Source organism: Panthera leo, chromosome B3 (assembly GCF_018350215.1).
Source record: "Panthera leo isolate Ple1 chromosome B3, P.leo_Ple1_pat1.1, whole genome shotgun sequence".
NCBI classification, from domain to species: domain Eukaryota; kingdom Metazoa; phylum Chordata; class Mammalia; order Carnivora; family Felidae; genus Panthera; species Panthera leo.
In genome coordinates, this window is record NC_056684.1 from 5824057 (window position 1) to 5951112 (window position 127056).

Sequence of the window (127056 nt, forward strand, 5' to 3'; positions counted from 1 at the left end):
TTCCGCAGCCACTGTGGGAGCATCAAGAGTAGCTTCTGTGCCGACCAGCCCGCCATCCCTGAGAGCTGTTCTCTTTTCCCCATTCCTGCTGCTTCCGGAGCTGATCCTATAGGATCTCTGGGCCTCAGTTTCCCCCTTTGTGCGTGTGTTGGGGCGGGGGGGGGGGTCTCCCTCTAGCAACGCGAAAGAGGGAGGGAAAGAGGAGGACGTGGCTTTCACCCTGTCCACGCTAAGGCCCCAGCCGAGGGTCTTCCCGGAAGCCCACCTCCCCGCGCGCGCCGTCCCGCGGCAGGAATGGGCTCGGCCCCTTTAAATCCCGCCCGGGGCCGCGCCCTTCCCGGCTCGGCGACTGGGAATTGCGGCCCGGCGCGAGCTCTCCGCGCTCCCGGCGCCGAGCCCGCGACCCCGCGCGCCGCCTCCGAGCCCCGGGCCTGCGGACGCAGGGGCCGTGCGCCATGAGCCGTATCTACGACGACAGCGCCCTCCGGAACAAGGCGGTGCGGAGCGCGCGGCTGCCGGGGGCCTGGGACCCCGCCGCCCACCAGGGGTAGGCCCGCCGCGCTCTGCCCCTGCCTCTCGGGCCGCCTCCGGCCCCGGTTTAGAACCCGGGCTTCGGGATTGGGGAGGGGACCGCGGTCCGGTGCGGGTGGGAGGGGAGGCAGACCTGGCCAAAGCCACCCGCCACCGCCCCCCGCCCCCAGCGCCCCCCTCCGCCCTGCAAGCAGAGCGCACCCTTAGAACACTGATCGGCTTAAAATTCCCCACTGCCCCCCCGCCCCGTAGCGTCGGGAGAGGGTCTCGATCCGACTCCCAAACGGAGCTCGAAAGCACCGACCTTTGTCTCTACCCCTGCCTGTCGCGACTGTAAAACTCCCAGCCACTTGCCTCGCCGCCCTGCCCGCGGGCCTTGGTTCAGGCCGCCCGCCGCACTTCCCGCCCCGGAAGGGACGAAGGCGTGGAGCGATCCCAACGGCGCGGGGGAGCTGGCGTGGCGCGGCCGCGGGAGGGCAATGCCTGCCTGGAGGCGCGTGTGGGATCCGGATCCGGATGGGGTGGAGGGGAGGCCCTGCGGTCGCCCACGCAGAGGTTTTGAGAACACGTGGGCCATGCCAGCTGCAGGTACAAACACTAAGGAATCTGGAGGTGAGGGGTCGGTAGGGGCAGGTAATAGAGTTTCCCCCATCCCGTCCCGTGTCCCCGCCCTCTCCCATTTCTGTGGCTCTAAAAGGGAAACCCCAGGTTTTGTGAAAACTAGAAGCGGGAAGCGGGGAGCTAGGAACTCTCTTCGAGGGACCCCATGATCTTGGGCTACTCATAAAACTTCTGGTTTGGGATTTCGCCACCTCTAAGTGCGTATGGATGACAAGAGGAATTGAAAGTGTTTTAAAACAGGTGAAAAGGGAAGATCCTTTACAGCAGCTTAGACCCCTCCCTCAAGTTTGATTAAATAAAGAAGTAAAATCCTTTCTATTTGGTAAGCACTTAATAGTTTAGCACTGTCATCATCATCACAAGACTCAGAGTGAAGTGGCTATTCTCCCATTTTGTAGATAGGAAGACTGAGGCTCTGGTTACAGTAACCCCTTGCAGGAGGGGCCACAGCTTGGTCTTGCAGCCTTGAGGAGGTCCCTTCCACTCTCTGGGCAGTGCCTCAGCGTTTGGGAGTCAGGTGAATAGGAGACACTTGGGGGCCTTGCTTCTATCCCAGTGCACACTCTGCCCTGGGCCCTTGAACTTACGCCTCTTCCCTGAGGACTGACACAACCAGCTGATCCCTTCTTTCCATCCCCAGGGGAAATGGCGTCCTGCTGGAGGGAGAACTGGTGGACGTGTCTCGGCACAGCATCTTGGATGCCCGTGGCAGGAAGGTGAGGACGCTTTCCTGGGGACACTAGCAGGGTGCTGCCTTCATGGTCCTCACCCACTGGCAGGTCTCCCGGTGCTTGACTACATCAGTGCTGAGATTTGGGGTCCGGTTCCTCCCGGGAGGGGCTCACAGGGCAGGTGGGGAGTGGGTGGGGCGATAGCAGCCCAAAGGGACCACTGAGTGGAAAGGTGACTTTGGCGTTGGGCAGAGGACAGATGACGGGGCCTGGGTTCCTGCTGAGGACACAGATCAGCACTAACCCCAGTGGTGTGTTTGGGGCTCGGATTGGGAGGGTTGAGAGCAGGAAGGGGTGAGGTGACCGGTTCAGGACTGAGGCTGTGGGTGCTGTGTGGGCTGGAAGGTGCTCCAAAGAGGTCCCATTGCTTCTGTTTAAAGGGCTGGGAGCCTCGCTGGGTGGGCAGGATGAGGCGCTCTGTTTTCTGGGAGGGTCAAGGGCCCAGATTCCTGGCTTCTGGAAGTGGTCTGGTAGCTCCCACTGCCCGGGGGCCTGATGGGTCAGCAGTGACCTTCCCCTTTTGGGGACCAGGTTTGTTCCTGGGAGGTCGTGTCACCTTTGAATTTTTTGGAATTGATTCATTTTAATTTTTTTTTAATGTTTATTTTTGCGAGAGAGAGGTGGGGGAGGGGCAGAGAGAGAGGAAGGAACAGAATCCAAAGCAGGCTCTAGGCTCTGAGCTGTCAGCACAGAGCCCGACGCGGGGCTCGAGCTCATAAACCGTGAGTTCATGACCTGAACTGACGTCGGACACTTAACTGAGCCACCCAGGCGCCCCTGAATCATTGAAAATGTACTGGTGGAGTTTGTTGTTGGAAGGAGACCTAAAGTTCTCCATTTGCAAAGTGGTGGCTCTCTTGGCCTGGGCTCGCTCGTTTTTGAGCAGCACTGTGTGTGGCTGGGCACTTTGGAATGTGGGGTTTTTAGAAAGCAGGTCACTGCTGTGGACCTGGGCCTCCTCGTGGATACAGGCAGGGACAATGGGGTGGGAGGAGGGTAGCTGTGTTCTGGGCCTTTGTCCAGCCTCCACATTAAGTCTGCATTGCTGACCCCGCCTGGGGCTTCAGTTCCCATGTCCGTGCCCTTGTCCGCTTGCCCCCTCACACCCTTGGGGTCGTGCCCTCCATCACCACGCCATCTCAGGTCTCCACAGACACACCCACTGCTCACCCTCCGATACTTGCCCGTGTCTTTCCTGAGCCCTAGTTTTGAATTTCCACCCCCTTTCTAACAGCCCCACTCGGTGTGCTGACCACCTTATCTCCTTGTTCTCTAAAGCTGAGCTCGTCCCAGGGGCTCAGAGCCCGCTGCTGCCCTGCAGCCCCGGGAAAAGCCTCCGCTCCCAGCTCGGCACCAGTTTCGCCCAAGGGGTGTTTTGCTGCATCCACCCCCCTCCTTAGGGTGCCAGCCAGCAGGGTGGACACAGCAGTCTGGAGCCCCCAGCCAGCCTGCCCGGCAGGGCCAGCAGTAGCTCCAGGCTGAGGTGGGACGGGCCTCCCTCCGCTGCCCTTGGGGCAGAGCGTTCTGTCAGCCCTGCCCACACTTGCCTTCTCTGAGTTCTCCCTTCTAATGATAATGCACTAGACCCCTGCACACCTCTACTGTCTCTTCCTCCAGCCTCCCCCCGGGAAGCAGTGCCTGGTCCTGTTGGTCCTTCTACCTTGGCCATCCCTTCCCACCCCTCCCCTTTCTCTTTCTACTGGCCTTAGGCTGATGGGGCCTCAGAAAATTAGCCTGTCCTCATCAAACCTTCCAGCTGCCCCCAACGCTCATTCTTGCCCTGCCGGTCACTTGTTTCCTGAAAGACATATTGGAGGGTCTCACTGCTGTTCAAAAACCTTTCGGAATTCCCTCATGGGGTGCCTGGGTGGCTCAGTCGGTTAAGTGTCTGACTTCGGCTCAGGTCATGATCTCACAGTTTGTGAGTTCGAGCTCCATGTCGGGCTCTGTGCTGACAGCTCGGAGCCTGGAGCCTGCTTCGGATTCTGTGTTTCCCTCTCTCTCTCTGCCCCTCCCCCACTCACACTCTGTGTCTCTCTCTCTCTCTCTCTCGCTCTCTCTCAAAAAATAAATAAATGTTGAAGAATATTTAAAACACACACACACACAAAACTTTTGGGATTCCTTCTTGTCTATCAGGTATAGTCCAAACTCCAAATACCAACTCAAGGCCCATTTCAAACCAGTGCTACTTGCTTTCCCAGCCTGGGCTCCCACGAGGCCTCTGACTATCCTCTGTTGCTCAGACATGCGCACCAGACCTTGACTTTTATTTCCTACCTGTCCCAGGCTTTTAATATTCTCCCTACTCCCTTTTCCCCGGAAGCTGCAGGTTTCTCCATGCTTTGAGACCTTGCCAGGAGGTGGATTCCTCTTCTCCAGTGTCCAGGAGCATGTGACCCACCCGCTTTGGCCAGAGTAGCTGGCAAACAGCATTTGCAGCACCCTTTACGTTTTACACTGTGCTTGCGTCTAGTATCTCATCGAGCCCTTGCCGCGTTTCTGAAAGTAGACAGCACGTTGTCCCGACGCAACAGGGGAAACTGAGGCTAGGAGGGATTAGCCCCAGATCCAACACGTGTCGGAAGCGGCATAATGGCCGCCCTCCCTCGGAGCTTTCAGTGCCCTTCCTATGACCCTTGCCCTCCTCCACTCCTGCATCGTGGTATTTGGGGTCCTCGGTGCTTGGGTTATGGTTTTCTGTATGTGCTTTGTGTCTCTGGCGTGTGGGGACTTTGGGGTCAGGCGGGGGGGCCTGCCGTCTCACGGCCGCAAGGAGCACACATGCTTCGTTATGTGAGGCAGGTGCGTACTGAGCACGTGATTGGATAAATGAGCAAATATGGGGGGGCGGGGCATCTGCCCAACTGGAATATCTTTGGGAGCTGAGGGGGGCTCGGGGTGGAGGGGGCGGCTGGGGGGCTCGCAGCGGAGCCCTGTGGGGAGTGTGTGTTGGAGGGTGGGGGGAGTGAAACAGCGCCCTCCCTGTCTCCGGCCCCAGGAGCGCTACTACGTGCTCTACATCCGGCCCAGTCGCATCCATCGCCGGAAGTTCGACCCCAAGGGAAACGAAATCGAGCCCAACTTCAGTGCCACCAGGAAGGTGAACACGGGCTTCCTCATGTCGTCCTACAGTAGGTATCTTCCGTCCTTCCTCCCTCAGGGCCCTCCCACCCTGTGGCCTTGCTGTGTCTCTTGGTCCCTAATGAGTGTCCTCTCAGCCTTGGAGTCCGTGTCTGGCCTGGGGGCCTGCTGGCCGGACTCCTCCTGCCCCTCATTCACTCAGAGGATCCCCAGTGCCCCACCTCAGTCCCAGGGGCCTGGCTGGCCTGACTCCTGCAGCCTGGCAGAGGCGTCCGAGAACCTGGCTCTGGGCTCTCACTGCCTTTGTGCAGAGCCCAGGCCAGGCCCCTGGCAGCCTTCACCTTCCTGCCCAAATTCCATACGATTCTTAGGCCCTTGGATCTCCTTCCTCTTTCCAACTGTGGCTCTACAGGGACCGCTTTGCTGTCTGTGGAAGAAGGTTTGGAGGTTGAGTGAGAATCCTTCCATCCCTCTATCAGTTTATTCATTCATAGTTTCAGTTGTCCGTTCATTCTCTGAATATTTAATGAGCATCTACCCTCTGCCAGGCCCTGAGCCACATGCCAGGGTCCAGGGACCACAGGGACAAACAAGATTTGGACCTGCATTCGAGATGTCCTCAGTCCCTTAGAGGAGATGGACAGGACAGAGGAGGGGCTCTGGGCCCAGGCAGGCACGGTCGGGGGCGGGCCTGGAGGGGGGAACACCAGTGCAAAAAGCTGAAAGGAAAGCAGGAATCAGCAGGGTGCTGGGGTTTGGAAAGGTGTTGCAGGAGAGGGTTGCAGGCCAAAGCATGCTGGGAACTGGGGGCTCCTGATGCAGGTGAGGAGAAGCCTTTAGGGAGGCAGGGGCCAGGTGGAGAAGGGCCCCGGAAGGACACCTGATCGAGAATGCAAGGGAGTCCTGTTGTGAGTGGTTTTAAGTAGGGCAGGGATGTGATTAGAACGGTTTTAAAAAATCCCGGGGTGGAGCGGGGAGCATCTGGGTGGCTCAGTGGGTTAAGCATCCAACTTCAGCTTAGGCCATGATGTCACGGTTCGTGAGTTTGAGCCCCACATTGGGCTCTGCACTGACTGACAGTGCAGAGCTTGCTTGGGATTGTCTCTCTCCCCCTCTCTCTCTGCGCCTTCCCTGCTCAAGTATGCTCTTTCTCTCTCTCAAAATAAATAAATAAACTTAAAAAAATAAATAAATCCCCTCCCAGGGGGAGGGGTGCCTGGCTGGCTCAGTCAGAAGAGCATGTGACTCTTGATCTCGGGATTGTGAGTTCAAGCCCCATGTTGGGTGTAGAGATTCCTAAAAAAGAAAAAAAAAAAAAGTAAACTTAACAAAAATCCCAGGGGGCGACCAGCAGGCCTGTTAGGAGGCTGTGGTGGCCAGATTAAGGGCCTGTCAGTGAGGATGCAGAGACTGGAGAGACTCGGGACAGAGGAGGCACAGCGGCCTCAGTGTTTGGAGACGGGGAGAGTGAGAGAGGGGTCAGGGACGGCCCTGGGGTTTGGGCTCAGGCGCAGGTGTGAGGAGAAGAGTTCTGTCTGGGACACGTGGTTGCACCTCTAGGTAGAGGATGATGCCCGCTGGGGCCTTGGAGGCACAATTCTGGAACCCAGGAAGGAGGCGGGGCTGGTGGCACACGTTTAGGGCCCATCACACATTGCAAGTACGGAAGCTGTGAGAGTGGATATGGAGTCACCCGGGAGGCCGGGCAGGAGCCCACTAGGAACCAGAGGAGGGACCCCTGCAGAGGTCTGAGGGAAGTGGGAGCATGTGTCTCTCTGAGGGGGGGTAGCAGTGGGGTCAGGTGCTGCCTGAGGCCCAGCAAGGCCAGGACCGTGGAGCATCCAGTGGGCTCACAGTGAAGTGCTCCCAGTGACTCGGGGAGAGGGGGGTCTGGAGTAGTGGGTGTCAAAGCCAGAATTCGGGAAGGCACCCCACCTCGGGCTTCCGTGACCTTGGGGAGTGGAGGTGAGAGGTGGTTTGTCTGAGGGACGTTGGGCGGGGTGAGGGCTGAGGAGGAACCAGGAGCAGTTTGAAAGGCCTTGGTGGGAGCGCGGCGTCTGGGGAACCCGAGACGGCGTCCCCGACAGAACCTGGCAAGGTTTTACACCCTGAATGGAACAGGGTCCGGCCTCCACAGCTGGTGCACTACTCTCGCTGCCCCTGGCTCTCGGCGTGGAGAGGCCAGCCTGCCGGCCCGCGCCGAGTTGCTGAGCTGGGGTGGCTGTGCACACCTTCCTGGGCTCTTGGGGCCTGTGAGTCCTCCCAGCCCTGTGAGGCCTCACTTCTCAGTCTCGGACCATCACCTCATCCCACCCCACGCCCCCCGCCGGACCCGACCCGGGATCTGCAGATTTGGGACACTCAGGGCAGGTAGGTGAGGCTGTTGGGATCCCCCCCCTGAGCCTCCGAGCTCTGCCGGGGCTGGGGTGAGCCGGCCAGGGGAGAGTATGTGGACCCCGTAGTTCGCTGCTCCTTCCACAGACCCCAGCCCAGCCAGGAGACCCTGAGAGCCTGGGGAGAAGAACCCTGTCTAGGCAGGGGGGAATCCGTGCGGAGGCAGAATTTTGTAGAGGGTTTGAATCCTGCCGCCTCCGCTGACCAGCTGTGTGACCTTGGGCAGATCACCTAACCTCTCTAAGCCGTCGTTTTCTCCCACGTAAAAAAAAAGGGATAATGAAAACATTTACGCTCATTGGGGGTTTACCACGTGCCAGACTCTGTGCTAAGTGCTTCACGGGTGTCATTTCGTTTACACCTCATGTCCGCCCTGTCATTAGGTACCCTTTTTATCCCTCGTTGTCAGGCACAGAGAGGTTGAGTCACCTTTGCACGGGCTCACGTGGCTTGTGAGCAGATGTGCAGCAGGCAGCCTGGCTCCAGAGCCCGGGGCCGGAAGTCACCTGCCAGGACAGCCTCGATGACTCCTGGCACCGCGGGCCCGCACAGCCCTGCCTTCAGGTGGTTGTGGGCACGTCAGACACTCAGGTCTCCCCTGGCTCCCAAAAGACCCTCCCTGAGTGCTTGCTGTGACCCTCCTGGGCTGTGTGCCTGCAGAAGTGGAAGCTGCGGGGGACACGGACAGACTCACGCCCGAGGCGCTGAAGAGCCTGGTACAAAAGCCAGAACTGCTTGCGCTGACGGAGAGCCTCACCCCCGACCAGACGGTGGCGTTCTGGATGCCCGAGTCAGAGATGGGGGCGATGGAGCTCGAGCTGGGGATCGGGGTACGGCTGAAAACCCGAGGCGACGGCCCCTTCCTGGGTGAGCAGTACAGCCCTGACGTGGTCTCGTGTCCCCGTGGCCCATAGCGGTTCCCGGCCTCCTGTTTAGGGCTCCTCGACCCCACCTGCTGAGAACCCACGTGAGTGGGCCAGGTCTGCTTATTCCCAAGACTTCTTCCTAAGTCTCCGGACAAGTGCCCTGGGGCCAGCAGCCTAGACACTCTGGATCCTGGGGTGCCGCCCAATCCCGTGGTTCCCTAGGGTGACCTCTCCTATTTAGTGCCTTGGGGGTCACACTCAGGGCCTTCCTGAGGGCACTGAAGAGAGCAGTGGTTTAACCCGGGCCTAGGGTACCCAGCAGAGCAGGCCGGCCCCCCACTATTTTACCACTATAGAAAGACAAGCCGTTCAACTTCTTCCCTTCTTTCAGAGTCATTAGCCAAACTTGAGGCTGGAACAGTGACCAAGTGTAATTTCGCTGGTGATGGAAAGACAGGAGCATCCTGGACAGACAACATCATGGCCCAAAAGTCTTCGGAGGAGGCCACGGCAGAGATCCGAGAGCAGGGGGACGGGGCAGAGGACGAGGAGTGGGTAGGTCGAGAGAGATGTCTATGGGTCTGGCATTGGTACGGTTTATCTTTTGGCGGGAGCTTCGTACATGTAGGTTGTGGTTGGGTGTAGGACAAGGACACGGCAGCATCAATTTTACTCCCCCCAGCTTTGGTGTTCATGGAATTTCTGAGAACGTGTTAGCCTCGGGAAAACTCCTTTCGAGGCAAGAAGGGTGACAACCTGAGAGACCTTTCTTTTCGGTAGGTCTGAACTGTGCCAATCTACAAGAAAGTTCCAAAGATGGATAAAAGCAAGGGCTGGAAAGAATGGAATTCACAGGGAAACCAGGGAAACCTGATGCCATTACATCTCCAAACATTATCACTTCAAGTGAACACATTAGCCATGTTGTGGCAGCTGAGCTGAATGAGCTTTTTTTTTTTTTTCTCCTTCGTTCTGGGCTCTCTGCCCAAAGTGGCTGGAAAATGGCTGGCTTGGTCCTTACTAGGTTTTTTTTTGTTTTTTTTCTGCCAAGGATCAACCCCCCCCAGTCCATCCTTAGCCTATCTGCAGTTGATGTGTTTTCCTGAAGCATATTTCACCTGAAGGTTTGATGTCAAAAGGCCCCAAATTGAACATTTACAACAAAGTCACTGAAAAATGGGTTATTCACCCATGGCGAATGATGACATTCGCCAGAGAAAGCAGGGCAGGAAGAGTAGAGGGTCTGGATTCCCCTTTGTCTTACTAAAGGGAGTCTCGGAATGAAAAATAATCAGGGCTGCCAGGCCAGCTCCTTGGGCCAGCTCTAATGAGGGAAAGCCAAGGAGGATGGCCGAGGGCCCCATTGGTACCACTCGGTTGAACCCTTGTTTGTCTGATGCCTTGTAGAAGACTTTCATGAAATGTGCTCTCTTCACACCCCTTTACTTAACTCGCAGGATGACTGAGGTCACCTCTGGGTCCCACCAGCGCTGCTGAGAATTTCTTCCATCAACGTCTACTCTGGAGCTCGGCTTACCTGGTTCTTCCCTACAGCCGCCATGGAATACCCTTTGAATAAGCGTTGCTAAAACCAAATCCCAGACCGTGACATGAGCAGTGGGGGCCCCATGCTGTGGCTCATGCAGGGCCCGTCTCTAGATATTTTCATGGTGGCCATTGCCCTGAGTGGCAGCCTTGTTTCTAGAGGCAGGCAGTGGATGGGTCCCCCCTGGGCAGTCAGAGGAATTGAACTTGGTCTTGGCGTAGACTTGGGGAATGTCCCTCATCTGCATGCAGAGTGCCTCAGGTGTTCCTTCCTCTGTCCTTGTTGTATTTCTTGCCTTCCCTGCACACCTGTCGCTTTTACCCAGTGCCCAGTGGTGTAGCCTCTGCTCTCCCGTTCACACCTCCCTTTCCCCCATGTGCCCTTTTCTTCCCCTACAGCTGCCAATTCTTTATCCCCCCTCTGGTTCTCTGCCACACGGGGGGCTCCTGTCTCCTGACCTCCCTGGCTGCTTTCCTGGGGCTGCTCTCTGGGAGGCCTAGCGTATTCACAGGTATGGCTGGCTGATCCCTACCTTTCAGACTCACTCTACCAGGCCACATTTTGATAACATCTTTGTCTTCATTTTTTGTACTTTGAGAACTTTTTTTGAATGAGTAAATTTTCAGAAAAGGATTCCTTTACGCTGACTGGGTTACGTCAGGTGTGAACAGTCTTCCAACTGAGCGGTGATCCTGTAAGAAGGAAGCCGTGTCTTTTTGATCATGAATATTTCCTTGCTGGGTAGTGGGCCCACACCCAGATCTGTGACGAGATGTGGAATTGACTTCTACACATCCCAAGAATGGGCACAGACGTGGTGGCATGTGGGTCCTGCTTGCCTCGGGGACAAGAGGGGGCGGTGACGAGTCCCCTGATGTATCAAACACAGCACTAGATGCTTTCCGTGATAATAATTACAGCCCGCTTCCTGATGCTAGTACAGATGTCCCCCGCTTTAAGAAAGTTCGTGTTATGACCCTTGGCTTTTATGACAGACCTACCTTAGTACCTGTTTTTGCTAACCGAAAGCAATCTGAAGGGGGTTTTCATTTTTATGAGAAAAGGCAAAAACTGAAAATTGTGTTCAGCATTTGTTTTGCCACGAGCCGTTACAGAGGCTGGGCACACCCCAAGCAGCGAGAGTGGCCCCATGAGTCTCCTTCCCTGGGAATGACACTCGGCATCCAGCCCCCATAGCTTTGAACTGTCTATGAGCACCTGCTTCACCTCAGTCGATTATGGGCATGCGTTAGCAAGATGTGCCCTAAGGTTTCAGGAAAGCCTAAGTGAATGCTCAAAAAATTTCCCATTGTTTCTTCACTTTCTACCATTTCAGTTTATAAAAAGTTTCATAGGATTGCTGTACTTTTTGCATAGTGGGGGAAACTTATATTTGCTCAGCGCTGGCAAAATCTTACTTTTCACAGCAATCCCATGAGGTACCTGTGATTATTTTTTAAGGTGCATGTGATTATTATTCCCATTTTTTTTTTTTTTTTGTATGATTTTGAAACTTACAGGCTCCATCCGTAGTATATAGAGGAGAGAGGACTTTAAACCCAGGCACTCAGATTTCAAACTCTGTATTCTTTACTGGCTTATTCTGCTTCCACGTGTATGTAACAGGGAAGAAAGGGGGCTTCAGAGAGGTTGAAGCAACTGGCCCAGAGTCACAGCTAATAAGTGAAACAGCCAGAATTCAAATCCAGAGATGTCCAAAGCAAAGCTTATGTTCCTTCCCCTGTCCTTTGCTTCCTTGGCCTATAGAAGGACCTTGAATTCAGGGGCCCGAGGAGTCCTGGCCCTGTGAAGTAGGGTTATATTCCTAGACTTGAGGGAACTTGTCTAAATCCTTGACTGCTGACCTGCCCAGGCTGAAGTCAGTCCTACTGATTAGCAGTTGAGCAGGTAATATTATGCTTCCAGCAGTTATTATCTTGATTCCAGTTTCCATTTACCTTCTTGCATATTTGAGCCAGTGCTCGATGATATGGCTGTGAGGTTTGGGATTAGCGCTCCATTGGGGCCACCTGAAGTCATGGGTCACTGGGCTGCTCATAGATCTCTTCTGTTCTTGTTGCCCTTTTCTTAGTTCAGATCCTTGTGACCTTTGACCTCAACCATTATAGAAGGTGCTCCCTGGTATCCTGTGTCTGAATGGGGCTGGCTGGGACCTCCACCATGGGGATGGCCAGGGAAGTGGTTAAGCAGCAAGAGGACTGGGGATATTGACTAGAGGCACCCTGTGAAGGGATCCTGCTGCCCAAAGCACCGTGGCCAAAGGGTATGGCAAGGTCATATAGGCAGGTCACCATTCCAAAAAAGGAGGGCCAGTGTGTCAATAGGGGAAGACCTGGACAACAAATGGCTTTGGTGTCTTGGGGGGGCGGGGGGAGGGGTGGAGAGGAAGGAAGGAGGAGAGGAAGGGAAGGGTCCTTGTGGCTGGAGCTCAGAGAATGAGTAGAAGTCGTTTGAGATGAGGCTGGAGGTCAGCCTTGGCATCTTTATCACATTAAGTACTTTGGGACTTTATCCTTAATTTCCTGGAAGCCAGGGATTCTGGGGAGAGTGATAAGATTTGATTTGTTTATATCCAAGATCACTTGACTGCAGAGAACCTGAGAGTAACGAATCCAACTGGGGCTGCTACAGTTTCACAGCGACGGGGCTAGAGTGGTTTGGTGTATAACGGCGGGAGCGGACAGGACAGAAATTCAGGTGGAGGAGGAAAGGGACTTCCCAGCAACAGAAGAACACCTGCAGAGCGGAGGTGGGGGAGTGGCCCGCCCATGGAATATGCAAGTTCTGGACATGGTTGCTGTCATACCATACCTACACATAAAATTCCATAATCCTTTTTCCATTAGTGTTGTATGATCGCTTCCCATGTTGCTACACAGTCTTCATAACCATTGTTTTTTAAGATTGACTGCCTTCTCATAGCTCTGTCATTGCCCAATTTGGGGGTAATTGATTCCTATTTGGAGCTAAAATAATTAATGTTTTAGGTTATATACTGTTATATAATTATATACAACTGTTTTAGATTATATAGTTCCCTCAGTCTCACCCATACAGCTTCCCCCACCCCACCCCACCTCCTGCCCTCTCTTCCCCACCCCCACCATGCCATATTTTTGTATCTTGGGGTTATTTCTTTAGGGACAGATTCCCGCAAGTCAGATTCCTGGGAATTTAGGAGTTTTTTTGTGAAGGTCTTTTTAGATCATCAAATTTGCTTTCCCAAAGGGTTGTTCTAAATTATAATTTCACCAGCAATGTAGGAGAGACCCATTTTCATGCTTCCCCTGCCAGAATTGAGTATGATAACATTTTAAAAAATGATATTTGATCAGGTAAAAATAAAACAAGTTTTTTTATTAAAAAAATTTTTTTAACGTTTATTTATTTTTGAGAGAGAGAGAGTGCGGGCTGGGGAGGGGCAGAGAGAGAGGGAGACACAGAATCCAAAGCAGGCTCCAAGCTCTGATCTGTCAGCACAGAGCCTGATGCGGGGCTCTAACTCACAGACCGTGAGATCATGACCTGAGCCAAAGTCAGCAGCTTAACCGACTGAGCCCCAAACTTAAATTTAAATCTTAAATTTTGATTAGCTTTTTCCCCCGTTAATAGTGAACTTAAACTTTTTTTTCATGTTCATTTCCTAGATATATTTCCTCTTTGCTTCCTCAATTTCTTTGCCTGTTTATATACTTGGGGGGGGGGGCTTTCGGTTATTTATATTTTAAATATAACCATTTACCGTATTTTAACAACCTCTTTTGTTTTTAAAAAGGGATTTTTTACAAACATAAAAATCTTTGTATAGAGCTATCTGTTGACTTTTTGTGATTTGTATAGCTTCTAAGCTTATATTCTCCTTTCAGATGTTAGATATTGTCAATTTCTGTTTCTTCCATTTTGGTTATTATATGGTTTTACATTTAACTCCTTAATCCACTCTGCCTTTAATTGTGAAAGGGTAGGAAGTAAGATAAGCAAGATAATTATTTTCAAATGGCTAACCAGTAATCTCAACATAGTTATTGGATTCCTTCCCCCTCTGAAGTTAGGATGTCTCCTATATCATATACTAAGTTATTTAAAACAATTTTTTTAAATGTTTATTTATCTTGAGAGAGAAAGAGAGCACAAGCAGGGGAGGGGCAGAGAGAGAGGGAGACACAGAATCTGAAGCAGGCTCCAGGTTCTGAGCTGTCAGCACAGAGCCTGATGGGGCTCGAACCCATGAACCATGAGATCATGACCTGAGCCGAAGTCGGAAGCTCAACACTTAACTGACTGAGCCACCCAGGCGCCCCTAAAGTTATTTTATACCTAAGTTACTACATTTCAATAAGTCTCCCTGTAGTGACAATTTGAACTATCATAGGAGGCTTTAAGGTTTTGTAGAGCTAGGTACCCCTCATTACTCTTGTCTTAGAATTTTGATATTCTGCCTCAACATTTGAAACATTTCGTCAAGTTTCAGTGCGCATTGACTGCCTTTGGGTTTAAGTTAAAAAAAAAATCTGGCTACAAGAGTAAGACTCTTGTATTTTAGAAAATTCAAAAAATGAAAAACATAACAATTTCACCACCGTTTTTGAAATCGCTTGTGTAGGAACTCAGTTACATGCCATGCTCCACGTGGTGACAAACAGTAACTAATTTTGTGTTTACAACCGTCTAAGGAGAATAGTTTTTTTTTTCAAGTAGAAAAAAGTCTAGTATTACAGTAAACGAAACTGATACCACGCCTGTTCTACGGATGAGGACACTTGCCGGAGGGGCCCAGGTGGTCAACAGAGCTTGGGTTCTAACCAGGGCAGTGTTGTTACCGTGGCCCGTGCAGAACCCTTTGTGATGCTGCCGTTCCATGAGACACAATTATTATTTATATTTTAGTGTATCTACTTACAGTCTTTTACAAAGTGGGGTATCCATGTACATACTTTGATCTTTTCACTTAGATATGTCATGAACATTTATCTATCCCATAAACCTTTCACAAAATTATTTTTTAAGTTTATTTATTTTGAGAGAGACGGAGACAGCATGAGCAGGGGTGGGGCAGCCAGAGGGAGAGAGAGAATCCCAAGCAGGCTCCACACTCAGCGCGGAGCCGGACACGGGGCTCAAACCCACAAACTGAGATCATGACCCAAGCAGACACCAAGAGTCAGAGGTTTAAATGACTCGGCCACCCAGGCGCCCCTCACATTGTTTTTAATGACCATTTAATATTCCTCATGTGCAGATAGAACAATGCATTTAAGGATCATCTCGTTTCGGAATGATTAGTGTGTGTCCCGTTTTTCCCTGCAGTTAACATTGCTGAGATGTACATTCTTGAGGCTTTTCACACATCCCACAATCCTTTTATTATAAATTCCAAAACCGTAGATGCTGGGCCTCATGTTCTACATATCGTAAAGGTTTTTGCTCCCCACTGCAGAACAGTCCTCCGGGCAGGTGATTCCGATTCGCAGCTCTATGGCTGCAACAAGGGACCGTGCTCCACCTCACCCCAAGTCATTAAAAGAAGAAAGGAAATCTACAAATTTGGGATCGTCACATGGATTTGCGCTGAAGATTCCTTAATTCCAACACTCGCTACCTACCGTGGAGAAACGGCCCTTTTGCACCAGCAGGCATTAATATTGCCTGCAGCGTTGTTATGTATATAGTACTGAAAATCAAAAAGGAACTTCACGTTCCCTAAGCGGGCAACGGCTAAATAGGCTGGTGTCTCCACGCTGAGAACCGTTCTGCAAGTGTTAAGGGGAGAGGCAGGACTGCACGTTTCGCGTGGACGGGGAGAAGGGGAGACGGGGAAACAGGGAGCCCCCCGCCGCCCAGTCGCCCGGGAGCGCGGCTGCTGTCAGGGACTTCGGCTTCGGGATCTGCTTTCCCGACGTGCTCCGCCCGAGATTCTGCAGCAAGCGGTCCGGCCGGCCGAACGGCAAGAGATCCGGGTTCGCGCCCTGGCCAGCCCCTGACTGGCAAACCGGTGCCAGCCGAGGTGACGACGCTGCCCAGCCTCGGGGTCCGCAGCGGCCCGACCCCCGCCCCCTCCCCGCTAGCCCACCCTGGCGCTTTCTCCTTGCGGTGCCGGGAAGCCGGACTCTTCGCGGCCGGGCCCCTTGGGCGCCGGGGCACGTTTCCGCCGGCCGCGCTCAGCAGCACACCAAGCGGAAGTGGCCGTGTTGTGGCGGAAGTAGATGCTTTGTGGGGGCCGCCGGCGCTGAAAGGAACGTGGCCGGCAAAGATGATTCAAGCGATTCTGGTTTTCAACAACCACGGGAAGCCGCGGCTGGTCCGCTTCTACCAGCGTTTCGTGAGTGCGGCCCAGCCTCGTCACGTCCCTGCAGAGCGTCCGCGCCCCCCTCCCTCCCTCCGGCCCCACCTGCCGTCTCCCCACCTCGGGCTCCCGCACCGAGCGTGACCCTCGCACCCGTCACCCTCCTTGCGGGACCGGGGTCAGCGTCGGGCCTCACGTCCTACCCCCGCTCAACCCTTCCTGGACCCCTGCATCTCTCTGCCGTTTAGTGACATTTCTCCTTGCGTCTCGGGGCTCTCTAAAGGACGGTTGGGGGGGGGGGGTGTGCCCCACTGAAAACTTCACCCATCTAAGCCCCTTTAATCTTGTTGGTCGTACGAGTAGGAAGAAATATGCAGCTTATTAAAGTTTTTGCTTTAGCCCAAAGATCTGGAAACGTGCTTTCTTGGGATTATTTTGCTTCAGTGCTGGGTGGGACTGCCCAGGGACTGGATACCCTTCCTTCTGTAGAGTTGAAGAAAGTCAGCTTCCAAGTGGGAAACGGTGAGAAATTATAAAGGCTGCCGCGTGAGGGCTCCATAAACGATCACGGAAATTTGAGTTTCCCCAAAAACTCCTCTGGGAAAACAAACATCATTCTTTGTCTCCTGACCCCCAGCGTTGTATTTCTTCGCGGCGAGGTTTCAGAAATGTTCCATACATTATCGGTGAAACGCAAGAGGGTTAAAAGTCAGAAAACTGTTCGGGCCTCAGCTCACCTTTTTTTTTTTTTTTTTTTTAACCCCTGTGTCTATTGACCTTGTGTTACTTCCCTTTGTGTGTGTGTGTGTGTGTGTGTGTGTGTGTGTGTGTGTGTGTGTGAAATAGGAATGAACAAAATAATTTTACTTTTTCATAGAATTTTTAAGCTAGATTACATTTAATAATTATTTCCAGATAAAAATACGATCATTCACTACCATTTAGTTTGTATTTGCATTTGTGTGTGTGAATTTTTCTTTTTTTTTTCTTTTTTTAGGTTTTTATTGAGAAATAAATCACGTACATGTCGTTCACCTTTAAAGCATAAAACGTTCACGTTTAAAGCATAGAGTTCAGTGGATTTTAGTACATTTGCAAAGTTGGGGAACCATCCCCATGGTCAGTTTTAGAACATTTCCATTTCCGCAAAAAGAAACCACTACCCATTAGCAGTCATTCCCAATTTCTTCTTCAGCTCCTTTAGCCCTAGGCAACCACTAATCTACTTTCTGCTTCTCTCAATTTGCCTATTCTGGACATTTGATATAAATGGTATTCAGTATGTGGCCTCTTTCACTTAGTATGTTTTTAAAGTTAATCCCGCTTGTGGCATGTATTCATGCTTCATTCTTCTTTATTGCCAAGTTAAATTCCATTGTATGGATATACCACATTTTGATTGTCCATCAGCCTATGTTTCTACCTGTGGCTCTTGTGAAGAATGCTGCCATCAACATTCATGTACAAGTGTTTCTGTGCACATGTTTTCATTTCTCCTGGTTATAAATCTAGGAGTAGAATTGCTGGGCCATAAGGTAACTTTATGGTGAACCTTTGGAGGAATTGGCAAACTGTTTTCCACAGTGGCTGCACCAATTTACGTTCCCATCAGCAGTGTATAGGAGTTCCAATTTGTCCACCTCTCTATCAACATTTGTTATTATCTTTTTGAATAAAAATACTATAATGGGTATAAAGTGGGTTCTCACTGTGGTTTTAATTTTCCATTCCTCTAATGAACATCTTTGCGTGCTCTTATTCGCCTTTTGTAAACCTTTAGAGAACATACGAGTTTTATGAGAACCACGTTAGCCCGTGAATGAAAACTGACCTTGAAAACTGCAGAGTACTAAAAGATATGCGGGACTGTTAAAGTACTTGAGGCTTGGAAGCAAGTGGTAGTCCGTCTTTTTGTTGAAATCAGAAATTAGTTAGCTTTACTGTTTCATACCACTTTCCCTCTGTGGCCATTTCCACCTAGGGTCAGGTAAAAGGCTTTGTTTGGTTTGAAAGCTGTTTGGGTCAGCTTAAAAAAGTGCTGATGCTTAGCACGTTTTCTGTTTCCAAGTACGCAGAGTTAATCCTTTACAGCATCCTGGCGTACTCAGACTTATAGTGACTAGTCTTCATTCATTCAGTAAATAACAGAGGGCCACTGTATGTCCATGTTGAGTCAAAGTTCTGAAAAGTAATTTCACAATGACATCTTCTTGTTTGGTTCTCTTTCTTTTAAATAACTGGTGATTTCAAACAAATTCAGTGCTGTAGAAAGAAGGCATTAGCGTTACTTCAGTCTAGTTTCTGAGTCTAAGGGCAAGTCCGGTCTGAAGATTTTCTTAAGCTTTGCTACTCAAAGTGTGATCTCCAAACCAGCAGCTTTGGTATCCCCTGGAATGCGATACAGTCTCAGGACTTACCCCAAACCTACTAAATTGGAACCTGTATTTTGATATCATTCCCAGGTCACTGGTCTAGAGCTTTTTATTACTTTTGTCTTAATGATTAGTTTCTTCCTGCCATCATCCTTTTTTAAAACCATACTTACTGTGAACCTCCTCTGTATAAATAGAAATCAGTGTAAGTTATCAAGAGATGTTATTACAGTTGAGCTTTCTTGTATATAGTAGTTAAAAAAAAAGTATAACTCTATTCCAAATTCTAATCTGTAAATAGAATTTTTTCTGTCTTCCTCAGTAATACTTTGTTGGTAACACCCCATTATACCATATTACCAGTGCAAAAGATGGAAAATTCGGTTTTTAAAAACAAAGTTACATGATTACATCTTGACCTCCTTGAAGGGTTAGACCTATTGACGTTGGCATAGATGTTTTCTAGGGGAAGACAAAATATTCCAGGACTGGTCTTCTAGTTATTCTTTGATCTTTTAGGAGAGTTGATCAGTTCTCCTTTCCTTGGTTGTTAACTATAAGGAAGTATCACTTTACCTATCAGGACAATAATGGTTAGTGACTAGATATCTAGGTAAATATACCCTATCTTAATTCCTGTAACTGAGTCTTAATCTATTTTTCCATAGATTTCCCTTTTATTTTTTCTTTACTCCTCATTTTTTATTTTTTCTGAAAACTGGTACCAAATGTTCCGATAATTCCCTGCTTGGAAGCATTTCTCTCCCGGTGTATCCCCATCCATGGAATGTAGTTTTTCAGACCTCCCCACTGAGTCACTTTATTTATTTTATTCCATAGCCAGAAGAAATTCAACAGCAGATTGTCCGAGAGACCTTCCACCTAGTTCTCAAGCGAGATGACAACATCTGTAACTTCTTGGAAGGTGGAAGGTAAACGATGGGTTTCAGTTTTCTACCCACACGTCTACTATTGGGTGGCCTTCGTCGCTGTTTCCTCAAGTGTCGGGTGGGTGCCTGAGCTGCCCAGGAAGAGTCCCACTTCCGTTTGGAAGCTGTTGCTTGGTTGTGCTTCATCTAGAGGTTTGGTTCCTGGGAAGATGGCAGAAGAAAAGGTGAGGTCAAGGGGCTTTAGGCATCTCGGCCAAACTTGGTTGCTGGTCCCCTGGGAGAAATGGCCTATTGTTTGGCCCATCCTCCCCTTTCTGTTGAGCCCGTTCTCATTCTTTGGCACAGGGTTTCTTGGAGATGGGTTTAGCTTGGATACAGCCATTTAAATGTTTCCCGTTTTCCACAGTTTGATTGGCGGCTCCGACTACAAACTCATCTATCGGCACTATGCTACACTGTACTTTGTGTTTTGTGTGGATTCATCCGAGAGTGAACTTGGAATCTTGGACCTCATCCAGGTATGTGTAGTCAGCTAATGATGGCAGCCAGTAAAGAATTCGCACTGGATTTTTGCGTAACCATCCTGTCGGTCTTGTTGTCAGTCTCTTTATTGACACTGGTAAGAGTTGCCGGGTGTCCACCATACGGTGCTGTGAGAAAGCTCCTAGCAACCCGTGAAAACTCTTAGAACTTTTGGACTCCTTGGTTTCTACCCAGCTCTCTCCCTGCCCTTGGTTTTCGGGTACGATTCTGACACCCAACTCCAATTTGTCTGTTTTCTTTCCCCGACACCACCTAGCAGTTAGCTCAGTTCTCTGTGGTGTCCCACAAACGAGCAGGTGTCCCACAAATTTAACTCCGTTCTGACGCCATCTACCTGGAGATAGATAGACATGACACCACTCACAAGTCCAGGTTGTCTGTCACCTGTGCTTCTGACCGGCTGGCTGTAGATCAGAGGTTCCCATGACATCCTCCTTGGGTTTGATTAATTTGCTAGAAGGGCTTATAGAACTCTCTAGAAGAACATTGTACTTACTAGATTACCAGCTTACTGTAAAAGGATGCACAGGGCAAGGAAAGGGGAAAGGGCATGGAGCTTTCATGCCCTTTCCAGTCAGGCCACTCTCTCCCATCTCCATTAACCTGGAAGCTCCCAAACCCTGTCCTGTTGGGTTTTTCTGGAGATCTGGGGTGGGACTGAAAGTTCTGATCCTCTGATTGAATGGTTGTTTTTCCTGGCAACCGGCCCCCATCTTTAGGTGCTTTCCAGAAGTTACCTTATTAACATAAACAAGACACCTTTATCACTTAGGAAATTCCAAATTCCTTTATCACTTAGGAGCCCTGGGCCAGAAATAGGCATGAATACCAAATATTTTCTTGTTATAAATTATAGTAGCATACTATGTTTAGAAATTTTCTTTAGCTATCAAACCAAATGATATTTAAGAATTCATACATTTTATTTTCACTTGTAATTGTAGCCTAAGACAAAGAGGCTTGATGTTTTAGTTAGTCTGTGCAATCTTAACATAGATCAACATGATTTTTTTAGGCTTTTTAAAAGTTAGAAATGGCTTACAGATCCTTTTTCATTATCTTCATGGAAACTGAGATGCCTAGGGACCCTAGCTTGAGAACCATTAATTTAGTATATAATTTCATCATTTTAGATTTTTTTTTTTTTTTAAAGTAATCCTGAACCCAATGTGGGGCTCAAATTCACAGCCCTGAGATTAAGAGTCTTATGCTCTACTGACTGAGCCAGCCAGGCGCCCCTAATTCCATCATTTTATAGGTGAAATTTTAGGCAGGCTTCCTTTAAGTGACTCGAATAAGTTACTTAAGTAGAAGGCACTGAAGTAGAAGCTTGCATTAAAACCTAACTAACAGAAAAGTAAACTCTCTAGCTATAAAAATACAAACTTTACATTCAGAAAATGATTTAAGGTGATTAATTTAAGAGTTCATGCATTTTATTCGCTTATCGTACATAACAGTATAAATAACCTAAAAAAGACTAATCCCTCAGATAATCTTAAAAACTTTCTTAAAATACCTGAGTCAGATTGGACATTGAGTCAGTGTGGTATAATAGAAAGAACTCCAGATCTAGAATCATAGAACCTGCATTTGAGTCACAGACCTACCATCTGAATGTAGAAATACCAGGTTGTAGGATTCAATTATGACGATGTATTTTATAGTGTTTTAAACTGTAGAATGCGATAGAAATGTACATATAAGTGTGTTAGAATAAAAAGGAAATATGTGATAATATATTTTAAAAATTGAGATGTACTTCAATATCTATATTAGCAAGAAAAAGAAATTAACTTTATAAGGTAATGGACATTTATTAAATAGTGTGCACTGGATTTGGGAAGATAAGTAAAAGGGTGAAAATAATAGGAACTAAAGGAAAATGATAGGTTTGATCTTTGAAAAGACAATAAAATCAACAAATAGTTGGCCTAATATATTGAGGATAAAAGTCAGAAAACAACGTTTTTAGAGGATGACCTGCATAGTTGTATTACTAATGTATTTGAAATAGCTGACGTCAGAACATGAGTACCAAATGAGATCAACAACAAGGCTCTTAATCCAGCATCAGGATGAAATAAGAAAGGTGTAAAAAAGAACTGACTCCTGGGACGGCTGGGTGGCTCAGTCAGTTAAGTGGCCGACTCTTGGTTTCAGCTCAGGTCATGGTCTTGTGGTTTGTGGATTCGAGCCCTGAGTCGAGCTCCGCACTGACAGTGCAAAGCCTGCTTGGGATTCTGTCTCTCTCCGTCTCTCTGCCCCTACCCACTCGCGTGCGCGTGCAATCACTTACTCTCTCAAAATAAATAAACTTTAAAAAGTATGGGGCACCTGGGTGGCTCAGTTGGTTAAGCATCCAGCTTCAGCTCAGGTCATGATCTCATGGTTCGTGGGTTCGAGGCCCGCATTAGGCTGTGTGTGGACAGCTCAGAGTCTGGAGCCTGCTTCAGAGTGTTTGTCTTCCTCTCTGTCTGCCCCTCCCCTGCTCATGCTCTGCTTCTGTCTCTCTCTCAATAAGTAAACATTTAAAAGTAAAACAAAAACAAAACTGTCTCCCTAATAGATTCGGTAGAATTCTTTTTAAATGTTGAAGTATAATAAAACCTCTATCTTGTAAAAGGTATTTCTTAAACCGAGAATAAAAACATACTACTTAAGCGATTTTACAGTGTAAATGGTTTGTAATCCAAAAGCCTTGCAAAAAAATATTTTGAGTAATATTGCATATTAGTTTTGGTACAAAATTACTAAAGAAAATCTTAGCCAATAATCACTTGTAGCAAGGAGTCACCAGACCTGGTTTTTGTTTCTTTCTGTCCCATTAACAAGCATTGTGGCCTTGGGGTGCCTGGGTGGCTCAGTTGAGCGTCCAACTTGAGCTAAGGTCATGATCTCACAGCTTGTGAGTTTGAGCCCCACGTGGGGCTATGTTCTGACAGCTCGGAGCCTGGAGCCTGCCTCCAATTCTGTGTCTCGCTCTCTCTCTGCCCCTCCCCACTCACATTCTGTCTCTCAAAAATAAATAAACATTAAAAAAAAAAAGCATTGTGGCCTTAAATCTTGGTTGGCTCTAGGGTTCTTGTTTTATGTTTTGGCTTGTGTGTGTGTGTGTGTGTGTGTTGATTTACAGTATACTAGTTCTTAGGGTCTGTTACAGCAGTAAGAAAAATAGTGGAGACTGATAGAGTTGCATCAGTAGATGCCGAGAGAAATGATTATCCAAATTATATTCCCGAAATGCTCTTTTTTTTATTTAAAAAAAAAAAATTTTTTTTTAAGGTTTATTTATTTTTGAGACAGAAAGAGACAGAGCATGAGCAGGGGAGGGTCAGAGAGGGAGGGAGACACAGAATCTGAAACAGGCTCCGGGCTCCGAGCTGTCAGCATGGAGCCCGACTCAGCCGGGGCTCAAACTCACGGACCGTGAGATCATGACCTGAGCCGAAGTCGGACGCTCAACCGACTGAGCCACCCAGGCGCCCCACCAGAATGCTCTTGAATTGAAATAAGAAACATTTTTATTTGATTATGTAGTGCATGTTTATTTATTTACCATAAACTGTTGTTGGGGAAATAAACCACATTTAGATGGTTCAGGATTCAAAAGGTGAACCAAGAATATATAGTGAAAAGTATTTTTCTTCTTTTCTCCAGTACCTAGTTTATTTTTCTAGAAGAAGCAAATTTTAGGGTTTTTTTCCAAGGTTTTATTAATTTATTTTATTTTATTAATTAATTTGTTTTTATTTTATTGTTTACGTTTATTTTTGAGAGACAGAGCACAAGTGGGGAAGGGCAGAGAGAGCAGGAGACAGAATCCAAAGCAGGCTCCAGGCTCTGAGCTGTCAGCACAGAGCCTGATGTGGGGCTTGAACTCACAAACTGAGATCATGACCTGAGCCGACGTCGGACGCTTAACCAACTGAGCCACCCAGGCGCCCCAAGATTTTATTTATTTATTTATTTGTTTATTTGTTTATTATTTATTTATTTATTCATTCATTCATTTAATAAAGTAAACTCTGCACTCAGTGTAGGGCTTGAACTTATCTCAAGATCAAGAGTCATGCGCTGTACCAACTGAGGCAGCCAAGCACCCCAGCAAATTTTAGTTTTAAAACCAAGGACCAGTGTTTTCTCAGGAGAGAAATCTATAGGCATTCATGAAAACAAGGATATCTCTTACTATTTACTCTAATTTGAACAAACATTTGTAATGAGTTATAAAAAAGGAAATGAACAAGTAACATGGTAAAGGAAGAAAGAGAGATGAGTTGTCACTATAACATGGCCCGATTATATACCTAGAAAACCTTAAAAAAAAAAAAAAAAAACCCAGCAAAAATTATACCAAGTAATGAATGATATGGGCAAAATGGCAGAATATGAGATAAATTCATCAAAATTGAAGTTTTTTTCTGTGAAAACAGGTAGAAAAAACCTTAATTTCAAAAAAAAAAAAAAAACCCTCACAATAGTGATAAAGGATATTGAGTGTTTAGAAATTAATTTAGTGTGGAATACTTAACATTAATTCAAATAAAATTATAAAATATTAAAGGAAAGACATAAAAGAATACTTAAAATAAATGGAGCTACAAGTCCTCTGCTTGTTGGGAAAAGTCAAGCAAAGGTAATAATAGTAATCAATAAATTAAATGGGAAACCAAGTGTAATTGCATCAGAAAATCTTACAGAACTTTTGGTGAAGGGAAAATTTATCAGGAAAAATGAATGGCCAAGCAATGTGAAAGTACGTTTTGAGGGAAAAAGATCAGCAATTGGGGATTGGCTTTACTGGGCTTCAGAATATATAATGATTACAGACGAAATTATTACCTACCTAGGAAATCTGAAACAATCAACTGGTAAACCATTAGAGCTATTAATAGAGTTCATTATGGGGACAAGTTTAACATATAAAAATCAATAGCTTTTCCTTAGCAATAATAAGGAAATCTTTCAAGGGGCCCACTCAACAAAAGCAAAAAGGTCCATAAGATATCAAGAAATAAACGTAAAACATGTGTAAGATGTATATGAAGAAAACTCTCAAAATCTACCAAAAATATGAAAAAAGAGCAAAATAAATGAATTAAACACACCCTTTGCCTGTTGAGAAAACTCACTACGATGTCCCTTACTTCCAGATTATCCATTTACTGAAAACCCAATCAGAATCCCTGTAAGATTATTGTTTTTAAAATTATTTAAAAAAAAAAATTTTTTTAATGTTTATTTTTGAGAGAGAGAGAGAGAGAGAGAGACAGAGCACAAGCAGGGGAGGGGCAGGGAGAGAGGGAGACCCAGAATCCGAAGCAGGCTCCAGGCTCTGAGCTGTCCCCACAGAGCCCGACGCGGGGCTCGAGCCCGCGAACCGTGAGATCATGACCTGAGCCAAAGTTGGAGGCTCAACCGACTGAGCCACTCGGGTGACCCTAAAATTATTTTTATTGTGAAACATGTATATACAAAAAACTAACGCTAACCGTGCTGATAAGTCTAAAAAATGCCAGTAAGATGAAACTCACCCAGATTAAGAAACAGTACACTCCTAGTGCCCTCAGGCTTGTGCGTGCATTCCTCGCTTCCATCCCCTCATCCGTGGCATCCTTCCTCCGACATTTGAGTTGCTCACCCCTTTGCTTCTCTTCACGGCTTTACCATGTGATGTGTATTCCCTGACTGCCGTTTGTCTTAGTTTGGAAAATCTGAGTGGCAAAAGCACAGACGGCTGAGGGAGGCTGGTGTCGCTTGCCGCTTCTCCGTGCAGGCCTCCGAGAGAAGGTCAGCTGAGCAGAGTGTCTGGGTCACGGTCTGGCTTCGGTATCCCTGAGAATGTCCATGAGCTCCTTCTGGGGACACCCGAGGGCAAGGCGCGTGAGGGCATCTGGAGAAACAGAGCTCGCCGTAGGCGGGGCACCTGGCTTTGGCATTCCAGCGGAAACGTGGTGAGGAGGACTCGACCAGGCCACGTTTTCTGTTTCTCAGCGTGTCCCGACCTACCTCGCTTTTCCAGGAGTGAGTCAAAGCAGAACGTTTCAGTGGGGGCAGTTTGAGTGTCCTTAGCCCATCCGGCCGTAGGGGAGTAGGAGAGAAATTAGATTGTCTCCATTTGTTTTTTTTTTTAAATTAACACAGGCAAAACTACTGCGTGTCTTTATGCGGACCGTTGGGCCAATTTACAGAACAGACAGAAAACAGAATTCCTGAGTCAAAGATACTAATATTTCTAATTATAAGGCAGGTTGCTAGGTAGATATACAGAAAAGCTATATTAATTTATAATGTCTCCAGGAATATTTGAGTTCATGTGTCTTCCTACCTCTAACATTGAAATGTGTCATTTTTAATTTCTACTCTGAGGTAGAGTGCTGCTTCACAGATGTCTGAATTTTTATTTTTAATCATCCTGCCTACTTTTTCCATGTGTAGATTTCCATTGTTCTTTTCATATACACCTATTATAACATAATTGAACCACTTGTCCAGTAAAGTCTAGAACCTGGTTCATGGTATTATATTACATATGTTCTAAGATGCACATTTTTTTCACACTTTAATGACTCCAGCATCAGGATGCATATTATATTAGATGACCTCTCACGATTATAATTGACATCACTTTCATCTTAGCACACAAATGATTTCTCTTCTCAAAAGTAACTCTCTGTATATTTTTTAGTTTATGTTAAAACTAACATTTTTTTCTGAATTATTCGATGTAAACTATCCATTTTACCTCCCTTTGTTGAAGAAACCTTAATGTATAATGTGTTTAGAGTAAAATTCAAACTCCCTGTCAGCCTACAAGGCCTGACGTGATCTGGCTCCTTTGTCCTTCTCCGTCTGACCTCATCATACTCACTTTCACCTTCGCACCACTCTAGCCATTTCAGTCTTCTTTCTGTTCCTCAGACACAAGTGCAGTTTTGCTTCAGGGCCTTTGCACTTGCTCTGTCCACTAGAACACTCTTGCCCAAATCCCTTCCCTCTATAGCTCTTCATTGACTCGCTTCTTTAGCGTTCATGACTCGGTGCAAGATCCTGAGACCTTCATGACGGCCTATCTGAAGTAACCCCCATCATACCATCCTGCTCATTTCCTTCAGAGAGCTTATGATGGTGGAAAAGATCATGCTCATGTGCCTCGTTCTTCCCACACTCGGAACGTAAGCCAGCCGAGAATGTGACTTATTGACCAAGGTAGCCCCGGAGTAGAGTGGTAGGTGTCTAGCACATAGTAGTCACTCACTAAACATTGGTTGAATAAACTTTATAATACATAGTGAGATTTAGTTTTTACTCATTGTTTGTTCGACTAAGTTGTGTTTCTCTTTCTGCATGAGTTTCACCCTGTTTTATTTATTGTCGTTAATATAAGTTCATATACTTAATAAGACAATATCCCCCTTGGGTGCAGTTCTCTTTCAATATATTCACTGATACTTATGACCGTTTGTTCATCTGGATACATTCTTGAATAATTTGTAAAGGTCCCATAAGTCTCTGTTGGATTTGTACTTAGAAATGTATTAAAAATAGCATTTCTTGGGGCGCCTGGGTGGCTCAGCTGGTTAAGCGTCCGACTTTGGCTCAGGTCATGATCTCGCGGTCCGTGAGTTCGAGCCCCTCGTCGGGCTCTGTGCTGACAGTTCAGAGCCTGGAGCCTGCTTCAGATTCTGTGTCTCCCTCTCTCTCTGACCCTCCCCCATTCATGCTCTGTCTCTCTCTGTCTCAAAAATAAATAAACATTAAAAAAATTTTTAAAAAAAACCTTTAAAAAAAATAGCATTTCTTTCCATTTCTTCATTCTTTCAGATCTTAAAGTTTTTTTTTTCAAAGAAGGTCCTAATATCTTATGGTTTATTCTGAAATTTTAAGATATCAAGCTTTTATACGTCATTATGTTCACAAATATTTCTTCCACAACATTCCCTTTAATTCTCAATTTGTGATTGACATTGTTCACTCTCCACTAAAACTGTGCTTATCTCCTCTACTTTTTCACTAGTTATGAGTTTATCTTCCTATCTCAGTTGTTTTCAATTAAAAAATATATGCATTTTTAAGCCTTTTAGAACAAAGATTTATTTCAGTATATGTTGAGGTACAGAACCGAGTTACTTTTTTTCCATATCGTTATCTAGTTTCTCCAAATTATACGGCCTCCCATTGTTTAAACTTAACTGTCTATATACATTTAGGCCTGTTTCCGGAATTTCAAATATATTACTTCGTTTTGGGTTTTTAAAATTATACAAGTAGTACGTGAACATATTCTTTCTTTTATAAAAGATTCAAACAGCAAGTTTATTAACGGAGAACGGAGAAGTCCTTCCCTTAGCATTCATACCCCCTCACTCAAACACCACTCCCCTTCCTAGAGGCAGCCGCTATAAAGTCTTTAAATGCATGGATATACAGGGGCCCCTGTGGGCGTCTCAGGCAGATACGCGACAGAGTCTCGATTTCGGCTTAGGTCGTGATGTCACAGTTCATTAGTTTGGGCTCCGCGCTAACAATGCAGAGCCTGCTTGGGATTCTCTCTCTCCTTCTCTCTCTGCCCCTCCCCTGCTAGCACTAAATAAATTTTAAATGGTAATAATGCATGCATATATATACATGTCATATACGTTTACTTTTAAAAATAAAGAATAGTCACACTACATGCTTCTGTAACTTGCATTTCTATCACTTCATGATAAGTCTTGCAGCTTTGTCCATTTCATATATTCTTTTTAGTAGTGCAGGATTTTTCCGTAATACAGGTATGTCATAATATTTTATTCAGTACCCAGTTTCTCACTGTTTTAAATAGCACATACCCTTGTACATTCATCTGTATGCCCATGTGTTAGTTTCTTTGGTAGGCTCTTAACATTTGAATTGTTGCTTTGATTAAAGGGTGTGCACTTTTTAGTGTGATAGGTTTCTCCCAGAAGGCCTGTTTCACCATCATGTCACCAACTTTCAATGTTAAGAATATTCTCAAATGTTTGCCAGTCTGATAGGTGAGAACCTAGAAATTCATTGTCTTCCCAAGCTTTCTTGAGTATTGTTGAAGCTGCATGTCTTTTAGTGTTTACCAATCGTTTATACTTGAAAATATCTGACCACATCACTTGTCCGCTTTTCTAATGGCCATTTGTTTTATTCATTGGTAAGTGTTGCATTTTTTTCCTAGCTTCATGGGTATTAAATCCTTTTTCTATTGTATTTATTGCAAATATTTTCTCCTAGTCCATTGTTCTTTTTTTTCTTTTTGTTCTTTTAACTTTAGTTATGTTTGTTGATGTTTTTCCTTATAGCTCCGAGGTATAAAAATGTTATCCAATATTGCAGTTCCTTTTTTTTCTTTTGAGAAAACCATTTTTTAAATTTTCTCTTCATAGATATATACATACACACACACACTCTCTCTATATATATATATATATACATATATATATATATATATATATGTGTATGTATTTTTACTCAGTAAACCCTTGATTGATGACACATAAAGATAACTCTTCTTATTCTTTAGCCATTCTTTTTTTTTTTAACCATTTTTAAAGACTTTACAGTATAATTAACATACAATGTTATATTAGTTTCAGGTGTACAATAGAGTGATTCAACAATTCTATACATACTCAGTGCTTGTCACTCTAAGTGTACTCTCAGTCCCTTTTACCTATTTCACCCATCCCCTTCCCTCTGGAACCCACCTGTTTGTTCTCTGTACTTATGAGTCTTTTTTGTTTTCTTTTTTTGTTTGTTCATTTGTTTAGTTTCTTAAATTCCACATGAGTGAGTGAAATCATATGTATTTGTCTTTCTCCAACTGACTTATGTCACATCACATTATACCCTCTAGATCTGTCCGTGTTGTTGCAAATGGCAAGATTTCATTCTTTTTTATGGCTGAATAATATTCCATTGTATATACGTACCACATCTTCTGTATTGTATCCATTCATCTATCAGTGGACACTTTGGTTCCTTCCACACTTTGGTTATTGTAAATAATGCTGCAGTAAACACAGAGAGGTACGTGTATCTTTTTGAATTAGGTTTTTTTTTTTTTAATGTTTATTTTTGAGACAGAGAGGGACAGAGCATCAACGGGGGAGGGTCAGAGAGAGGGAGACAGAATCTGAAGCCGGTTCCAAGCTCTGAGCTGTCAGCACAGAGCCCAACGCGGGGCTCAAACTCACAGGCTGTGAGATCATGACCTGAGCCGAGGTCGGATGCTCAACCGACTGAGCCACCCAGGCGCCCCTGAATTAGGTTTTTTAAATATTATTTGGGTAAATAGTAGTGGAATTACCGGGTCATATGGTAATTCTGTTCTCAATTTTTTGAGGAACCTCCGTACTGTCTTCCACAGTGGGTGCACCATTTCGCATTCCCACCAGTGGTGCACAAGGATTCCTTTTTCTCCGCATCCTCACCAACACTTGTTTCTTGTGGTTTTGATTTTAGCTCTTCTGACAGGGGTGAGGTGATATCTCAGTGTGGTTTTGATTTGCATTTCCTTGATGGTGAGTGATGTTGAGCATCTTTTCATGTGTCTGTTGGTCATCTGTGTGTCTTCATTGGAGAACTGTCTGTTCATGTCTTCTGCCCATTTTTAAATGGAATTATTTGTGGGTTTTTTTGGTGTTGTGTAAATTCCTTATATTTTTTGGATACTAACCCTTTATTGAATGTCGTTTGCAAATATCTTCTCCCATTCAGTAGGTTATCTTTGGATTTTGTTGATTATTTCTTGTGCTGTGCAGGAGCTTTTTACTGTGATGTCGTGCCAGTGGTTCAACTTGCCTTTGTTTCCCTTGCCTCAGGAGACATCTCTAGAAAAACGTTGCTATGACTGATGTCAGAGAAATTAATGCCTGTGCGCTCTTCTAAGATTTTTATGGTTTCAAGTCTCACATTTAGGTCTTTAATCCATTTTGAGTTTATTTTTGTGTATGTTGTAAGAAAGTGGTCCAGGTTCATTCTTTTGCATGTGGCTTCCAGTTTTCCCAGCGCCATTTCTTGAAGAGACTTTCTCCCGTCGTGTATTCTTGCCTTCTTTGCTGAAGATTGAGTGATCATATAATCATGGGTTTATTTCTGGGCTCTCTATTCTATTTTCTCTTGACCTGTGTGTCTGTTTTTGTGCCAGTATGATAGAGTTTGATTGCTATAGCTTTGAAGTATTTCTTGAAATCTGAGATTGTATGTGATACCTCTGGATTTCTTCTTTCTCAAGATTGCTGTGCCATTTGGGATCTTTTGTGGTTCCATATGAATTTTAGGATTATTTGTTCTGTGAAAAATGCTATTGGTGTTTGATAGGGATTGCATTGAATGTGTAGATTACTTTGGGTAGTATGGCCACTTTAACAACATTTATTCTCCTGAGAAAACCATTTTTATCATTATTACCACCCAGCTTATTTGTGCTGGATTTTGTAGCAAATGGCCAGATTGTCTCAAGAACATCTGCATAACATTTCTTTCATGTTTCAAGAGGTGAAAATAACTGTAAAAAGTTAACTACAAAGATACACAAAATGACACAGAAAATCCTTGTCTGATATTTTATCCCACCTGCGGCATTTATATATTTGAAAAGTAGAATTCATGAACTAAAAATTACTGTCCTGTTGAGTTTAATGGAAGATTTAGCCTGATTACAAGATTAACACCAGTATCACTGATTTGATATTTACCAAAATTGATGTTTTTTTCTCTTCCTCCCAGCTTTATTGAGGTATAATTGACATGTAGCATTAAGTTTAAGGTGTACAGTCTATTCATTTGATACACTTACATATTGCAAAATGATTACCGCTGTAATCACCTCTTATTGCATCACATAATTGCCATTCTTTTATTAGTGAGAATCGTATTTTTCAATAAATTAAAATCAATGTGATACCCACGCAAGCTAGAATGCTCTTTGGTGAACAAGGACCTGACATCCAAACAAGAAGTCTGTTAAGTCCCACACTGTAAAAGTGTGATCTTTTTCAAACTGAATCCATTCCTTGCATTGAAGATGTGAAACTCAGCCCCATTCCTCTTTATGAGTGGGTTTATGATCTTGCCATTTCATACTGAACATCTAGATTTCCAAATACAGTTGACCCTTAAACTGTGCCGGTCCACTTATACATGGGTTTTTTTCAATAAATATAGTACAGTACCGTAAATGTATTTTCCTTACGATTTTTTTTTTTTTTTTTTTTTTGAGAGAGAGAGTGAGAGCAGAGGAGGAGCAGAGAGAGAATCCCAAGGAGGTTCCACGCTCAGCGTGGAGCCCAACACAGGGCTCGATCCTATGAACTGTGAGATCATGACCTGAGCCAAAATCAAGAGTCTGATGCTCATCCAGCTGGGCCACCCAGGTGCCCCCTTATGATTTTCTTTTTTTTTTTCTTAAAAAATTTTTTTAATGTTTATTTATTTTTGAGAGAGAGGCAGAGTGCAAATGGGGGAGAGACAGAGCGAGAGGGAGACACAGAATCCTAAGCAGGCTTCAGGCTCTGAGCTGTCAGCACAGAGCCTGATGTGGGGCTCGAACTCACGGACCGTGAGTCCATGACCTGAGCCCAAGTCGGATGCCCAACCGACTGAGCCACCCAAGCGTCCCTCCCCTTATGATTTTCTTAATGACATTTTTTTCTCTAGCTTTCTTTGTTATAACAATGCAGCATATAATTCATATAACAGACAATGCATGTGTCAGCTGACTGTCTATTGGTAAGTCTTCCAGCTACTAGTAGTAGCTATTAGAAAAAAAAATTTTTTTAATGTTTATTTATTTTTGAGACAGAGGGAGACAGAGCGCAGGTGGGGATGGGGCAGAGAGAGAAGGAGACACAGAATCCGAAGCAGGCTCCAGGCTCTGAGCTGTCAGCACAGAGCCCGACGCGGGGCTCGAACCCATGAACCGTGAGATCACGAACTGAGCCGAAGTCAGACGCTTAACCGACCGAGCCACCCAGGCGCTCCTGGTAGTAGCTATTAGTAGTTACATTTTGGGGGAGTCACGTTATAGATGGATTTTTGAGCGTGCAGGAAGTGGTGAGGGGTGGGCAGCACCCCTAAGCCTTGTGTTCTAGAGTCTCCCGTCCTTCCCATCGCTTAAAGTCTTGGGAGTTTTCTTCATCAGCCGAGCTGTATCCAGCTTCATCTTCACTCGTAATATTGCTTAATTTGCTAAGCTTGACATTTTGGTCCTCGTTTTCAAAATTCAGTTTATTCCATATTTAAGTAGGCTGGGATTTGTCCCTTCTTTTTTGTCTTGCTGAGGTGTCTTCCTTTCTCTTGTTCAGTCGGTTTCACTGGATTCACAACTGCTAGGTTGTAATAGCTAGAGAAGGCGAGTCTGATCTCTGCCAGAGTGTTAGTTGGGGCTCATACTTGAGCCACAGCTGTGTGGGGACTCAGGGTAGCCCCCCTTTTATGCACGGCTTCGTTTCCCTGGTCTCGCTTACCTGGGTCAGCCGCAGTCCAGAAGCAGATGATCCTTCTTCTGACTTACCGTCAGGTCAGTAGCAGCTGAACGCTGGTCCCGGCGCCTACGCACTCACCTCCCTTCCTCTCGTTGTGTAGGCACTGTGTCATCTCGCATCCTCAGAAGGGTGAATACAGGACAATAAGAGAGAGAGAGAGAGAGAGAGAGAGAGGGACCACATTTATATAACTTTTATTACAATATATTCTGATTGTTCTACTGTATTATTATTAATCTCTTAGAGGGGCTAATCAACAAACTATCATAAATAGGTGTGTATGGGAAAAAGCGTAGCGTATGTAGAGTTGGTTACTGTCCATGGTTTCAGGCATCCACAGGCTCATGGAACGTACCTGCCGTGGATGAAGGGGAGCTTTACTGTCCTTGTCAACAGGGCAGCAACACTGAGAACAGAATCTTGAGCAACTGCGGCTACTTCCTGCTTTTGTTTTTTTAGCTATTTCCTCTTCTCGCTGCTGTTGTCATTTCCAACCTCTGCCTTTTCCGTCCTCTGGCTAAAGCTTTTTGTGCATCTACTGCTATTTCTGCCTCAGGAGACGTACACTAGGAGTCTGGCTTAAACTTTTGCTGACTTTTCTTGGTTTTTCTGTTTTCTTCTTTCTGTCTTGATGTCTCCTCCTATGCTGCTCCGGCTTCTACCCGTGTCTTGGTCCTCAGCAGGAGCTAGATCTGATCTGCAGTGTTCTTCCCTGCTTCCGGATCATGGTTCTTCCTCTCTGACTTCTCTTTCTGTTCCTGGATCAAGATATTTCCACTCCCCACTTCTATGATGATGCCTTTAATGACCTTAGATCTTGAGTGACTTCTGCCTCTTGATGACCTTCTTCTTTCTTTGCATTTGTATCTGTCCTCACCATTTTCATATGAATTTAGTCACTCCCTTCCTCTTTAAGAAGAATGGTCTTTGTCATTATGTTCCTCAAATCTATGAGGATTTTTTTTTTTTTTTTTTTTTTTAGTTTCACGTCTTACTATTTTGCTGTCCGAGTCTGCCGCATCTTCGGTTTCTTCATGCGTTAGCCTACCCTTTGCTTCGGCTCTGGCTCCTGCACTTTCTTCTTACATTATCTGACTTTTATTTTCTTTCCCTCTTGATCATGATCTTGAATGATGATATTTTGAGGTTCTAGGAGAAACAGATACATCTGACTCCTCTTTTTTGATCTTTATCTGGGGATATCTTTCCTGGAGCTATTCGATCTCATTCCATGTTACTAGCCTATGTGAGAACCCCATTGTTATGGACTAAGTTGTGCCCCCCCCCCCCAGGTTTATATGTTGAGGCCCTAACCCTCCGTGTGACTATATTTAGAAATGGTGCTTTTACAGACATTATGGTTAGATGAGATCATAAGGGTGAGGCTCTCACCCCAAACAGTTGGCATTGTTCTTATAAGAAGAGGAAGAGACACCTTCCATGTGCACCAAGGAAAGTCCCTTCAGAGACACAGTGAGACGGTGGCTCTTTGTGAGCCAGGAGGGGAGCCCTCATCGGGAACCAGTCCTGCCAGACCTTGATCTGGGACTCTGGCCTCTAACGCTGAGAAAATAAATTTCTCTTTAAGCCACACAGCCCGTGGTGTTTTGTTATGGCAGCCCCAGGCGACTAATATGCCAATCTTCATGTCATTAACCCTCTTTAATAAAAACGGCGGCCGAGAAATATGGTCTGTCTTTGTTCTGGGCATCCTACTCCAGAGTCCCGGCTGCTGGGGCAGCACTTATGACAATACCAACCACCTAGAAGCTTCCCGTAGACTGACTAAATCCGCTCCCGTGAGAGACGTGAGTGGCACAAAAGGAACCTGCCATTGCTTTTTTTAGTTTGCTTTTTACATTTAGTTCTGTAAAACCTGTAAGGTACTCTTATGTCTGTACTGAGACAGGTCACTACCTTTAATTTTCCCCCGAAGGACAGCCGTGTCTCCTGGCACTGTTAACTAGTGCGTGTTTTCCCCACCAATTTAAAATACCGCGTTTGTCAAAAATTGTGTATTCTTGACATGACAGGCCCCATGCACGATGAAGGGTCCCCACACCTTGCAGGGCAGGGAAGAGGAGCGCGCATGGGTAATAGAGGCAGAGGGAGAGGGAAAGGGAGAGGGTTCGGTGGCGCCAACCCCTAGAGGCCGCGTGAACACGGTGCAGGTTGTGGGAGCTCGTCTTGGAGGCAGGCTGGCCACAGCAGGAGGCAGGGACACTCACAGACTGCCGTGGCTTTCATGGTTTTGGTCTTCCTAGAGCATCTAAAAATATTACACACAAAATCAACTTTTCACTCTAATTTTCTCCAACTTCAAAACCCAGAGTGCCCAGGACGTGTCCCCGTGCTTCACTGGATTTCTCAACAGTGGCTTTACAGCACAGCTTGTCTGAAATTCTTGGAGTTTAGAATTCAAGACCATGGTAGATTTTATCATGATTTGCTTTTGAACTTGGTCTGTTGAAGTTCACAGAAAGTGGAAAACTGTTGTTAGAGAATTCATTTTTGTTCAGAATTGGATAGAATTCTAGAGCCAGCATTGTTCAGCATTAAGTCAAAAGCCCACCTTTGCTTTTTATAGAAGGTGTTACTTTATTTAAGAGATAGATACGATGCATTTTAATCTACCTTTATCTTAGTTTATAGCAGATTTTGTATGAATTTTAGCTTCTTAACAAATTTCCAAAACTAGATTATGCCTTTGACAATAGTGAAAATTATTTACCACTTCTTGGGGAGGATGTATTTTCTTATACACTGGTATATGTTTCAGTATTTTATATTCTGTCCCATTTTTTAAATGTTTATTTTTGAGAGAGAGAGAGTGAGCATGAGCAGGTGAGGGACAGAGAGAGAGGGAGACCGAAGATCTGAAGCCAGCCCCATGCTGTCTACACAGAGCCCAATATGGGGCTCGAACCCTCAAATCTTGAGATCATGACCTGAGCCAAAGTTAGGGACTTAGCCAACTGAGCCACCCAGATGCCCCTATATTCTGTCCCATTGATCCATACTTTTGTTTCTACCTTAGTTTTATACTATTTTAATGACCGAAGTTTTGCAGTGAATTTTTTAAATTTTATTTATTTTGAGAGAGAGAGAGAATGAGAACAAGTGGGGGAGGGTCAGAGAGAAGGAGAGACAGAATCCCAAGCAGGCTCCACACTATTAGTGCAGAGCCCGACGAGGGGCTTGAACTCATGAACTGTGAGATTATGACCTGAGTCAAGATCAAGAGTAAGATTAACTGACTGTGCCACCCAGGTGCCCCTGCAGTGAATTTTGATACCTAGTAAGACTAGTCATTCCTTATCATCCTTGTTTTTCTAAACATCTTGGCAGAGCATTTTCACATTTTATTTTCTGTTAAGAACTTGAGATTTTGTTTCATTTTTTTTTTTTAAGTCCTCCTGAGACCTTCCATGCTTCCAAGTTCATTTTTTTCCTTGAAAACTAAGGCTATATATATATATATATATATATATATATATATATACACACACACAGGGACAGGAGAGGAAACACTAGCAAGAAACTTCTCGAAAGGAGCAAAGAATATGGATGTTTGGTAATTGACTTGGCAAGTCCAAGGACGCCACATCCTGGGCCAGCAGTAGGAGCTGATGGGCAAACTGCTACACGCTGCGGGCGCCTCGCCCGGCCCAGAGCGGGCAGCATCGTGCTGGGTGTAGTGTGGAGGGGGCAGGAAAAGCTGTCTGAGAACAGTCAGATCCCTGAGTTTTCCCAGCTCCAGTTTTCCGGTTTGGGGGCCACCAGAGAGTTGCTGGCGCAAGTCAGGGTGGTGAAATGAATGTGTGCCTTGTGAATGTTGTATGCTAACTTCCTAGCCCTTTCCCGCCACTCAGCTCCCGAGTTTCAGGTAGCCAGTCTTACAACCTTTAGGCTGGAGATTGTCACATTTCTCTGGGAAATCTGATCAATCTAAGGGGACGGAATAAGAAAGCCTAAGTGGATGAAGGGGAGGATCCCCAACAAGTAGCTATGATTGCAGAACTGCCAATCGGCCTTTTATTCTTAGGAATAAAAAAACAAAGGTAATCGGTGATCTGAGGAAAGCCTCTAACATGGAAGATAGAGACTAAAACCGACAAACTCTAAAAGGCAACGTAAAGTAAATAGAGCCCAGTCAAAGAAAGGAAAACAGTAAAATGAGCAAACCCCTGTCTTGAAGCCACAGGGAAATCAAACAAATAAAAACAGGCTGCTAAATCAACAAGAAACACAGAACAAAATGATCTCTTAGAAATTAAAGATCTGAGCGAAAACTGGAAGAGAAAAGATAAGAGCTTAAGGAGGTCCAGCACCTCAGGAGAAGCAGCCCCAAAAAGGAAGATTAGGAACATGGAAGCGGGGAAATTCTCAGCCAAATTACTTGATACGATTTTCCCAACCTGAAGGTCTTGAGTTGCTGGATTGTAAGGGCTCACTGAGTGCCTAGCACCTGGATAGAAAACACGCCCTAATTCAAGAATGTTATCCTTGCTGGGAAATATTCAGCCTCTGATAAAAACGTAGTGCCGTTACGAAATTAGCATACGTGTTTTTTGGCACACATGTGTGCATTTCTGTTGGGGATGTACCTAGGGTAGAATTGCTGCTGTAATAGATAATGATGTCAAGTAATTGTCCAAAGTGGTTAGAAACAGGATTTCCATTTATGTCACTCTATGCCCCGTCAGAAGCGGAAAATCACTCAAATGTCCCACCTGTAGGAGATGGATGAATATTTCTATGCGGTACTCTATGGCAGCGAATACGAACAACGAATTTTATGACACACAGCAACATGGAGGGGCTCCCCAGCACTGTTGAATGAGAGAAGTCAGACAGAGTACTTGTTGTGTGACGCCATCTGTGTAAGTTCAAAGACAAGAGTCAGGATGGCGGCTACCTTTGGAGGGGCGTGAAGGGCGCGGCTAGAGCTGGTGATAGTCCACGCGGTATCCGGATGGTGGTCGGTTACGTGATATGTTCATTCTGAAAATTCACTAAGCCGTACTCTTCTCATCAGTACCCTTTCCTGTTATATTAAGAAGTTAAAAACCGGGGCGCCTGGGTGGCTCGGTCGGTTAAGCGTCCGACTTCGGCTCAGGTCATGATCTCACGGTCCGTGAGTTCGAGCCCCGCGTCGGGCTCTGTGCTGACAGCTCAGAGCCTGGAGCCTGTTTCAGATTCTGTGTCTCCCTCTCTCTCTGCTCCTCCCCTGTTCATGCTCTGTCTGTCTCGAAAATGAATAAACGTTAAAAAAAAAAAAATTAAAAAAAAAAGAAGTTAAAAACCTAAAGTTGTGAGCTTGTTAACAATTCGTGGAAAGGCATTTTGAAGTTTTAATGTTCACTGAAATGAGCGGGACAGACCTATAGCAACACCGAAATAAAGAAATTTTGTTGTGGGTACAGGTGGAGGCTTGGGGAAAGGACACAGTGCTGCAAGTAGTTGGTATTTCAGTTTGTTATTTTTCTATGTAAAGTAGCATCTTCTAAAGGGGGAAAGAAAGCCCCACGTGTCTGCTGGTTGTATTGCTGTACTGAAAACAAGATTGACCTGGTCTAGACTGTGCCCTCTAAATTGGGATAGTAGGATGATTGCCTAATGCTGGTAGTTGTTTTGTTTATTCTGAAATTCATCATAAGGTAAATGGTATCACGACTGCTCCCCTTTACTTTCAAATGTGACAGTGACGAAGATGTGAATATGTTCTGATTTCTTTTCTTTTTCTGTTTCTCCTTGTTTCCTAGGTTTTTGTGGAGACCCTGGATAAGTGTTTTGAAAATGTTTGTGAGTTGGATTTGATCTTCCATATGGATAAGGTACCTTCTCTCCCTGAGCAGGGTTGCTAGAAAACTATCCATCTCTACACCTTCCTGTTCTTTCTCGTGGCTTTTTACTCTGGGAGTAGTCCCAGAACATGTTTCATTTAATAACTTGAGTTTCATAATTTTGGGGGTATTTTGCTAAGATCTGCTATTAGTTTTAACACACAGGTGATTATTACCGGGCCCATGTCATTGTCCATCTTGACCTGGACAGCCTTCTTGGTATAGGGCAGTGATGTCACGGTGATGACTGGCTGACGGCCACACCGAAGGTGAGAGAAATTGCTTTGTGTGGCTTGTGAAACGAGTTCCCTAGGCATAATCCAGTGACACAGTGAAGCTTTGGAAGAATCATGACACAGGGTCTTTGACCTGGCTAGCAGAGTTTATAATTTTCCCCAAGAGTAATAGAGTGACTCAGACATCAGTAACACAGTTTGAGGTCAGGTGATACTCAGTAGGGAAGCTGACTGTCAGGCAGAATTTTTTTTTTTTTTTTTTTTTTTTTTTTTTTTAAATTTTTTTTTCAACGTTTTTTATTTATTTTTGGGACAGAGAGAGACAGAGCATGAACGGGGGAGGGGCAGAGAGAGAGGGAGACACAGAATCGGAAACAGGCTCCAGGCTCCGAGCCATCAGCCCAGAGCCTGACGTGGGGCTCGAACTCAGCCCAGAGCCTGATGCGGGGCTCGAACTCACGGACCGCGAGATCGTGACCTGGCTGAAGTCGGACGCTCAACCGACTGCGCCACCCAGGTGCCCCTGTCAGGCAGAATTGAAGGACAAAGTACATGTTCTCAGACTTGTGCTGCCGGCATAATTTTGACGTGGTCTGTGTCCTCATGTGCCAAATTCAAGGCGAGAGATAGCCAGCAAGGGGATGGGAACTGCCACATTTGTTTTATCCAGCGGGGCTCATGCCGTACCCAGTGCCGTTCACCTGGCGTGTCTTAGTCGTGCTTGATCCTGGTTTCCTTCAGCGGGTTGTTGTCACTGTGATTCATGGCCCTTGGAGAGAGGGAATGATTTTTTATAAGACAGCTACTCAGTGCTAAGCCGTGATCCTTTATGAATTTATTTTTATCACAACGAAGTAGTTGTTTTCACATCCCTCATCGCTGGCATCGCCATCTGGAGGCCTTTCGCGTCATTTTCCAGTAGGATCTTCAGTCTCTGTTCACTCTCCCGAGACTGTCGGATGACACTTTCCAGACAGATGTGGTGAGTGCATTCTTAAGGTTGGATGCTGGAATGGAGTGAAGTTTTCTCTGTCAACATCTGGCTTGGCTCCACAGCTCCAGGGGAAGCCTGGTACAAGAGAGGCACAGAACCCCACTCTTGCTGTAGATACTTGACTCGGTGCTCCCCGATAGGCTCACGAGGCCCCCGGAGCTCATTGGTGCTTTGGATGTGGTCACTCTCCCTTTTCATATGAAAGAATCTTAGAAATTTCAGAGACCTCTTAGCCCCCTCTTTGCAAGCATTTAGAGTTGCTTTAGGCTTGTCAGTTGTTAAAGGTGCCGCTATGTTGTAATTTCTCTTAAGGAGAACCACAGTTCAAATCCACCTCCCATCTATACCAGTGGGTGTGGCTTTCAAAGGAAATAAAAAGTCATAAAAATGTTGTTCTTTCTCCTATGTCTTATCTTCAGATAGGTTCCATAAAGTAATTTGCTGCTGCTGCAGATTTCTTTTATAGTTGATAAAACTGTCTATTTTTAGTTGTTCACCTGACATCGGGAAATTGCTATCCCTGTTTCCTGGGATTTTGGAAAGTGCTGATGCAAGGCGTCAGCATCTCCCCCTCCTCCCTTGAAGAGTGTCTGAAGGTGTCTTCCAGCAGGTGACTTTCTTGTAGTGAGGTTTCAGGCTTGTCTTTGCCCTCAGGTAGAGCAGCTGCTAATTCAAGTTTATCTTCTGCATAGAGGTGGAAATGGTCTTTTTACTCAAGTAGGCAAAGGACCTTGAACTCCATCCTTCGGAACCGAAGAAGTTTCTCTCTGCCTTAAGTCTCTTCACCTCTTCACCCCTTCTTCCTGCCTTAAAGGAAAGTGTGTTTCATTCCATATGTAGAGCCACAGCCACTTCCTGTCTCTACCCAGCATACAGCGTGATCTCAGTGTCACCTCCTCTTTGAGGGGCCTTGATTTGTTCCTTCCCCTGTAACCCCAGTCTCACAGAGCACGGCTCTTCCCGCGTTTTAACTGTAGTCTCATCTCCACACACTTGCACTAAAGGTAAACATCTTGAGTGCGTGACTTACGCCCAGCCTCCCATTTCTACTTCATCTTTTCCCTTTCTGGAGCCCTGGGGCCTGCTTTTCACTCTTACCCAAAATTCACTGGCGATTTCCTGCTCTCATTTGCCAATATCACCTTCTGTCGTGTTCGTGCAGCATTTGAGGCTGTGGATCCTTCCGTGGCGCACTGCTGTCTTAATCCTTTTCCACCTTTGTTTCTGTTACACAGAACCTTTCTGGCTTCTCTCTTACTCTCTTCCCACCTCCTGTCACTAACTTAGGTTTGTCATCCCTTCCCTCGCTCTTCTCACTCTCCTGTTCAGATCCTAGATTGTATCCACTTTTCAGTGTAAATTATCATCTGTCTGGGTAATTCCCAAACTTGTCATTTCTAATCCAGTGTGGCCTGAGTCCCGTCCCTGTCTTTCCCGCTACCAGATGGCACCTCTTCCTCAATTCATTCCAGCCGCTTCTTCCCCAGAGCCAGATGCGGCACGTGTCTCCCGAAAGCCGTTTCCTCCTCCGGCCTCCCTTTCCCAGTGCTGCCTCCATCCTCTGTCAAATACACTCAAAACCTCTCCTCCCTCTTCTTTGCCACCAGTAGCCAGTCGGTCACTAAAACCTGTTGCTTCTTCCTGTAGGCTTCTTATATCTGTTCTCACCAGTTACTCACATTTGGCCCACTTGTCTTTATGTCTCTCTCTAGATGTACATACTTTTCTTCTTGACCCATCCTGACTTCTCATCCCTAAGTACTTCAGCAGGTGTCTCCTCAGAACAAGGAAATTGTCTTATGTAACCCGTTGTGCATAGTTCTCTAATTAACATAATTAATTGGGCCGCCTGGGTGGCTCAGTTGGTTGAGTGTCCAACTCTTGATTTCGGCTCAGGTCACAATCTTGCGGTTCGTGAGTTCAAACCCCGTGTCGGGCTTTGCGCTGTCAGCACGGAGCCTGCTTGGGATTCTTTCTCTCCCTGTTCTCTCTCTGCCCCTGTCCTGCTCGTGCTCCCCCCTCAAAATAAATACACATTAAAAAAAACAATTAACTACAATGTAATTAACATATTTCAAATTTAACACTAATAAATACTATTATTCGGTATACAGTTCATATTTAAATTCTCCACTTGTCCCACTTAACATCCTTTATATTTTTCAGTCAGATTCTGACTGTAGGTCAAGTGCTATCTTTAAGTTATAGTGCCTCTTGATGTCAGTTACGCCTGACAAGTTTTCTAACCTTATTTCCTCTTCTTTCTTATTGATCCTGCACACTGGAATTATATATTTTTTCCTAAACCACCCTTTAGACTAACTGCTCCCTTGAGCATAGACCATTTTTGGTCACCTTGACCTCCTAACCAGGCATTCACGGCTGTCCACAGTTGTCCCTTTTCTATCTTAGTCTTCCTTACCAGTACTTCTTGCGGGATACCCCTGCTGCAGCGGACTGGACCAGTCTCAGTCACGCTGTAATTCCTGCTCAGAGCCTCGGCCCGAATTGCATTTCACATCTTTTTGTAACTGAATCCAGCCTGTCATTCAGGCTCAGCTCGAATCCTACCACCCTAGTAAACTTGACCTCGTCACCTTGGCCCATCATGATCTCTGTGGGCCATTTATAGTGTTGTTTATGGCATTATGTGCCTTGGTTTATGTAAGTTTGTGCGTGTTCCCTACTTGATTAGACCGTCCTTATCTTTGTGTTTGTCCTTGTCTCCCTCACTGAACCCAGCGTGGTACCTGTTGCTGAGTGAGGTGGTCTTCACGTGAGCATCACCAAAGAGTTCCTAGGTAACTAGACTCGTGAGGCCGCTCATGCTTTAAACTGCCGCAGGCTGGGTGAAGTCTGATTTCACAGTCTCTGGGGGTAGTCTTCAATCCAGACCGTGCCATATGGAGCTTCTCTTGCCAGGGGCGATTGGTTCCCTGTGGCATTCGGAGACCCCCAGCCCCAGCTCGGTGTCACGATTGAGTTAGGTATCGATGTTCATTGCGGTGAATTGAGTTTTGCTCAAAGAAAACCATGTGGGCAGCCTAACGTTTTGATCTACCAGTGCCTCACCACCGAAGCTGGATTGGGCTCTCAGTTGGGGCGCTCAGCGTTCGGTCATCAGTCACAATTCAGTGGCTGTATCGAGGGAATTATCCGTCCTTTTTATAGATTTCAGTTTGTAACGGGCAGTCTCAGCACAGTTGCAACATATGCTTTGGGGCGGGTCTGAGGCCAAGAAACCTCATAGTATGGAATTTAAAACTCTCTGCTAAGTATAGGCTGCTGACATGGGAAAATGCTGAGGGCTGAAAATTGGAATGAACTGGTGAGCCCAACATGAAAGGATCATAAATGTAATAATGGACAGTGCTTATTAAATGGCCCTCCTGAGGACAGAGCTGTGATAACAGAGCTCATTAAGGCCCTCCACACCCTAGTGACGTTAAGGCCCTCCACACCCTAGTGACACTGAAGCTGGTATCCTGATTGCTAGTTCCCAGGAACGCAAGAAAGAGTAAGGGACACATATTTTGTGTGTTTTTAGTGATGAAGGAGTTGCGGTTTGGGCACAGAAGAAGAAGACATTCTGTTTGAGTTTTAGTGCTTGAGAACATGCCAGTTGGCGTGCTGACCATGCCTGGCTACCTGTTTCTTTCCGGATATGCCCAAGAGAGAAGAGGGGGGAGCCTAGGCCAGCCTTTTGTGTCATCGTATCCTGAGCCCTTCTCTGCTGATGCTTGATGAGAATTTTGTGGCAGAATATTTTTCAGAAGCGCAATATCTTACCCTTTCAGAACAACGGACAGAATAGCAGTAATGATTTTTAAAATCTTTAACTTCACTCTACTTTGTTTAAAACAAACAAAGAAAAGCTAAGACTGCGCCAAACTACACTTAACGTCTGCTGCAGTGCACATTCTCACTTTCTTTACCCGAACTTGCACTGCCTCGGTGCGTGGTCTCACTGTCTGCCGCTTGAAATTACAGAGAGCCTTCTTCCTCTGTTTAATCATTCCTTATTAATGGTTAAGGGCATTTAGGAGGCCAGTGTACACAAAACAGCAAAATCTGACCTTTAGAAGTATCTGTTTGTTATCCTGCCTTTTCAATAAAACCTAGTGTTTGTCAAGATTGTAGTCAGTAGCAAAGCTTATGACTAATTATATTACTTGGATATGTTACGGATAAAACAAATTGTGTATCACTTTGATTGTTGATTTGTAGGTGCCCTGAAAGGTTAGAATTGAGGCTCCATCCTACTGTTCTTGCTGTTATCCTTTATGATGCAGGAGAGGATTGGACTGCTCTTAAGATAAAACCCAGAATTTCTTGATCCCTAGTTGAGAGCCCTTTGCCAGGCTTGACGTTTGTATCAATCTAGGTAGAGGAGGTAATATAGAACCCCCAAATTCTAGTAGCTTCCGTAGCAACAGGGTTTATTTCTCATTCATGCCGTGTGATCATTGTGGTGTCTCTGTTCACTGTAGTCACTTGGGTGTTCAGGCTGATGAAACCCTCCTCAACATGTACTTCCACCTGGGCATTTGTGTCTTGGCTCTTAAAGCGCCACACCCCGCTGTGCTCCCACTTCATTGGTCACAGCAAGTCACATGCCTACACCTAAGTGGCTAGGGGAGTGCATTCCTACCATGTGCTCGGGATTAGGGGGAGCCTGAAATTGTTTTCAGAATTACTAATGACTACCACATTTTTTTCATTTATTTCCTTATTTGGTTATTTATTTATTTTAAGATTTTATTTTTACATAATCTCTACACCCAGCATGGGACTCCAGCTCATAACCCTGAGATCATGAGTCACACGCTCTCCCGACTGAGCCAGACAGACACCCCTTTTCATTTATCTTTAAGAGGAAAAGCTGACATTTGCTTCAGGTTCGCTTTACAGGCAGGAACTTAGAAATTTCAGTGTCAGAAAAATAGAGGAATGCTTGCGTAAGAAGGAAGCATGGTTGAATCTCGGAAAAAGACCTCTCGTGTAGCAGCCTTTCAGTTTCTACTAGAATTTATGACATTTGGGGGTACCTGAGTGGCTCAGTCGGTTAAGGGACTGACTTCGGCTCAGGTCATGACCTCACGGTTCGTGAGTTTGAGCCCCACGTGGGACTCTGTGCTGTTGGCATGGAGCCCTTTTCAGATCCTCTGTACTCCTCTCTCTCTGCCCCTCCCCTGCTTGTTCTCAAAAGAAAAGAAAGAAAGAAAGAAAGAGAGAGAGGGAGAAAGAAAGAAACAGAAACAAAGAAAGAAACAAAGAAAGAGAGAGAAAGAAAGAAAAAGAAAGAAAGAAAGAAAGAAAAAGAAAGGCAGACATTTATATCCCATACTTCTCACATGAAGTCAAGGTGACTAAGAAGTTAAAATTCCTTAACAGAATAAATTGTTTCCATTATCTGGGAGACAGGTACGTTCTTCCTTACAGAGACTTTCCACAAATCATCTCTCCTTACCTGGGCTCTGGGACCAAAAGTACTAATGTCTGTTGAGATTTTTTTTGGTCTTTTTTTCCCTCCAATGGTTATCAGACAAATAATAAACGTTTATTAATAAGAAGGACACTGTACTAGATATGGAGATACAAAGACGGAAAAGACAAAAGCCCTACCTTCAAGAAGCTCATAGGCCCAGCTAGAAGGATGGGTCACATACAAACATTCCTTGGCCTTGGAGTAAGCCACATTTTTGGAAAAGATGCCATAAGTTGAGTCTAATTTCTCAGTAGGCATGGTATTATATAAGGGAGCTCTCATCTTGCCCTATTCATAGAAGTGGTCATAGGCACTGCGTTTAGTCACACATATATAGTACATCTGCATATTGTACATCTTAAAACTAAGGTGTATATAAATTATTGGTCTGGAATAATATAGTACCGAATCGCGACTTCTTTTATTTAATGATATGTGATCAGAGGTGGAGAAAGAAGAGTGAGACTTTGAAGAAATGGCTGTTTCTGAGGCTCGGCTCTGAAACGGAGGTGGGCGGGATAGATGGTAGCCCATCGGTGCTTTAGGCTGAGCGTCCGGGGTTCTCGGTGTGGGAACAGGTTACGCAGCCCACTGAGTGCAAGTGACCTGTGACCTGTGCTGACTTGTAATGACATGAATGAGGCTGGGCGAGTAGCACAGGTGTGATGGCCCAGAGTCAAATAATTGGGGGAAGACACCAGCAATTTGCGGTAGAAAATCATGGCTAGCGGAGAGGAGCAGTGAAGGCTGTATAAAGTCAAGAACAGCCATCAGGGGAAGGGAAATTAATGTCGATTGGCAGCTGCCAAGTGCCGGGCACTGTGGTGGGTACCTCACGCCCAGTAACCTTTCCTAAAGGAGGTGTTAATAGCCCCGTATGACAGATCAGCAAGCCGAGGCTCAGGCTGAAATGCCTGAAACGTTAAAAACCCACATTCTTTGCACTGAATCTCAGACTTTGAGAATTTTAAAGCATGAATAATATGATAGATAAGATAGGTAGAAATGTATAGAATTTGTCCATTTCTGTTTTCCAGAACCAGACTTCTAGGAGACAGAGCAGTGTAGGTAGTGAAGGTAAGGTGAAGGGTGGGGAGGAACATGTGAACATTAGGGGGGACTTGGAACCATGCGTAAACTCATCTTGAGCCAGAGAGGGTCTGCCATTGGAGGCATTATTGACATTTTGGGTAGTGCAGTTTTTCATTGAATTGCTGGTATTTAGCATCCCTGACTACCCTCTACCACATGCCAGCGGGGCCCCTGCCTGGTGCGTGTGCAAACGCCCTGCAGGGTGGGAGCAAAGTTCACAGGAATAAATGGCACCCAGGCTGTGGAGAGCCCTGTCCTCTTTGGTGCTGGGTCCAGTGAGCATTTCCCGGTGCCCTTCTCCCCAAGCAGTTTCCATACCTCTTCATTCTTAAAGTACTCTTTGTTCCTCGTTCCCATGGCACCCCTTCACCTGGTCTTTTATCCACCTTTCTGGCCATTCCGTCTGGCCTTTTGGGCTTCTTACCTCTTGTTTAAGCCCCCCTTCTCTTTTCTTTTAGACGCTCTCTTCTTAGGAAGTCTCCCACAGTCGGGGCGCCTGAGTGACTCAGTCGATGAGGCGTCTGGCTCTTGGTTTCGGCTCAGGTCATGATCTCACGGTTTGCGAGTTCGAGCCCTCCGTTGGGCTCTGTGCTGACAGTGCGGAGCCTGCTTGACTCTCTCACTCCCTCTCTCTCTGCCCCTCCCCTGCTCGCACTCTCTTTCCTAAAATAAATAAATTTTAAAAGAAGAAAAAAAAGGAAGTCCCACACAGTCATCTGTCTGCTCGTAATTTCTGAATTACCAACCAAACACACTTCAGTTTGAACTCAGTTGTATCCGAAACCGAATCTCATTTGTATCCAAAACGCTGCCTCTCCAAACTGACAATTCTGACTCACCCTTCAAAGAAGTTAGTCTTTGAAACCTTTCTGACATTCCTTTCTCCACCCGTAGACTGAAATAGGTATATTTGTCTTGTGCCCCCCAGTGCCCCTCCGCTACTTTTGCCACTGCCCTTAACACAGTGTGTTGTGGGTTTTTGGAGTTTTTTTGGTGTTTTTTGTTTCTGTTTTTGTTTTTTTGTTTGTTTGTTTGTTTGCTTATGTACCTGGTTAAGAGCACAGACTCTACGGCCTGTGTAGTTGGGCTTGAATCCTGGTTCTGCCACATAGGAATTGTATGACTTGTGCCTCAGGAACTTACATGTGGACAGGGAATCGTGACAGCACCTAGCTCATATGGTGGTTGTGAGCATTAAATACCTGGGAAATGCTTGGAATAGGGCCTGTACATAGTAAGTATTTCATTCTTTGGTTTGTTTGCCACTTGCACACCCAATAATATTATTAAGGTAGGGATCAGACTTTCTGGTTGACCACTGTGGATCTGGTTGTAACGCAATACTTGGCACCGACTGACTACTCAGTTATTTTTGAATTCGTTTATTCATCCACTCTTCTAGGTGCTTGGGAAACAAAAAAGTTCTGTCCTCACGAACCTTGTATCTAGTAAGGGGAAACAAAATGTACGTCAGGTGATGATGAATGCAGGCAATAAAATAAAGCTGGCTAAGGATTGGGGAGATATGGCTTGATACTTTATGTAGGGTGGTTAGGGAAGAAGGCATCTCTGATAAGATGGCGTGTGAGCAAAAACCTGAAAGAGGAAAGGGAAGTGAGAAAGATGGGGCTTTCTGGATAAGAACATTCTAGGTAGATAGGATAGCAAGTACAAAGACCTGGAGGCCAATATGGCTGGATGGAAGTGTGGAACGTGGGAGGTACAGTTGATCCTCCAACAGCACAGTTTTGAACTGTGTGAGTCCACTTATATGCAAGGTGTTTTGTTTTTTAATAAATACAGTACCATACTATAAATGTATTTCCCTTATGATTTTCTTTTTCTTTTTTTTTTTAAGTTTATTTATTTATTTTGAGAGAAAGTAGCAAGTAGGGGAGGGGCAGAGAGAGAGAGAGAGAGAGGGAGAGAGAGAATCCTGCATGCTTTGTGCTACCAGCACTGAGCCTGACATAGGGCTTGATCTCATGAGCCATGAGATCATGAGGTGAGATGATGACCTGAGCTGAAGTCGGGAGTTGGACGCTTAACCAGTTGAACCACCCAGGCATCTCTCCTTACGATTTTCTTAATGCTTTCTTTTTCTAGCTTACTTTTCATAAGAATACAGTATAGAGTACATGTAACATACAAAATGTGTTTTACTCGACCATTTATGTTATCGATGAAGCTTCCAGTGAACAGTAGGAGTTGAGTTTGAGGAAAGTCAAAAGTCCATGCAGATTTTCAACTGTGCAGGGGTACAGGGCAGGGTGGTCAGTGCCCTAAGTCCCAAATCATTGAAGGGTCACCTGTAATAGACGTTGAGATGGGGTGGGGAAGAGGTTCAGATAGGTCCTTATAGATCACTGTTACAGAAGAAATTAGTAAGAGTTACTGCCTCTGGGGAGGGGAACTAGGTAAGTGTAGGGACTGACTTTTGAGAAATGTTATACAGGAAAAGATGAATATGTGATTTCACTCATATGTGGAATTTAAGAAACAAACCAGATGAACATAGGGGAAGGGGAGAAAATAAAAAGAGGGAGGTAGACAAACCATAAGAGATTCTTAAATCAGAGAACAAACTGAGGGTTGCTGGAGGGATGCTGGGTGGGGGGGATGGGCTAAATGGTTGATGGACATTAAGGAGGGCACTTGTTGGGATGAGCACTGGATGTTATATGTAAGTAATGAATCGCTAAATTCTGTTCCTGAAACCATTATTACACTACATGTTAACTAACCGATTTAAATGAAATTTTTAAAAAATAATAATAATAAACAAGAAAAGAAATGTTATATACCATGTACATACATTGCCTGCCTGTCATCCTGGGTCTTTAGGTCCACTGCACCGAAGGGTACAGGCAGTTCTCTCTCTACACAGCTTTATTGCCTAGCACGGTAAACATTAAGTGCTCTCTGCCGTTCTAAGGCAAAGTCTGAGCTTAAAGCCAGATAAATTGATAGATGGTCTGCAAATTAGCCCCTTCACTCTAACCTGGGAACTATGATTAATGGCCAGAGCACACGTGGGGAGGGCCAAGGGAGTGGTGTGCAGAGTTAGGGTAATGGCCCAGAGTGTGCCTTAGGGTACATTTATGAGTCTGAAAGCAGATGGGAGAACAAATGTTGAACCTGTTTGTGACGTCAGCCAGGTCTGTACCCTGGTACCCTGAGACATTTTCAGCAGCTATGGCAGAGGCATGCCTGGGCCCACCCCCGCTGGTTTAAGTACCGAGACCGCTGAAGAACACAGTCATCCTGTCAAAGCCAGGAGCTGAGCACTTGCCTTTTGTTGGCCCAGTCATGACACAAGTGCGGCCATTTAGATTTTCAGAATCCACATACCTGAATTCGCCCTGTACATATCATGTGTAATGCTGGTCATGGAAGCCTCTTGAAGGTTCTCTGCTGACGGCCTGACCCTTTGGGCCTTAAGACTGCTGTTGCTTTTCCTGCCTACCGAGTGAGAATGATGGGTCTACCCCCCACATCTCAGCCCCCGGGCGCCCCGCTGCCTTTTCCTGTATGCGTGCCCCCTTGAGCACGCGTATGCTCTGATCTAGGTGGGCGACACATCTGCGTTTCATTCTGACCTAGCTCAAGGCTGTTTCCTGGAATGTGTGACCCCACTTCACCTGGGTGACCTGCCACCACACCAGTCCACTCATTTTCTCCCCTTGGGTCCACCCCTTTCCCACCTGCCCTTCACCCGCTAACCTCTGCACCTGATGTCTTCTCAACTTCCCCAACCTGCCATCGACATCGACTTTCTTCAAGGCCTGCAGTCTCAGGGATGTGGGCTTTACCTTTGAGCCCTAAGGGTTCACCAGCTGGTGTCAGCTCTTCTTCGAGTATTTTCTTCAGGTCTGCTTCTCCCTTCCCTCCCCTCCCTTCCCCGCCCCGCCCCTCCCCTCCCCTCCCCTGAATCCAGGTAACTAACATATCGGCGCTAGGTGGCTACAGCAGCTGTATTTTGCCTTTTCCCAGCCTCCCTCACTGGTCCCATCTTCCATAGAAAACATTTCTCCCATTTGCCCTTTAGTCAACATTCTTCCCTTTTGCTTCCAAAGATCTCTGGATCGTGGACCTTCATGGCCCTTAGGCTTTCTCTGCTTTGGGATACCAACCCCACAGGCCCATCAGATGCATCCTCCAGACATACTGTGCCTGGGCCCACACCACTCCCCTTCACCCCCAGCACCCCCGCCCCCGTCCCCCTGTCAAGGTTCCCAGACCTCCAGGCCCAGCCCAAGTCTTACATTCGGTGAAATTTTCTCTGAACTCCAGTGTTGTGGTTCTCCCAAGTTATTTGTCTTGCTCTTACTCTAAAGTTTTTAGTCCTAATTGTTTCCACTATATTGAAAACTGTTGGATTAGTGTCAGTTTGTAATGTTTTGTTGGTTTTCTGAGCAGCACAGGGCACTCAAATATAGCTGACTGGTTGACATGTAATAAATGTGTATCCTAATTCTGCACGTGTGGTTTTTTAAAAATTTCCAAAGTACTTTTCAGATATAATATCTGATTATTAGCACACACAGAGACCTCTTCTTATAAATGAGATTTTAATTAGACCTTGACTTTTAAGGTGTATGACCTGTGCATGCTCGCGAGTTTCAAAGTGAGACTCACTCAACTTTGCCGTTGCTCCCTTGGCAGATGGGTAACCTTTTCACGGGCGCACGAGAAGCCTTGTGTTCCTTGAGTGCGGTTCTGCCTAAAGTGGCTTTGTAGACTTCTGGATTCCAGTTGTGTGGCTTAGGCCACCCTCTTGAAGACTCTTCAAATCTCCAAGACTCTTGTGCCTCACTGTCTTCGGTTGTAAAACGGGGGTGATCCCATATTTCATTGATTCTTAGACTCCCATTTGGGGTAATATTTGTGATTTTAACATCTCAGGTCAAGAGTTGTCTTACATCACTGGCATTTCATAGTTTAATTGGCAACATTTTTCTCTTCTAGTGGTACATAAAATAACGGCGTGTTTTATAATCAGTGGAGTCTTGGCCTTGATGAAGTAAAGTAACATCCGCCATTCATGGTTATTTTGAGGACTGGAGTTAGTAATTGCCTAGCTCAATAAATGGTGACCTTGTCTTTATTTTCTTTTTCCCCACTGTTCTCTCTGCCTCCAGCATTACTCCCTTAAATCCATCCTTTACACACCTCCCTAATGACATTAAAAATGTGTTTTGACTGTTTGCTTCCCTTGTCTGAATTATTCAGTGGCTCTGTATCCTACACAGCAGTGATTCTTGAAGAAAAGGAGGACATGCCTCACTCCCCTGCTGTCCTCAGAGCCCGCATGAATGCTAAAATGCGTGATTGAGGAAGCGTGTCATACAAATGAATTCTCGAGAGTGTAGAAGGAGCTGGGGACCACTGCCAAATGGCTGGCGCCGAGGCCCCTTCATGTTGTTTACAAGGACCTCTGACATCTGTCCCACCCTGCGTTACTAGCCTCACCTCTTGCCATTTTCTGCCTTGAACTTTGTGCTGAAGCAATACTGAGCTATTTATTTATGGGCTATTATGGCTTCATCCGTTTTTGAGCCAGCATGTAAAGAGCCGGAGAGGGTGGAGCGGGGTCCGTGGCCCTCTCACGACCAGTGCTGTAGAAGGGAGTAGAGGGACGGGAACTTGCAGATGTACCTCATCTCCTTAGAAACAGGTTTGTGGATCCAAGCAGGGCATTGGGATTTTTTTTTTTCTTGATGGTCAGATAAATCGCGCTTCCCTTACCTGACTGCCTGCCAATTGGTCAGATCAGGAAGAGTGATAGAATCCCAGGTAGAGGGCAGGGATTTTTTTCTTTGTTCCTTCAGCGGGCATAGGTAGGACCAGGTGATGGAAATGGTTCCAAGCACACTGCAGCTCAAAAAAACTAAGAAGGTTCTGACGGTTCCTTCTGCTCCACAGTAGACTGGGCGGCTTAGGAACAGCAGCGAGCTCTCTCCACTTAGGTGAAGGGTCTGTTCTGTCTCAAGAGCTGAAGAATAAATTCTTGCATCAGGAAGGAGGTTGGACAAGGTGACTTTGAGTATAATTACTCCATTAACTAGTATTCATCAAGTGCTTACTTACATTTCAGGCACACAGTAGCCAGGTGCTTTAAATGTAACGTCTCATTTCCTGCGTTACCTTATTTTGTCCTTAGAATAGGCCTGTCAAGTGAGAACTCTAGTTCTCCCCATTTTGCAGATGAAAAAACTGAGTTTCGAGGTAGAAAAGCTCTGTTTCTCTGAGGTCACACGGTCCTAGTAAGCAGAGACAGAATTCGGACCCTGGATTTGCTGACTGCAGAGCACACTCTCCCCCCACACTGCCCTCAGTGTCCTCTTCTGAGCTAGTGCCCTCAGTGTGGAAAGAGATGTATCTGGGTCATGTTTTGTTAGCAGATATCCAGTCAGAGAGAGGATAAAATTCAAGCGGACAAGGCCCGGACCGTTTTCTTTACCCGGTACTGTGCTTCGCATATGGGACCAGTATTGCAGAATACGGGAAATAGGCAGGAAATGAAGGAGAGTGAAACAGACGAGTAAGAAAAAGTCCTACTGGGACATCTTTTTAAAATCTATGTCACAGAGCACTCTGACTCATAATAGGAATTCTTTGGAAATTAAAAAAAGGGGAAGAAGGAATAACATGCAACGAGTCTGCTTTGCTGCAGAGTGTGAAACATGCAGCCCGCGTGCGCAGAATCCTTTTCTTCAAGAGCTGTCGGCAGGGCTCGGAGGGTAGTTCGTGAGTTGTTGGCTTTGTGCCACATTCCCTCTGCCCAGATGCCTTCTCCTCCGTTTACTCGTTCAAGACCCAACCTCCTCCAAACTGCCACAGCATTTTGTACTTGGGTCATAGTACTTTCACAGTCTTCCTTTAATCAATAGTTAATTTTGTACATGTTTTATCTTCCTTATTGGATTCTAAGCCCTTTGAGGACAGGGTTCACATCTTATCTTCACTTCCTTCTTCCAGCTCTTACCATTCTGTGATGTTAAGCATATTTGAAAACAGATGTTGTCACAGGTCACATTCTTCTGGTGAAAATGAGTGACTGCCTTGAACCTAAAGCAGCATCTTGTATATAGTGGATACGGTGGGCTCACACACACATATTTAGCTTATATGGATTCAACTCTAACCATATGGAAAAAAGAGGATGAAAATTCTCTTTTATTTTTATTTTGTATTTTTGTTGTTATTTTTTTAAGAGAGAACAAACGGGGGAGAGGGTCAGAGGGAGAGAGAGACTCTTAAGCAGGCTCCGTGCTCAGCACAGAGCCCAATATGGGACTCGATCCCACAACCCTGGGATCGTGACCTGAGCCGAAATCAAGAGTCGGACGCTCACCTGACTGAGCCACCCAGGCGCCCCTGAAGATTCTACGTACAGAATGATTCCACCCACAATTCGACTCCGTCTGTTTATGGCTGGCATGAGTGTGAGTTGGGAGACTTGAATCCGCTCTTTGCCTCTGTTCCTATGTACCTGTCATGTGCCTCTCACCATCTTACGGTGCTCGGAGTGATTTAATGCTTAAAGATACATTACAGAGTTTCCGTCCGTGTGGTTCCTAAACAAGCCAGCCACTTCAGCTAGTGCTAACCGTGCTAACTGGTTTAAAAAAAAAAAAAAAAAAAAAGGCAGCAGCTCCATTGGCGGAGGAGGACTGTATAGGAACTTGGGGCTATGTATATTTCCCGTCTCTTCTGGTGACTTTAGAACTTAAACTTCTGTAAGATGAGATTCCACTAGATTCATTCATTCTTCATGGAAAGAATGTATGGTCATGTGAGTGTAAAAAAGAAAGAAAATCAAGGGCAGGGGATTGAGGTTTGTGGGGTTACATGACATGACATCTGGAGAAAATCGTGCAAATGTCCTGCCTCTGTCTGAAGTTTAAGGAAGGTCATAAAAGTAGTTCGGGAGACACTAATAGCAAGGAAAAGAGAAAAACAACTTTACAAAGCAGGTTGTTTCTTTGCCTGCTTTCTTTTTATTTTTTTATTTTTTTTATTTTTTATGTTTGTTTATTTTTGAGAGAGAGAGACAGAGCAGGAACCAGAGAGGGGCAGAGAGAGAGAGAGGGAGACACGGAATCCTAAGTAGGCTCCAGGCTCTGAGCTGTCAGCACAGAGCCCAATTCGGGGTTTGAACTCACAAACAGAACCGTGAGATCATGACTTGAGCAGAAGTCGGACACTCAACCGAGCCACCCAGGTGCCTCTGCTTTCTTCTTTTCTTTGTTTTTTTAAGAGAGAGCGTGTGAGCGGGGGCGGGGGCAGAGGAAGAGAGAGAGAATCCTAAGCAGGTTCCCTGCTCAGTATGGAGCTTGACGTAGGGCTAGATCCCACAACTCTGGAGTCATGATCTGAGCCAAAATCAAGAGTTGGTCACTCAACTGACTGAGCCACCCACGTGTCCCCGCCTGCTTTCTTTTACTTTGGCAGAGCTGCTTGGGACCAGACAACCCTGTCCCCAAGGGCATCTCAGCGTCATAGTGCATTCAATATGGATGTTAACAAGCAGCACAGAAAAAGCTAAATTATGTTCACGATGTTCTGTTTTAGAAATCATAGAAATGAGTAGTACACACTTTTTCCTCTTCTTACCGTTCTGTAGCCAGTTTATTTTTAACCTCATACGGCATCAGCATTTTTGTAACGTAATATTCCTCTACATCATAATTTCTTTGGCAGTGCAAATACTTTGGAATAACAAAACAATCCTCATTCCTCCGTACTATCCCTTGTATGATGGCTGTCATTTATCTCACTTATACACGAGCACATACATACACACAAGCATACATCATGAACCACATGTTGCTTTTTTTTGTTTTTTGCCTTGCCCTTATCTTTTTATTCTAGCCAGATACATCAATCTACAAATTCCAAATTTGGAAGTTAGTTTTCTCATCCCTGGAAACAATATAAAACCTAGAGCTCCTAGTCTTGTGTTACTCATTCTGAGTCAGTTTTTCTGGGAAATCATCTGATCTGTTCAGTATCTCTTCACCATGTAAAATCAAGTTCCATGTGTTTTCTTTTAATCGTTGAGTATATTTTCTCCATTTCTGTTTCTGGCATACCAGTTTATGCATGTGTTGTATTGCTCTCTTTTTATTTTTTTACTATTTTGATCCCCTGTCACACATTTCTCCCACCCCCTACTCCGTCATCCCCCCTCCCCCTGTCTCTGACGAACACGCTCTCTTCTATTTATGAGTTTGTTTGTTTATTTGGTGCTTCCGTGTATAAGAGAGATCATATAGCACTTGTCTTTCTCTTTCTGACTTATTTCATTTAGTATAAGGCCCTCAGGATCCATCCATGTTTTTACAAATGCCAAGATTTCCTTCTGTGCTGTTGAGTAATATTCCACTATGTATCTATATTCCACATTTCTTTATCCATTCATACGTTGATCGACACATTGTTTCCATGTCTTGGCTATTGTAAATAATGTTGCAGTGAACAGAGAGTACGTATATCTTTTTGAGTTCATGTTTTCATTTTCTTCCAATAAATATCCAGAAGTGGAATTACTGGGTCGTAGTTTTGTTTTTAATTTTTTGAGGAACCTCCATACAGTTTTCCATAGTGGCTGCATTCCCATTTGCATTCCCACCAACAGGGCCCAAGGGTTCATTTCTGCCCACATCCTCATCAGCACTCGTTCGTTCTTGTCTTTTTGATTCTTGCCGTTCTGACAGGTGTGAGATGATATCCCATTGTGATTTTGATTTGCAATTCCCTGAGCATCTTTTTGCGTGTGTGTTGGCCATTTGTATGTCTTTGGGAAAATGTCTATTCAGATCTAATGTACTTGTGAAGGTTTCCATTAAGATAGTTTAATGGTGATTTAATGTTTGACTATTTCTTGCATTGTTTTGTCTCTCTCACCGGAAAGCCAGCTTCCCGATGGATCCAGGTATGCCCGGTACTCTGTGTGGTCCGTAGTATTCATTGCAGGTACACCTACACAGGTACTCACCTGACAGCTGTTGAGTCTGATTACCATGGGTTCGTTCGTAGGCAGGGAAGGTGAAAGGCAAACCACGGAGATGAGGACAGGCACTCCTGGCAGGTCTCAAAACACTGATAGAACATTGGACTTTGGAATGAAAGTAGGGATAAGGGAGAAGAAGGCGTATGTACCAGGTTTCTGGGAGGTGTTTTTATATGCTCTTCCCCTTCACATTCCTTTCTAAAATTGGCCATGTGAGAACTAGAGACTGACTCTCGGCCAGGATGATCCTTTCCCCCTGTCAGTGCTGAGTCCACTTAGAATCTCCTTCCTTTGGCCTGTCAAGAGCCACTACCCTCCAGCATGGGCGACGAGGTAACGCAGACCTCATCCTACCAAGAATTTCTTCCCTCCCTTCCCTCTGGAGGTCTTTCCTAGCAATTAAGGAAACCAGCCAAGCCAAGAAGAGGTTGAAAAAGTTATCAGCACTTAGCTTTCTTCTTTTTCCTTTTCTTGTCTTTTTTTTTTTAAAGTAATCTCTACACTCAATGTGGGGCTCAAACTCGCAACCCCGAGATCAAGAGCCACATGCTCTTTTGACTGAGCCAGCCAGGCACCCCGGCACTTAGCTTTCAATATAGTAAAGTGTGTATCTTATCAGTGATTCTTTCTTAAAACTTGAGTGTTGCAATATTGGTATCCTCCTGTACCAGTAGTACAAGCACCGTGACCGTGTTATTTTGTATTTAATTAGTGTTTTACTGTCTTCTGTGGTAACACTGTCGTTTTTAGAAAGATGAGAAAATACGGATAGGTAGTGGGGATGGATCCCTTGCCTTTTGTGATACAACAGGCTTTTGTCGTCCAGTGCAAAAATCTGGGAGGGATTGATCTAGTCTAGAGGCTTCTATGGATGTGATCAGCTTGGAGTGTGGTGTACCTTCATGTGCCACTAGTGTCTCAGAAGATCTTTACCTACCGTCTGCCCGAGGAGTTCTGCTAGATAGGTTCCTGCCATCCCAAGATGGAACTGAATTTTACTAAAGAGGCAGTATTGGGGTACCTGGGTCGCTCAGTCTGTTGAGTGTCCAACTCTCGGTTTTGGCTCAGGTCATGATCTCGCGGTTCATGGATTCGAGCCCCGAGTCGGGCTCGGTGCTGATGGTGCCACAGAACCTGCTTGGGATTCTCTCTCTCCCTCTTTCTCTGCCCTCTCCTGCTTGCACTGGCTCTCTTTCTGTCTCTTGAAATAGATAAATAAACTTTAAAAAAAAAAAAAAGAAGAGTAGTATATTAAAAAAAAAGAAGAAGCAGTATTATTCATGGCAGATACAGATGCAGGGGTGCTCAGTGGTACCACATTCTAGGTACCATTATGGATTTTTTTTTAAGATTTTTTTTTAACGTTTATTTATTTTTGAGAGAGACAGAGAGTGTGAGTGGGGGAGGGGCAGAGAGAGGGAGACACAGATTCCAAAGCAGGCTCCAGGCTCTGAGCTGTCAGCACAGAGCCTGATGCGGGGCTCGAACCTACGAGCCATGAGATCATGACCTGAGCTGAAGTCGGACGCTTAACTGACTGAGCCACCCAGGCACCCCGGTAGCATTATGGATTAAAGTCAGCTTTAGCTGTGGGCTGCTAGCATGAGAACCTTACTTATTGTATCTGTGGAAAAATAATCGTAAATTTCATACTTAAATTTATGGAATACGGCCAGTTTGAGGTCTAGCGACTGTGTGTTTTTACTAGAGGAAAAAGTAATGTCTTGTTTGTTATCTTCAGGCTCCAGATCAGTTTGGTTTTAGCGATAGTCTCCGTTGACCTGGGCTTGGATTCAGAACTTTGTTAACCTCCGTGAGAAACATAACCAAGACTAGTACTCTTGAAGATCCTGGAATCCTCTGTCCTTGGATAGGGTTGTCGAAACTGATTTGCCTCCCTCCCCAGCAATTCCAGAGCTGTGTCCTAAGGAGCATCTCTGTCCTTGAAGTGACACTTTTACGTTCCCTCTTCGACTCCCGATCCTGACACGAAACTAGCAAGTTTATTGTAACCCACCCTTATCCGTAGAGGTTAACTCTGTGTCCTGGGCGTAGCACTAGTTTCTCGGTGCCAGGATGGGAAGCCAGACCTGTGTGTGTGTCCTCGGGATCAGAGCTTTTGAACTAGACGAGCTGCTCTCATCCATTCAGCTGGCCTTAGGAAGGTTGAGCTGTTACCAAGCACCGTGCTTGGCACTGGAGACCCAGAGGTGAGTGTGACATAGATCTGTCCTCAAGGAAAATCACGGTCGGACAAGTAAAACATATGACAACACACCACATGAAGGACCTCAGGAGAAGTGCCTGTAGGCCGCAGTACTCTGTCTCAGAAGAGGGGGATTGTCTTAGCCTTTCTTTTTTCTTTTTTTTTTTTTTTTTTTTTTTTTTAATTTTTTTTAACGTTTATTTATTTTTGAGACAGAGAAAGAGCATGAACGGGGGAGGGGCAGAGAGAGAGGGAGACACAGAATAGGAAGCAGGCTCCAGGCTCCGAGCCATCAGCCCAGAGCCCGACGCGGGGCTTGAACCCACGGACCTTGAGATCGCGACCTTAGCTGAAGTCGGACGCTCAACCGACTGAGCCACCCAGGCGCCCCTGTCTTAGCCTTTCTTGAGCTTACTTGCCCTTGGCTGTGGGTATTCACCTCCAATTCTGGAAGAATGTCTCTGATTTTTACAGAACTTAACAGGATCAGCGTAAAGAATGGTAGAAGGTAATCAGGGTTAGGATTAGATCTCAGCAGCATCGGTGGCGGTGCAAGCCCTTGTTCCAGTTTGAGAAAGGCTTTCTTTTCCTTCAGGGAATCCCAGCAGGTTCGACAGTCATTAAACTCTCCTCTGATGCCTCCCGGTGTCATTTTCCCCTTTCTGTGCATCTTCACAGTGGAACTGCTGGCCAGGCCTTTGTTGGCCCAGAACCTCTGACTCCGGCTCTTCAGAACAGGAGAGTCACGCTTTCTAGGAGTCCCCAGGCTTTACCTAAGCACCGTTGAGTCCTCAGCATGCACCAGATTTGTTCTTCCTGTTTCATCTATTAAACTGGGTCGCGGAAAAGCTTCCGGGGGAGCCTTACGAGCCGCAAACTTGTAGGTCCCCATCCTGATCGGGACGCTCATTACTTTTTATTTATTTTATTTTATTTTATTACTTTATTTATGGGAGGACGCAAGTGGGGGAGGGGTAGAGAGAGGGGGACAGAGGATCCGAAGCAGGCTCTGCACTGACAGGCTGACAACAACAAGCCCAGTGTGGCACTCGAACTCATGGCCTGAGCCGAAGTTGGCCACTCAAGTGGACTGAGCCACCCAGGCGCCCCAACATACTCATTATTACCTCTGGGGAGTGAGATGGGGATGAGATGGGGAAGGTCTCAGTTAACTTATATTGATAGAAAAGAACAGTTAGGCCCAGTTACATGCCCAGAGGATCCAGTTATAGAAGCAGGTATCTTCAGGGGAGGGGGGACAATGTGCCAGCTTCCTAGAAGAGAAAAATGAAAGGAAGACAGCTGCCCAGATGTGTCGGGAGCATAGTATGGAAGCTTGATAGCAGGTTAGATTGCCTTCAGAGGAACAGACGTTATTCTGGTGTTTACCGTTTATTCTTGAACAACACAGGGTTGGGGGCACCGACCCCCAGCGTCAGAGTCCACATACAACTTTTGATTCCCCCCAGTAACTTAACTACTAATAGCCTTCTGTTGACAGAAGCCTTACCAGTAACATAAACAGCTGATTAAAGCATATTTTGTATGTTATGTGTATTCTATACTGTATTATTCAAATAAAACAAGCCACAGGAGAGAAAGTGCTCTTAAAATCATAAGGGAAGGGGCATCTGGGTAGCTCACTCGGTTGAGCATCTGAACAGCCCGCTTCAGATCCTCTGTCCCCCTCTCTCTCTGCCCCTTCCCTGCTCACTCACACATACGCTGTCTCTCAAAAATAAATAAACATTTTTAAAACTAAAAACAATTCAAAAAATCATAAGGAAGAGAAAATACATTTGTAGTGCTGGACTGTATTTATCAAAAAAAATCTGTATATAAGTGGACCCACGTAGCTCAAACCCGTGGTGTTGAAGGGTCAACTGTATTTTATTTTTTGATTGTTTTGAGAGATTTTAAGAGAAGATTTTAAATAAGACAAATATAAACACCAGCCTTTGGCTCACTAAAGTGTGGCCATAAGTTTATGTCTCTTTGATCTTGTAATATATGTTTCTACCCAGCATTTTACCTGTTAAGATTTCAGATTCGTCACCCAAAGTATTTTCTCTGTTGCCTCCCCGTTACATCAAGTTGACCTATTGGTTTATTGGGGTTATCTTAATCTTTATGGTCAGATGAAACTGTTCCTTGATGTGATTATTCTTAGATCAGCTTACCGTTGGATTTGCCGAGAACTAAGAAGTCAGTAGTGTTTTTGTTTCGATTCTCTTACTGGTCCTTCTGAATGAATCTTGCTATTGTCGTCGTTTTAGATGGTTGCCGAAATAGAAAGCTATGAATTATCAAGGAATTATAATTATATCAAGTATGTAATTACTTGATAATTCATGTTTGTTCAGTGCGCATGATGTTAGGCTGGGTTAGGACTCTTGAGGACCTTTACTTCTTTGCTTTCTTCTGTTGTGCTTCTTACCGCCCCTATGTGACTTCGATTTCAGACTTCCTTTCCCCCCCACCTCCACTTTGTTGGTTTGGTACTTTTAACTCACAGTGTTCTCTGAGGACCTCACCTCCACTTCTGCTGGCATCCTTGAGGTCAGTCCATCAGTTAACTCTTGTCATTTAATTCTTTGTGATCTGACTGTATGTAGTTTTTTTAGGTACATGAGTTTGGTATTGATTCTTCTTCCTTTTTTGTTCAAGTATAATTAACAATACGGCGTTATATTAGTTCCAGTTGTACAATATATTGATTCAGCGATCGTGTACGTTTCTTAGTGCTCACCACGATAAGTGTACTCTTGGTCCCCTTTATCTCTTCCACCCCTCCCGCTACCAGCCTCCCCTCTGGCAACCACCAGTTTATTCCCCGTTTTTAAGAGTCTGGTTTTTTGTCTGTCTCTTTTTTCCCTTGTTCGCTTGTTTTGTTTCTTAAGTTGCACATATGATTGAAATCACATGGTTTTTCTCTTTCTCTGACTTACTTCACTTGGCATTATACCCTCCGGGCCCATCCATGTTGTTGCAATGGCAGGCGCTCATTCATTTTTATTGCTGAGTCATACTTCTGGGTGTGTGTAGTATTGACTCCTGGCTGCGTTCTCTATACACCCGGGCTTAGCAACCTCGAACTTTCTCACATCCCCTGTGTTTCCTCTGGCAGAAACGTTACTCGTCTTTCATGGCGCACTTCACGTTCAGTGCAAGGGGTCTTCATGGACTTGTCAGATGAACGAGGGCAGCTGGCAGGCTGACCCTTCGTGGCTCACTCTCTGCTCATCTACAGCACATGAGTCACTGTGCTGACCAAAGGTCAGCTGTGATATTTTTAGACCTGTTGATGCCAGTCAAACTGATATTGTAATTATATAACTGAATCATATACAGATAAACCGTAATGAGAAAAGAGAATTGTTCTCTGAAAACCAAGGTGAATGCTTTGGAAAGGTAAGTTACTTCAAAAAGGAAATGAAGTTGAATCAGGTTTGGGCAAAGATAAATATAGAAGGTAGAGATGGAGGCTCCGAAAAATCTAGAAGCAATCTGTACTTACTGTTTCACAGGAGTCTGAGTTCTCCCTGTACTTCAGAGAAACTGGAAATTGTAGGTGATGCATTATGGGTGAATTTTATGCAAGAAGAGTGGCACAGAACTCTGGTCAGCAACAAAGATCTTACTGGCCCCAAATCATTAGTTTGGTGGCTCTCAAAGTATTGTTTATAGCAAGTGACTCTGGGCTTGGATACGGCAGGGGTTGGGGGGGATCACAATAAAAGTCATGATAACTAGATCTTCATTACATGAGTTGTTGGTTTTCAAGGATACCCATTGACTCTCAGTTATTGAGAGTGAGGAAGTCAGGGTTCTTGTACCTCCTTCCTTCCCCCGACTTTGTCTTCCTGACTTTCTGCTGGCTGTAACTTTCCTTCATTGTCAGGCACATAGCCTTGGCCTCTGTTGTCGCTCTAATCCCACTTTAACCTCAGTCCTCCCTGTAAGCGGACTCGGTGCTCAACGCCAGTCTCTCTGCCATCACCCCTTGGCTGGCAGTTTCTCAAGACAGACTCATAGGAACAGGGTTTTTCCTATTCTGTTACTCTTGACTGGTATAAATTCTTGGATTACACTTTCTCTCTTTGGGAATTTTGTAGGTATTACATCTTTTTCTGCTAGCGTTGGATTTTACTGTGGAAATTTTCAAGATTTTGCCCCTCTCTTAAATAATTTGATCTTTTTGCCTCGTTGCAAAAATCTGGAAATGTTACCCTCAGGGTCTGTCTTGGCGTTGACCGTAGTGGGTCAGTTTTCCCCAGGATACAGTGTGGCCTTGCAGTATGTGGACCCTCTTTCGTTTCAGAAACCTCTTGAATCATACTTTCACATAATCTTTATGAACACCTCTTTTCCTGTGTGTTTGCTCCGCGTCCTGGTTTCCCTTGATACATCCGCTGCATGTCCTTTGCTGGCTTCTCTAACTCTCCTTTTTCTCTATTCCTTTTAACCCCTTTTCTGTTTCATTGTACCTGCTTTTTTCCATCTCCCTCCTTTCTGTTCCTTACCATGCTTTCGGCAGTGTCTCTTCTCCCTTTGCTTCTTTCCAGCTTTACCTTCATATCCGTACTGTTTCCTTCCACTTCTCCCCCAGCGGTGCCCGCGAGGTCTTCTCTTGTTGCCGCCTCCCCACCCCTCCCACAAGTGCCTGCTCTTCTGCCCTGAGCTCTCGCTTCACTGTTTGCTTTTTTTCAGTTTGGCAAAAAGATTTTACTGTCATTCGTTTCCTCCGTGGCGGCGGTTTCCCAGTGCACAGTCCTAGTCTGCTTTTTGGTTTTCCCGTTTCTTTCCAAATTTTGTTCTTGTTGTATCTTTGTATACATCCGGTGTAGATTTCATTCTTACAAGTCCTCTTCGAGCAGGTGAGTTTCTCAGGGACTAGCTATTTGCAGGATGCTTGTTTAGAGGAGGTCCCAAGTCTGAATTCCAGGCTGACTGCAGTCATTCTCCTGATCTAGGGTTTGGGGTGAGTTCATTTACCCTGTATCTCCGTCCAGCCAGTAGAGCGAGGCTCCTGCAGACTTTTCCACGATGCGGACGCCACCATGAAGCTGAACTTGTGAGGCGAATACGGCTCGTTTGTGGTGGTTTCTCCTCTGCTTCCCGCTCCAGGTCCACAGACGTTCCTGCCTCCCCAGCAAGGAATCTGTTTGGTCCCAGAGCGAGTGTCCTTTACCCACAGGCAGTATATTTTGGCAGATCTTTCTCTCCAGCTCCCATGTTCCCTCTCTGTAGTATCCTTTCTTTTCTTTCTCTAAGGAAAGGAGCCTTGCTCGAACTCCTTGCTTTTGACAGCTTTTCTAGCTGTTTTAGGGTCTGGGATTTGGGTTGTCTTCCAGTTTTGTTAAAAATGGAGTTTGCGTTTTTATTTATTTCTCCTTTTTTGCACTTGGAACACATCTTGAATAGCATCTTAGAATTATGACTTCATGATACCATATTCGCATCAGAAGTCTTAACATATGCTATCCAGCTGCTAGTGGCCTTTTACTACCTTCTCCATCAGGCCTCCATCACCACACTGCCATCCATCTTCTAAGCACCTAAAGCCCCAGGAATATGCTGCTCAGGCTTAGGAAAAGCCTTTTCATTCAGTCAGCATGCCTGCGGCTCACTAGGCCTTGAGGACGAAGCACAGAAGAATTCATGCAAAATCTTTGACACACCAAAGGCAAGTCTGAAAATGATTCCATATGGACCAGGAGTGAGGGATGAGCAGGTAGAAGACACAGCTTGGGACTCAGAGGAACCGTGGCGGAAAGGGTGCCGAACATGAACTCTGGAGTCAGATGGGCCCGGACTCGGTGCTCTGTTCTGCTACTCAGACATGTGACATTGGAATAGTTCATTGCCTTTTCCATGTGTCAGTTCCTTCATATATAAAATGAAGATTATATTACCTACCTCAGATGGAGATTAAAATGAAGATTATATTACCTACCTCAGATGGATATTACTACATTTTTTTTTTAACGTTTCTTCATTTTAGAGAGAGAAAGAAAGAGACAGAGTGCGAGCAGGGGAAGGGCAGAGAGAGAGACACACACACAGAATCGGAAGCAGGCCCCAGGCTCTGACCTGTCAGCACAGAGCCCAACATGGGGTTCAAACTCACGAACCATGAGATCATGACTGAGCCACCCAGGCGCCCCAGATATTACGATGTTACACACCGATACATAAACTTAAAGTAAGAACCATGTAAAGTGCTTATCATAGTGGAGACGCTCAACAGATACTACTTCCTGCCATGAAGGAGCTCATTAAACAACAGAATAAAACACTAGGAGTCCTGGTGTGGACACTTGTATTTTGTTTTTTCAGTTGTGAATTTTACGTAACGTAAAGCTTTCCATCTTCATCTCTAAGTGTACACTTGAGTCGTGCTAAGTGCATCCACACGATCGTGCAGCCCTTCTCGGGAACTCTCTTCATCTTGCAAAACTGAAACTGGTTTCGCATTAAACAACAGGCGTCCCCTCCTCCCTCAACTCCAGCCACCAGGTTTCCACTTCTACCTCTGATTTTGGCCACGGGTACTTCACAGAAAGAAATCGTACCGTATTCGTCCTTTTGTTTCTGGCTCATTTCACTTAGCGTAATGGCCTCGAGGTTTATCCGTGTCGCAGCATGTGTCTGAGTGTCCTGCCTTTTTAAGGCTGAATAATATTCCTTTGTATGTCTGTATCACATTTATCCATCCATCCATCGATGGGCACGTGGGCTGCTTCTACCTTTTGGTTATTCTGTGAATAATGCTGCTATGAAGATAGGTATAGAAATGTCTTTTTGAATCCTTGGTTTATATCTCTTAAGTATAAACGCAGGTGCGGAATTGTTTGATTATATGGTTATTCTGTTGCTTAAAATATTTTGAGGAGCCATGAGAATGTTTTCAGAGGTTGATTTCTTCTTCTTTTTTTTTTTCCTTTTGAGAGGGAGCGCTCGAGTGCAAGCTGGGAAGCTGGGGAGGGACGGGGGGGGGGGGGGGGAGAGAGAGAGAGAGAGAGAGAGAATCCCAAGCTCCATGCTCAGCACAGAGTCCAATGTGGGGCTCAGTCTCACAACTGTGAATACATGACCTGAGCCAAAATCAGGACTCAGATGCTTAACTGCCTGAGCCACCCAAGAGCCCCCAGAAGCTAATTTCTTGATGGGGAAGTATAACAATGAATAATTTTAAGACCAGTAGCATTTAACATTTTGTAAATTATCTAAATATGAGAATTTTACCATTAAATCCCCATTTGCATTTAAATAATGAAATGATTCCTCTTGTATAAAATTTAAGAATGCCACATGAGTGTGTATGTATAGACAGGAAAGTGGTTAATAAAACTCAGTGTAAGTGAATATACTTTATTTGTACGTAAAACACACGTTCTTATGCTCTCTCCCTCCATGGGCAAAATATGAAGAACTAATATGCCCGAGAACTTCACGCGTCCAACATGCATGTGCACAAGCACACAGACAGACACGTCTTTTATCTTGACTCTTCATTGCCCACAGAGTAAATTGGCCTCACCTCCTCCATGCTCCAGTCTAGACGCTAGACCAGTGGGTCTCAACTGGGGGCGGTTTCACCAGGAGACATTTTTGGTGGTCACAGCTGGTGGGGTGCTCCTGGGATCGAATGAGCACAGCCCAGGGGTACTGTTAAACAGGCTACCGTGCACAGGACACCCCCCCCCCCACACACACAGAAAATTATCCGGCCCCAAGTGGCAATAGTGCTCAAACTTTAGACCCAGACGACCTCGTCACTAGGTTCAGTGTGAATACTCCTCTGGGCACCAGGCTCACGTGTGCGCTCGGGTTCCATCCAGCCAGCCCTCCTCAGCAAAACTGAATCTCCGTGTACCTGACCGTTGCGCTGACTGAGCCTCTGTGCTGACTCAAACACTGCACCCCACGGTAGCGAGCGAGCTGCCATAGAAACCCCCAGAGGGTCGGTCAGAGGTGTCTGCTGGGGTGTGTAAGGGGTGGCACTTCTTTCAAATCAGATCCTGTCAACATGGCCTTCGAGGTGCCACCTTCTATTGTTAATTAGGCACCAGATCAACAGCCCGGGAAGGAAGAGGGCAGCTAGAGAGACCAGAGAGATTCACTGAGACGGTGGGAGGACCGAGCTGGTCTCTGACATCAGAGAAGTGGGAAGAAGGACTTCGGGTGAAAGGCACCGGAGGAAGCAATTCTGCCGGTGGTGGGTCTGCAGAGCCCCTGGATCTGCCTGGAAAGGCAGATTTATGCGAGAGGCCGGAGCCAATGCCGACAAGGTGGTCAGGGCCTAGAGAACCCAGTTTCTCATCCCAGCTGTAAGAAAGGGATAAGGACAGGTACGAAGGCGCGGGCCTGTTTTGCCACCAGCGTAACACGGGCTGGAGGGCCTATCTTAGGAAGCCCGGGAGACGTCGCATTTCACGCGGGATGTGCTTGGGCAGGGATTGTCCCTCTGCCCCTGCAGTGACCGAGTGTGCGTCCGTCAGCGGTGCTGCTGCCGAGAGCAGCAATGAGCGCCATCCTGATTCATTTAGAACCCGGTGTGGGGCAGGCTGGGTGTTTGGTAGAGGTTATCTCAGTCCTCACCAGAGTTCTGGAAGGAGGCTGGGGAACAGAAAGGATAGTTCGCCCAAAGTCACCCAGCTTAACCTGTGTGACTTCAGAGCCTGTGCTCTCAGCTACCACCTTCCCGCCCAGAGTGTGGCCAGCAGGTGGGAAAGAGCTACGGAATGAGCTGCTCACGGAAGAGGTTCGCGTGACGGTGTGCCGAGACGCGGGGGCCACCCCTGTGGTCTCACGTGAGGGGTGGAGGACTCGGGCTTAGGTGTCTTGGGAATCAGGAGCTGGTGTCGGGTCCAGCCGCTCTGCTGGTGCAGGAGAGCCCGCGGGGTTTCTGTTTGGGCCACACCCCGACTACCGCAGGGTGCTCCAACCCTTCTCGTTCCCGCTTCCCCTTCAGGTGCACTACATCCTTCAGGAGGTGGTGATGGGTGGGATGGTGTTGGAAACCAACATGAATGAAATCGTGGCTCAGATCGAAGCTCAAAACAGGCTGGAGAAATCCGAGGTGAGTACACCGCTGTACTTCTGCCCCAGCCAGTTCGGCTCGAGAAGACCCGGTTCGAGAAGACCGGGGCAGAAGGAGAAAGGGATGCATGTGTCGGTTTGTGTTGCTGGGGAACTTTAGCAATGTGTATACGCCTCTTCTTTCTTCCTTGAGTCCATCGAAACTGATTGGAAGGCCCGCTGATTGGAAGGCCAGCCCTGAAAATTAAAACGTGTAAGAATAGGCTAAGAGTGTGAACGGAAAAGCCAGATGGCCCACAAAGACAGACGCCTCCTGGCTTGGGGGACTCTGGCCGGTGCCTGTAGTTTGTAATTCCTCCTTTCAAAGCTACACGTTCCTTGGAGGGACCCAGAATTCCTGTCTCTGGTCCCATTGTGGTTTTCCAGTGCTCCAGGAGTCTGCTCTCCCAGCGGCCATTTCTCGTGGTGTCTTTCAGACCTCCGACCTGCCAGTTCCCTTATTTCCAGTTAGCCCTGTACTCAGCTAGGACAGAATTTGGGCTGGGTTTACAAACAACATACCCCAGCCCACCCCCACACAGTGCTGGGCTTGATACAAACGCTCCCACTAGGGGCACCTGGCTGGCTCAGTTGGAGCATGAGACTCTCGGCCTCAGGGTCGTGAGTTTGAGCCCCACGCTGGGGGTAGAGATTACTTAAAACTTAAACAAAAACCGCTCACGGTAGATTCTGTCCTACCCCCCTGAGGTTTCTCTATCACCTCCGTCAGCCTAGCTGGAGAGCAGCGTAGAGGCTACAGGCCTACACCTTCATACGCGGCAGGAAGAGAATTTTAATTATCTGAGTGTCTTCGAGAGCTTCATTCCTTCTTGTGATGGAACTTGACCTTGCAAAGAGCCAAGAATTCCTGTATGTGAGGACTGGTGGCCCTGCTGACGAAGCTCCGCCAGACTACCACTGGAGCGGCACCACGGTCCTTTAGTGACACAGGCCAGGGAGCTTCCGGGAATAGTGAGTGAGTCACAGGCAAGGGGTTTGGAAACAGGAAGAATGGAGACGTGCTGGGCGAGAGCGGGACTGGAGTCGGTGTCCCGACAGTCAGTAAGGAGGACGGGGTTCTGGGAGTCTCGTCGGCTTCTCCCCTTCTCTGCCCACTGGGGGCGAGCCTGCGGGGAGCGCCCCTCATCTCTGTGTTTGTCACAGTCCTTCCGTGGCTGCGGGTGTCAGACCTTCCATGGGTCCTTCCGCCTATCTTGCTGCCACGTGACATTTCCAAAGCCAGCTCTTTCCCGTCTCACGTTGATAGTTGGCAGGCAGCTGCCCTAAACGGACTTTCCTTTTTCTCGTACGCGTTTCCCTGTGACTGCACCCGCTTCTAAGAGTGTTCAGGCTCTTCGGGGAAGGGCTTTGTTTTGTAGTCTGAAAAGTGCCCCTGACACAGAGTATGACGTGGTCAAACCGTCTCCGGTTATTCTGGCAAGCGTGGACTGAGCGCCTGCTGCGTGCCAGGCCCTGTTAGGTGCGGGGGCTAGCACCCCGCCTGAGCCACCACCCCTTCGGGAGCGCACGCTGTGGAGCCCCTGCCCCAGAGCCCCCGTCCCACCTCAGGATTGCTGCGTTGGCCATACCTTTGAGGAATAAGGAGGAAAAATCAAAACGTGTGTTGTGTGTGCTCGGTGTGGACACTTTCCGGTCTCCGTCACTTGTGTTTTTAAGCGTTAAGCAGATGACACCGAGCGTTTGTCTCATGCCCCCTCTCGTGTCTCCTCAGGGTGGCCTGTCAGCAGCCCCCGCCCGGGCCGTGTCCGCTGTGAAAAACATCAATCTGCCGGAGATTCCTCGGAACATCAACATTGGTGATCTCAACATCAAAGTCCCCAACCTGTCCCAGTTTGTCTGAGGGTCCACGACTACCGAACTGGAGCCCTTGAAACCAGCCAAGCCAGTCCTGCCACAGAACGCACTCTGAGCCTTAGAAGGGTCGAGCCCCGGGCCCTGACCCTCGCTGCCGTGGAGTCGGGGGTGGGGGGAGCCCTGGGTTCACCGCTAAGCATGTGCTCGGTTCTCACCTGTGCCGACTTGCCGGCCTCTGATACGTGTAGCCACCGCAGACGTGAGGGGGGCCCCTGGCCTCCGTGGGGTCAGCGTGCCCCAGCCACTCGTACCTTTACCTCCCGCGTGTAGCCGCTTCCAGGGACTGGGCGCTGTGCTGGGGCCCTCCTGCTTCCTAGAACCCGCCACCAGGATATTGTCTGACGAGAGTCTTTCTCCTTAGTACCACGAGGCTTCCGCGGTCCTATAGCGTTCACTTTTGCTGGTGAGATGCCATAGCTAGTGAAGGGCCGACCCTTAGGGGATGCGGTGAGTGGCAGAGAAGGGCAGAGTTTTATGAGAACCCAGAGTTGCCTTCTGGCTGTACTGTGTAGGCAAGCTTGCTGGTTACCCCGCCCCCAGAACACGTCCCCCACCGCCACAGTCCTTGCACAGGGCGCCATCCAAACCACGAACCTGGTGCATGCTGATAGGGAGAACGCCCCCTTCCCCACGGCCATGTCTCCGGCACAGCCCGAGGGTCCCTCAGCAAAGGGGAGAGGCCCGTGTCTGTGGAAGGTAAAGCTGACAACATGTGAAACGTCTCAGAATTATGACTCTTTCCAGGTTTAAAATACATTCTTCTGATGAGCAGACGGTCAGTTGCTGTGTTAGAAGTGACGGGTTTTCTCCGTACGGGAGAGCCACTGCTGCCTGCACCAGCCTGTGGAGCACGAGAGCTGGGATCACTGGTTCTAGAACGGGCACTGGGAAGACTGGGGACACGGGAAGTGTGCTGACTGAGACCCGTGGCTCTGCGGTGTCTTGTCCCCACTGTGGGAGGAGCCCCTCCCTGTTCCCCCCAGGTGACATCCTCCCACGGTTGGCTTCCGAAACTTGTAAATGTTTACGTGTGATGAGTGTCTTTCTGTGGTTAACGTGGAGCTAAAACTGCTCCTCCTAGTAGTGCCTCTTGCCGCGCTGCCCCGGGGTTAGGGAGCTCGCTGCGTCACCATGGCGACGTCTCCCAGCCAGGGGGCTTCCCGTGCCTGCCGGCGGGGGGGCCCCGGACCGCTCCAATGTCCTGCTGCCGCTGCAGAGCCCGTCTGAGATGGTGCCCCCCCCCCCCCCGCCCCCAGGACCGCGGTGCTCCCGTGCTTGGTGCCCTCTGCTCCCCACAGCCTCCTGTGCTCACTCGGGCAGACCCTCCCCGGTAGCCTCCGGGACGGGCGGGCGATCAGAAGGAGGCCCTCTGTCCAAAGAGGGAGAGGAAGGTCTGATAGCATTCTTTTGAAGGGTTTGGGATTTCTGTAACAGACGCTTCAGCACGTCCGTGTCCCTCTCTCACGTTTGCTAAGTGTGGAATAAAAAGGAGGAGCACGGATGTGAGGCGGTGTGAGCAGGACCTTCCCACAGGCCTTACAGCCTTACAGCAGGCATCATCGTCCCCATTCTGCAGGGACAGTAAGAGACAGGTCGAGTAACCTGCTTTGCGTCGCACGGGGCTGAGAATTGAGACTGACCTGCCTAAGTCCAAAGTCCGTTTTCTTTCACTGCTCAAGACGGCTTCTTCCAATTTTATCCTCTTTGTTCTAGATAAGGAAACTGAGTCCCAGAGAGGTTAGTAGCCTCTCACAAACCCTGATGAAACCAAACCTGGTTTGCTAAGGGGGCCAGTGACGACGTCCTCAGAGGGCGAAAGCTGGAGGCTTTCGGAGAGCTGATGAGCAGCCCAGAGTATTAAGTGTTGTGCTGAGGGTCATGAAGCTAGAACCTGGTCATTTCTCTGGAGTTTACGTATTTGTGTTGTGGTTTAATGCATCAGTGCAGGGCACCTGTCTGGCCCGGATTTCCCAGGACGGCCTTCGAATGTCTACCTGTCAGAAACCGATGTTTTCTGGTTTCAGCTCTCCTCCCACAGACCACTGACTGGTCCCGGAGACTCCACCCAGTGAGCATCCCATCCTCACCCCTGAAGCTGCCTCTAAAAAAATGGCCTGAAACTTCAGCCTGGTTTTTTATTTGCAAAAGTCCATCCCTTGGACAAGCCACGGTAATCGTTCGTTAGCCACTCGAGGTTGTCTGCAAATCCAGCTAGCTCTCTTACGTGCTTCGAGCAAAGCCATAAACTTTTTTTGTTGTTGTTTTAATAAGAGGAAATCGTATGCTGTTTTTGAAGAAAGATACAGATACTGCAGCTGAGAGATTCAGTTAGGAAAATAGGGACTGGGCCTAAATTTGAGAGTCCTTGGTCCTGGATGATTGATGCTGAGGGTTTCCTGAAGTGGAACAGAATACTGGGTTTCCAGGGCTCACGGCCCGTAATTAAAACCAAAAATTCTGTTGCACAGTTTGTAAGCGCCTGGTGCGTGCCAGGCTGAGTCCTAGGCACCGAAGACGGAGAGATCTGAGGCTCAGCTCCCGCCGTTGTCTCCGCCGAGGACCCCGGAGTGCCCAGATTGAGCGACTGGAAGCCTGAATCTGTAGTGACCGGAGTTGGTGGCTGTTCTGTGGAATAGTTAAAGGACAAGAACCCATTTGCCACCCCAGGCAGCCTCCGTCGTGCCCCGCTGGGCCATGCTCCAAACAGCCCTTGTGCAAGCTGCTGTAACAAAAAGACTGGCTGGTGGCTTAACATTTCTCACAGTTCTGCAGTCTGATCAAGATCGAGGTGCCAGCAGATTTGATGTCTCTGAGAACCTGCTTCCTGTTTCACAGGCTGCCATCTTCTTGCTCTGTCCTCACATGGCGGAGAGAGAAGGCTCTTTGCTCTTCATCCCCTTATAAGGGTGCCAGTCCCATCATGGGGGCTCCACCCCACGACCCCATCCAAATCTAATCACCTCCCAAAGGCGCCCCCCCCCCCCCCGCCCCAGATACCATCCCACTGGGGATTAGATTTCAACGTAGGAATCTGAAGGACGCAGACATTCATCCACAGGTCACATTATCTGCCTGTCCTCTTGGCCTACACGGCCGTGTGCTTGTCGCATGAGGATTAATTCGGGATCTCTTGAGGCTTCTCAAGCCCCTGTTATTCAGGCCTCCGCCCCTTACAAAGCCGGCCCTTCCTCGCCGCCACCTCCACGGAGCCACACTAGCGAAGCGCTCTCTGGCCCCAGCTCCACCCAAAACCACGGGAGCGCGCCGGCTAAATCCTGTCTGGTGGACCGGTCTTTAGTAGGGCGTTTCCTTCGTGTAGCCGTCCGTCCGTGGCTTTCCAAATAGGATGCATCAGTGGCGCCTGATGATAAAAATCGGGGTGAACGTGACAGCCAAGATGGAGAGCCACTTACGAATGAGAGACCGGGGCGTTGTCGGCTCCCAGCGAGGACCCTGCTCTTCAGCCTTCCCTGTCCTCTACCTGGTCTCCTAGGGGCACCTGTCTCGCTGCGCTGAGGACCCTGCTCACGTCGCTTTGCCCTCTCGGGAGTGCGGCAGGGCTCCCGTCTGCTCTGACCTGGCAGCGGCTGCCAGAGATGCAGACAGGCCCTCTCTAGGGAAATAGTTCCACGAGAATAATTAATCTTTTCCAAAAGACTGGGTACGTTCTTTCCTATTCAACGAGTTAATGTTTTAAAAAGGAAGTACATTCATGTAGTTCAAAATTTAAGATAACAGAAGCCTGTTCAGCCAGATTCTCACCGTGTTCCCACAGACCACCAAGTTACCCCCCGACCCCGTGGCAACAAGTGTTTCCAGTTGAAAGGATTAAGAAATAAAGTCCCTGGGTTTTTATTACCAAACTGACGGTGTGCTCTTCCTCAGAGAGTTACGTTCCTTTTGACCTCGGTGACTGGCCTCGGCCCTCTGCAGCCATGCCACCCTCTGGACGGAGGAGGGCCTCCCAGACCACCCCGCATCAAGGAGCCCCCCTGCTTGGGCATACCTATCCCAGCTCTGCTTTTCCTGTTTTCAGGGACTCCGACCTGATGTACGTTTGGATCGAAGTTACTATCTGTCCCCGCTAGGATGAGTGCCCCCACGGGCGGGCGTTGTCTCGCTCCACGCGGTGGGGACAACGCCTGGTGCGTGCTCTCAATAAAGAAGTGTTGAATGAGCGGCCGGTGGAGGCTTTCCCGGGCCCCGCGCTCTGCCCTCTGGGAAGGAGAACCAGGGCAATGGTATTGGGAGCAGCAGGAGGGGAGCGACCCGGTGATGGCCTGTGGAGGCCGAGGGAGAGGAGAGAGGCGAAGCTGATGACCGTGGAACCCAAGTGACTGCAGGACCAGTGAGGGGGTTCCTCAAGAGGAGGAAGTGGTTTGGGAGGAAGAGGGGCCCAGAGTGTGGATGAGACGGGCCTGATGGGGAGAGTCGGAGGGGAGCGGGGGCGGGGGGCTGAGGTCCGCCAGCCAGCTGGGAGCCTGGGCGTGGGCAGGAGAGGAGACGGCTCGAAGCTGTGGGGTGAGCCCCGGAGCCCAGAAGTGGCAGGAGGGGTGAGGATACAGCCTGCGGGCGAGGGAAGAGAGGGGAGACAGCAGGGCAACCTCAGGTCAGGGAGAGGCCAAGGGGCTGGGAACTGAAGACGTGGCCTCTGAGCTCACAGTTGTCCTCCAGTGAGGCAGCACCACCAGAGAACTCGGCGGTTCTAGCCAAGTGGAGCTTTTGAACTGCAAGGTGGTCACGTGAGAGTGTGAGACGTGCAGAGCCCTCGGAAGGTCCCTGTCCTCTGCCATCGAAAGAGGGACCAGGAACTCCTTCCTGCCTTGGGACTTGTGAGGTTTAACGAGAGGACTGGTGTAGACCGCGGAGGCTCCCTGAACCTGGCCACCGTCGTCGTGCGGCTTTTTACAGAGGGAGTAGGGTAGATCCAGGAAGCTGGGAGGGGAGCCCAGGTGGGCCTCGCAGGGCCCTGGCTGCTGGCCTGGCCCCACCAGCGAGCCCCAGGCCCACATCCCGAGGCCGCCAAAACTGGATAAATCGGGGGAAGTGGCGGAGTGTCTGGAAAGCGAAGATCCCGGAACCTGAAGGGTGGGAGGTGCGGCCAGAACTCCCTTCCCCGTCAGCAGGGAATTAAAGACACGCAGGGGGCTCAGTGGAGGGAGTCCGTGTAGGGGTGAGGCAGGCCTGCCTGAGAGTCAGGGTCCTGGAGCACTTTCCTGAGAAAGGGGATCGTTGGGCCTTCTCAAGGGCAAATCTCCCATTGTTCTTCCAACTCTGCCATCAGCGGGGCCTCCTGAGAACACTCGGGAACAGGGGTGCCCTCCCCTGCCTCCTGGGAGTGGGTGTGGCTTCAGGAGGGCAGCTTGAGGGTCGTCTTCCGGATTGCTGAGAATGAATGCCCTGTGCGAACTCAGGACCTAAAGGCACAGCTGAAACGGGAAGGAAGGAAGGTAGATTCTCAGGGATAGGGGAAGACCAGGCCCATTTCTCATTGTTCCCCCAGATTGAGGTGGTTCTCAAAATCTTGACCAACTGGCATGGTTCAGGCATTGGCCAGAGTGAAGGTACCAGACTGAGAGTGAGGGTGTTACCGGTGGTGTCCGTGTTGGTTCTGCCCCCAGGAAGGACCCGGCCACTCCGGAGGCGACAGAGGCGAGAACCCGGGAGGCAGCCACTCCTTCGCCTGCCTCCTCCAGCAGGGGCAGTGCGGTGGGAGGGGGCCTTCCCACGCCCCGTCTCTGGACCCTCCCCAGCTGGCAGCGAAGCCGGAGGCCGACGGGCAGCCACGAACCCAGGGCACTTCCCATGGCCGGAGACCGCTCCTGCTACCCTGGGCAGCGTGGGTGGGGAGCTTTCCTCCAGCCCCTTGGTCCTGAGCGATTGGCACCCAGCGCCCTTTTGACTCCTCCCCAAGCCTCCGGGTGGCTCCCCAGCTGGCCGCGGGCCGAGGGGATCTCACCCTGGCTGCCCGGCCCAAGGAAGCTGTGGGCCAAAGATGTCGACACGCACAGGCTGGGAAGTCATTGCTCCTTGCTGGGGAGTGCTTGGCAAACAGGCAGGCTAGGATTTGCGCTGCCAGCTGCTAAGCCAGCTTTCCTGGAACTTCCTTTGTGTGGCCGGGAGGTGTGCGGAGACCTGCCCCCCCCCCCCCCCCCGGGACCCTGAGGAAGGTGCTCCCGCTCAGATGCCGGGCTGGGCACCTCGGGGCATTCTCTGCTGAAATCCTTCTTCCCAACTTCCCAGCCTCTACCTGCCTCTTCTCCGGCAGCCAGGCCCTCCTGGGCCCTCAGAAATGTCAACCAACCCGTCAGCTGCTTTAAAGGGCACGGTGACGTGACAGGATTGGAAGGAAACCCTTGGGTTCAAACTGTCTGTGCCAAACGGGCAAACGCCACAGCGATGCTACCTGGCGTGGAGCCATGCCTGGCACAGGTTGACAGCCCGGGGTGGGCGTTCCCCATCAGGCCCTTCAGGCTCCCCATCAGCCCAGCCCTGCTCAGCTCCGGGTGCTGGTGTCCCCAGAAAGGCCACGGGCCCAAGGCCAGGCCAGGTTCTCCTGGCCTCTCTGTGACCTCAGAGGTGGCCCCTTTGTTCGGGATCTGCAGTCCCCACCCATGTCCCTGGTTGGAGCCTCGGGTGGTGCAGCCCCAATGTTCCCACCCCGTCGGAGCCCCCAGGTTAAGCCCTCTCCCTGGGACCCCAGTGCCCACCGGTCTCAGATCCTGTCTGACAATCAACCAACTGTCCAGTAACTCACATCTCCACCCAACGTCCCTCATCCCCTGCCTGGACGCCACCACAGCCCCTAAACTGTCGCCCCCCCCCCCGGCCCCGCCTCCTCATGGCCCTGTTTTATCACCCAGCAGGCAGACTGAACCTTCCGAAGTATTAATCAGACCACGACACCGGCCTGCAGGCCTTAAACCCTCCCAAAGGCTTCCCACTAGTCTCGGAACAAAACTCGGGGCCCTGCTTAGCTGGCTGCTATCCATCTTTTGTCCTCGGTTCCTGCTGCCCCGCCCAGCTCCCTGCTTCCCCCTCTCCAACCACACGGGCCTTGGTGGGTCCCTGAACACGGGGGGCCTTTGCCCCCACCTCCCCGCTGCCTGTCTTCCGCCCTTCGTCACTCCAGGGGGTGTCCTCTGTTCAAATGCCTTCAGAGGACCTCCCTGTCCCGCCTGCCTTCCCGATCGCTCCCTGTCCCCATCCCTCGCCCGGCTTTATCCTCCATGGGCTTGTCCCCTGACACGACAGCGTAATGTCTCCTCTGCTGTCTTCATTACTTCTTGGTGCCGTTGTGCTGGTACCTAGCACAGTGCCTGATCCCTGTGAGCCGTCAGGAATTAAATGATCGTCGGATGCATGAAGGCACGTTCCCGTCGCCCTCCCCGTGTGCTGACGCTCCACACTCGCTCAAGCTTTAGGGCAGGAAGCTCTGTGGGTGGGAGTCATGCGGCCTGACTTCTTGACTCTGTGTGACCTTGAGTGAGTCATTTAGCCGCCTACTCCCAAGTTGTAGGCATAGTGTACGAGAGAGTACCCGTCAGCTTAGACAGAAAGCCCTAAATGGGGTATAAACTTGGTGTGAGTCCCGGCTCCACCAGGTCAGCTGTGTGACCTTGGGCAACACCCGTGACCTCCCTGTGATTGTTTCCTCATCTGTGAAATGGGAATAAAATAGCTCCCTTGAATCAATCGCCCGGGGTTCTCGGTTGCAAACAATAGAACCAACCCAGCACGGGGAAGTTCTGGCAGGCCCCAAACCAAGCTGGCCGGGACACAGGGAGAAACAAATCCTCTGGAACGTGTCACCTCCAGCGTCAACACCGGACCCCGAGGCCACAGACCCTGCCGGCCTTCCTTGAAGACACAGAGTCCTAGGCAGGTACCTCTGATTGGTGACGCCCAGGCCCAGGGCCTGGACAGACGCGGAGGGGACTGGTCCCAGAGACAGCTGTCCACCACACTGCGTGCAGAGGGCAGTCGTGCGGATGCAGAATTCGTGCAGAACTCTCCTCTGCAGCCGGTGGGAAACCGTCTGTGGAACCCGCGGGAGTGAACGCACGCTCATCCTTTGACTCGGCGGTGCCAAATGAGTGCACGTGTCCAAGCCGAAGACACGGACAGGAATGTTGGCGGCCTGGCGCGTCATCGCCAAGAAGCAGGAACAACCAAACGCCCATCTGAATGGAAGGCAGGAGTGAATAAGTAGCCCGGAACGCCACACGGCCCGAGAGCGAGCCAACTCCCCCGACGCGTGACGTCGTGCATAAGCCCAAGCAACAGAACGCCCGGCCGTGGGAAGCCAGGAGAACAACGTAGGTTGTGTGGTTTCGTGTGTCTGCCCTGCGGGCACGGGCGACGTGAATGTTCGGGAGAGCGGGTGTCCTCCCGGAAGGCCAGAGACAGACGGGGCAGGAGGGGGTTTGCCGGGGTGTCGGGCACGTCCGCTCCCTTGATCCGGACGCTGCTTCCCCTTACGTGTTCACTCTGTGAAGCTTCCACGGGCCCTTCGCTTAGGATTTCGTGGGTTCCTCCAGGTTTTGTTACACTTCGACAGCAAATAACATGGGTTTAAGGAAGAAAAAAAAAAAGTGCATCGGAAGCACTTGGGACCAGTGGCTCACGGTATGAGCTGAATAAACGTGAGGTCGGTGTTGTCACTGGCTGGTCTCTCCCACGCCACCCCTCCCCTCCCCCACCCTCCCAGCCGGGAAGAGACCCACGAGTCCTCGGCCCTCAGTAGACAGAGCTGGCGCCACCATCCAGGGGGCTCTGAGCTCGTTTGCGGGAGGTGGGAGAGACCCCCGGGACCACACGGCTCAGCTCCTTCATCTCGGAATTAGCCAGCTCCCCACAGAGGCCAGGCGGCCAGGGAGCGTAAGGGTCGGCCAGCAGCCAGAGCAGGTGTGGAGACAGCGAGGCCCGGGAGGTGACCAGCGCTGGGACCTTGCGAGCCTGTCCTGAAGACAAGCAGGAAGCCGGCGAGCGGCTGTGCGTGTGTGTTGTGCACGGGGAGGGTGGTTACGGGTCCAGTTTTGCAGTCTGGCTTTCGCACAGAGAGTGGGTGAAGAGGGAGGGAAAGAATCCCAGGAGGCCTTCCGTGGCGGCCCAGACGGGGGCAGGGCGGGACCGTGGAGGCAGATGCGGACGACGCGCGGGACGTCGTGGGGTTAGAGCTGACAAGTCTTGGGGCTCATCGTGCAGCGTTGATGGGCGTGGTGACCAGGGCCCCGGGGCGGCCGTGCGGCCAGTGCGGGCCTCTCTTGTCGGGCCCCGCGGGAGGAGCAGGAACCGGGGTGGAGGGTAAGTTAGGTTTGGGGAGCAGAGCAAGAAGAGAGAAGACGCAGCGGGCAAAGCCTGTGGAGGTTCCCGGCCACGGGAGGGAAGGGAAGCTGCGTGCTCAGAGAGCCATTGGGAGAGCGGGGGCCGTGGCAGGAGGGTTTCTGGGTCTCAGTGGGAATCGGGAAGGGTGCGGAGTGGGCTGGGGCCAAGGATAAGAGATGTGGGGCCTGGTGGACTTCCCTAATCTCTTCATTTCCCAAACCGCGAACCGGGCACTGGTGGATGGGAAGACTGTCGGTGGAGAGGAGGGAGCCCAGTCCGGGGCGACGGTGCCTGGGCCAGGAGGCCGGACCGTGTGTCTGTGGAGCCTTCGCGTCATCTCCAACCCGAGGGAGGGGTTGAGCAGAAACAATGATAATGATAATAACAGGGAAAGCAGCTGCGGTGGACATTATCACCGTTCGAAAGACCTATCGCCTCTCTCCGCTCCGGGGGAACACGGCACTCCGCGTAACTCCGCCATCAAGCTGGGCAACCTGATCTGCTTTGGTGGCCTGACCGTAAGTGAGATGTGCCACTTCTAAGAAGAAACTTCGGGGGGGCGCCGGTGAAGGGGGGCTCAGTCGGTGAAGCGTCTGACTCCCGATTTCGGCTCCGGTCGTGATCTCGCGGTTCGTGGGATCGAGCCCTACGTCGGGGTCCTCGCTGATTCTCCCTCTCTCTCTCTCTCTGGCCCTTCCCTGCTTACGTGCACTCTCGATAGATAGATAGATAGATAGATAGACATAAAATTATATAAAATCTTAAAAAAAAAAAAAAAGGGTGCCCGGCTGGCTCAGTTGGTAGAGAATGCAACCCTTGATCACAGGGTTATAAATTCGAGCTCCACGTTGGGCATAGAGATTACTTAAAAATAAAATCTTTTAAAAAATTAAATTATGTATGCTTACAACTAAATAAAGTATATTGAAAACCAAAGGCACTACTCAAAGCTCATGGCTTCTTCATTACGTCCCCACGCCTGAGCGGTGTCACGTGAGGCCCAGCACGCCGACGGCGTCCCTGCGGTGGGGCAGTCTGCAAGGCCGTGCCCTCAGCGTCTGTGCCCAACTCTGCCTGGCGTGGGGGATGGAACTCAGAAGTGGTGGGGTTATTTATGCCCCAGAGATCGGAAGACGCTAAAGCGGGGCTAACCCCTCACCCCCACCACCTGCCAGTCGTTACACATTTAACCAACGGGTCACCGAGCCCTACTGTCTGGCCCCTGACCGGCACGTGAAGGGTGGGGCAGGAAAGCCGGAGGCCGAGGCCCAGGGCTGCCTGTCATAACAATGATAAGATGGCTAGGGCCTCTGCGCCCTGCTGCCTGATGAGTGTTTTGTGTATTCTCCCACTTAACCCTCACCACACCCTGTGAGGCAAAGTGCTATGACTGTTGGCAGATGAGGAAACTGAGGCACGGAGGAGCTACCTGCCCAGTCGCTCAGCTAATAAATTGTCACGACCGGGATACAAAGCCTGACCCTTAATGATCACTGTCCATACTCTGTCCCCGGTGTCGGACACAGGGTCTGGTCTCTTTCCTGAAACCCCCAGGGAGGTGCAGACCCCAGACACCCCGGAAGCCTCGAGTGGGCTTCAGGGACCAGCAGGCCCATGGCCTCACCTCTCCTGTGGACAGACAGTCTTGGGGACCACATTTTATCAGCTCCGAGTGCCAGGGAGACCCAGGCCAAGGGTGGGGGTCCTCTTTCCCAAAGCAGCTTGAGGATATTCTTGGGAGCCCTGGAGCGCTCGGGGTGAGGCTGGGCGGCCCGGGGCTCTGACAAGTGCCTGGATGGTGCAGCCTGAGGGCCTCTCGGCAGGTCAGTGGAGGGTGTGAATGGAGAGGTCCCTGGGTTGAGAAGGGGTTAAACTGTTCAACATCTGGGGTTTGCAAAAGAGAGAATTCTAGAAAAGGTCTCAGGCTGCCAGAGCAAGAGGAGGAGGCCTCCCTGGTCCCCAGGGCACGTGGGAAGATGCTGGAAGCAGGGAGGCTGTGGTGTGGGGTGTGGAGGGAGGGGTCGCTATGCTCTAGGGAAGCCACATGGCACTGGGCCGAGGCTGGCCTGGAAGAGGCTAAGGGGTGGGTTGAATGGTGGCCCTCCAAAAGATGTCTATGTCTTAGTCCCCAGAATCTGTGAATGTGACCTTATTTGGGAAAAGGATGTTTGATATAATTAAGTGAAAATCCTGGACATGAGGTCATCTTGGATCACTTAGGGAAGCCCCCATTCCAATGACAAGTGTCCTCATAAGAGACACACAGAGGAGAAATCCCTGTGACCACAGAGGGGGAGGTCAGAGGGACACAGCCACCAGGCAAGGTCCACCCGGAGCCACCAGAAGCCGGAAGCGCTGAGGATCCTTGCCTAGAGCCTCGGAGGGAGCGTGGGCCTGCCGACGCCTGGATCTCAGACATCTGGCCTCCAAACGGGGAGACAGTAAGTTTCTATTGTTTTAAGCCACCCGGTTTGTGATCATTTGTTACTGAAGCCAGAAGAAACCAACACAGTGGAGGCGAAAACCCGCGTTTTCCTCCACTGCACAGGGCGGCGCCTGGGCCGGGAAAGGAGGTTTGCAGACTGGCAGGGGGGCAGAGAGAGGGGGAGCCAGGGAGCGGACTGCCTCGTAGCCTTGGGCGGGCTCAGGCGGTGGGGGTGGGGGGTGGGGTGGGCACAGGAAGGCCTGACGGATGGACAAGACCCGGGGTGGGAGGGGGGCGGAGGCCCGGAGCTCTCAGAGGGATGATGGGGATTCAGGAAAGGGCACTTTCAAGAGATAGCAGGGCCCGGGAAAGGATGCGGGAGGGACGGCTGAGAAGGCACACGGGGATACCCCAGAGCTGGGGATTGCTGGGAACAAGGCCGTTGGCCCCAGGAAGAGGCATGGCCAGAGGGGGCACGAAACTTGCCAAAGCGGGCAAAGGCGGACATTTGCATGGTAGGGTCTTTACGGAGGGCTCCCTATGCGCTTCATGAGGGACTGTGCCCATTTTACAGATGAGGAAGGTGAAGCCTCCTCGGCAAGTAAGCGCTCAAAGTCAGTTACGTCACTTGTATGCATCAGACCCCGACTGGAAGCCGAGCGTCTGGCTGCAAAGCTGGGCTCCTACTGAGCGCCCTGCCTGCCCTGGGGAGGCCCCCCCGTGAGTCGGGTGCTGAGGCAGCACTGGAATGGGAGCCCACCCAGGGGTGCGGGACTCACTCTGCCTCCCCGCCCTGCCTGCCTGTCCCTTCTCACCCCACCTGGGGGCCTCTGTCCCTCCCACTGTGCTCTGGTCAGTCCTGTCCCTTCCGAGGCCCAGGACCCTGCCGGGCCCAGCTCCACATCAAAAGTCCTTTCCTGCTTCCTGCCTGGCCAACAGAGTTTGCTCTCAAAGCCGCTCTTTGTCCTCCTTTTTTTCTCAAACAATGTGTTTTTTTGTGTGTTTTTTTAAAGATTTTTTAAAATGTTTATTTATTTTTGAGAGAGACAGAGACAGAGTGCAAGCGGGGGAGGGGCAGAGAGAGAGGGAGACACAGAATCCGAAGCGGGCTCCGGGCTCCAGGCTCCAGGCTCCGAGCCGTCAGCGCAGAGCCCGACGCGGGGCTCGAACTCACAAACAGTGAGATCTTGACCCGAGCCGAAGTCTCAGGTCAAGCGACCGAGCCCCCTAGGCGTTCCCCCAAAAATGTGTTTTTAATCAATTTTATAATAAAACCCAAACTGACTTCTTGAAAACAGCAGCAATGAGAAATCATAATCATAAAATCCCAGCCCTAGCGGCCCCTCTGGATTGTCCTCCCTCTCTGGACACCTACCTCCTCAAGCCCGCAGTTCCTGGTTATCAAGCCCCTTCCGCGAAGCCCCTGCCTCCGCTGCTGGGTTTCTCCAGCCTCTGGAGAGCCTGAGCCCCCTCCCAACGCTCTCCCTGCCTCCCACCCGACTCCCCTCCACGCTGGTCCCAGAGTTGCTCAAAAGTCATCAGGGACTCGGCGTCCCCGAGGAGTAGAGCCTAACATCCTTATCGTGGCATCCAAGGCTCTCATGTCCTGTCCTCACCTGCCCCAGCCTTGTGCCCCACCGGACACTTGACCCCCTGCCTTTACAGATACCGGTCCCTCTGCTCAGGAACAACCTTCCTCCTCTGCCTGTTAGGTTAATTCAACTCAATCCTCAAGACTCAGCCCAGAGAGCTCTCCCTGCTCGCTTACCCTCCCCTGCCCTTCCCCAGGCACAGAGCAGACCTCCTGCCACCATCATGACAATAGTGTGGAATTTGGTTCCTACATTCACTCGGTAAGCGCCAAGTCCCGTGCTAGGCACTGGGGCGCAGCGGAAAGCAGTACAGATCCGGCCCCTGCACCCTGGGAGTTCATCATCCCTGCTACTGTTGCCCAGGTAGACCACGGGTCCCCTAGAACAGGTGCCACCTGTGTCCACAGAGCCAGGCGTGGTGCCCCCACACAGTGTGGGCTCCTCAAACATTTGTTGACTGACTGACCGACCAGATGAGTGAATGAAGAAGTGTAACCCTTTCTCTCTTCACTGTCCCCCAGAGCCGGGAGCTGAATCACCTGCTCACAGCAGGTGTTCCGTTCAAGGACACGATCCATCGATCGATTGTTCCCCCGGGAGAGGAAGGAGTGTGTAGGGAAGGGACACTGAGGGAAGAGAAGGGGAGTGCTCCCGGTGCTCAAGGCTGGGGAACCCCGGGAGTCTCCACCCCTCTCCTGCCTACTCCCACCCTACTTCTGAACTCACGGGGAGATGGAGACCTTGAAGGGATTGTCCTGGTCCCTGGCCCACCCTGACAGCCAGTACTCCCCACCAGGGCCCTGCCCAGAAGCCTCAGAGCCACGGAGGGGCCCCACGCGGGCTGGGCAGGGCCTGACCCCTCCCATCTCCCCCTTCCCCAACACTGTCATCTATCCTTTCCGTTTGTAAGTAGCATTTGACTGGTTTGGGTGGTTGTCGCTACAAAATTAGTGTGTGTTTGTTCTCCGGTGTAAAGAGAACACAAGCGTCTAAGAAAGCAACGTCAGTCTCCCTGCCCTCCCTCCCACCCCCTGCCACCAGCCGGCCTCACTGAGAACACCCAGGTTAATCACTGGGCACATGCCTTTCCACTCGCCCCAACACTCGTGACACCGCAGGAGTATTCATGCCCCGAGAGAGTTCTTAGGAAGATGAAACATAGTAACTGTGTTCCTGTAGCACTTGCTTTTTCTTTTTTACTTAAAAATATACACAGACATCGGGGCGCCTGGGTGGCTCAGTCGGTTAACCGTCCGACCTCGGCTCAGGTCACGATCTCACGGTTCGTGGGTTCGAGCCCCGCGTCGGGCTCTGTGCTGACAGCTCAGAGCCTGGAGCCTGCTTCGGATTCTGTGTCTCCCTCTCTCTCTCTGTTCCTCCCCTGCTCTCACTCTGTCTCTCTCTCTCAAAAATAAATAAAAGATTAAAAAAAAAAAACTCAAAAAAAAATATACACAGACATCATCCCAAGGTAAGTATACGGCATTAACTCATTCTAACTGCTGTGTAGTGCTTCCTGTGGATGTTTGATAATTTGTTTAAATGGCCCCTACGGACACTTTGACCTTTTTTTTGTTGTTGCTCCCCCTATGACAAGGAATACTTCAATAAACCTCCTCCTACACATCCTTACGTTTTTGATTTTTAATTTTACTTTCTCGAGCAATCAGAGCAATTGACAAGTGTGCTAGGAGCTGGTGTCACTGGGTCACCGCACCCTGGCTAACTGTAGGTGTGGTGCATTGTCTAAACCTCTGCCAGCCTCCTGGGCAAAACCTGACCTCTCATTGTTTTGAAATTGTGTTTCCTGAATACAGCTGAGGTTGAATGACTTTTCATATGTCAATTGGCCTTTTTTATTTCCTCCGCTATGAGTTTTTGAATCTAGTCCTTTGTCCTGGTTTCTTTTTTTTTTTTTTTTTTCTTTAACAGAGAGAGCCAGGGAGAGGGCTGAAGGAGAGAGAGAGAGAGAGAGAGAGAGAGAATCTCAAGCACGCTCAGGGCGGAGCACGACATGGGGCTCTATCCCACACCCCTGGGATCATGACCTGAGCCGAAACCAAGAGTCGGGTGCTCAACAGAGTCACCTAGGTGCCCCCCATTTGTAACTTTTTATTACAGAAATTTGAAAACATACTCAAAAGTAGTAAGAAGAGTTCAGTGAACTCCCCGTGTCCCCATCTTCGAGCTCCAACAGTGATCAAGGCAAGGTTGATTTTTCCCCCCCAGTATAGAATTTTCCTTTGGATGTCGCTTTTTGCAATGCAGAGATTTTTTTTGCTTTTACGCAGTCGAATTTCTTAGTCTTTCCTTTTGCGACTTTTGGGCTTTGTATAATTCTTAGAAAGGTCTTTCCAGTCTAAGGCTATTAGCAAAACAAAAAAAGATTCTTCCACTACTTCTAAAACATGATTTGTTATTTTGTGAATGATGGCGTAGCATTTTTTCACACGGAGGACCGTAATTTATTGAACCAATCCGCACTGGCTGAGCATTAAGACTGTCTTCGATTTCCCCCTATTTTAAATCACGCTGTATTGGGCAGTCAGCCCTGACTTCCCCACCGCACCTGGATTATTTCAAAGCAAACCCCAGAAATCAAGTCTTTTCATCCATAAACATATAAAAGTCAAAAAAAAATTTATATCGTAAAATCTGTTAATCCTCTGGTCTTTTTGTCTTGCACTTTTTATTTACGTTTGAATAGACAGCATATGCACACGGCTAGACATTCAAAAGGACAAAAGCAAGCATGGAAAAATCTGTTTTCTATCCTGTTCTCGGGCTGCCCCGTTCCCTTCCTGGAAAACCACCAGTCTTATCAACGTCTTGCGTATCTTCAGTCATTACTTACACGTGTAAAAGCGAATTGTGTGCTTTCTCCTGCTTAAAACACAATTGGCAATCCACGTAAACAATGGTCTGTGTATTTGGTTCTAAACACATTTTTATTTGTTATTCTCGTTCCTTAACAGCGTGCCTTGGAGATTGTTCTAGGTAAGCATCCTCCTTCTTTTTTATCGCTCCATACATCCCACTGCAGGGACACAAAGGAAGGGTTCAGCGACCCTGATCCTACCTCTGCTGGTGGTAGGTTCCTCCCAACTACAGACGGTTCTGCACGTGAAAAGCCTGCATTCACCATTGCACTTGTGGGTGAGGATATCGGTAAGATAAATCTCTAGGAGTGGAAGTGCTGAGTCAAAGGGTACGTGTGTTTCTATGTTCGCTAAATATTGCCAAATTCCTTCCGTCAGGGGTTTATCAGTTTACGCACCAGCCAGCCGGGCAGGAGGGCGTCTGTGTCCCCCGCCCCAGCCCCGCAAACCTCGTGTGTTACCAAACCTTGTTGTCTCTGCCCATCTGATGTCAACCAGAGTATCTTTGGAGATCAAGTTTTCGTTTATCCTTTTAGGAGAGTTGTTGAGCATCTTTTCACACGTTTAAGAGTTCCTTTGAATTTCCCCTTTCCCTACTGTTTCTTCATATTCTTTGCCTATTCCGCAGCCCCCCCCCCCCCGCCGCCCCCGATTTGCGTCATTGTGGGTTCATTTAAAAACGATTTGTGGGAGCCCTTTATATATTAGAGAAATCATCCCTCTGCCTTTGTTATGACCCGCAGCCCCTCACTCCCCAGTTTCAAGGTTTTCTGTTGACTTGTGGTAGTTCGTGCGAGGCAGAAATTTTAACTTTTTTACGAACTCAAATTTATCAATCTTTTGAGCCTTCAGGTTTTGGGTCATACTTAGGAAGGCCTTCCCCACTCCGGGATTTGTTGTTAGTGGCGGTGCTGTTTTTTAGTTCTCCCATGGGTTCATTCAGTAGTTATAAAACATGATTTGTTTTTCATGGTGGAGTAGTATTTCCTCGCACGGGAAGACCATAATTTATCTCACCAGTCACCTACAGCTGAACGTGTAGGCTATTTCCGATTTTCCTGAATTATAGAAGTCACGCTGCAGCGAAGGGCCTTGTCCATAAATATTCTATTTCATTAGGCTAAATTCCTGAAAGTGACCTTCATTCCTGTCCCCAAACTACCCTCCAGAAAGTTGGGCTGCACTCTCCTGCTGCAGAGGCATATGTTTATTCTTCTCCAAATGCCCTTGGGGCCTAAGGCGGAGCAAAGGGACCCAGGGCAGAAGATTCTCTCCTGCCCTGATTGAATCTTTCCTTGGCTTCTGGGGCCGGAGAGCAGATTATGAGAAATATGCTGGAGGAGGGGACGGGGGCAGGATGAGACCCGGGGAGAGAGAGAGAAGGAAAACCCAGACCAGCTGCGGGGCCTCACTCAGAGCCTGCCTACTCTTACTTTACGCACAGTTCTACATTCCACTAAACTTGTGAGCTGGCTGTTAACAGCACAGGAACAAATGAGGGAGGGGAAGCAAGACTGCTGCATAGGGGTACCCTGGTCCGCTGTGCAGTTTCCAAGGAAGAGCAGGTGAAAGTAAAATGAAATGGGGTCAAGCAGCAACGGCCCGGACCATGCGGTGAAGTGCTTAACTGTCCCACAGCTCCCAGGACAGATAAGGAGAGCAGATGAGACTGGCTGGTCTCTAAATGTGCTTCTAAACCTGAGACTCTGGCAGGCACCTTGAACGTCTTGTGTACGCAGAATGCTGCCCTCCTCCCCAGAGATGTCCTCGTCCTAATCCCCAGAAACCGTGACCACTGTCATGCTACGTGCCAAAGGGCCCCTGAAGTTGCAGATGGAATTAAAACTGCTAATCGGCTGAACTTAAAATGGGGCGATTATTTGGGATTCTCTCGGTGGACAATGTAACTACCGGGATCTCAGAAGTAGAAGCAGGAGGCAGAAGAAGAGTCAGTGTTGGACGGATCCCAGGGCAGGAAGGCCGGCCATCGCCGGCTTTGAAAATAGTGGCCGCCATGAAACAAGGAATGTGGGCGGCCTCTGGAAGCCTGGAGAGGCAATAAATGGATACTCTGTAGACCCTCCAGAAGGAGGCCCTGTGGACACCGCTGAGTTTAGTCTAGAGAGAACCGTAAGGTACTAAATGTGCATTGTTTTCAGTTTGTGTTAATTTGTTGCAGCAGCCAGAGGAAAGGAATAGCTAGTCTCACCAGGGACTGTCCAGTGAAAAGATGCCCAGAGAAGAAGAAGGCCCAGCTGGCTGCACAGCTTCTGGAAGCCGAATCTGAACGAGAAGTGCATATGTGCATACTCCTGGCTCTGGTATTTTTATTTTTATTTTTTAATTGCTATTTTATTTATGTATTTATGTATTTATTTATTTGCTGAACCCTGCTTCTTCTCTGCCTTCTGATGATGAGCCCCAGGCATCACCAAAGTTAAATTATGTCCTGGCAAGGGGCGCCTGGGTGGCTTAGTCCTTACGCGTCCGACTCGATTTCAGCTCAGGTCACGATCGCAAGGCTCCTGAGATCCAGCCTGATGTCAGGCTCCACGCTGACAGCGCCGAACGAAGCCTGCTTGGGATTCTGTCTCTCTCACTCTCTCTCGCCCCTCCCCTGCTTGTGCTCTCTCTCTCTCAAAATAAATAAAAACATTAGGACATATATGTTGACTCTTAAAATATATATATGCTGGCGAGATTCAGCGATCTGTTTTCTTTCTGGGTGACAGGGCCTCTCTCTCCCCACCCACAACTCCAAAGGCGAGGAGGCTCTGTGTCCCTCCTGCGGTGGCAACTTCAGTCCAGATGTGGAGGGGCGGGGCGCTGAGGCTGCGGGGCCCCAGGGGGACTCGGTGGGGGTGGGGGGGGGGGGAGGGGAGGGTGCGGGGGACCAGGAACCCAAGGGCGATTGAGGGCTGCGGGCGGCGGGGGCGGGCGCGGGAGGAGTCCGGGCGGAGCCGGGGGCGGGCGCGTGGCCTGAAAGGGGTTAACCGGGAGGAGTAGTGGTCGGGTCAGGTTACTTCCCTTTTAAACAGACGGGGAGAGGAGGAGTCAGGTCCTGGTGGGGCGGTTTTCGGTGGCGGCCTGGCTCCTGGACGTCGTCGGGGAGGAGGCTCCCAGCCGGCCTGGGTCGAGCGCCTGTGCGGGTCCCTCGGGCAAGTGCAGCGCGGTGGAGGGCTGCGGGCGCGGAGGGGGTGCGGGGCGGCGGCGGGGCCGTGGGGAGGGTGGGGGGCCGCGAGCCGGCGGGGCAGGTGCGGGATGCTGCAGGGGCGGGGCTGCGGGCGCGGAGGGGCTGCGCGGCGGCAGCAGGAGTCAGGCAGGGACCGCGACGCCGGCAGAGGACCCCACGTCTGCTGCCCACGCCCCCTTCTCCGTCCGGCACACTGAGGCCCAGGGAGAGCGAAAACTTTTCTTCCTTTCTTGTCTTTTTTCTTTTCTTTCTTTTTTTCTTTTCTGTTTTCTTCTGCTTTTCTCTTCTCTTCTTTTCTCCCGCCCCTCCTCCTCCTCCTCCTCCTCTTCTTTTTACAAAAGATTATTCCTAAATGTGCAGCAGCTTCCAGGACGACCCTTCGCTCTAGATGTAGGTGGCAGCAGATGCTGTGGCAGGGGACCCAGATGTTTCAGCAGGAATGCAATGAAGGATCGCCAGGGCCCCAGGCACAGGAAGGGCTTACTTGGGCCAGATTTCTTCATTCCACCTGTGGCCAGGGGGCCCTTCCCCGCGGCTTCGTGTTCAGCTCCTGATGTGTGTGTCCTGCCCGTCTCTCTCCACTTCTGCTGGAGTGCCTTCTCTCGGCCGCCTCCTTGGCCAGCTTCTCGGGCTGCTTCAGGGACTCCTTGCTGCACCTCGGTGGCCCGGCTGGGTGCCTGCTGTCCCGTCCCCGGGGCCCCGCCCCCAGAAGTGCGAGGAATGCCTTTGGCAGAGATCCTGCTGCGATCTTAGGGCCCGCTCACCCGCTTCCCTGTGAAGCCTTGGAGTTAAGGCTAGACCACCTGCAGAAGAAAGTTAAGCTGCTTCCATTTCGCAGGTGGGGAACAGGCCCAGCTGAGTGCGGCAGCCCAGCCCCCTCCTTGGATTCCCACCTCCCCCTCCCCAGTCTCTTACCGCTCCCACATCTCTAAGTCAGGTCCTCCAGCCCCTCTGCTTGAAGTTTGTTTGCTTGCTTTTGAAACTTTTTTTTTTTTTTAACAGTTATTCATTTTTGAGAGACAGAGCACGAGCAGGGGAAGGGCAGAGAGAGAGGGAGAGACAGAATCCAAAGCAGGCTCCAGGCTCTGAGCTGTCAGCTGTCAGCACAGAGCCGGACCAGGGCTTGAACCCACGAACCGTGAGATCATGACCTGAGTGAAGTCGGACACTCAACCATCTGAGCCACCCAGGCGCCCCTGAAGTTTTACTGCTCAGCAGTCTGGAGAGACGGCAGGGGTCCCCACATTGGAAGGGGTGGGGGGGGGGGAGAGTGGGGGTTGGAACTGGGTGTGGTTCCAGGGCTTGTGGCTCTAGTGGAAGGTCCAGGCCCCCTTGCTGGGGGCTCCTGGACGGTCTGAGGGATGGCAGGGGTGGTGGGCGAGCCGTTCACACTGAAGTCCCCTGGTGCCTTCCTCCGCGTCAGCCGTCAGCCATCACCACCTGCCTGGTCCCAACCCTAGGTGTCTGTCATCAACAACCCTACAGTGGCTTCAGCTGCACCCATGGAGGTTGGGCCAGGGGCCTCCGCAGGCAGCCCCCGAGCACTAACCTATTGCCAAGAAGTTCCACTTTCTAGAACCACCCTTCCCCCCCCCCCGCCCCCCCAGCTTTCTGTCCTGGAGGCCTGGGGCTCCTAGCCCTTTCGCAGAGCCCTCAGGCTGGCTTCCATCAGATTTTCAATCTCTCAGCCACTGCAGCTCCTTGCCCCTTACTGTGCCTAGAAAATCCAGACGGGACACCATTCCCCTAACTGACGATCGGACCTTTCATCCTGCCCAGATCTGCCTTCTGTAACTTGCTGTCTATCATGTGTTGTTATGCTAAAAGGTGTTTGTCTCCTCCCGGGGTCCCTAACATTTCCTGGGCACTGCACAGGAGCCAATGGGGGCCGGGGTAGGAGGTTGGGAGGATGCTTACGTAGTTGAGCCTGTAAAAGCTGCCACTAACTAGCCGTGTGACCTTGGGCGAGTCACTTAATCTCTCTCGGCTCTTTGGCTTCCTCAGCAGCCCACTGGTGGTGATTATCCTGGTGGGGCACACAGTAGGTGCTCAGTTACACAGACAGCAGTTGCCAGGCAAGAGCCACAGGCCAGAGTGCCCCCCCCCCCTGCATACCCCGACAAGGCCTCTCTGCTCCTTCCCTCCTGAGTGCCCTACATGGGGCTAGAAATCTGTAGCAGGAGCTGACTTCCCATTAGGGCCCTTCTGAGGTTCTCACAGGATGAGCAACGTCTGATGCTCCCAGAGGAAGCACCCTGGGGGGCTGGCCCACACCCAGCCTCATGCAGCTGTGGATTGAGGCCTCGGAAGTCTGGGAGTAGGCCAGGGCCTTGAGGGGCCAGAGCGTGCCCTGTGCTGGGGCCCTAGCTGCGTCCCTGCCTCCCACTCACTGTTCCTTCAGGACAGACAGATGGACTTCAGATTGTCCCTAGAACCCAGCCTGCCCAGCCCTGCAGGTGATGGGGAAACTGAGCGAGCACTGAGAAGCGGCTTACCGAGGGGTCTGTGAGGGAGCCTAGATCGCACCCGGCTGCTGGTCCTGGGGTCTCCCCACCACGCCCCCTCCCAGGCTCCTGGTGTTTCCATGTTTGAATAGGAGGCAGCTTTTACCCCCACATCTGAGACAAAGGTGACTTTTACTTGTTTAGCTGAGGTCTCCTGCACGTGTGGCTCTGGCTTAAATATTCTCCAAGTTGTCAACCTTAATTTTATTTTATTTTTAATTTAGAAGAACCTTTGTTCTCTAGACCAACATATAGATAGCCATAGGAGGGCTGCTTTGGTTGAGATGGGGCTGGAGGTCCTCAGCTTCTCCCCCATCAAGAGATTAATGGTAAAAGGGGGCACCTGGGTGGCTCTGTCGGTTAAGTGTCCCGCTCTTGATTTCAGCTCAGGTCATGATCTCACAGTTTGTGGGTTCGAGCCCCGCATCGGGCTCTGTGCTGACCGTGTGGAGCCTGCTTGAGATCCTCTCTCTCCCTCTTTCTCTGCCCCTTGCCTGCTCAATCTCTCTCTCTCTCTCCCAAAAAGCAAACTCAAAAAAATAAATAAACAAATAAAAAAAGAGATTAACAGTAGAAGGAACACACATTTTGCTCCCCTGCAGAAAGGTCCCACTCCAAAGACAGCCCGCAGGGAACACCACCCCCAGGATCACACAGGGTGGAACAAGGATTTCCAGAGTGAGTGCACTTATGCAAGATGATTTTAGGGGCCACCTGGATGAATAGGTTTTAAGTCAATAATCTTCAATTAAAATGTGTATCGGAAAAACGATAACACATCTAACCATGAGTTCATGGTCATTATTGCCCAGAAGTAGAGTTAAGTAGTGGATGGAGTTAAGGAAAGATATTAAGTGAATAATACACAAGAGGATGAAAATTTGGCAAAACTCACAAAGGTGGTCTGTACGTATGACCCAGGAGCCCAAGAAGAAGGTGAGGTGTGGGGGGTGGGGGGCAATCTGCCCTGAGGATCGAGTGTCTGAATTACACTGAGTTCCATCTTTAACCACGGTCTCGTTTTCTTAGTGATGTATCCATTCCACAAACATGCGTCACCTGCTGGCTGTGCTAGGTGCCTGCCTGGTGTGGGGGATACTATCCCCGTGGTGCTCAGAGTCTTTAGGGGGCCGGGAAGGCTGTGCTGGGACAGCAGCGCTGAAGTGAGCCTCCGGGATGATGGGTGAGGGAAAGACAGGAGTCTCCCAGCCCCAAGGAACAGCTTGTTGCTGGTGGGGAGGGGGTTGCAGTATGTGGCTAGAAGAGGGAGAATGTGGTGGGCTTGAGGAACAGGAAGAGGCCAGTGGGCAGAGCCCAGGGGGGTGACAGGGCAAGAAAACCTAAAATGAGACCGGAGAATCTTTGGGGGCTGGATCACGCCAGACCTAAAAGCCATGGCAGGGATTGTGTGTGTTATCATTGATTTAGCCAATATTTACTGGGCTCCTGCCCTGTGCTCGTGATGGAGGGGTTTACAAAATTAGAGTCTTCCTTCAGGGGGCTTAGGTCTAGGGACAGGTCTTTGGACACAAAGATGACCTATTCGTAAGTGCTGTGTTAGAAGTGTGACCCAGAGGCCAGTGAAGCACCGAGGGGAGAGGAGCCGTCAGGCACGAGAAGGCAGTGACATGTGAGCTGGGCTTTGAAGGATGAGTAGGAGTTGGACAGGAGGGAGGGGAAAGGCACTCCTAGTAGCAGAAGCAGGATGAGTAAAGCCGCCGAGGTATGGAAAGGTGTGGGAAATGCCTGCGGCTGGAGCCACACTAGGCTTTGGAAAGAGGAGAGGCCAGAGGGTGCAGTTCACAGAAGGTCTGAGGTTTCATTCCGCAGACAAGAAGGAGCCGGAGACCCGGTTCGAGCGGGAAAGGAAGATCCTTCTGCTGAGGCGTGTGGCGAGGCTGGGTGAGGTTGGGCACTTGCCACCACGACCCAGTGGGGTGTGAAGACGGCCGGTCTTGGGCCACGGCATGGGGGGGGCTTCTCAGTGGAATGGCAGGTGGGAGCCACGGATCATGCCCTCTCTGAGCCCCCGGAGCAGAGACCCCTTATCACAGGGCAGGAGGCTGCCTGCTGCACCAGCTTTGAGAACTGGAGGCTCTTTCCAAAAGGGTAAAGATTCTAGCCAGCTGGGCCTGCGGTCCGTGTCCAAAGCAAACAGGAAGAGACCACACTGGGCCGGGCGGGAGGAGGAGGAGGGATTGTGTTTGGAGGAGGGACTCGGCCAAGTGGGCTGTCGGGACTTTCTGCTACAAAGGTGGGAGGGGGCTGCAGGCCCAGTCGGAGACAGAGTGAAACTTAGTTCAGGGGGACACGTGGCCCTGGATGCCAGCCTCCGGGGTTACGATAAAGATGGCCTCCCTAGGCGAATCCTAGTCCTGATGGTAGGAGATCGGGAGCACGTGACACGTCACCCTTGGGAGCCGCAGTTCCCTGTCACCATGCCCCAGCTGGAGCTTTCTCTTGGGCTCTTGGCTTCCCATTAGCGCAGCCTGGGCCTGAGGGGGTGGCTCCCGGCCGTGGCGGTGGGAGGTCCACACCGCCCGGGCCCGAGCCCTGTCGGCGGGTCTCTGTGGAAGGAGGGAGATGCCAAGGGCTCAGAACACCCTCAGTCTGAGAGGTGGGCACCCAGGGTTCCCCCGCAGACCCTGCACTCAGACCTCGCGTCCCCTGGCCAGATGACAGTGGCAGTCATTCCTTCTGGCAGTTACACGTGAGTGAACTGATCTCCGCGTCCCTTCACTTACGAAGCCCTCGCCCAGGCTCAGGGGATGAAAGACCCGAGCCAGGGCGGGGAGTGCCAGCCACGTGAGGTTCCTCGGGAATTTACAAGCTGATGGAGCAGGCGTATGTGAGCCCTGGGATGCATTTGGCCCCAGCAAGAATACTGCTTGTCTGCCATGGTTGGAGGAAGGTGCAGAGAAGGGGGCAGGCAGTGCTCCCCGGGCAAGAGTGGGGGCAGGGACAGGGCTGGAAACGGGCTAGAAAGCCTTCAGTAAGGAGGGACTCCTGAAACGACTCACGCATTCACCTGTTCGTGCGTGTGTGCACTCAACAAACGTGTGTGCAGCACCTAGTGTGAGCCAGGCACTGTGGCAGGGCTGATGGGGACCGCAGCTGCCGGGAGAGACAGGCAGGACTCGGGTCTTCACCATTCGATCAAATGGAAAAAACTGCACTGAGTTATGGAGCTTTGAAGAAGAGGTTCGTGGGACTAATGGGGACTAATGGGAACGAATGGAACTCATGGAACTAGGGGGACTTGACCTGGTCAGGGAGGTTGAGGTGGCTTCTCTGAGGAAGACTTGAAGGATGACTAGGACATAGGTGGGGAAAGAGGGAGGAAAAGGTGATTCAGGCAGCAGGAACAGCATGTGCAAAGGGCCTGTGGTGGAGAGGCTGGATGAAGCCCAGAGTGGCTGGACCAGTGTGACAGAAGGGAAGACTCAGAGACAGAGACAGAAGAGTCTGGGAAATGGGCAGCTGAACTTGTGGGTCCCTTTTAGAAAATTTAGTCTGGATTTTATGAACAGAAGGAAGGGTTTTTTTGGTTTTTGTTTTTAGGATTTTATTTTTGGGGCACCTGGGTGGTTCAGTCGGTTAAGCATCCACTCTTGATTTCGGCTCAGGTCATGATCTCACGGTGGTGGGATCGAGCCTCCTATCTGCGCTGAGTGCAGGGCCTGCTTGGGATTCTCTCTCTCTTCCTCTCCCTCTGCCCCTCCCCCCGTACCCTCTCTCTTTCTCTCTCTCAAATTAATAAACAAACATTAAGAAAGAAAGAATGATGGGAATGCAAGCTGGTGCAGCCACTCTGGAAAACAGTATGGAGGTTCCTCCAAAAACTACAAATAGAACTACTTTATGACCCAGCAATTGCACTACTAGGCATTTATCCACGGGATACAGGTGTGCTGTTTCAAAGGGACACATGCACCCCCATGTTTTTAGCAGCACTATCGACAATAGCCAAAGTATGGAAAGAGCCCAAATGTCCATCGAGGGATGAATGGATAAAGAAGATGTGGTCTATATATACAATGGAGTATTACTCGGCAATCAAAAAGAAGGAAATCTTGCCATTTGCAACCACGTGGATGGAACTGGAGGGTATTATGCTAAGTGAAATTAGTCAAAGACAAAAATCATACGACTTCACTCATAGGATGACTTGAGACAGAACAGATGAACCTAAGGGAAGGGAAACAAAAATCATATAAAAACAGGGAGGGGGACAAAACAGAAGAGACTCATAAATACGGAGAACAAACTGAGGGTTGCTGGAGGGGTTGTGGGAGGGGGGATGGGCTAAATGAGTAAGGGGCACTAAGGAATCTACTCCTGAAATCATTGTTGCGCTATAGGCTCACTAATTTGGATGTAAATTTTAAAAAATAAAAAATAAAATTAAAAAAACAAGAAAGAAGGAATGAAAGCTGACTAAATTTTAAAAAAGGATTTTATGTTTCAGTAATCTCTACACCCAACATGGGGCTTGAACTCCCAGCCCCAGGCTCGAGTCGCACATTCCGCTGACTGAGCCAGCCAGGAGACCCAGGAAGGTTGTAAGCCGCGGTGAAAAATGAGCCAATTCTTGGGCCAAACAGGTTGGAGGGGCCCGAGCGGAAGTGGTGACTCCGTGAGAGTATAGCGGTGTCTACTTAAACAGGGAGAGTGACTTTGACCAAGGACATGGTCAGATCAGAGGATGAGGGTAGAATTGGATGTGGAGGTGAGGGTCAGGAGGGGTCAAGGTCTGAGGCACTGAGCTGCTGGATGGCAAGAGTGATCACGAACATTATTTTATTAAGTATGATGAGTGACATCTTCGTTCCACTGAGGATGGGAATAGAGGCCTGGCCGAGCTCTGAGTGGGGAAGAAGGGCGCGATGTTTCGGGTCTATTATGTGGAGTTTAACGTGTTGTCTCAGTAAATCTGTGCAACAAACCCGAGAGGTGAATGCTATTGTCTATTTATGAAGAGAGAGATCTCAGAAAGGGAAAGTTACCTGCCCAAGGTCCCAGCGGGGAAGAGGTTAAGTCTCCACCAGCCTCTTCTCTCTCTCTCTCTCTTTTTTAAAAAGTTTATTTATTTATTTATTTTGACAAGGGTGGGGGTGGGCCAGAGAAAGAGGGAGAGAGAGAGAGAATCCCAAACAGGCTCCGAACTGTCAGCACAGAGCCTGCTTCGGGGCTTGAACTCACGAACCGCGAGATCATGGCCTGAGCCAAAATCAGGAGTCAGACGCTTAATTGACTGAGCCACCCAGGCGCCCCCAGCCTCCTTTCTTTAAAAACAAAACAAAACAAAACAAAACAAAACAAAACAAAACAGGGGCGCCTGGATGGTTCAGTCAGTTAAGTGTCGACTTGGGCTCAGGTCATGATCTCACGGTTCATCTGTGCGGACAGCATGGAGCCTGCTTTGGATTCTCTGTCTCCCCTCCTCTCTGCTCCTCCCCTGTTCACACACACTCTCTCTCTCTCCCTCTCTCTCAAAAATAAATATACATTTTAAAACCAACAAAACAAAAAAAACATGGCAAAACATCTTTCTTTCCCCTCAGTATGCCGATAGCTGAGATAGAAGTTTTGGGCAGGAAGGGGTGAGAGGGGAACCTGGAAGGACTCCCTGCTCTGGAAGAATTGAGGGAGGGCTGGGGCCCCTGTCGCCGACGAGCCCCGGGCACCCTGCCAGGATCCAGCCACAGGGGTGACCCAAGGCACTCTTGACCCAAGCCAGAAACCGATCCTCTCCTCCCTTGTATCGCCTCCTTCTTGCTCCTGGGAAGTCCTTCGCAGACTCCAACCTCGGTCCTCCTCCTCTGTCCCCGCTGTCCCGGGGCACAGGCCGATCGATGCCACCCGGCCCTGCCACTCCCTCTACCCGCTGCCTGCCCATCAGCCCTCCTTCCTGCAGCCTGTAACCGGACACTGTTTGCTCCCCACCAGGCACCCCCAGCACGCTGTTCCTGGATCTCAGCCTCTCCAGGGCCCGAGCACAGGGCGCCCCTGGCCAGCCCACTGACCTTTGCCTGCCTGAGCCCTGGTTAATTTTTGCCCAATCTGTGGGCTGTGGGGCTCCTCCCCCTGCCCCTCAGGGATATAAGTCTGGCCAGACGCTGCGCCTGCTCCTCGCCGTCCTGAACCTCCCCCAGCTCCCCCCCTGCCCTCACCATGGCCCAGGGCTTCTACATTTCCAAGCCCGTGGGCATCCTGGCCATCCTCCTGGGCGTGGCGGCCGTGTGCACCATCATCGCTCTGTCCGTGGTGTACTCCCAGGAGAAGAACAGGAGCACCGAGAGCTCCACGGCGGCCTCCACGGCGGCCTCCACGGCGGCCCCCACGGCGGCCCCCACGGGCCCTACCACCACCGTGGCTACCACCTTGGACCAAAGCAAGCCATGGAACGTCTACCGTCTACCCAAGACGCTGATTCCCGACTCCTACAACGTGACGCTGAGGCCCTACCTCACTCCCAACGATAAGGGCCTGTACGTCTTCACGGGCACAAGCGTCGTTCGCTTCGTGTGCAATGAGTCCACCAGCGTCGTCATCATCCACAGCAAGAGGCTCAACTACACCAACCACCAGGGGCACATGGTGTCCTTGTCGGGCGTGGGGGGCTTCCAGCCGCAACCTGTCATCGTCAGGACGGAGCTGGTGGAGCTCACCGAGTACCTGGTCGTGCACCTCCAGGAGCCGCTGGTGGCCGGCAGACAGTACGAGATGAAGAGTGAGTTCCAGGGGGAGCTGGCCGACGACCTGGCGGGCTTCTACCGCAGCGAGTACATGGAGAACGGCGTCAAAAAGTAAGCTGCGTCTGCGTCTGCTCAGTGGGGCAGGTCCCAGAGGCTGAGGCAGAGCCGGGTCCCGGGGGCCGAGGAAGGTTTTGGGTTGCGGGCCTCGGAACCGCCTGGAGCCTTCGGCTGGCCATGACTCCATCCGCGGGGGCCGGGGGTGGGGGGCCCCTGGGGAGCCTTCCTGGGGACTTCCTGGGACTCCTTCCTGGGGAGCTTCCATCCCCCCCCCCCCACGAGGGAGTCGGGGGCAAGTGGCGAAAGAACCCCTCGGACAGATAGGAGAACTGGGGCTCAGAAGAGAGAAACTTGCCCAAAGCCTCCTAGTTAACTCGGGCACGGATCCTGCCGGGACTTTGACCCCGACTCCTGAAGGAGTTCTGCTCTCCCATAGGAGCTGGCCTGTCGGGGCCCAGAGGCTGTTTGGGGGAGGTGGGGAGGGCAGGGATGAGCCGGACCGGGCTTTCATGCCCAGCGACATGCCCTTCTCCCGCATGCCCAGCGGCGCCCTGAAGCCCCCGCCCTGCCCACCCTCACGGGGTGCAGGCATTCTGCCAGCACACCCTCTAATACCCCGGTCTGGGCAGGGTGCTGGCCACGACACACATGCAGGCTACAGAGGCCCGGAAATCCTTCCCGTGCTTTGACGAGCCCGCCATGAAGGCCACGTTTAACATCACCATCATCCACCCCAACAACTTGGTGGCCCTGTCCAACATGCTGCCCAGAGGTGAGCGGGTCTGTCCCAGGGGCCACACAGCCTTGGGAAGAAGGCAGCCCAGGGTTGGGATGCTGGGCGGGGGAGAGGAGGCGTCTCCACATGCCTGAACGGTCCATGCCCAGGCCCCAGCGTCCCGTTTGATGGAGATCGCACCTGGAAAGTCACCGAGTTCGAAACCACACCCATAATGTCTACTTACCTGCTGGCCTACATCGTTAGTGAGTTCTCATATGTGGAGACAAGAGCTCCCAGTGGCGTCCTGGTAAGAAGCTGGGCCTGTCGGCCCTTCCCCGGGATTGGTTCTGGCCTGACGGATATTCCTCTTTTATTAATTCCCATCTCAGCCCCTGAGTTGTTAGGCCGGTGTTTAAACCCCAGCTCTGAGTGATCTTGGGCAAGTGTCTTAAGTTCTCTGACCCTCGGTCTCTGCATCTGAAAAATGGGTCTGTCCTCACGAAGGGAGTTGCCAGCGCATGGATGCCAAACGGATGATGGCCGTGGCTATTATTATTCCCAGAGCTCCTCCCTAAGGCTCAAAGCCCCCCCAAGACCCCCCAGCCCCTCATTTTAACCTAGTCATCCCCCTTACTAGCCTGGGATCCCCACGGCTTGGCCCATCTGCACCAGGAGCCGAGGGGGGCCTCTGACCTACCCCCACCCTCTTTGCAGATCCGGATCTGGGCCCGGCCCGGTGCGATCAACCAGGGCCATGGCGATTATGCCCTGAAGGTGACAGGCCCCATCCTGGACTTCTTTTCCCAACATTACGACACGCCCTACCCGCTCAACAAATCGGGTGAGTGAGGGGGCGTTGTGGTGGGGGCGGCGGGTAGGGTTCCCCACCCAGAGGCCGTCCTGACAATGGCTTTGGCCCACGCTACCCCCAGACCAGATTGCCTTGCCTGACTTCAACGCTGGCGCCATGGAGAACTGGGGGCTGGTGACCTACCGCGAGAGTGCGCTGCTGTATGACAGGCGGTCCTCCTCCAGCGGCAACCAGGAGCGGGTGGTCACCGTGATTGCTCATGAGCTGGCCCACCAGGTAGCCCCTGCTTCCCAGGGAGGGTAGGGAAAGGACACGGCCCAAGTCCCCGCTCTGCCCCGGGCACCTGCGAAGGGAGGAGGGTCCCACCCGACAGGATGGCAGAGGGGAGTCACGGCGAGGTCGGTGGAGTCCGGAACCGGTGCCTGGCGCGTGGGGGACACCCGGTGACGGTGAGCACAAGGCCAGCGTGGCCAGCCGGGCTGACCTTCCCCCCACCCCCCACCCGACAGTGGTTTGGGAACCTGGTGACCTTGGAGTGGTGGAATGACCTATGGCTGAACGAGGGCTTCGCCTCCTACGTGGAGTACCTAGGTGCTGACTTTGCAGAGCCCACGTGGAATTTGGTGAGCCGGCTGCCCCGGGCCCCGAGGTCTGGGGACGAGGGGCTGGGGGAGGGGAAGACCCGGGTCATCCCGTGTCGGGCCGGTCTCCTGACGCCCAGTGGGGCTTTGCAGAAAGACCTCATGGTGCTGAACGACGTGTACCGTGTGATGGCTGTGGACGCCCTGGCCTCCTCCCACCCGCTGTCAACTCCTGCCTCGGAGATCAACACGCCGGCCCAGATCAGCGAGGTGTTTGACTCCATCTCCTACAGCAAGGTACTGAGACAGTGTGTTTTTTTTTTGGGGGGGGGGGGGGGGCGGGGGCGTGTGGAAGGGGCGGGGACACAGCTAGGGCACTGGGAGCATCTGCCCTTGTCCGGTGGGGGCCCAGGGTCCGGCTGGCTCCGCACAGCCTTCTGAACCCCCTCTCCTTCCCCAGGGAGCCTCTGTCCTCAGGATGCTCTCCAACTTCCTGACTGAGGACCTGTTCAAGATGGGCATAGCGGTGAGTCCCCTCTGCAGCCATGGAGGCGGGGGGGGGGGGGGGGGGGGGGGGAGGGGGGCGGTTTCCTCCAGCCCCCGAGGTGCGTCGCCACAGACACTCAGTGGTGGAGGCTGGGGAGCACCGGCTTTGCCCTCACTGCGACCTGTCTTTCCACAGTCCTACCTCCATACCTATAAATACGGGAACACCATCTACCTGAACCTGTGGGAGCACCTGCAGCAGGTCAGTGACAGCCAAGCCCCCTGCAGCCATCGTGTCCCTAAGTCCCTAGGGGCGGCACACGTGTACTAGAATGTGTCCAGCTCCACTGCTCACCAGCCCAGGGGGGTCGTTTGAAGCCTTGTTGCTCATCTGTAAAGTGGGGGCCATGATGGCTCCTTGCAGGAGGCGTGAGACCATGGGTCAAGACCATGGGCAGCTTGCCTCAGCCCGTAGTGAGCTCCGTGATGGGAGCCGAGGAGCCCCCCAGGTCTTAGAGGTGAGGAAACCAGCCCTCCTCTGCCTGGAACTTTGGAGCGAGTCTTTCTATCTACTCAGCACTCCTGGCTGCCCTGTGCCCCGACCGGCCCCTCCCAGGCATGAATTTGCACACACCAGCACCCCCCGCACGAACTTTGACCCTCCCACCCAGCCCTGCCTTGCGTTCCTGTGCACTCAGACCCCAAGCAGCCCTTGCCTGCAGTGCAGACCCTCGGACTGCCCCTCTCCCCGCCCCCTCCCCCGGCCCCCCTGCCTCTAGTACGGCTGGAGTCTGCACACTCCCCATCTTCCCCCAGAGCTTCCCTTCTCTTAGGGCTCCTTCTCGGCCCCTCCTCAGCCCCACTGACCCCTCCGGGATCCCGAGCCCGGATCCACCAGGGAGGGGAGACCCAGGGCCTTGTCTCAGAGTCACAGCCGGGCTCCAGGGCCCTCCATGCTGGTCTCCGGCCCAAATTCTTTCTTCTGGTCTGTCCCCCTCCCCCGCACCCCTTCCCCGCCCTGACCTCCCACAACCTGCCGACAGGGGGCTCCTCACTGCCTCGGTCCCTCCCCTCCACATCCACCGTCTTCCTCGCCTGCCTCAGTTTCCCGCTCCTTCCTCTCCTCCAAAGCTGAGCCCTCCTCCACGCCTGCTCTACCCCTGCCTCCAGGGTACTCCCTCTGTGCTGAGCCTCCCCTCTCTCTGCAGCAGCCCCCAGCTCCCCTCCCTGTTCAGCCTGTGCCCTTCTGATGTTCTTTATCCTCTTTCCCGTCTTAATTTTCTCAGTCATTAACAGATGTTGTTGGCTTTTTGCCGTTGTTACTAAAGCAGTGCACGTGCATGGAAAAAGATGAAGAAAGACCCAAGAAGACAGTAGCGACCGCCCTAAGCCCGTCCCCAGACCACCCACTCCTGCTGCCTGTCTCTGCACCCGCTCGTGCCTCGGACTATGTTTTCCCTCCTCTCCTTCTCCCCTCCCCTCCCATCCTCTGAGGTTCGAGCTGAGCTGGGACCCAGGCTCCTGCCCACCCCCACCCCCACCCCCACCCCCACGCCGGGCTCCTCCGCTGGCCCTGCCTCCCTGCAAGGTGGGTCTTCCGAGGCTGCCCTGGGCGGGCCACTGACGGCCGGGCACCGTCTCGCTGTGCTCCAGGTTGTAGACAAACAGCCGACCATCAAGCTGCCCGACACCGTGAGTGCCATCATGGACCGCTGGATCCTGCAGATGGGCTTCCCCGTCATCACCGTGGACACCCAGACAGGCACCATCTACCAGCAGCACTTCCTCCTTGACCCCCAGTCCGTGGTGACCCGCCCCTCACAGTTCAAGTGAGCAGCAGGGGGCACTGAGGCGGGCGTCCCGTGAGGGCTCTGAAGGACAGGTGCTGTGGTGTCCCTTGACCGTGGTGGGTCCTGACCTGCCGTGGTCCCAGCCCCAGCACCTGGCCCCGGATGGGGGGGTGGGGGAGGGGCGTGCTCAGTGCCCAGACGGAGCCGGGCAGAGACTGGGAGGCTGGGCGGGGCTGCTCTTTGCTGGCAGTGACCGAGAGCGGCCGGCTGTCATCACCTGGCGTCTGGGTCTCTTGTTGCAGCTACCTGTGGATCGTTCCCATCTCTTCTGTCAGAAGCGGCAGACCGCAGGAGCACTACTGGCTGCCGGGCGTCGAAAAAGGTAATCCAGCCCCGCCCTTGTGGACAGCCGTCCCCTCCCCCACACCCCCAGCTCCTGGCCCACGTCCTGGGGGTTCCGGCAGGCCTCAGTGACCTCCTTCATGGTCTCATTCAACAAATGGAGCCCACTTCTCTGGTTCTAAGCTCTACTGTGCGGCCGCCCAGCTGTGTGGCCCCGGGCAGGTTGCCATTCCTCTCTGGTCTCCCATTTCCTCATTTATAAAATGGGGCTAAGAACAATAGCGGCCCGGTTGAGTTGTGTGGGGACTAAAGAAGAGAACTCACATGAGATGTTTAAGACAGTGCCTGGCACAAAGTATAAACAGCCCTACTCCACCAGGTACTGGGGAATCCGGTCAAGGCAATTCATCCTCTGCCGAGGCCAAAACTGCAGCTGAAGAGAAGGAAGGAAGAGAAGCAGCTAAAACTTTCTAGAGCTGTGTTGGATGCCTTAACAGAGGCACGTACAGGCTGCTGGGGCATGGGGCAGGGAGCCAGGAATAAGGAAGTTTCAACTTCACAGAGAGGTGAGGGAAGGCTTCCTGGAGGAGGTGAGCTGAGTCTTAGAGGAAGAAAAGGACTTAGCCAGGCTCGTGGGGGCAGAAGAAAGAGCAAGTGCGAGGCAGGAGAGAACTAAGGACTGTGGCTAGGGCAGAGGTGTGCCCTGAAGGTAAGGCTGCTTCCCAAGGTCCCTGCGGACGGCAGGACACAACGGCTGTGTCCTCCGGCCAGGAGGAGCTGGGGCAGGTGGGAAGTGGCAAGCGGACGGCCCCCTCTGGCTGCCGGGGAGCAAGGCTGGAAGGGAGGGCAGAGAGGGGCAGCACTGGGGGTGCTGACTGGCGGGGGGCGGGCATTGCCTGGGCTTCCCACTAGGTGACGGGGTAAGAGGGGAGGAGGAGGGAGGGAGGGAGGAGGAGCAGGAGCCTGTGGAGGCGGTCTGGGTGTCCTGAGGCTGTGCCGATGGAGAAGTCCGGGCTGCTGTCACTGGCCCAGCCACGTGGAGCCTGTGGGAGACAGGAAGGGCACCGAGGGGCAGAGATGGCGCTTGGTCCCTCTGAGGGCAGAGTTTGGCCTGGCAGCCCAGTCCTACCTACGCCCCTTCTCCTCCCCCTTCCCTTGGCATCGCCCGAGGCTTGAGGGCCAGCCGGTGCCAGGCTGCATGGGAGGCCTGGAGAAAGACAGGCCAAGGGTCAGCCTGTGGCCTTCTGAGCAGCCCCACCTAGCTCTGATCTCTCCCCGCAGCCCAGAATGACCTGTTCAAGACCACAGCTAATGACTGGGTTCTGCTGAACCTCAACGTGACGGGCTACTACCTGGTGAACTATGACAATGAAAACTGGAAGAAGATCCAAACTCAGCTGCAGACAGACCTGTCGGTGGGTGTCGGCCGCCAGCCCCCATCCCCTGCCCCAGGCCCCGGCCCTGCCCACCCCCATCCCCCCCCTCCCCCTCCCCCGCCCCCAGCAGCAGCCTGAGGTCACGCGCTCTGTCGCCCCTTCTAGGTCATTCCTGTCATCAATCGGGCTCAAATCATCCACGATGCCTTCAACCTGGCGAGGTGAGTGCCCCCTTCCTCCTGGGGCCCAGCCTGTCCCTGGCCTGGTGACTTGGGCAAGTGCTGTTCTACAGCGACAGACCCAGGCACACTGCTATGGGCTCCCTGTGCTTCTCTGCGCCCCTCCCTGGGCCCCCACACCCCTGCAGATTGCTAGTGTTGCAACCCACTTTTCCCAGATAAGGAATCCGAGACTCAGAGTTTGATTGAGTGCTTTACCTGGGGTCACTCTGTAGCCCGTGACAGCCAGACACAGGTCTGGCCAACTCCAAAACCACAGGGTCCTTCATAGCACCAGGCTCTTCCTGAGGATTAACTGTGTGCCAGCCTGCCATGGCAGATGCTACAAAAAGTCTGGGAAGGACAGAGCAGGAGAGAGGCGGCATGGATAAACAAATATTTATTCAGCACCTACTGTGTTCCCAGCAGGTGCTAAGCTCTTTGACTTAGGTGATGTCACCCATAGACACGGACATTTATGAACCACAGGTGCACAGATGGTCTGAGGAGGAGGAGGGAGGAAGGCACAGGGGGCCGAGCAAATCAGAGAAGAGGTGGGCAGAATAAAGAGCAGAGGTTTTTTGTCCTTATGCATCTCAGCTCTGTCTCTTATGGGCTGTGTGGCCTTAGGCAAGTCACTTTGCCTCTCTGAGCCTCAGCTTCCCATTTGTCAAATGGGGATAATACGCAGGGGAATGTGATTGGCAGTGGGTGAGGACAGGGCCCGAGCTGACCTTGTCCCCCATCCCTCCCCACTCCCCGGCCCCACCCCTACCTACCCCCAGGCCCATCTACAGTGAACATTGGAGCTGGCTCATTTGGGGCTCTCAGGTTTCAGGAAGGGGTTGGGCCCCCCTCAGTGGGGACTGGACTTAATGGGGATGCTTACCTGAGCCCTTGTATCTATCCCCAGTGCTCAAAAGGTCCCTGTCACTCTGGCGCTGAACAACACTCTCTTCCTGATCCAAGAGACCGAGTACATGCCCTGGCAGGCCGCCCTGAGCAGCCTGAGCTACTTTAAGCTCATGTTCGACCGCTCTGAGGTCTACGGCCCCATGAAGGTACAGGGGGGCAGGGCAGGGTTTGAGGGCCAATTTGCCCGGTGCCAGAAATGCACCATTAGGGAGTTACTAGAAATTTTGTCTGGAGCGGTGGCACCCTTCGGGCCGACAGGACACCGGGTCCTTTTCTGAGAGCAGGTGGGCAGAGTGGCAAGAGGGATGTAGGGTGAAGGGAACAGGTACTGGAAAGGCGAGCAGGTTGGGTAGGGCCGAGAAAGGACACAGACGGGGGCGCCTGGACAGCTCAGGCCGTTAGGTGTCCAACATGGTTTCCACTTAGGTCACCATCTCATGGTTTGTTGGGTTCGAGCCTTGCATTGGGCTCTGCACTTACAGTGCAGAGGTTGCTAGGGATTCTCTCTCTCTCTCTCTCTCTCTCTCTCTCTCTCTCTCCCCCTCCCTCTCTCTCTGCCCCTCCCCTGCTCTCTCTCTTCCCCCTTTCTCTCAAAATAAATAAATAAATTTATTTGTTGAGGCTCCCATGAGGGAGATAAGAGAGAAACTCAGCAGGGTGATTTACAAAAGAAAAAAAAAAAGAACCCAAAACAATTGTCGAACAGTTGGAGATTGGTTAGGTAAACTACAATATCCATTTATGGAATATTACGCAGCCATTAGATGAAACTTGAAGAGATCATTTTTTTTATTAGCTTGTTTTATTTTTTATTTTTTAAAATTTACTTCCAAATTAGTTAGCATCTAGTGCAACAATGATTTCAGGAGTAGATTCCTTAACGCCCCTTCCCCATTTAGCCCCTCCCCACTCCCACCACCCCTCCCATAACCCTCTGTTTGTTCTCCATATTTATGAGTCTCTTCTCTTTTGTCCCCCTCCCTGTTTTTATATAATTTTTGTTTCCTTTTCCTTAGGTTCATCTGTTTTGTCTCTTAAAGTCCTCCTATGAGTGAAGTCATATGATATTTGTTTTTCTCTGACTGACTAATCTCACTTAGTATATAATACCCTCCAGTTCCATCCACGTGGTTGCAAATGGCAAGGTTTCATTCTTTTTGATTGCCGAGTAATACTCCATTGTGTATATATGCCACATCTTCTTTATCCATTCGTCCATCAATGGACATTTGGGCTCTTTCCATACTTTGGCTATTGTCAATAGTGCTGCTATCAACATGGGGGTGCATGTGTCCCTTCGAAAGAGCACACCTGTATCCCTTGGATAAATGCCTAGTAGTGCAATTGCTGGGTCGTAGGGTAGTTCCATTTGTAGTTTTTGGAGGAACCTCCATACTGTTTTCCAGAGTGGCTGCACCAGCTTGCATTCCCAGAGGTCATTTTTTAATTAAAAATTTTTTTTCTCGTGCACTTCCTATGATGTTGAAAGAGGTGTGATGGCAAGTGAGATTTTAACTCTTTAACCTGCCTGCGTTGGATTTACTCCATCCTCCCGATGTAGTTAAGTCACAATATTTGATCAACTCAGTAGTCAGCATTTACTGTATTGTGGTTATTGAAATTTTTTTTATTTATTTATTTATTTATTTTTTTAAATTTTTTTTTTCAACGTTTTTTATTTATTTTTGGGACAGAGAGAGACAGAGCATGAACGGGGGAGGGGCAGAGAGAGAGGGAGACACAGAATCGGAAACAGGCTCCAGGCTCCGAGCCATCAGCCCAGAGCCTGACGCGGGGCTCGAACTCACGGACCGCGAGATCGTGACCCGGCTGAAGTCGGACGCTTAACCGACTGCGCCACCCAGGCGCCCCTGAAATTTTTTTTAATGTTTATTTTTGAGAGAGAGACAGACAGACAGACCGTGAGCAGGAGGGGGGCAGAGAGAGAGGGAGGCACAGAATCCAAAGCGGGCTCCAGGCTCTGAGCTGTGAGCACAGAGCCCGGGACGGGGCTCGAACTCACGAGCCACAAGATCATGACCTGATCATGACCTGAGTCAGACGCCCAACTGACTGAGCCACCCAGGCGCTCCAGTATTGTGGTTATTTAAATATCATTCTCTGCTGAGCCACATGGACTACTATGTTTGTGTCCCCCCCCCCTTTTTTTTATACATCTTGGACAAACGTCATCAGGGCATATGCTAGATTTGCTGCATTTTCCTGGAGGCATCCCTCCCTGCCGGAGCCCGCAGTCCCTGTGCTCCCTTCTGGAACTGCGGCTCAGCCCCACCCCTCCCCCGAATGGGAGGCTCTCCCCCGGTGTGGCATCTCATGTTTCCTGAACCAGTGGGTTCTTCCTTGAGTTTTCTCTCCCATAGTGGAGCACCTTTTCCAGGAGTTTTTGAGAAAGTGTCCCTAAGAGTGGAGGTAGATTATGCACAATGGGTTTATTCCATCACCACACGGGACCCAGAATTTACCGGGGATTAGAAGTTTCTAGGTTGGAAGCTACTATTCCTCAGACAATTTCAGGCCTTGCTCCGCTGATGCCAAGCCTCTCGTGCTGCTGTTGAGAAGCTCAGAGGCTTGCTCATCTCTGGTTCTTTGAACGTGGCTGTTTTTTCCCTTCTGGAAGCTTGTGGGCTCTTCTCTCAGTCCCGATGTGTCTTTCTCCTCCTCCTCCTGTAGCCCCCTTGGCTACAGATTGTGGGCGTTTCTTCTATCATATGTTTATTTTTAAAACATCTTTTTTTAATGTTTGTTTATTGGAGGGGGGGTGGTAAGAGGCAGAGAGAGAGAGAGAGAGAGAGAGAGGGAGGGAGACACAGAATCTGAAGAGGCTCCAAGCTCTGAGCTGTCAGCACAGAGCCCGATGCGGGGCTCAAACTCACAACCCATAAGATCATGACCTGAGCCGAAGTCAGATGCTTAACTGACTGAGCCACCCAAGCCCCCCAGTGTTTTATTTTGAGAGAGAACACATGCACATGTAAGTGGAAGAAGGGCAGAGAGAGAGAGAGACAGACAGACAGAATCCCAGTCCACGCTGAGCTTGGAGCCCGACGTGGGGCTTGATCTCACAAATCATGAGATTGTGACCCGAACCAATGTCAGGAGTCAGACGCTTAACCGACTGAGCCACCCAGGCGCCTCTGAGCATGTGACTCTTGGTCTCAGGGTTGTGAGTTCAAGAACCACGTTGAATATAGAATTTACTAAAAATGTATACGCACACACACACACACACACACACACACACACACACATATAGTATCCATGAGTGTGTTTCCCTGAGACCAGGGAATCACCCTTTATGTCGTATAATGAGGCTGGTGATGCCCACTTTCTACGACTGGCGGACACGGGGGACAAAGAAGCTGACTAGAGTTACCTCCAGTTAGGATATAAACTTTCACCTCTGCAGTCGGCCAACCCTTCTGCTATGTCTGGGGGCCCCCGATTCTGAGCCCCACTGATTCAGCCTCACCTGTGGGGGGGGGGCTGTTGCCCTGCTGCAAGGAGGGAAGTAGGAGCTTGGGGGTTCAACTACTCCCGCTGCGGTCTTGGACTCATTCCCCCTGTGTTCAGCCCCCGCCTCACCCCTGTCTCCTGCAGACCCGTCCCTCTGAGTCTGAGCCTTGTCTGGGCAAGCCTTGCTTCCGGTTCCAACCCCCCCTACCCCTGCCCCCGGGGCCCGCACTGTGACTCTGCCCCGTCCCTCCCTTCCTCTCCCCACCTTGCAGCTTCCTGACTGCATGGGCATCTCCTCCACTCTTTTTCCCTTTCCGTTCTCTTGGCTCTCGGAGGTTTATTCCTTTTACGTTTGGACGTGGATTCCGGTTGGGGCCCGTGACGAACTACCGTGTTGAACCCGAGTCTGTGAAGGGTCTTAGTAACAGGAGGCAGAACTTAACCTTCCAGCGTCGGGGGCAAAGGGCAGCAGACAGAATGACGGATCTGCTGAGTAGACAGGGGAAAAGAAGGGGTAAACTCACCAATTTGAAAATCGGTTTGGGGAAGCTCCTGGGCAGTTTTCATTTTCTGCACATGCTGCTCTGTATTTTCCACACTCTTCACAGTACACACGGAACACTCACCACCGGGATTGGTGGTGGAGCGGCGGGCGGGGGGGGGGACCCAACACTATTAAAAACTGGTGACGCAGACAAGGAGTGTTGGAGCTGACTGAGGCTTTCAGGCAGGAGAGCCTCGGGCCAGTCATCTGAAACCTGGCCCGTGCGGGCCCCTTTGGGCCCTGCTGGCTCCCTCGGGGCCCTGAGCCTCCGGCCCCTCTGCCTCCGTAGCCACCAGCCCTTGCTGCACCTACACCCACGTCAGAGGCTGCAGGGACTCCAGAAAGACCTGGCAGGAGTCTTGCCTTCAAAGCTCTCCGTGTTTCCTTTTGCCCAGAGCTACCTGAAGAAGCAGGTCACGCCCCTCTTCGATCATTTCGAAAGACTCACCAAAAACTGGACTGATCACCCGCAAACCCTCATGGACCAGTGAGTGGACCGTTGAGAAGCCAAGAGCCTCTCTCCTTTCCTTATTGCTGGAGGCCATGGGCGGCCCAGCTACCCTGACCCGGGGAGTCCAGGGCAGGGCCCCGCAGTGTCCTCTGGAGGCCATCTCTTGGCCGGGGCCACCAGGCGGGAGGAGGAGGCCTGCCCTGAGCTTCTGTGCGGCCTGGGAGCCCATCTGACCTCTTTGTACAAGGGACCCAACTGAAACTCTGAGGTCCCCTCAGGGTCTCGATCATTCAGATTCTCGGTGTTCAGATAGGGGCTGCAGCCTGTGCTGACTCCTCTAAGTCCCTGGGCTGCCCAAGGCACAAAGCCACGTAGGGGATCCAGTGAGCAGCCTCAGGCAGAGCCCGGGCCCCGCCATCCTTCCCGGAGCCGTGTGTCGGCAGGGGGGTGTCTCTGCCCACGTCCGGGCCGGGCGGCCCATGGGCCTGCTGACGGAGTGTCACCCGTGGGGCAGGTACAGCGAGATTAACGCCGTCAGCACCGCCTGCTCCTACGGGGTTCCTAAGTGTGAGAAGCTGGCCGCGACTCTTTTCGCCGAGTGGAAGAAGAACCCCCAAAACAACCCGTGAGTGTATCCCCCGCTCCTCCCCTGACCTTCATCCGTCCCTCGAGCCCACAGCCGTGTCCTCGTCACACCCTCGTCCCCCCGCTTCCCTGCCCTGACCCTCTCACCCCTCGCCAGGATCCACCCCAACCTGCGGTCCACCGTGTACTGCAATGCCGTCGCCCAGGGCGGCGAGGAGGAGTGGAACTTCGTGTGGGAGCAGTTCCTAAAGGCCGAACTGGTGAACGAGGCTGACAAACTCCGCGGAGCCCTGGCCTGCAGCAACCAGGTCTGGATCCTGAACAGGTGAGGACCGGGGCCCAACGGGGCCGCGTGAGTTCCCCTCCCCACGGGGGACCCCACGTGGGAGAGCAAGAACCAGCCGGGCCTCTCATTCACGGCATCCTCACAAACCTGTGCGGTGGGGCGGTGGGGCCCCCATGTCGCAGAGGAGGACACTGGGGCTCAGAGAAGCGAAAACAACTTGCCCAAAGTCCAGAAGCTTTCGTAAGTGGTGGAGCCAAGATCTGAACCCACGTCTGGGTCTCTGTCCCACACTTTTAACCGCTTTGGCTTCTTGGACGGTAGTTGACAGAAGCTCAGTTTTCCTCTCGGCCAAGGGCTCTGTTGCAGCTGGGCCTGGGTCCTTTTGGACGTCCGGCGGGGCACGCCCCAAGCTCCTGGCTCCCACCGGCCACCTGCATGTCATCTCCCGGACCCCAGTAAAGAAGAGCCTCCCTCAGTGTCAAAGGCAAAGGTGGCTGCCGTGCCTGGGACAGGGCTCCCGGCTCTGGTACTCCTTCCTGTCTTCATTCATTCATCATCAGTCATCACATATCCATCGGGCACCAGGTCCGTGTCAGGCAGGGCCAGTGACCCTGCCTGGGAGACTCAGTGTCCCACCTGTGAGAGGGAGGTAGGACGAAGAGGTCTTCAACCCTCAGTAGACTGAAGGGACATTAGGAGGATGCCGGAGAGGTGTCGGGGGCGGGGGAGGGGATCCTTTGCCTTCCTGGGTTCTCTGTCTCGTATCATCTGACTACAGAAGTCACTGGAAGTGGTCACTAACCCAGCATCCTTCCCTCACAGGTTCCTGAGTTATACCCTGGACCCTAACCTCATCCGGAAACAAGATGTCACCAGCACTCTCAGCAGCATCTCCAGCAACGTCGTCGGGCAAACCCTGGCTTGGGACTTTGTCCAGAGCAACTGGAAGAAACTCTTTCAGGAGTGAGTCTGGGGGAGCCTGCTGGGAGAAGTGCCCGTCAAGGCTGGGTGTCCGGGGCCGGAGGGAAGGGTCCGTGTGTCTGTGTGCATGGGACACTGCAGGGCTGGAGCATGGTGGGGGGCTGTGGACACCGCCTAGGAGTGCTGAAAAATTAACCCAGCTTGCGGTCAGGCGCGGGGGAGGGCGGGGAGGGCCAACATGGAAAGACGAGGCAGGGTATGGGCTGTCCTTTCTCCCACTTGGGGCAAAGAAAGTCTGTTTCTCTGGAGACAGGGGAGCAAGGATACTGAGATCAAACCTGCGGTCGTGTCCCTCGGGGTATCACCTTGGGTGTGTCATTTCATCTCACCTCCAAGATGGGGACAGTCGCAGAGCAGACGTGAGGGTATAATGGCACCTGCCAGTCACGGAGCATTGCTTCTTCCGCCCCTCACGGTGTCTTCTCTCTCCTGTCCCCACAGCTATGGCACTGGTTCCTTCTCCTTCTCCAACCTCATCCAGGCAGTGACCCGACGATTCTCCACTGAGTTCGAGCTGCAGCAGGTAAGAAGCCCGGGACCCTGGGGCGGCATCCAGAGGTCCATCGCGAGTCTAAAAGGACCACCATTCAGCCGGCGCCCCCTGGGTGTGGTCAAGGAGAGCCCGGGCTCCACGTTGCCAGGCCTTCCTCACCTGCAGGGGAAGCTGGGTATTCAGGCTTTTTATTTATTTATTGTGGTTTTTTTTTAATTAATTTCTTTCTATATTAAATAAATATTTATTATTTATTTAACTATTAAATAAATATGTAGTTAGTGAACACAGAGTGTAGTATTTGTTTCAGGAGTAGAACCCAGTATCCAGGCTTTTTAAATGGTGACGATTCAATCAGAAAACTTCATCTTGGAACTCTCATATAGGCAAAAAGTAAAGACAATAATATAAATGAACCTCCACGTACCTACCCATTACCCAGATTGAACGGTTATCAGCGTTTTGCTGGTTCTATTTTGGGGGTGGAGAATTTTCAAGCAGGGATCACTAATATCATACAGTTCACCTGTCTATGATTTAGTCCTATTTAAATGAATTTTTAAAAGATAATCTCAATGTTATTAGCAAAGCCAAGAAAAGGAACAATTCTTTACGTATCATATTCTGCCTGGCCCATTTTTGTTTGTTTGTTTTGTTTTTATTTTTGAGGGAGAGAGAGAGCAGGGGAGGGGCAGAGATAGGGGGAGACAGGATCTGCAGAGGGCCCTGTGCTGACAGCAGAGAGCCCGAGGTGGGGCTTGAACTCACGAACCGTGAGGCTGAAGTTGGATGTTCAGCCGACTGAGCCACCCATGTGTCCCTCTATCTGGCCCATTTTAAACCTTCTAGGTTGTTTCTTTTAAAACTCATTTTGCAGTGATATGCATGTTTGAATCAGAAGCTAAAGTTAACTCATTGTATTAGGTTGATATTATCTATTTTTTTAATTGAGATATAATTAATGTACTATAAAACTCGCCATGTTAAGTGGCTTTCAGGGTATTTACAAGCTTGTAGAACCATAACCACCATCTACTTCCAGACCATTCTCATTACCCCCGAAAAGAAACTGTGGCAGTCGCTCCCCAGTCCTCTGTTGTCAGCCCCTGGCAAACACTAATCTACTTTCCGTCTCTATGGATGTGCATATTCTGGATATTTCATGAGATGGAATCATATAATATGAGGCCTTTTGTGGAAGTTTCATCCATGTGGTAGGGTACCACTCCTTTTTATGGCTGAATAATATTCCATTGTATGGATATAACACATCTGTTTATCCATCGATCAGTCGATCGACATTGGATTGTTTCCACTTTTTGACTATTATGAATAATGCTGTTATGAATGTTCATGTACAAAGTTTTGAGTGAACATATGTGTTTGGTTCTTTTGGGTATACACCTGGGAGGGGGATTGATGGATCATTTGGTAACTTTATGTTTAACTCTTTGAGAAATTGCCAAAATGTTTTCCAAAGTAATTGCACCAATGTACTTTCCACGGCTCTATGTCTTTGGACACTTACGTTTCTTTTCTTCCTTCATTCCTTTGTTCCTTCATTCCTCCCTCCCTCCCTCCCTCTGCTTCCTTCCTTCCCTCCTTCCCTCCTTCCCTCCCTCCTTCCTTCCTTCCTTCCTTCCTTCCTTCCTTCCTTCCTTCCTTTTAAATTATAGCCATTCTGTGGATGTGAGATAGTATGAATTGCATTTCTCTAATGACTAATGATGTTGCACATCTTTTCATGTGCTTAGTGGCCATTCATATGTCTTCTTTGGAGAAATGTCTGTTCAAAACCTTTGCCCAATTTTTTAATTGGGATATTTGTCTCTTCATTTTTGAGTTGTAAGAGTTCTTTATATATTCTGGATACTAGACCCTTATTAGATACCTGATCTGCAAATGTTTTCTTCCATTCTGTGGATTGCCTTTTTACTTTCTCAATAGTGTCTTTCCATACATTAACATTTTTTTTTTTTTATTTTGATGAAGTCCAGCTTTCTAATTTTTCTTTTATGGCTTGTGTTTAGGCATATCTAAGAAACGATCGCTTAATCCAAGGTCATGAAGATTTATACATGCTTTTTACTAAAAGTCTTACTATTTGAGCTCTTACATTTAGGACTTTGATCAATTTTGGCTGAATTTTTGTATATGGTGTGAGGTGGGGGTCCAACTTCATTCCTTTGCATGTGGCTATCCGATTGTCTCACTACTATTTGTTGAGCAGACTATTCTTTCCCCCACTGAATGGTCTTGGCACTCTTGTTGAAAATCAATTGACTGTAAATGCGAGGGCTTATTTCTGGACTCTTAATTGTATTTCATTGATCTGTCTGTCCTTCAGCCAATACCACACTGTCTTGATTACTGTAGCTTTGTAGTGAGTTTAGGAATGTCAGCCCTCCAGCTTTGTTCAAGAGTGTTTGGCTATTCTGAGTCCCTTGAATTTCCTTATGAATTTTAGGATCAGCTTGTCCATTTCTGCAAAAAAAGGCAGTTGGAATTTTGATGTGGATTGCGTTGAATCTGTAGATCAATTTAGGAACCGTTGCCATGTTAATAATAAATCTTCCACTCCATTAACACAGATTTGGGTCGATTTGGGTATTGTTTCCTTTTATTCAGTCCTTCTTAATTTCTTCCAACAGTGTTTTGTAGTTTTCAGCATTACCAGTCTTGTATGTCTTTTGTCAAATTTATTCCTCAGTCTTTTATTCTTCTTAATGCTATTGTAAATGGGACTGTTTTAATTTCATTTTCGTATGTCTCATTGCCAGTGTGTAGAAATGTAGTATGATCTTGTATGTTGCTCATCTGAAACCTTGCAGAATTTGTTGGTTTTAATAGTTTTTTGGGGTTTTTTTGTTTTTGGTAGATTCCTTAGGATTTTCTGAATACAAAAATCATGTCATCTGCTTATAGAGATAGTTGTACCTCTTCCTTTCTGGGTGCCTTTTATTTCATTTTCTTGCCTAATTGCCCCGGCTACAACCTCCTATACTAATATATCTTTTAATCTGTGACTTATTTATTTATTTATTATTTTATTATTTATTTTATTATTATTTAAATTTTTTAAATGTTTATTCACTTTTTGAGAGACAGAGAGAGACAGAGCATGAGTGGGAGAGGGGCAGAGAGAAAGGGAGACCCCGAATCTGAAGCAGGCTTCAGGCTCTGAGCTGTCAGCCCAGAGTCCGCTGTGGGGCTCGAACTCATGGACCATGAAATCATGACCTGAGCCAAAGTCGGGGGCTTAACTGACTGAGCCACCCAGGAGCCCCGAGGCTGTGCTTATTTTCACCTCTGCCCTAGATAAGGACTTTATCCCAGGGACAGAGAAGGGCCAGCCCTTTCTCTCCTGGAGAACGGGCTGTGGCTTCTCCATTTGCAAGGGCCCTAATGTGGACAGGGAGGACAGAGGACTAGGCCGCCCTCCCCTCAAGGCTGTGTGAGAGACCCAGCCTGAGGCTGAGAATCTTCATTTCCCTGGCAGCTGGAGCAGTTCAAGAAGAACAACATGGACACAGGCTTCGGCTCAGCCACCCGAGCTCTGGAGCAAGCCCTGGAGAAGACCAAAGCCAACATCAAGTGGGTGAAGGAAAACAAGGATGTGGTGCTCAGGTGGTTCACAGAAAACAGCTAATGGTCCTCGGTCCTTGCAGTCACCTGGCCCCCATGTGAGATGCCTATTACGTGTCTGTCCCAGTGGCCCACGGCAGGACCCCTCCCTGGAGCCTGAGGCAATGGTGTCCTCACCCCAGGACAAAGTCTCTGGCCCGTGTTTTCTCCACTCTGCCCATGGGGCCAATCCAGTTCCTGATGGCCAGACTGCCCCAACACCTCTCAGTCCCTGCCCCTCCTGCCAACTCCACCCCAGGCCTGGCATGGTGTCTGTCACCCAGGGCCCTGGGGCTGATCTCAGGGAAGCCCAGCGCTGGTCAGATGAGCAGAAGCCCTTGATGGACGATGGATGGCCTTAGGGGGCGGCCCTGTGCCCTCTCTCACCTTCCCATAAATTTCCTGAACCTGAGGAATCAACAGGGCACCAGATCTATATATTTTTTTTCTAAGAGAAAATGTAAATAAAGGATTTCTAGATCAATGCCTAGACTCGTTACTACACTAGAGTGGGAGTGAGTAGGTTTGCACAAGAGCCGGGAAGCCTGGGAGGGACGGAGGGACCCCGGGGTGTAGGGGACCCCAACGGAGCACAGGAGGGGAGAAGTGCCCAGCCTGCTGGCCCTTCCTACAGAACACCTGGGTGTCCTGTGGGGTCGGCCTGCGGTGTTCATTTCATCCGAATTCCCGTGGCAGGCAGGAGATGCCGGGTGCCGGAAACCGTGAGGAGGTGGATGCTAGCAGACCCAGCGGTTCTCATGATGGAGTGGAGGGAGCTGGGGCTTGGTGCCAGGCGCAGAGCAGGTCCTGACAGTGGAGGGAGTCTTTTTCAGAAAGCAGAAGTTTCCGTAGTTTCAGACACTATGATCCGCACCTGCCCTACCGCGAGGTTAAGGGAGCAGGATGCTGACTGGGCTTCTCTTCTTGCATGCAGCCAGCATCCCGGGGACACCTGGGACAGTGAAGGGGGCTTGCGGTGAGGACGGCAAGCCCTGGGACCCAGGCCTGGTCTGACCACCCACTGGCCAAGGGCATGTCCCGCCCCTTCTCCAGGATTCATGGTGGAAGGTGATCTCAATTCGTAAGGTGGTTGTTTTCAAAAGCAGCGTGCGGAAAAAGACAGGCGCCCCTCCAGATCACCTGGGGCAGCCCGAGGTCAGAGCCTATTCTGAGGAGTCTGGGACCCACACGGCTCCACGGCTCACATTGGCCTTGGTGGACGTTTCTTAGCAAATGGAGCCAGGTTTTGGGAAGCTCAGCTCAGCCTCAGCCCCAGCCCCACAGGACTCAGCGGAGCATCACAGTCTGGTGGAAAGAAAGAGGAAGGTAATAGACCACAGGGCTCTTTGGGGGTTTCCTCCCAGTGAGCCACTGGGGCTGGAGTCTGGGAGACCAGGGGGCCTGGCTTCAGATCACAGCTCGGGCTCCAGTTTTCGCACCTACACCTAAAGGCAGTGGATCCCAGGGTCGGGGTGTGCATCTAAGGAGATTCACGTATGTGGGGCACTGCCTGACACAGGAGGAGATTTGGGTATTGTTATCCTTAGCCCCGTCTCCTGGCCTGCCCTCTTCCCTCACAGCCTCTATTCCCCCTTGGGAGCAGTGGGGGTGGGGTCTGGGACCGAAGGCTCCCCAGCCGGCCCCTGCAGTCCCTACATCAAAGGTGGGGCGGCTGGAGGGGTGAGGCCCGCCCAGGTTATGGGGTGGGGTCTCTCCACCAATCGGGAGGCTTCCCTCAGCCCAGCCCCTGTGGGCCAGCCCTTCCTGTCGCCAGTGCCCAGCAGCCCCGGCTGGCACTTAACCTTCTGGGGATCAGAGGGCAGGCCCCCTCAGGAGGTCCCGCTGGGGGAGGGCCCAGCCTCACAGGGTCCCTGGGAGAGAACTGGCCTCCTGGGAGAAGAGTCAGCAGGGATCCTAGCCTCTGCGCCTGGCACTGGGCAAAGCGTTTATGCGCATTATCTCATTTGGGCCTCAACAGTCCCAGGAGATAAGGATTGTTTTTGTCTCAGTTTTGCAGATAAGGAAACTGAGGCTCAGGGAGGTTAAGTCAGTAGAGCTAGAAGGAGATGCGGGCTGTAAAGCCTGTGCAGAAGGGAAGCCATCTGTGGCAGGGTCCGTGGCATCCCCACGTTACGTGCTCCCACCACCTCATGGCGTACGAGGCTGGCATTCAGAACGCCCTCAGTGGCTGCAGAAAATCAGTTCCTCGGGAACGCCGTCAGGGCTCACACAGCCGGACACCTGCCTGCAGAACCCTGCACAAGGTCGCACACAGTGCAGGGGCCGACTAGAACTCAGGCTGTCCTTGCCTTCCGGGCACCCTGCGGTGGGGCCAGCAGGGAAGGCAGCCCCTGGGGAGGGGCAAGAAGCAGCGGGGTGGGGGGGGTATGTCTCCCACCTCCCCCCACCCAGGAGGCTCTCCGGGAGGCATGTCCCCTACAGGCATTGAAAGAATGTCCAGTCTCTTGACTCCAGCCGCAGTCAGGAACAGCAAGCCCAGGGTGGAGCCAGGGGCTACTGCTCCTGAGAGGCAGGCCTGAGCCTTCCCTCGCAGAGGCTGAGGACAGGGGTGGGAAGGTCGCTGAAGCCCCCTGGGCCCTGCCCCTGGGTCCAGCCACATCTCAGCAACTCTAGCTGGCAGCCTCTCGCCTCTGCCTTTGCATCTCCTGGAAGAGGTACCTCTTGCAGTGAGCTGGGAACAGGTTACCAAATTCCAGAAGACGCCCAGCTCTGGCTGCTGCTGGAGAAAGCCAGTACTCTCTCGGGCTCGGGCTTTGGAGCTGGAGGAGCATGGCCATCAGTGACCGGACCAGGGCATATCTCTCTCTGTCCCTATAAGGACTAACCCCAGATCTGTGGGAGCCAAAGGAAAGAGGGCAGCTCTTTAGCTCTGCTTTTGGTGAAGTTGCTGCAAGACTGTGGAACCAAGACCTCGGGCCTTCTAGGGAAGGAGAGAGCACTGAACAGGGAGTCAGGGGCCTGACATCCCTACCTAGCTGGGGTGCTAGGGAAAGTTGCTCCTCTTCCCCGGGCTGGTTTCCCCAGCTATAAAACGAAAGGGTGAAGAATAACCATCGAACCCAAACCTGGTTGAGCCCCCAGAATCCCTGGGAAGGACATTCTTAAAGCCCCGGGTTCCTAAGCCCCAGCTCAAGGCACTGGATCATGCCCTCAGGGTGGGACCCTAGGACCAGATGCCTCAACACGCAGTCAGGTTAGGGAACCTCTGGACTGCGTCGTCTCTTAGGCCGTTCAGCAATTACTACGTGTCAAGCCTAAGGACCCTAAGGAATAGATAGGGTCTATCATGGTCTCCTTTTCACAGCTGAGAAAATTGAGGCTCAGGGAGGTTTCTCAGTTTGCCCACAGCCATACAGTGGGTAAGAGCTGAATGGAATGTGCACCCGGGTCAGCAGCGCCCTGTATCCGTCTCCTAGCTGTTCATGACCTCGTGAGAGGTTTTCTCATCCTTCCGGGTGTGGCTGGCAGCCCCCTAAGGACACAAGACCCCAGGTAAGAACCAGAACCCTAGAAAGTTAGGGGAAGGAGCCACCTCAGTGGTCGCCTAAACCCATTCCCCTTTTAGGAGATGGGGAAACTGAGGCACAGAGAGGGAGTGACTTGTCTGACATCATCAGGCACATGGGCAGGTCATGGGTCACCGTGCAGGGTGAGATTGTGCTCTGGTCTTCCACCCTCCCCTGCTCTTGCCCTGCACTGTTACAGTGGCCTCCCTGCCCGGCTCCATTTCTGCCAAGCACCCAAAGGGACCAGATGTGCCTGTGACAGACTCATCTCCCTTTCCCTACCTTCAATGCCTCCCCATTAGCCAGGAAAGAGGCCATATGGGGGAGGGGTCCCCACAACCTGGTCTCTGAGCCCCTTTTCCAATTCTCATCTTCACCTTTGCCTGCCAGTTCTGGACTCAGTTTCTTCTGCCTAGGTCACTCTCCACTCACTCCTCTTGGTCACTCTCCACTCACTCCTGCACATCCTTCAAACCCCCTCCCCCCCAACATCCTGCAATTCTCCTCCACCCGGGTCAGCAGATACAGAACGACGTCACCACAGCTGCTGGCTCCCCAGCCCATGGCAGCTTTTGCTGATGGATCACAGATTCCTCAAGATTCTTTACTCAAGGCAGCATAAATCAACGCAGCGGCATTAACCAATCAGGTAACTCAAGAAAGAAACTGTCATCAGCCCCATCTTCCACCAGGCTGTCACATCCCCTCTGGTCCCTAAGCTCCTTTATTATATAAACTCCCATCCTTGACCTGGTCTTTGACCGCTTACTTGCCTGTAATTCGCTTTGTTAGTTGAGGAATGTTTTCTCCCTGGCGTCTAACATTGGCTATTATGGACTGAACTGTGTTCTAACATGGCAGAGTTCTAACCCCCAGGACCTCAGAACAGGAATGCATTCAGAGATGGCGCCTATAAAGAGGTAATCAAGGTAAAATAAGGCCATATAGGTGGGCCCTAACCCTGTATGACTGGTGTCCTTACAGGAAGAGACCGACAGACACATAGGCCGCAGGGTAATTATGTGAGGACACAGTGAGAAGGTGGCCGTCTGCAAGCCAAGGAGAGGGGCCTCAGTAGAAACCAAACCTGCTGACACAGCCCTTGGACTTCTAGCCTCCCGAACTGTGAGAAAAGATACTGTTTAAGCCACCTGATTGGTGATCTTTTCTTATGGCAGCCCCAGATACACTGGGCCTCGCTGGTGGGAGCTAACCATCATGCAGCCTTTAATTTTTTTTTTTTAATGTTTATTTATTTTTGACAGAGACAGAGAGAGCACGAGCAGGGGAGACAGAGGGAGAGGGAGACACAGAATCGGAAGCAGGCTCCGGGCTCCGAGCTGTCAGCAGAGCCCGACGCGGGGCTGGAACTCACGAGCCGTGAGATCATGACCTGAACCGAAGTTGGACACTTAACCAACTGAGCCACCCAGGCGCCCCACCATGCATCCTTTAAAAACACTTTCATATAACTGTGAAGGAGCCCTCTGGATCAGCAGGAGGACACCCAGGAGAATGGCAAAGGTGACAGCTGTGGGGCTGAGGCAGGTGAACGGGCCCAAACGTTAACCCGCCCGTGTCACCTTGCACAGCAGGCCAGGTGGAGCCCTTGCACAGTAAAGACTGTCCAAGTGGCAAGTGAGGGCACACATCAACCTCAGGAGGCCTAGAACCGGGGAGGGGAAGAACAGAATGACTGCTCCCCGCAGGATGGGAACATTCTTCCTTTTCCCAATAAGGCAATAAGAACCCAGGTTGACAGAAGAAAAAGAGACCACACCAAAATTTGTGTTGTTTTTTTAAGAAGCACAAAATCTAAGCATACAGGCTTCTCCCACCCCCCCAACCCCACCCCCAGCCACAACCCACTCCCCCACCAGTCCCAGCTGGCTGAGTCTGTGCTCAAGCAGCTACCACCTTCCTGTAGGTCAGGCGGTGCTCTGTAGAGCACTGGGCATTCTGGGGGGAGGGGGGTTTCTAGGAATGGAGGGCCCTGCCCCAGCCCTGACTCCAGCCAGGGAAGCCACCCACGACCTGTTTCAAACACTGCTTCCATAAAAGACATTCCTTGGAAAAGAGATGCTTGGTTTAAAAAAAAAAGCAAAAACAAAAAAACCTTGAAGACCTCAGAGGCAGCAGATGGAGGGCAGCCCACCCTGGAGGCCTGACTCCTGGCCGACAAGGGGACAGCGCAAGGCCTTTAGTAGAAGATGCCCAGGTGGGCCCCCTCCAAATCTTCTTGCCAAAGTTCAGGGCAGCCACTGAGCTGCGCGCCTGAGCTCTGGGAAGGGCTCTCATCACCGAGCTGGAAGGCAGGGCCTGGTCCCTGGTCTTCTGAACCGGGGAGCATCTCTGCGCTGTGGCTCCAGCCACCCCACTCGGTCTGAGGCTGGAGTCTCTGGCATGCTGGGCGGGACAGGAGGGGTGGCGTTTCTGGCAACAGACAGGACTCTGGAGACACAGAGATACCCTGCAAGAGAGACAAGAGCAGCTGGTTAGTGGGCCACTGCGCTGAGATAGCTTGAGACCTTGAACCTGGATGCTCCCTGGAGTGTGGCCGGCAGCTTCTGGACAGCCCTGGTGCCACGGGTGCAGTGAAGCCAAGTGGTGAACAGCACTGGCTCTGGAGATACACTGCCCGGGGTTCGAATCCCACCTCTGCTACTAACTAGCTGTAAGAACTCGACCTCTTTCATTCTGTTTTCTCATCTGTGAAATGGGGATGATGGTAACAGTTACTTACTCCATGGAGCTGCTGGAGGGCTGACTGAGTAGGGACATGTACACGTACAGTGCCAAGAATGGTGTCGGGCAGTGAGCAAGCAATCACTTTCGCTTATTAACATGCTCTTTCGTGGACCATGATTCATTCATTTGTGGGCCTCAAGAACAAATGAAGCTTGAAGAAAACGGGAAGGTCACCAGCTCCAAGCCCCTCGACTCCGGAAGTCCCTGCCCCCGGAGCCAACCACTGGAGCACCTGGGGCGACTTTCTTGCCAGCGGCCCTTGCTACCTTCCATCCTGCCTCTGGAGCAAGTCCGAAGATTGCCCCTCTTCCACGTGGCTGCGGTGGTGGTGGCCTTAATGACCCGGGGCCCTACCTCTTTCCCCAAGGAGGTTAGGGTCCTCTCCATACTCCCTTCGGCTCCTCTCTACCCCCGCCTGGGTTGGATTAGATAAACGGGGATCTGAAAAGTATGAAGTTCTCTGCAGATGAGAGCCAACTCACCGTCTCCACCCCCAAACGAACCTGGGGACCATCCCCAGGGGAAGCAGCGGGGCCTGGGTGCGTACCTGGTATATTACAGCCAGCTCAGGGGCCGCGGGGGAAGGCGTCCAGGGTGTAGCCTGATTCCTGGACTCTGGGGACGTCTGCGTTCCTGAACAGCCCTGGGGCGGTGTCCAAAGGGCCCCGTCGGGGCCTCTCCCTCGGGACAGTTGCGGGGGCGACTGCATCCCAGGGTGGTAAGGGGGTGTAACCCAGGGACCCATGTCAGGTATCCTGCTCCCCAGGCGCTCGGGGGCCGCTAGTGCTTCGGGACACGCCGGCGGGGACCCCCAGGACGCGGAGGGGCTGGCGGCTGAGCCCAGAAGCTGGGCGCGCGCCTCCACCTGCACCTGCGTCTGCGCGGGGCCGCCGTCGGGGCAGAGCGGGCAGCCCCGAGGCACCGCCGCGTCGCTGCGCCGCCGGCGCCGGCGCTGCAGGCCCTCCTCGCTGAGGCCCAGCACCGCCGACAGGTGGCCGATGTAGCGGATGGCCAGGCGCAGCGTCTCGATCTTGGTGAGGCTCTGGCCGGCGGGCGCCACGGACGGCGGCAGAAAGCGGCGCAGCTCGTGCAGGGCGCGGGCGAGCGTGCGCATGCGCAGCTTCTCGCGCTCGCTGGCGCTCTGCCGCTGCCCGGCGGCGGCTCCGCTGCGGGCTCGTCCGGGCGCCGTCGGGGCGGCCTCTGCGGCGCGGGCGCCGCGGGCCTGGGGCGCGGGCTGCGAGGGGCCGCGGGAGCCGTCGCAGGGGCAGGAGCCCGACGAGTCCGAGGAGGAGGCAGGGGACGTGGAGTCCGGGTGGCCGGCCCAGCCCCAACCCTGGGGGAAGATCCAGTGGTCTTGGCCCAGGAGGCTGTGCAGAGGAGGGGACTGGGCCATGGCCGCGGCTGCTGCGGGCTCTGGGAGGCTGGGCCGGCCACCTCCAGGCCTGAGCTTTTATCCGGACCAAAGGTGAGAGGTGCCCCCCTGCCAGGTTGCAGAGAGGTGTCAAAACCCACAGAGCCCAGGGAAGGCCTGGGCAGGGGGGGGCCTTGGGAAAGCGGGCCCATTTGCGGAGGTGTGGATTCTGACTCCTCGGGGGCTCTAATGGAGGCCCCTGCAGCCCGGGAAGTGTGGGAGGGACAATTCGCATCTGGATGGAGCTGCTAAGCTTCTTACCGAGTTCCCACCCACCCGGGCTCGTGGCGCGGTGAGTGCCCAGGGGCCCGACAGTGGTGGGCAGTGCCATCGTCTGGGGGCGACCGGGCTGCCCCTCGTGTGAAGAGCGGACCCGGGCGCCTGTCTCACCACCAGCCCCGTGGGGGGGGGGGGGGGGCGGGGGGCCTTAGCCCAGTAACTCCCCACTAGCCCAGAGGGGTTTGCCCATAGTATGTGGGGTGGGGTGCAAATAGGGGGCCATACAGGTGGATCCTTCCTGGGTTGCCCCACCCCCACCCCCGGAACCTGCACTTGCCGGTTTGCCGAATGACATGAAGAAAGTCATCTCACTATCCACAGATAGTTTCTGTCCCTGAAAAATCAAACAGAGCAGCCTGAGATGAGAAGAGGAATCGGGTGCAGTGGGTGAGGAACATGGAGGGAGGTGGGCCCCCAGGCAGGCCTGAAGCTATTTGCTGTGTGACCTGGGGCAAGTCCCTGAACTCCTCGGAGGCTCAAGCTTCCTCAGTCTCCTAGCAGTAATAATCCCATATCCCCACCGCCTAGGATGGCTGCTGGTACTTAGTGGAACCGTCTGTGGAACCACTTAGTATAGGCCTGGAAAGTGGGCTGAATGTTTGCTGCTATCATTTTATAGGCAAGGTACTTCCATTTCAAGATGCTGGAGGCGTTGCTCATTTAATTCATATTTTTGTTAGCCACTGGTAAATGTCAGGCACCCCAGGGTGAACAGGCTAGTTGCGGTCTCTGCTCTCGTGACATTTCAGCCTTGTGGGAGAGACAGGTGAACAGGCCATTATACATTGAGTAGGTCCACCACTAACTAGCTGTGTGCCCTTGGGCAGGGCTCTTAACTTGAGCTTCAGCATCTGCTCCATTAAACAGGGATAATGTCGTTATAGTATCTACTCAGAGGACTGTTGTAGTCTCTGAGGATAAACGCCGAGACTCCAAGAGTAAAGCTCTCACTCCTCAGCAGTGATTACAGTTTAAAGGAGGCATCAGTGTCCTTTGTGATCTGCGGAGAAAGGGCTGAACTCAGAGGCTAAGGGCCACATGAGGGGCAGGGACGGTAGGGCTCTGGCCACAGAGCTGGAGAGGTCACAGCTGGGCCCTGAACCATGAGTAGGACTTGGGTGAGGAGAGAGGCAGGTAGGGGGCATTCTGGCCGTGGGAACTGCATAAGCAAAACCTGGCAGTGGGACTTGCCAAGGTGCTTCTGGAAAATTCTAGAGCAGTGTGCAAGCAGGGTGGTGTGGAGAGCTCGAGCACACCGTGCCTGGGGCCGGGCTAAGAAATTGGGGAGCCAAATGGACTTCGTAGCAGAAGTATGACATGAAAAAAAATTCGGTAATCGATAGCTAAAGGTCAGCATGATGAAGTTTCTGGAATAGATTGGCCTGGACCAGCTGGAAATAGTAAACGGCCTTGTACTATTTGTGGCTGTTCCTAAAAGTAAATATTTAGTTACACAAATTACATAACTAATACATTCTCTTTGTGAGCAACGGGACTTTGCAGATAAAGCTGGAGTCCCTATTACCCCTCACTAGAGGCAGCGGCTGTTAAGTCGTCTGGTGCCTTTCCAGTCCCGGCCCAGGCATTCACACTGACATATATAAACAAGGTAACGTTGTAGCAGGTTTTCTGTAACTTGCTTTGCTTTCTATCATTCAACAGCGTGTCTTAGAGCAATGCCTGTCAGGATATTGTAGCTGATGCATAGACTGTCATAGTTTGATTTAAATAGGTGAATATTTAAACATCCTACAAGGGTGCCTGGATGTCCCACTTTGGCTCAGGTCGTGATCTCGCGGTCTGGTCGGTGAGTTCCAGCCCCACGTCAGGCTCTGTTTTGACAGCTCAGAGCCTGGAGCCTGGTTCGGATTCTGTGTCTCCCTCTCTCTCTCTGCTCCTCCCCCGCTCATGCTCTGTCTCTCTCTGTCTCTCAAAAATGAATAAATGTTAAAAAAAAATTTTAAATGTCATATGAACATTAGAGTGGATAATTTTAACTGGGGAAAAATGTAAAAAGACAGGAGGTGCAGATAAACCTTCAATGATGACATTACATTACTTTCTGCTCAGAACTTACTATTTTTTTATTTTTTATTTTTTATTTTTATTTTTTTAAATTTATTTTTGATACAGAGAGAGACAGAGCATGAGCAGGGGAGGGGCAGAGAGACAGGGAGACACAGAATCCGAAGCAGGCTCCAGGCTCTGAGCTGTCAGCACAGAGCCCAACGCGGGGCTTGAACTCATGGAGTGTGAGATCATGACCTGAGCTGAAGTCGGATGCTTAACCAACTGAGCCACCCAGGTGCCCCAAAACTTACTATTTTTTTGATATTAGAGAAAATTGGGGCACCTGGGAGGCTCAGTCAGTTAAGCATCCAACTTTGGCTCAGGTCATGATCTCATGGTTCATGGGTTTGAGCCCTACCTCGGGCTCTGTGCTGACAGCTCAGAGCCTGGAGCCTGCTTTGGATTCTGTGTCTCCCTGTCTCTCTGCCCCTGCCCTTCATGTTCTCAC

The 127056-nt window shown here is 50.3% G+C and overlaps 4 protein-coding genes and 1 long non-coding RNA gene across 8 annotated transcripts; 3 read left to right on the forward strand and 2 right to left on the reverse strand.

The window, feature by feature from the left end:
• Positions 1-384: 384 nt before the first annotated feature.
• LOC122221607 (arpin) lies at positions 385-12677 on the forward strand. Its single transcript, XM_042940987.1, has 6 exons — positions 385-547; positions 1793-1868; positions 4885-5017; positions 8022-8228; positions 8619-8782; positions 9685-12677. The coding sequence occupies exons 1-6, from the start codon at positions 456-458 to the stop codon at positions 9691-9693; spliced, it is 681 nt and encodes a 226-aa protein (XP_042796921.1). The 5' UTR covers positions 385-455; the 3' UTR covers positions 9694-12677.
• A 3285-nt stretch (positions 12678-15962) lies between these two features.
• Positions 15963-74086, forward strand: AP3S2 (adaptor related protein complex 3 subunit sigma 2). Of its 3 annotated transcripts, XR_006203325.1 has the most exons (7): positions 15970-16113; positions 19290-19381; positions 19746-19857; positions 39150-39221; positions 68242-68349; positions 70081-72393; positions 72692-74086. XR_006203325.1 is itself a non-coding variant. In XM_042940989.1 (6 exons), exons 1-6 carry the CDS (start codon positions 16045-16047, stop codon positions 70207-70209), a joined length of 582 nt encoding a protein of 193 aa, XP_042796923.1. In that variant the 5' UTR covers positions 15963-16044; the 3' UTR covers positions 70210-74086. The 3 variants fall into 3 exon arrangements, 2 of the variants coding, with proteins under 2 accessions (XP_042796923.1, XP_042796922.1); XM_042940989.1 differs by having other exon boundaries at positions 15963-16113; positions 70081-74086; XM_042940988.1 differs by lacking the exon at positions 39150-39221 and having other exon boundaries at positions 70081-74086.
• Positions 74060-76837, reverse strand: LOC122221609. 2 transcript variants are annotated; one of them, XR_006203328.1, is made up of 2 exons: positions 76630-76837; positions 74060-75652 (listed from the first exon to the last, which is right to left on the reverse strand). It is a non-coding gene; the product is annotated as an uncharacterized LOC122221609 (long non-coding RNA). The 2 variants fall into 2 exon arrangements; XR_006203327.1 differs by having other exon boundaries at positions 76474-76837.
• A 21213-nt stretch (positions 76838-98050) lies between these two features.
• Positions 98051-117029, forward strand: LOC122221114 (alanyl aminopeptidase, membrane). Its single transcript, XM_042940460.1, has 20 exons — positions 98051-98952; positions 99528-99670; positions 99784-99923; positions 100331-100457; positions 100549-100703; positions 100937-101050; positions 101162-101305; positions 101469-101534; positions 101691-101756; positions 103148-103323; positions 103587-103666; positions 104908-105041; positions 105168-105223; positions 106134-106281; positions 110549-110640; positions 111119-111229; positions 111347-111514; positions 112298-112438; positions 112898-112979; positions 116449-117029. The coding sequence occupies exons 1-20, from the start codon at positions 98318-98320 to the stop codon at positions 116596-116598; spliced, it is 2928 nt and encodes a 975-aa protein (XP_042796394.1). The 5' UTR covers positions 98051-98317; the 3' UTR covers positions 116599-117029.
• A 4934-nt stretch (positions 117030-121963) lies between these two features.
• Positions 121964-124302, reverse strand: MESP2 (mesoderm posterior bHLH transcription factor 2). Its single transcript, XM_042940461.1, has 2 exons — positions 123396-124302; positions 121964-122570 (listed from the first exon to the last, which is right to left on the reverse strand). Exons 1-2 carry the CDS (start codon positions 124239-124241, stop codon positions 122301-122303), a joined length of 1116 nt encoding a protein of 371 aa, XP_042796395.1. The 5' UTR covers positions 124242-124302; the 3' UTR covers positions 121964-122300.
• Positions 124303-127056: the final 2754 nt, after the last annotated feature.

Bases quoted from the DNA above. Each gene is read 5' to 3' on its own strand.
- LOC122221607 (XM_042940987.1), top strand. From the start codon at position 456: ATGAGCCGTATCTACGACGACAGCGCCCTCCGGAACAAGGCGGTGCGG. The intron at 1,869-4,884 runs GTGAGGACGCTT...CTCCGGCCCCAG, and splicing joins TGGATGCCCGTGGCAGGAAG to GAGCGCTACTACGTGCTCTA. The intron at 5,018-8,021 runs GTAGGTATCTTC...GTGTGCCTGCAG, and splicing joins CTTCCTCATGTCGTCCTACA to AAGTGGAAGCTGCGGGGGAC.
- MESP2 (XM_042940461.1), bottom strand. From the start codon at position 124,241: ATGGCCCAGTCCCCTCCTCTGCACAGCCTCCTGGGCCAAGACCACTGG. The intron at 122,571-123,395 runs GTACGCACCCAG...TCTCTCTTGCAG, and splicing joins AGCTGGCTGTAATATACCAG to GGTATCTCTGTGTCTCCAGA.
- LOC122221114 (XM_042940460.1), top strand. From the start codon at position 98,318: ATGGCCCAGGGCTTCTACATTTCCAAGCCCGTGGGCATCCTGGCCATC. The intron at 99,671-99,783 runs GTGAGCGGGTCT...GTCCATGCCCAG, and splicing joins GTCCAACATGCTGCCCAGAG to GCCCCAGCGTCCCGTTTGAT. The intron at 105,224-106,133 runs GTGAGTGCCCCC...ATCTATCCCCAG, and splicing joins GATGCCTTCAACCTGGCGAG to TGCTCAAAAGGTCCCTGTCA.
- AP3S2 (XM_042940989.1), top strand. From the start codon at position 16,045: ATGATTCAAGCGATTCTGGTTTTCAACAACCACGGGAAGCCGCGGCTG. The intron at 19,382-19,745 runs GTAAACGATGGG...CGTTTTCCACAG, and splicing joins AACTTCTTGGAAGGTGGAAG to TTTGATTGGCGGCTCCGACT. The intron at 39,222-68,241 runs GTACCTTCTCTC...CTTCCCCTTCAG, and splicing joins TGATCTTCCATATGGATAAG to GTGCACTACATCCTTCAGGA.